The 121896-nt window shown below is 42.0% G+C and overlaps 3 protein-coding genes across 5 annotated transcripts; 2 read left to right on the plus strand and 1 right to left on the minus strand.

The window, feature by feature from the left end:
- Nucleotides 1-30779: 30779 nt before the first annotated feature.
- On the plus strand, nt 30780-75372 carry acsf3 (acyl-CoA synthetase family member 3). Of its 3 annotated transcripts, XR_014596401.1 has the most exons (11): nt 30780-30839; nt 31847-32630; nt 36758-36913; nt 46329-46483; nt 47846-47991; nt 53360-53457; nt 53768-53894; nt 67324-67458; nt 67852-67963; nt 71894-72186; nt 75361-75372. XR_014596401.1 is itself a non-coding variant. In XM_083999884.1 (10 exons), exons 2-10 carry the CDS (start codon nt 31908-31910, stop codon nt 72006-72008), a joined length of 1767 nt encoding a protein of 588 aa, XP_083856010.1. In that variant the 5' UTR covers nt 30780-30839; nt 31847-31907; the 3' UTR covers nt 72009-72904. The 3 variants fall into 3 exon arrangements, 2 of the variants coding, with proteins under 2 accessions (XP_083856010.1, XP_083856011.1); XM_083999884.1 differs by lacking the exon at nt 75361-75372 and having other exon boundaries at nt 71894-72904; XM_083999885.1 differs by lacking the exons at nt 30780-30839; nt 75361-75372 and adding an exon at nt 30903-31033 and having other exon boundaries at nt 71894-72906.
- An 18836-nt stretch (nt 75373-94208) lies between these two features.
- Nucleotides 94209-114077, plus strand: cdh15 (cadherin 15, type 1, M-cadherin (myotubule)). The gene is made up of 14 exons (XM_083999861.1): nt 94209-94495; nt 103563-103730; nt 105050-105205; nt 105634-105778; nt 106144-106325; nt 106419-106547; nt 106656-106838; nt 107075-107319; nt 107426-107562; nt 107986-108216; nt 108325-108564; nt 109258-109406; nt 109591-109776; nt 113155-114077. The coding sequence occupies exons 1-14, from the start codon at nt 94445-94447 to the stop codon at nt 113353-113355; spliced, it is 2403 nt and encodes an 800-aa protein (XP_083855987.1). The 5' UTR covers nt 94209-94444; the 3' UTR covers nt 113356-114077.
- Nucleotides 114078-114146: 69 nt separating this feature from the next.
- On the minus strand, nt 114147-121421 carry spg7 (SPG7 matrix AAA peptidase subunit, paraplegin). The gene is made up of 17 exons (XM_083999847.1): nt 120836-121421; nt 120394-120496; nt 120210-120299; nt 119857-120098; nt 119609-119748; nt 119229-119331; nt 118814-118939; nt 118479-118641; nt 118113-118286; nt 117896-118020; nt 117178-117280; nt 116837-116947; nt 116609-116724; nt 115870-116026; nt 115590-115753; nt 115389-115466; nt 114147-115275 (listed from the first exon to the last, which is right to left on the minus strand). The coding sequence occupies exons 1-17, from the start codon at nt 121052-121054 to the stop codon at nt 115069-115071; spliced, it is 2421 nt and encodes an 806-aa protein (XP_083855973.1). The 5' UTR covers nt 121055-121421; the 3' UTR covers nt 114147-115068.
- Nucleotides 121422-121896: the final 475 nt, after the last annotated feature.

Below are 121896 nucleotides of genomic sequence, written 5' to 3' on the forward strand. Positions count from 1 at the left end.
CAGAAAGAAAGAAAGAAAGAAAGAAAGAAAGAAAGAAAGAAAGAAAGAAAGAAAGAAAGAAAGAAAGAAAGAAAGAAAGAAAGAAAGAAAGAAAGAAAGAAAGAAAGAAAGAAAGAAAGAAAGAAAGGAGGGGGGCCGTAGGGAAGGGGCCACAACAATACCTGTAGATAAGGAATAAGTCATGTTTGTAAGGTCAAAAGGTTCATATTGTCTGTTTCCAAAAAATAGTGGAACAAGGTTCTTATATACAAGAACCTCGTTCCACTAAGCCATGTTTGTGTATCAATGGAAAAATCCACTATAAAGGGAAAAAGGATGCGGGGAGTGACTCAGAAAAGGAACCGGAAAGGTAAGAAGATGCTCTTGTATGTTGAACTGTTGTTGTGCATTAGACAGCCAGGCAGCAGGGTGATGAAATAAATAAATAAATAAGTGGTCTCTGGTCTGTGCGGCGCGGTGCTGTGCTGTGCTGTGCTGTGCTGCGGTGCCTGGTTGCCCATGAATATTCCATGAGGCGGAGAGTGGGGAAGTGTGCTGCCTGGAACATCTGGTCCGGTCCACAGGGACGCTCGTGGTGAGAAAGCTGCAACTTCAGGAGGAAAGGAGAGAAGGAGGGAAAAAATGCCAATAAAAAGAAGGAGAGAGAGAGAGAGAGAGAGAGAAAAAAAAAAAACAGCAGCAATCAGCAAGCCTGCGCATCATATGGTTGATTTGTTTTGCTAATTTGATTTTAAGACCAGCGGCCCCAGCTAGCAGAAAACAAACTGATTTTTTTTTCCCCAGCTGAATGAATGCATTCAACAGCCAAAATAAACTCTACACCACATCATCAGGGTCATCTTTTTTTCAGATCCAGCTTGGTGTGTGATCAAATATGTATTTCACACTGAATTTGTATATGAGGCAGTTGTTTGCATACTGATCAATTAGCATCCAAATTGCCAGGACTCGGTATGGTTAGATATCCACTGTGAAAGAGTTGTTGTTTTTATTTAAAAAAAACACCCTGACGATTTCACTGTAGGGCACAGTCTTTCTTCTACCAGCCGTTTCGTGCTACCACAGTATTTATAAAGCAGCTACGGACCTACAGACATGGGAATCACACATTCTACAGTACAAGACCTTTAGAGGTATAAGGTATGTTGAGGTTCTGGAAAAAAAATCATGAACTTCAGATTCCTGCATGAAATTCACTCCAGCTGTGCAACTATCCACCACACCTAACCTCCTCCCTACATTAGGGACACATTTCTAACGGGCACTGGCTCTGAGCATTGGCAGTCTATGTAATTTGCACGGTGCAGAATCTAATTCAATGTGATCTTTGTTCATGCTTATGTTCTACCTGACATGTACTACTATGGGGATATATAGGTATAAACTGTGCACAGTACCAGAGCTATGTGTTTGCACCCCAGAAATGACAACATATTGGAGGGGAGAGAGGCAATGACATGCAACAACCTGTTTTGTCATATACAGTAGGTATTCTTTGAGGATTTGATGGGCTGTGCATCAACAAAAATTGTTCCACTCACAAAGACGCTGACTGCAAGAATGAGTGGACTGCACACAGCCACATGCAGTCATTCTCACTGTATTCACGTCCTGTGGAAAAAGTTGTTTTTTGCAGCAATTCCAGTTTTGATTAAAAGAAAACACAGTGAATGGTGAATAAATTGTAAATTTCTGAGCAGAGGAGAATGCTCAGAATTGTATAATGAAGTTCCTACACTGCAACACCTCAAGGTTTCCTGCTTTAGAAAGCATCTGACATTCCTACTTAAGAACAAAAATACCATCTCTCTTTGTAATACAGTAGTTGCAAGGTTAGTTATAAAGCCTTGCACAGAATGCCTCTGTGCTGAAAGCAACTGTCTAAAAAGCAACAGATAGCGAGCTGAAATTAATTAATTTGTCAGACTTGTTTTGATTCCTCCTCTGACTTTCATTGAAAGTCAAAAACATGTTTGTTTGTTTTCAGGTCTTGTAAATCTACATTGATTCATGTAAATGTTTTTTTTTGTGTTTTGTTTTTTAATCACTCCTTTGTTACTTTAGTTTATCATACAGAAACCTGACAACATAGAGGGAGCAGAAGAACGCCACCTCATACACATTTAACCTGCTGTTAGAAGCTGTTCTGTTATGTCGGCATCTTCATCATTTTGTGGATGCAGGAGATTTATAAGGTTTTCCCTCTTTATCATGAAGTTTTTAGTGCAATAACGAGTTTATCTAGCGCTAATACCCATGAAATCACTATCAAAATATATTTTCTGACTTTTTAGAGATTATATGAGGTAAGGTTAACATAATGTAACTTGAGCATGTGCCCTCCTTAGTTTCCCTGCTGTACCAGTAGGGCATGGTCACAGCTGGTGCCTGGAGCTGGGAGGGCTGGTGAATGAGGGTCAGGGTACCCTGTCCTGGATACTGGATCATGGAGATCCCCTCATTAGGCAGAGCCAACCCTGTGATGATTGGCCCTCACCACCAGGCACCTGAGCACTACTACAGCGGCCGGGGCTCGCTCCTAACGACACTGCTGCCTGCCTGCCATGCTCTCTCTCAGAAGGCTTCATTATTACGGCAGCTGTACAGCACTCACATGCTCGTTTGATGCAGGCAGGCTACGTTGTTCTGAAACTAAATGAAAAATATTTAAAGTGCAAAATATTGCTTTCACATATAAGAAAATCATGGTCTGTTTTAAAGATCAAAAAGCATAATTACTACAGTATTTTTACTACAGTAACTTCATTTCATATCCTCCTATCAATGAAAAATAACATCTACAATTTGAAAATATTTATGTATTTTCGTTCTGCCCCCCAAATCTACTCTGAGAAACCAAAATTAAAGGAAGTTGACAGTGATCATTTCCTACTGAAACTTCCAAGACTGGTGCACATACATAATGATTAAAAGATATATAACACGCATATAACTTATAATGTTAAAGGGAAATACTTAAAGTAACATACATGTTCTTAATTAAAGATTAATTTGTCAAAATCCAAAACACAGGATTTTTAAAAGAGTAAAGAATATTTAGTTTGTCTTTCTGTGATGTAAAATTACTCGTCATATGGATTCAATCTTCCCAAGACCTCCATGTATGGAAGAACATTTTGGGAGTTCATGTGTTGATACTATTACTGATATGCTGAGCGTGGGTGGATGTCAGGTATGATGATCCACAGCCTGCAAGGTTAGCTGCTGTCGGCCATCGTGTCACTAGGACGGCAGCTTCAGCTGACTGACAATAAAGAAATAATGAGGACTGTGGACTCAAGGTTAGAATATGTAGAAAATGCAGTATTGTTACTGTGTTGTTCGGGAACTGAGAAATGATTGAATATTGTATGTATTTGTAACTTAACTGAAAAAGCAAATGTATTTTGAAGGTAAATGTCTGTGGAGTGTGTAGGTTTGGGCAAGAAAAACACTTGGGTTAAGGTCTTTTTCTGTTTTCTTTTATATGGAAAGGAAAATAAACACATTGTGTGAATCTTTCCCTAGAACCAAGTGCTGCGAGTGTCTCAACAACCACTGAAACCATGTACACCTGTACTTAGTGCAATATTCAATATAATTCAATATATAGAGTGTATTTCACAGTATACACAGAAGACTGGAACATTCAGTATAAACATATTTTCACCTATATACAGTAAACATGAATTTTTAGGAGATTTTTTAGGTTAATTTTACCACTTCAAAACAGATGCTCCTACTTCTTTTAAATAGTGTGAAAATATCTTGAAGTGATACCAATAAAAATACATTTTTACTCTTTATTTTGATCAATAGTTATTCCAGAGACACAACAACATTTCACTGCATCCTTTATTGGGCTTTTGTAGTGGAACATTGTAATACTAATTTACTAATTGCTCCTTATATTTTTGTTAATAAATTGGAAAATTAGCTAAATATCAACAGATATTTGGAGTAAATGCCATTCTGTGTGTCTTGTACGTAGAAACACACAGAAGCGGCTTCCACACTCCACAGTTCTCATCACTCTTATACAGAGGGCACATTGTGAGTACTTCACAGTGCGGCGGAGTGGTGGGTGTGGAGGAATCCTCTGGTCCAATATGCACTGATGGATTGTCTGTTTGACCATAATATCTGTGGTGAGAGACCACATGAGCACACCTCATCCATCACACACAGGCACACCATGCCTCACACACACACATACACACACACTGAAATTCACCTCACCATCACTCCAACCCACATATTCCCTTTCCCCAGCTGAGACCTTCACATCCAGGAAAAAAAAAAAAAATACACATACATCTGTCCTTAACCCCTCCTCCACAACATCTTCACCTCTACCCCTTTCACACCCACACATAGGAGGGCAGAGAGAAAGGCTCTGCTCCCCACCCCCCCATGTATTTGCAACCACCTCAGAAAACATCTATGAAGTGTATAGTGCAGTTGGAAGTAGGTAACCTTGAGCTATTCACATCTACTGTAGCTGTGATAATTATTATACGCTGCGAGGGCGAGGAAAGCTGTGTATTTCTACAGAAAGGACACTCAGCCACATTTAATTAGGTAAATTTGTAAGAAATTCTCCACTGATTTTAGTGTGGATGTTAATATTCATAAAAGCTGAGATATTTCAAACATGTTGAGAAATAATTTCCCCACACATTCAAGCAGATTTGTATGAGTTAGTGGTATTTATTCTGACATGATAATGAAGAGATCTCCACACCAAGCTCTCAGGAACAAGATATGACCCTGTAGTGATTGTTGCCTTTACAGTCCACACAGAGAGTGTCGATATGCACGAAAAAAAAAATCATCTAGCTGCATTCAGTGATTTGCAAATGTACTTACATGGGAAAACTGAACATTGACACATGACAGGTGAAAAGTACTCCGACCTTTTGCTGTAATACTTGAAATGAAGCTCAGGTGCCTCCCATTTCTCCTAATCATCTTTGAGAAGATCTCACCGTCATCGGAGGCCGCCTGTGGTGAATTCAATTGATTAGAAAGGCACACACCTGAGTCTATAAGGTCTCCTCAGGTAAAGTTTCCTATACAGGATCCTTAGATTATGATAGACAAGGGTCTCAGGTTTGATGAATGAACTGTTTGTCCTCAGTAAGCTTCAAGTTTGCACCAACTCAAGTTAATTTTGTGCAATGCATTGTGGTTTAAGGAGATGATCAAATAAAAGAAGTGGTGTGTTTTGTACATTCCCTGGGTTATTGGAACTGCATATCTTCTAGAAACACCCTCAAAAACCTATGACTGTAATTTGCTTTTTGTTTAAATTAGTGACATCTACAGTATGTCCAGATGTTTTATCCTCTGAGTTTGTTTTAAACACCTACACAGTGTTGTGTGTAGACTGATGCAGGCAAAGGTGGCCTACTACAAAACTGAGTCTGTGCAAACTCATGCTTTGTGTGACTTACTGCAGGCACAATAAGACATGTATTATACATACAGTGTAATGTGTGTACAGTGCACTTCTCTCCTTCATGTCTCCCTATACTCCCTCTCTCCAATCAGCAATTTAGATAGGATGTTTTCGCAGCAGACGCAAGGAGTAAATTAAAAGCAGTAGCTGACAGAGAACCATATGGTACCACTCTCTGCAAGAGAAAAAACACAGCAAAGATTAATTGATAATAGCTGGCACTTCCACCACCTCCAACAGGGATATCAGTGTGTGTATGCGTGTGTGCGAAGGCGCCTGTGTATATGCGTGCGGTACGTGTGCGTATGAAGGCAGATTTCAAACAGCATGCTTATATTGAAAGGCCCAGGAGGGGGACCTGTCAGACAAGATGGTTTGTATTGTCTGTAGCACCAACATGCCTACATTTTTAAACTTGCCATCGTGCATGAGATGCCAAAGACTTAAACAAGCAACACATTACTCATGTATGAGAGCTTTCAGGGCACAGTTGGATTCTATTGTTAAATGTGGGTTTTCTTTGATTGTGTCTGTCCATGTTTGTGTCTGCGTGCAGTCTGCAAATCCATTCATTGTACAACCTGGTGCTTTCTCTCTGCACAGTTGCTGCTGCAGGAGGGAAAAGACGGCATTAACGCAACTACAGAGCATGATTAAAGAGATTCAGCTGCCAGGGTTGTGCAAACAATTCACAACACTCTAAATATTGTTATGAGTAAATCAGGGTCTCAATCATATCTGCTTGTTCCCTCCGTCCGGTGGTTAGTGACCCCTCCAGCGCAGGATTGGGTGGAATTAAATCCAAATGTCAGACAGGTGAAGCACCCTGCCGAGGGTGGAAAGGGCTGGAGGGTGGAGTGGGGATAGAGGTTCTCTTTGATTGGATGGACTGATTCAGAGAAAAGAAGAAAAAGAAAAAGAGTAAGCGAGAGAGAGAGAAAAAAAGAAAGAAAGAGAGAAAGAAAGAAAGACCACTCAGGGGAAATCAGCTCTCTCCACTCATAAACAAATTCATCATCAGCTGTGATAAACCACACGCTGCATAACGATGAGCTTAAGTGCACAGAGCAAGAGGAAGGGAGGGTGAGAGAGAGAGAGAAAGAAACAAGGGATGGATGGCAGGAAAACAGGAAGCCTGTGTATGTGTATGTGCGTGTCTGTTTGTATGTATGTATGTAGGCCTATACATTTTTTTAAAATGGCCCTTACATTATGTTAAAGGTGTAGTATTGGTCTACCAATGGAAGAGAGAGGCTGTGTATGGGTGCAGTGGGTAATTTAGACATATGTGATAAGTGATGGTGGTAAGTGATGGCTGCCTGGGTGTGGCGGCGCAGCGGAGGCGAGGACATGGACCCATGAGATGGAGGAGCAGAGGGGGTGCCAGGGACCGGACTGACAGCCCATAATTACGGCTCATTTTCAGTCATTAAGCCATGGAGTGTGAGCAGCTCTCATACTAAGGGAAGGGCCCTGATTAATAATGAAGCCCCCCTCCTACTCCTCCTCCTCCTCCTCCTCTTCTTCTTTCCTCCCTCTGCTACACATGCACACAGATATACATGCATGCACACACACATCTAGGATACACATTTTCACAAAATGATCGTTCTCATTCCCTCAATTATGTAATTATTCATATGTATGGATTAAAATACTCGTTCTCTCTATTCCAACCAAAAAAAAGGAAAAAAAGAAAAAAGAAAACTGCCCAACTTCTTGTTTTCCACTTTGCTGAAGGAGCTGTCCATGAAATTGGTGGTGCTGAATTTAAACCAAGCAGGCAGCAGTGCCTCTCTCTCTGACTCCCCCCCCGCCACTTGCCTTGTCTCCTCTTCCCCCTCCTCCTGTCTTACCCCAGTCTCTCTTCCTCTCCTCCTCCTCCTCCTCCTCTCCCTCCTCCTCCACTCGGCTCTGGCTGTCTGTCAGAGGACCCACAGTCTCCTTTGAACTCCTACACCGGCACCCTGCAACGATCAAACTTCGAGCTGCTCCCACCATGAAATATTCACCACACAGAAGGGACATATTCAGTCAGTGTCGGTCGAGAGCCTGGTACAGAGGTGCAACATGAAAGATATGGAGAATATGAAAGGAGGAGAGGAGCATTTTTTTGAAGCTGGAGCTCAGTCCTCTCTGCCGCGGAAACTGCAAAGGAACATGACTACTCAGTTAGCATTTTATTGCATGATGTAATATTTTGGCAGGAGGATAAATAATGCATCTTTTTTCCCAAAGAGGAGGAGGAGAAGGAGGAGGAAGCCATACAGATAAAACACAAAAAGGTTTTTTTTCACTGTCATCCAAACAGGATTCATAGTCTTTCACTTTGGCACATTGCAAAGCTGAAATGTGTCCTCAGTCCAACAATACTCTGTAGACTGTGAGAATCCAAGCATCAAATAAAGATGTGAGTGTTGGATATGAATCTGGAGGCTTCAACCCAGGATCTGTCAAAGGTATATGATTCAGAAATAGAAATGTGAGCACTGCTAACAATCCCATACTCTGCTATTCTCAGTTGAGCCGCTTTGAAAAAACACAATATGTTGCAGAATAACACTGAGTTCAGCAGTGTGAAAACCCCATCTTTGTCATCTCATCACTGTTATTTGCAGGTGTCACCATCTCCCTAGTGCTACCACCACCGCCGCCGCTGCTGACACACATACGGCAGAAACACACACACATACACACATACACACACCAGCAGCAGCAGCAGCAGCAGCACCAGCAGAGAAAGGGCCGGGACAGAGCTGGCTGGTCCCAGCTGGTCCCTGCTAACACATTCCACTGCACCCTAATGACAGCGGGCCCCCCAGCCTCTGTGACCCCGGCCCTAACACCCCTTCATGGGCCCCCAGGGATCCCGCAGGGCCAGGACGGGTGAGGAGGAGGAAGCACGGGGGGAGGAGGTGGAGGAGGAGGGTGGGGGGGGAGGAGTGACACAGATGAGGGAGGACACTCCAGGTGGTGGGACAGCTCTGAGGGAATTGGAAGTCATGAATATATTAACTGACAGGAGGGGGAGTGATGAATTCAAATTAAATTATATGTGCTGAGCACCACACGAACACGAGCGAGCACGCCGGGGATATTTCAAGGGGGCCGACATAATTACACCTTTCAGGAAATTTGATAAAAAGGAAATATGTGTAAGACAATCAGAGATGCAAAACACAGCTGCCAGGATTGTGCCGCTCTCCTCAGAAAGTTAGATACTATCAGAAGAAGAAGAAGAAGTTTTATGATGTATTGATTCTGTGTCATGTGTTTCTTTTTTCCCTCCTCCCATGGAAGTCTTTTGTCTTCTGCTGATGTTATGGGCATTTAAACATTTCATCTGGATAATGAAGCCGAATTAAAACTTCCGGTAACACTTTATTTGACGCCTATCTCTGTAGCGCATTAACCATACTTATAGTGAGTTATAATGCAGTTATAGCACTGTACAACTATAGTTATAAACACTCATAAATGATCATAATGCTTTATAACAATAATCATAACACACCAACGCATTTTATCATGACTTAAGGTCAGGTATTATAATACATTACAATTGTTAGTAACTCACTGACAATGCGCACATAGATAGTAACACATCGATAATGCATCATAAATATAGTAATAATGTGTTATAATTGGCTTATAAACGTGTATAACTATCAATATAAGCACTCATAAATGATCATAAGACTTTATAACAATAAGCATAACACATTATAGAGCATTTTTATAAAGGCTTATAAGGTCAAGTATTATAATAGAGGTATAATGCTCTATAATGTGTTATGATTATTCTTATAAAGCCTTATGATAATTTATGAGTGTTTATAATGATAGTTATGCACGTTTATAAGCCAATTATAACACATCATAACTATTTTTTTAATGCATTATCGATGTGGGCATTGTCAGCGAGTTACTAACAATTATAACGTATTATAATACTTGACCTTATAAGTCATGATAAAATGCTTTATAGTGTGTTATGCTTATTGTTATAAAGCATTATGATCATGAGTGATTATAACTATAGTTATACAGTGCTATAACTGCATTATAACTCATTATAAGTACGGTTATAATGCGTTACAGAGATATAGGCGTCAAATAAACTTCCTTTAATTGTTTTTATCATATAAATGGTTTTTTTTGTTAGCAGCATGTTGGGACATCAGGCATAACCACTGTAAACAACAATATGCTTATCATGACAGATAAGCCGCTGACCTATGAGTGTAGATCCAGGGTGTTTTCTGTTCTACATTAAGTGGGCTGTGGCCTTCAGGCCTCTCTCCTGGACAGATCCCACAGACGTTGGTCATGTTCCAGCCAAAGGATTTGGACCTTGTGGCTGCGGTAACAGGGCTGACCTCCACAAGCCAGGAGGTGAGAGGGAGCCCAGCTGTCTCCCAGGGCTGAAACTGACTGAAGCAGCCATGCAGCTCCTCACCCCCACCCAAACCCCAACCCCACCATCTTGTCCTCCCCTCCTTCTCCTCCTCCTCCTCCTCCTCCTATCCCATCACCCACTTTGTCCCCCCGGTCTGTTTTGCAACTTGGCCGGGGGCAACTGTCAGCCCGAAATCTTCCTCTGTGCTGTGGTGCCGGGCCAGGTGACCAGAGGGCAAAAACAGCACTGGAGGACGATTGGTCAACAACAACAATCAGGACAAGTAGTCCCTGAAATTGTCCCTGAGTGCAGAGGAGAAGGGCACAGATTGGAGGGTGAGGGTGGTGGTGGTGGTGGTGAGGGAGGCTGGGTTGGAGTGTGGGGGACCACAAGAGGACGGGAACAGAGGGTGTAGAGCAGGACGGGAGAGGTCAAGATGAGGAGAAGTCTTGAGTTGAAGGAGCAGAAGGGCGCAGGACGGTCTTCTCTATAACGCCTGAGGCAAAGTGGAGATAGGAGGTGGAGAGGAGGGCTCCCCTGCCCATTGTTCAGCTGATCCTATAAACAATATCCCAATCCCTTTGATCTGCTGAGTATTAGCCTGTCCATACGGGCCCGTCTGCTCCCTAGCAAGACAAACCAGCCAAAGTAAAGATTTATAAAACCCCTCTTCATTTCCTCATAACAGGGTCATCATTGATATTCAGCTTACAGACCTTTTGTTCTCTTCCCTGGCTCGATACCTCTGCGTTCATTATTTACTTTACTCTTGTTTTGATTTATTTCATTTCTTTGTAGAGAACATGATTGCGGGCCAGTCAGCTAATCAGACAAGGCACCAAATGAATCATCAATCCAGCCCGGGAGTGGAATAAATGCAACATTTATAATTTCTCTCAGTGCAAAGTGTCATGCGAGGAACCGCAAGTGCAATCTGCAAAGTAATGGCAGGAAGTGTGCAGTGTGCACGCTAAGCCGCTGTGTTAATTATGGATTCTGAAGACCAATTAAAAACCACAGTCACACTGGGCTTTGTTTCAAGGTTTCTATTATTTGGTGAAGCTCAGAGATGAGGGAAGATACGGCGAGAGGCAGACAAAGATAACCGCAGACTGAGATGACGCAGGGATAACCGGTTATCTCAGCTTTCACATGCCTTCAGCTTTGTCCTTCCCTTACCCTCTTCTCCACTCTCTCTATCTCTTCCTATCGCTTTTTTGGATCTTTCACAAGTAATCTGTTTTCCTCAAGCCCAGGTCCTCATGTCCTCTTTCAATATAACATGTTTAATTTGGTATGTTGTATCCAATATCCATATCACACCATCTCCACCACACACCCCTCCTCTTCAGTGTTATGTACAATGTAAATTTAAATAAACCTTTTCTTTCTCTCCCGCTGTGTTCTTCTATACCTTTCTTCATCTTCTCATTATCCTGCTGTGCACAGCCGGAGCCATGCATCCGACCTGGAAGCATTTCAAGAATTAAGTCTGTTACGGTGAGACAGGTTTCTCATGCAAATTAATAAAAAAAATGCAGATAGATCTCATGCAGTTTCTATTCATCTTTATTATCTAAAGCCACTGATCCAAATGCAAAGTTGAAGCAGAGAACCATATTGCTTAAGTAAATATATGTAGAGCAGTATGGTGGCACCCGTAATGGCTTTGTGTGTGTGTGCGTGCGTGTGTGTGTGTGCAATGTTGCAGATTAGGAGGTGCGAGACAGCAGATGGGTATGTCTAAAAAAGCCCCAAGCTCCCAACACCAATCAACGATTGCGGGTTGGGATTGATGTTGAGGTGGCAAATTATTTCATTAGTGCAGATGAAAACTGATTAGAAGACATCATAAATCATGATACAGTATAAAACTTAAGGCAAGACTCATTTGACCTTTTATAAAACATTTAAGGCGGGGGATTTCAGTTTTCCTCGAAAGGGAAAAAAGATCGGCATCAAGCAAGGAATAATACGCAAACGTGTCTTTAAATGAAATGCTTGAAGAAAATGTTTATAAATGCTTCAACAGGACAGCTGCTCATCCAACCTCATCGCTCCCACATAAATAAGTATACGACCGACCATATCTTGCTGTGTCAGTGTGTGTGTGTGCATGTGTGACAGATGAACATGGACTAGTGTATGAGCAGAGTGGCTGATGACAATGACAGGAGTTGATGAGCAGATATAGCCCACTGCTGATGCCCTGACCATATGGACGGGTATTGTTGTGCCTCCCCCTCACCACCACAGATGGTGCCCGCAGCAACACAACACAACAAAACCTAAGCCATTGTTTTACCAGTAGCAATCATAATAAGGGGAAGGAGGGAGAAAGACAGGAAAAATAATTACTTCTGCAGCCAGGAAAAAATCTGTCCTTCTTCGGAGCTGGTGTCCAGAAGGGCAGATTCCTGAGAGAAAGCAGCCAGAATGGTTGTTGGTAATTGACTGATATGGTAATGAGTGCCTAATTATACCCGGTACGCGGGCGCAGAGGGCCGCCTACACAGTGACTGCCCCATGACCCGCTTTCTGACAAACTGTCACTTCATCTTGCCACATCACTCAAGGGCTTATCAAATATGACCCCAAAATAGACAAGCGATAATATATACACACACACACACAGGCAGGCGCACAGACACACAGACACACACACACACAACTACGTACAGTACACTTGCAGGCATGGTACACACACAGACATATGCTTGTACACTCTAACACTTAGGACCATGTGTTTGAGAATATCATGACACACAGACAGATTCATAAGCAGCCAGTCAGTGCTGTGATAAACCTCGAGGTCATGACAGCAGAGCTGTAACAGAAATATTACTGTGCAAGTGCAACAGTGCACTACATGTTATCGAACATGTGCAAACAATTTCCATTTTTGTTACATAAAGTCGCTGATCAGGATGTTCACTTGTATGTTATATTCCATATTATCTTGTATGTGATGTGAGCATGATTTACTATGTGGCTATTGCTAAATATGGCTCACTACAAACATGCAAAAAATGATAACACTGTGCTTGTCACCTCCCCTGCTGTAATGAATCAAAAATATGTATGCCACATGATTGCATGCAACAAAGCTCTCTTTGCATGTTCTCAATGGCCAACACTTTAGCACCATTTGACGTGAAACCTACTTAAAAAAAAAGAAAAGAAAAAACACACAGAGTGGTCCCTTTCTGGCACATTCATTCAAATTGCTTGCCATTGTTCACAAGGTATTCATGAAGCCTAACATCTGGTTTTATTTTTTGACAGCAATGTGAATGGTATTCAAACTTACCCTGCAGGGATGCCAAATTACAGTAAAACCCCTGTTGACCAAAGGAGAATTTAACTCAACGACCTCCCTAACAGTCTGACAACATTACAGTAAATTACTTGAGTTAAAATGTCACTCACAAAGTACTCCAAAGGAGGAGAACTATAAACACTATAAACATGAGAATGCAGCATTTCTCATGTGAAAGCTTCTGACAGAGTGGGGCTTGTTGTTTCCCCTTGTATCCAGGCTTAACTGGGCTAAATGTCTGTTTTTCCAAATGTAGTTCGATACCTTTAAGTTTCTACAGTATAGCTCAGAAGTATTTAAAGAAAATGAAATTATTGGCTATTTCTTTGGTAAACAACAACACTCAATAAGAAAAGAGTCATTAATAAATGTACCTCAAGTACACAGATAAGAAAATAATCTGCTCTGTAACATAGTCTGTATATTTAATTATATAAAACCCACAGGAGTTTTTGCAGTGCACAGTTCTTGCAGTGTGTAGTTTTACACTATATTCTCATGGCTGTGGTACCAGAACAAGTTATTTCAAGTTATTTACCAGCTATAGTGCATTGGGAGAAGTATGAGGTTCAAAGTCTCTCTCAAAGTTGCAAACACATGGACACAAGGAGCTCAGGGAAGCACCAGCCTCGCAATTACAAAGCCAATCCGCTCCACACGCCATGAGAGCAGAGTGAGGCCGTCGGGTAAAAATAAAGAAACACACTCCCCCATAGGTAAATGTAATTGATTGTGTAACATGTTGATGTGCTGTGCTGCTCCTCAGGCTCTGGATCCTCCCTTCCTCAAGTTAATGGTGAGTGTATGAGGACCTTCAGTGTATAAGGAGACAGAGAGACGCTGCACCCCCGCCCCTCTCTCTGCCTCCTGCTCTCTGGTGATCTTGTGTCAAGTTAAGGTCAGAAGTTTTGGTTTGTTGAATTTCACTTGCTCTGAGTTGAGTTGTGCTGTGTAAGCATAACTTTGGAAAGTTTGCCAGGAAGAGGAAGAGCTGCCATTTTGGCTCAAACCCATTCTCTTTGTGCGTTTGTCTTTCTAGGAAATTTGAGAACTTGAACAGAATGACTCGGTTCAAAAACATTATTTTGTTTTGTTTGTGTTTTCTAGAGTCCCTTAAGTTGATGCAAATATCTGCACACACCTTTCCCACCTATAGAGAGCCAGCACTGTTGTTTCAAAGATGCACAGTACACCTTCTTTTTAAACACCTCTTTCACGCATTAAGACACAATCATAGTAAATTCTGAAGTCTCCACCTGTCAATACTACAGTAATATGTCCTCTATCTGGAGTGTGAGGGTTTAGTTTAGTGCTAGAAAAGCATTCCACAAAAGCAAAACATGAATGCTACTCAGCAGTGAAGGTCTCTTTTCTACCTTTTAGATTAAAAAAAAAATAGTTTACAAATGCAGCAGTTCTGGAAAGGAAATAGTGTGAAGACAGCTTTCACTGAGGACAGATTCATGATAGGGAGGTCAAGGCTGATTGTCCCCCTGACAGATTGTCCTTCTTGGAAAAAAAATATTCATAAAGTAAATGGGAGTTTTAACCTAGTACTGCAATTGTTCAGTCTCTGGGTGCAGTTTACAACTGCACATTGCAAGGTTTACCATTCAACACAACACCACGACAAATAAGGAGTTAACAAAAGCAGACTTCTCATTTGTAAGTCAGTTTTGCTGCTGCAGGAAGGACGATCACCTGCACACTTTATCAACTGTAGCAAGGTTATAGTCATTTAGAAAGTAACTACAGTACACTGTCAATTTCTGCTAAAACTCTCCTTTCTAGCACATTAAAAAGAAGATGTAACAATAACAACAGAGAATTGATGGAGCAATGACAGCAGGAGGTGTGGTGTTGCTATGTAGTGTGGAAGGTCAGGAGACACAGTGGAAACTGATTGACCATACTGCTCAGTGGAGCATGGGCAGTGATGCTAAACAGCTACAGAAAGGCCATAGAGTCTGGATACCTGCGTTGTTCCAGCCTCCGTGTCGTCATCCATAGGTTTCTGAACTGAGTGGTTTTGAGGCTCAGGTTTGGTTGCTCTGCTGTCGCCATCGTGACATTGCTTGACTCCACTGAACTCCCATTTCACAATCAGCAATGAGCATTGCAGTTTGTGACAAGAACATGCACAGCCACTTTTTAAAGATATACTATTGTTTTTTTTTAAGAATGTGTTGTGTGAGTGGGCCATGCTATGACTATGTAGGAGAGCTTCTAAAGTGCATATGCATGACACAAACAAGCAGAGGATGAGTTGTGCGCTCTGTGGCCACTGTACTCCACATGCACACACAGTATATACAGTATGTGCCTTGACTTTTGAGATTAATTAAAGGGTACGGAGGCTAATGGGATTTCTTGGTGTCCAACAACACCAAAACGCTCTCGTGGACAAGTTGTGACCTACACATTCACCACACCACCACGAGTTGTTTTCAACGCAAATGCAGAGACTGCTTGCCGAAAAACTGCCCCCGACTGGAACACGCATCAGCGGTTTTTCATGAATTTACCTCAACAAAAACTCTGTCTTGTAACGTTCTGTTATTATCTCATAGCGTGGTGAATGTACAGGTCACAACTTGTCCACCAGAGCCTTTTGGAGTTGTTGGATTGTGTATTTGATGAGTTTGATGAGGGAAACCAAGAAATCCCATGAACCTCCGTAGCGTACCTCTGAGCAGCTCGCGGCTCTGCTCCGCCGTTCTAAAAATAGCTTGCACTGACAATTAAAGGTAACGAGCCTACTCCTAAGACTATAGGGCTAATTTGCCAAAATGTTGAACTATCCCTTTAACAAGTAAGTTATAAGTTATATTTCAGCATTCACAAACTGTGGTCCCAGAGGACAGGACTGTTTGACTGCAAGGTTAGGCATTGGAAATACTCAATATTCAAAATATATAAATACCTTTTATAAGCCGCTAACACATCCTTTTATTGACCCTGTCCACGGCAGCACATCACTCTGCTTCTGTGCTGAAGCTCCCAGCTGATTCTCTGAAGTGGCTGTGCGAGAAACCAAATCTACTGCAGGATCTAATGCAATCTAATGCACTGACTATGGATAAGTACCTCACACATCCCGAACCAAACTAAGTTTCTTCTCAAATTATATTGGAATATAGTCTGGGATATGCAGTTGATAAATCGATACATGGTGCTGTGGCAAAAAGAAAAGGTTGGGTTATGGTTAGATTACTATTTTAGTGTGCACCACTTATGTAACAACACATCCATGCCTTACAATACATGTAATATCAAACCTGCTAGTATTAGGATTAGTTGTTGTATGTTTTGTGTTGTTCATCACAGTTTTTCCTGCCACTGCCACTGATACTGGATGTTGATCTGAGAGGCAGTCAATCAGGAGGACAGAGACTGAAACAGAGGAAGATAAAGACGTAGATGGAGAGAAGGAGACAGACAGACAGAAGGACGAACACTAGACTCACAGGATGTTTCCTGTCATATGGTGTGATCATGTATCATTGGTCAGCGTGCTAGGTCAGACCTTCGTAGAATCAGTCCGCGGAGAAGGCCCACCCTCCAGATGGCCTTGGTCCAACAGGTGGTCCCATAGTGGGGGTGGGGCTAAAGAGGTCTGACATCTGCCATCCACAGCTAACCCCTCACACACACACATATACACACACACACACTCTGCACACAGTAGCACATAGTACTTTGCTGCAACACCTTTTCCTCCCTGTTCTGTTCAACATAGTATCTGCTGTAGTGAGATCTTGGGGCCCCGGGGCTCAGTCTCCTACTGTCTGTCTGTTTCCTCTATCAGATTTCACACTCATCTCACACATCGGAGCTCAGTGTGTGCTCATTTCCATGGCTCAGGCTTCAAACAATGACAGCTCATTAGCATGTATTGTATGGCCCTGGATTGTCGTGAACTGGCAAAGATTGAATACCGATTCCACGCACGGGCCTTTTGTTTTGTTTTCTTTTCATTTGCTCATAAACGGAGTTTCTCGTTGGTGTTTGTGCGTTACCACCGAGCTGTAGCTACAGTGTGCAGCCTTGCATTTGTTAGTTTACTGATGTTTGTTTAATTACTTATAGAAGAGTGATGCTACACAAAAGGTGTGACTGACGGGGCAGAAAAACAAATCCCTATAGGAAGCAGAGTACAGAGAATGCAGGTTTATGCTAAAATAGCTATTACAAATGTATATTACATTTCACGTAAATATAAATCAGATGTCAGGTTTCAATTGTACACATATCAGGCACTGGAGGAATTAAGCTTGTGAGCAAAGGAGAAAGAGATAGAAGGCATTTATTCTCATTTTGTCCAACTTCTTTTTGAATCTTATCATATCAATAGGTTAATGAGTAATTATTAAATTTTCTTTTCTGTGCTTTCAGTGGAAATCAATAAATTAAAATCTTCAATTTTCAGTAAGTAATCCCAAGGAAATATGATCAGAAAGTTAAAACTATTCCAATTTTGCACATTTGAATTTAGTCAATGTGACTGAACACCTTGTATTTGATGGGGCATTTGAATAATCACTGTTTAGTTACATCAAAATGTGTGTGAAGATAAACTGTTACGCCAATATAAATGGTGATTATTTATTACAACATTAATAATTTCTTTTCATTATCATCTGTAGAGAGACACATAATATGTCACATTATTATTTTACCATACGTACTTGGACTATGACAAGAAAACTGATGTTTGTCAGAAAGAAAGTGATCGATGGTTAACGGCACCTGGTCTAAAACTAAAAGTTACTGTCTATTAAAGCAGAAAAAGTTGCCGCGCTCTGCTGTGAGTCCAAGAGACGGAGTGGCAGAGGCTGTAAGACGCAGCTCACTGTGAAGGTTCAGGAGAACTTGCTCGTAAAGTTGAATTATTCATCGGACGTCATTGCCATTCTTCTCTACCTTCAATTGACAGGTGTCTGTAGGCCCATATGGCATGTGTGCCTGGATATACACACACATACACACACACACTACCAGTAAAGGTAGGAGGTGCTAGGGGTTGAGAACAGATGATTGGTACTATGCTGTGTGTGCGTGCATGTGTGTGTGTATGTGCACGCACACAGAAAAAGGTCTCGTTAGCACCACAAGTGTGTGGCTAAATTAGTCTCCTCTATCACACCTGCTCACAGACCCTGCAGCTGTCACTAAGCCCATGTCTGTCTGTCTGTCTGCCTCTATCTATCTATCTATCTATCTATCTATCTATCTATCTATCTATCTATCTATCTATCTATCTATCTATCTATCTATCTATCTATCTATCTATCTATCTATCTATCTATCTATCCAACTTTAGAGTTCATTCAAACCTCACATGGATGCCCATTCAGGGTATTCTTCTTCTTCTTTTCCTCCTCCTCCTTCTTTTCCTCCTTCTTTTTCTTCCTCTGTTTAAAGTAAAAAAGTAAAAATAATCAAAATCTTTCTATGTTCTTTACTTATTTATAGTCACAATGACTAATCATGCTTTTGTTTTTTTCCTTCCTGGAAAAACAATTTATTTTAAATCATTTATCTGATACAGTTCCACTGAGCCTAAAAATCAAATCACCAACCACAACATCATGTTTTCATTAAAATACCAAAAAAAAAAAAGAAAAGAAAAATCCCCCCGAAATCCAGATTCTTGCTGTCCCTGCCCTGAGCTGCCTTTTCTCTCTTTTGTCTTTAATTGTTCAACCACTGTATCACTCAGGTCTTTAAAGTCTCTTCCTTCTGTCACCTCATTAACTTAAATGTTATTCCTGGCCATGCCGTACCCCCCTTCCCATATTGTGCAAAACTCTGAACAAAATACAAGCAAATGGACTAGAAAGGCAGTGGACAATGGACCACAGAGGTAAAAGGTTAAAAGGTCACTTCAGTCGTGACCCCTGTGTTCAGTTGCTATCATTGTGGTCTGTGCTGCCACCACCTCAGCAGCTTGTTATTGCTGGTTAGGTCACATCAATCTGCCCTCTCATTTAGGCTCACACAGCAGGCTCACACAAAGTATGAAGAATATGTGGACGCTACACACATAAATTAAAGTTTAAAATGTGTTTTGAATGCCAGAAAAATATGTGTTTATCTTGTGTCTTCTTGTTACGGCTGCGTTACTTTCTTTGTTTATGTCTTTGTTATCTTTTCCCCCTCATACTAACTGACATGGTGTGACCTTCCTCCAGTTTATGGGCTGGCTCCCAGAGCCTGCGGAGACCTTCACAATATTGCTTTTGAACAGGGTCCAATAAACAAACAATTACAAGAGAAGAAGACGTATCAGGCTGAATTGCTTCACGATGGTGCAGCGTTTAATTTGCGATTTCACAGTCTTTTGGAAGAGGGAAGAGGGGACAGGGGGCCAAGCCAAACAGCAGCCACTTTCCCAGGATCACATACACCCTCTTTCTCTCCCTAACACACACACACACACATACACACACATAAACACATTATAATTTCCATGCCCTACTGTTCTTGAGTGGCCCGTAATTATGTCTCATAGCCTAATGTCATGGCTTCCCATTTTCAGTTTAATGTATAGATGTAATGCATTGTGGCTCAAGGAAAACATCCATCTCTATCTGCGTTTTTACATGCTGCTCATAACTGAATTGCATATTGAATAATTCAATTTGGAGCCATATATAATCACTGCACATTGTGGAGAATGACCACAGTTTCAATACTCACCTAATGGATTGATTCAGTTATAACAGTGGGCTGGGGTAAGTAGTTTTCCTACTGGCTTGTCTAACCACAGCGTAGCCATAAAGACCAACATTAAGCTACACACAGATCAATACGCCCCACTGGAAAGGGGGGTGGGCGGGTGGGTGGGTGGGTGGGTGTCTTGAGTGAGAATATGATATGATGAAGCTTTTCCTCAGAGAAAGTTAAACATTTTTTCCATCAAAAAACAAAACAAAACAACTTTTTACTACTTTTTCTTTTGCACGAGGTGAATTCGTACTTCTTGGCTACAGCAGAAATATACAGAAACTAAACATAACTTGATTAAAATTAAGTAAGTACTTACCTGTCTATTTCTTAAAGCAGAAGTAAGTGATATATTTGTGTAATATAAGTCTTAAATAGTTATATCTTCCGACAGCAATCACTTACATAGAGTGTTTGGACTGAAACACGGGTCTCTCAGTCCCTCTGCTCTGCTCTGAGCTGAAGAGAAAACATTTATCGTATCCTACAGTTTTTATCCAATGAGGAGAGAGAACGGCATGCAGGGCTGTGTGTGCAGCCAAGGAACGCCGTGGTGACGTAGGGACGAGGACTGTTATGGTGCGTTCAAGGAAACTCGTATTTTTCCGACCGTGAAGTGGTACCAGTTCGATCTGGTACGAGTTCACCGGTCAGAAGTTACGAGTGGCCGTTATAGTGACTTTCACCGGTAAAACAGGTCGGAAAAACACGAGTGGGTTGCCTGGAACGCTACAAAGTCGTAAGTTGTGACTTGAAGCTGTAATTTACAATTTCAAAAGCCTGCCTGGAACGCAGCATTAGCGAAAACGACCGGACCACTTACTTCTGCTTTAACTGTATTCAAAATAATCTTTCAAAGGACTGATTTCTTCTCTATTAAATAGGCTATTGACATGACATCTATAGTACAATATTTACAGTGCTGTGATTTTAATTACAAGATGACATAACGTAACACAAAACAACGTTTACATACACAGTGCTTGCTCAGAAACCTGCTGCAACACCTGTTTCCTTACCTGGACTCAATCACCTGCCCTGCTAGTTAAAGGTGTCAGCTAGCTTCTTTCTTTCTTTCTTTCTTTCTTTCTTTCTTTCTTTCTTTCTTTCTTTCTTTCCTTAACGGTGGTACTGTATAATATAGCTTTTATCTCAGTCACAAAATTGTAACTTAAAAACTTAACCGGAAGTTGTTGTTTTTTTTAACAGTTTCAACCTCAACCGACTCTAGCCCCGCCCACCTAGGAAGTCCATCTTTGATTGGCAGAGGGAAATAGGCTACACAGTGGCAGATTCAAGGACTGTTCTAAAAGAAGGATATTCCAACTTCATCTCAAATCTATGAATTTTCCACGAGGGTGAATGAAAATACATTGAAGATAAGATGTTATTGAGCCAGTCTGTGCTTCGAAATATTCATTTGGAGCTGAACTGAAGCAAAAAAGATGAGATGAGATAAGATAAGATAGGATAAGATAAAATAAGATAAGATAAGATAAGATGAGATAAACCTTTATTGTCTGTTTGCACTGAAATTTGAATTGCATGACAAGCTCCATAATCATCACATTTCCACATCATACAAAACACAGCTCAAACATTCATATTTTCTTTTTTTTTAAATGCTCCACAATCTGGATCAAGCTACTACACATCTCATATTGCATGGAGCCAGGGTCTTTATATAGCCTACTCCAGTATGAATATAGCACTTTTTTTCCTTATTGCTAGTTCTGCTTAATTACTGTTGCTCTTGGTTTATGATTACAGTTTGGTTCATCTCCAACTGCTTGTCTGGACTTGTCTGAAAGATTGTAACAATGGTCCTAAGGCAAGCCACTCACTTTCTCTCTTACACACTCTCTGTTTCTGTCTTTTTGCCTCATTTTGCACACACACACACACACACACACGCTTGCACAAACCCACACGTGCGCCTGTCTGCTCCCATTGTTCTTGCAGTATTGTTCTCAGTGGCTTTGTGCGTATCATTCACCCCCCCTTGATACATCTGCCGTCCCTGATCCATTGTCCAGCAGTGTGCCACACAAACAGGCATCAATAGGCAGGCTGTCTCTTTCTGTGGCAACGTGATTGTTTTGGCCTGGTCTCCGTCGCAGCACCTGTTTCAAACATGCTGGAGTCCTTTGATGGGTTGTAACTTAACCCCTGTTCAAATTACGCGTGGGTAAAAATAGCATGTGCCACACAGGTCATGTTCAGCTAATGATTAGTTCAGTTAAGAACTCTTTACAGTATAATTCATTACAATCAGCTACGAGACACTGAGCGTGACACTATTTTTCATCATCGGAGGGGGGAGGATTTGCACATATAAGAGGCACACTATTACATTTTCTTCATGTTTAATTTACCTGAAGTGATCACATCGATCAGATTACTGCTGTTGTCAAGTGCTTTTAGAGCAGCGAGGTCAGTCCTTGTGCAGCTCACTTGACATGATCATGTAGCGATAAGTTGGCGATAGTGCTGAATGCAAGCTTTCAGGTTCACCAGGCTAATATCAGATATACTGTAGCCACTCATTGGGATATTTTCCCCCTTGTTACACATTATCTGCTCATTAATTTATTACAGTAAGTGTGCTTAAACCAGTATTGATTTTAACTTTAGATCATGATCTAATCCACTTACAGTAAAAGTGAGACTGGAAGTAACAGATTTGCATAACTTGCAGTGATTGCGAGTTGTTTGTATCTGTGTGTGTGCTTGAAGCAACCAGACAATATTCATAATGAATAGTCAGGCAGAAAAGAAAAGAAAACACTTAAGTTGTTCAGATCAAACCTGTCTAAACCATATTTCAACTGTATTATCTGTGTGGATGAAATGCATACTAACTTCTCTGTAATTTAAATCCCAAACCAGACTCTAACATGGGAAATTGTAATTCATGGTAACTGCATTAAACCTCTGAGGGCAATATACATAAGTGAGTTAACAGAACCTGTACAGTAGCTTAGTTTAAATTTTTGCTCAGAATCGCTTGTAATTAGCTGAGTATTTGTAGCTTATAGGTCATTCTATAGTAACGTTATTATGACAGTAGTGTTAATTATTGCTTATACATAAAAGAATATCGTTATAATGGGATTCAGTGGTGACGTTTCATTTTCTACAGTCTGAATGTTATTTCAGCAACTTTTCTACTCTGCCAAGGAGATAGTGTTATTATATGCTGACTGCTGGCATCTTGTTTAGTTTTGTTGACAGGGCAAAGATCTAATGCAAATAAGCTGAATATTGGCACGTGTCAGTGACAGCCTCTCTCCAAAAGCACAAATCATACAAAAAAAAGTGCTGGATTGCTTTCCTGATGAAACTTCCACAGCTAAAGAAGTTAGTTGTCCTGCATATGGATTGTTCTGTATCATTACTGCATTGTCTCTGAAAATGTCTTGACCCTCTGATACAAGCACTGCAGTTCTTTTCCTTTTGTACAGTGAGAAAGCAATACTTTGACTGATATTTGGTTTTTGCTTCTTTGGGGGGGGACTGGCCAGAAACTTTGACAAACAAGATTCTTCCAATTTGGACCGCAGGAAGTGGAGATAAAAGCCAGAGTGGAGAGCTGTAATGGAGGCAGACAGCAGCCATGACACGTATGTCTAACTGCATCGCATGTGAAAGAATCAGAAATGCACAAAAGCTGACTCATGGTGTCTACATCAGTCTCTGACCTGATATTGATTCTTAGCTTCTTGAGCCCAACTAAAACCTCAGTGCAGACCATTATTTTGACCACATGCAATTGGCTGAAATCTCACCAGGTCGCCACTGATGGGATCAATACACCCAGTCATAAAATATAGGGGTTTAAAGTGTGATAATGTCCATGTCAGGAGTATTTATGTATCATATAAATGAGCAAACAATAACTGAGGCTGGTTATTTCAAAACCTTATTTTAATTATTGATATAACCACAATAGCTTGTCTTGAAGAAGTTGACAAAGTAGTAAACTAACAGGAAAGTCATGATTTTCACCTTTTCGCTGTGCATCAAATGCATGTAAATATGACTTGCAAATTTAATGCAAATCCACAGTGAATTATAGAAACATAAACATAGAAACTATAGCGGTGCAGAGGAAGTTACAGAGTCTGTGAAACAGAGGCGACTGCACATTTCTCTTATGGTATAACATGATACCGAAAAGCTTTTGTTTAACATTATAGAGCAGCAACAGAATCAATGTTTTCTTTGATTTCCATATGTCAACACCCTCTGATATGTATTACATCTATGTCCGCACTGAAAGAGCAGAAGTAAATATTATCTTGTGTACAAAAAGATACTGTTAATCTGTTCTCAAACTTCATGGTTTAAAAGAACCGCAGCTAATTAACCGCAGACCAAAACAAGAATACATTTTAATATTGATCCCCTCATGTCCCTGGTGCATTGTCTGCGTGCATATTTGTGTGTGTGGGTGTGTGTGTGAGAGTGCATGTGTGTACGTGCGTGTGTGCAGGCAAGAGTATGATTATGAATAATTTAAGAGCACATTTAACATGGCGAAGCCGGAGCAGGCTCGGTGAGGGATTTGCGCCTACTCTTCAGCTAATGACCCCAGGCGCTTCCAGCAAAGCTTCTTCATATTTTAAAGAAAGTCGATAGAGCTGCAGCCCAGTCAGCAGCATTAAGATTCATACAGACGCCACAGGGACCCTGAAAAAATTAATAACACGCGTGTCTAACAATCCTTCCTGCGATTTAGTGGAGCACCCAAGCTCTCTGCCTCAAATGCAAAGTAGTAATGAACACACAGATAAGATAAATTCTGAACACGCATCCCATACCCCTCGAGTCAGTGCACAAACACACTCTTACACCCACTCTTTCCTCCATCCCCTTCTCCACAAACACACCTCCATCATCACCTCGCACTCGCTGACCAGGTATCCAAACACACTGTTAGTGTCTACTTTTTCTATCTTCCTCTCCATCTCTCATTCTCTTTCCCTCAAAAAAAGGGAAGAAAGCACTAGATGGCTCAACTGAACAAAAGCCCCCCCCCCCCCCCGCCACCACCACCACCACTTTCCCAGCCTGTAATGAATTTTTCAAGACTTCTCATCTGCAGATGTGCAGAGGCATTGACAGGTCCTCTCACTGCAAGGTTAGCCATTGTCTAGAATCCATCTCAACAGCTCTTTACTTGTTTACAGTTTGCCAGAAGTGTTCACACTGCTGCTGGCGCTTTCTGTCACATGCAGGCAAGACAGGGATTCTGGAAGCGCCCACATACATGTAGAGTATTCTTGTATGTCTTCCTTCCTTGGTCTTTCTATTTTTTTGTAATCACAAGAAAACAAAACTCAAGGGGACAGAGGGACTGGTGGCAAATCATACCAAGCCCTGACTTTTCAAAGTGCAAACACACTGGCAAAAGTGGGTTCTTGCTTCTCAGTGGATTTCGCCAACAAATAACAAACCCTGGCAAAAAAATATGGACTGTTTTTACACCATCAAAAAACACAATTGTTCACTGCCATCAGGTAGATGCTGCAAGGACAGTCTCAAATTTAAACGTTAGTTAGCTAGTGAGATGTAAATTACACAAAATGTACAGAAATAGGCTGATTTTCAGGACCACCAATGCTTGAGGTGTTGTGCTGCCGTGGGGTTCCCTCGGAGTCGGGCAGGACAACGGTTCAGCAGTAGGCTCTGTCCTCCATGGGAGGCTAGACAGCATATGGCACTGTCTCCCAGAGAACAACACACCACCCAAGCAGCCTGGCAGCCTCACAGTGAGCATGTGTGTTTGTGTGTTGTCTAACGTGTACTGTATGTGTGTGTGTGCTCAAGGGTGACTGAGGGTGTGTGTGTGTGTGTTTGTGTGCGGTTGCTCTGAGCATGTGAGCGAGAAAGCTGGCTGTATATGGCTGAAATGGAAAAACAAATTGCAGGAAATTGTACAGAAAGAATACGTCGGGAATGTAATTTTCTTTTTTCCCGTGGCCACAAAAAGTTAAACAGACATCACATATGACAAAACATTAACATGGGTTATGAACACATCATAAGCAAACACACCCTGGAATCTATTTGAATTCAAGCTGCTTCGTGAACATGTTTATTTTAAAGATGGAGGAGCTGAATATTTCACATGAAGTCTGTGTAATACTGTGCAACTCCATGTAGGCTTACAGTGAGATGCGCCCCCTTCAATGTTCAATGAGGCAGCATATTTGATGAGAATGCAAGTTAGTGAGCTGTCTATCTAACAGAATAGTTTCCACTTCCATATGTAGGAGTTAAAAGGGAAAGAACAAAATCAATAAGGCATTAGTGGACAGCCATCAAGAAATTCTGAGGCGATTCCCAAGCTTATTACAGCCAGTAGGTCAGGAAGTTGGCTATCATTTATTTAAGGTGAGTTACCTTAAGACTACAGTTAAATAAACTTTATTCCATCCATTTGGCCACGCTGCCTGCCTCAGCTATTCAGAGAACGTGTAAATTACAATAACAAGTTGCAGGCATTTTCATATAACCTTTATTGTTGCGCAGTGTTTGTACCCCCAAGGAATTTAGATGACATTTTATAAAAATCCAAAGGGAAAACATCTCGGCAGATGAACATGTCTGCTCTCTCCAAGCAGCTTGCATTCAAGATCCAGTGGCAACCCAACGCTAATGAACACCCACAGCACACAGCCACCTCAAATCCTCTGGTGGAGACATCGCTCTCTCTCTCCAAGGCCATGATGAGAGGCTCATATAAGCAGCTCATCAGCAGCCTGTTTGCCCATATGTGCCTCACACCCCACGGTCCCCAGTGGGTCCTGGCTCTGTGCAGTGATACCATCTCATCTGCCAACACGGACCACTTGGAGAAAAAAAAAAACCCACTCCCTCTTCTGGTTGGCCTATTCTGCCCTTCGCTGGCTTGTGTTATGATCTGCACAGATATAGTGTAGCAGCCAGTCAATCCACCAAGTCAAGTGCCCAATCAACTTCTGGCCCGTGAAAAAATAAAAGCGCAGACTGAATAAAAAAGGTTAATGACTGAACAAAATGCAGAGTCATAAAAAATCATCTGAAAATCAGCAGAGGCCAAATTAGATCAAACAACTATTGTCTGCCAGTAAACACACAGTGAGTGCATTACAAAAATGTGGACAGAGAAAATAACACACATAATCTTTCTAAATTCACTTTGTCTCATAATCAAATCTATAACTCAGACATCCTGAGCTCAGAGCAGGAGTGGCGTTTTGTCAAATCACTAAGGTGTGAATCCTCGGGGCCAGTATTGATGATGACATATGCTGTGGGAAACAGACAGACAGGAAAGCAGGGTCCAGTGTCATATCTGCAGTGTGTGTGTCTGCAGGTCCCGCGTGGCGACGGTTCGCTTATCCCCCTGCCACCGCACATATGTTTGGACATGGAACAGTTGGACGTGGCCGAGGGCTAAAATGGGTCAGACCGACACAGATGGAGAAAAAACTCCCACTGGGTCACTGTCAGATGCCTAACACCCACAGAAAAAAAAAGTGATAGAATATGTGCATGTTCGTGGTCACGTCTGTGAGAGAAGGGAGAGATGGAGTTGAATTTTGACAGATTTTTAACAGTTTGCCTACGATATTTCCCCTGAAAAAAAAGAAAACCCACTATAACAAGCTCTGAATCGAAACTGGGTCTTGCGGTTCTAAAGTAGATGAGAGAAAACCACAAAGAAAGCCAGTGGGTGTCAACAATTCATCACATTAAAACTGGATTCCTGCTGTTCTGACTTCCTTTCCCTTGACTGCTTCCTTTGTCTTAACCTAATCTATAAACAGAGTCATCAAAAAAAAGTCAATCAATTACTTGGGTCGCTGCCAATATTCACATTTTAAACACAGTGCTTTGTCTATTTGATTTTTTAATTTTTTACAAAGTGCTGCTGTAAACCCTAGATAGCATAACAGTGGACACGTCTGTGTAGTGAAATCTTTTGGTGTTTCTCTCAAGAAAGTTCCACGTGAGGAGAACCCACACAGTCTTGCATTACAGTAAATGCATCTCTGTGATGAAACTGAATCATCCAGATCAGTAGATGGTATATTCCATGACAAAAAAAAAAGTAAAGGAAAGAGATTAAACAAAGCAATGTTACTTTGCACTGTGTATCACCTTAAATTCCACCCCCCACACCAAAAAAAGCGACAAATTAAATCTCTGTGAACACATCTCACAAAGATGGCATTGGAAATTCTCCCTTGGTGCGGTGAGGTAAAATTCAGACAAAGCTGTTCCCCTGTTTTTCAGCGTTCCATGGTGTCACAGCTGAGATGTATTCAGAGCGCTTCAGGCAAATGTCCTTGCTTGTCAAAACCTCTATTAGAGACGGAATGTGAAGCAATAATTGTAGAGTTGAAAGGTCACCAATCCATTTGTTCATTATATATAAATGGGAGGGAAATTCTTTTCAGTGTAATCCTTGGCTGCCTTTTGATTTGATCTTTCAACACCATTTCCCAACACAAGGACGTGAACCAATGCTGCCTGATGAGGAGCTCAGCGCTTATTGCCTCTTGTATGTTGTGTTACTGCCACTTCCATCCACTCACTGTGCTTTTGTTGATGTGTTTTTCCTTCAAAAAAGAAACGGAAAGAGAAGAGCTTCCTGTAGTCCATGAGGTTGTTTTTCCTCCGTGGCTCTTAAGTTAGGTATAACATGAAGAGAGTCATCAGAGTATCCTTCATATTTCACCTCACATGAACCATGCCATCACATGAGGACACATGCACCAGTCCCTTAGCGCAGAATGCAAGCTGTGTTGTCATCCATGCATTAGTATGTGGGTGGCATGTGCCCTGTGAGGCAGTCATATGTTTACAGTGAAGCTCTTGGATGAAAGTCAAGTTTGCAGCTGCAGCCTCGGAATAATTCATCGCTCGCCTTTTTACCCAGGAGGAGCCACAGGTAGTTGATGAAGTGGCAGTGCCAAGACTCCCAACTGGCGAAGACGAAGCGCAGCTGCCAGGAGTCAGCGCGGCCAGATGCCGCTGCTGATGTACCATGTGTTCCAAGCAGGGCAACAGTGTGTTTGTGTGTGAGCTGGGGTGGGAGGGGAGAGAGCGGAGAGCTTGCCAAGACATTCTCACATTGATGCCAACCTGACACATGCTTGGGCACTCCCCACGGTTTGTGTTACCATCTCAGCCTCTCTCACAGATCTGTGGGGGGTCCCCTCTTTCCCTCTTTTTTCTTTTCCTGCGATGAAATCCTTTGCCAAGATGGGAGTTGGCGCCTGCTTGCGGCCATCCAGCCCATCAGTGGTGAGCTCCTTTCAGGTGGTCTTTGCTGAATGGTGTGTTGGCAGCAGGCCATTGCAGCAGAATGCCAGCTTCTGCCTACCAGATAGTCTGTCTAATCATGTTTTTCGCCATAACCATAATTATAACTCCTTATGTTAGCCATGTCCCGTCCTCTCCCCTTTGACAAACACGCATGAATGTGATTCTCTTCGTTATCCTCCTCTCTGCATCCCTGTATGTTTCCAGTAGCTGTAGATGAGTCTCTCACTGGTATGAATTCCAGTCCCCCATATATCGCATATCAAAAATATGGCCAACTTCCAGGGAACAAATCCAAAAACATGGGTCGTCTGCGCCGTTTTCGTTTCATCGGAGACGTCATTCGGTCATTTTTAGGGCTGAATCCTTAGAAAATGCGGCAATGCCATCTGCATCAAAAAGGACTAAAGGCTGTGCAAATGCCTCACAAATAAAGGCTTCTCTGAAAATGAAATAGCTGCTGGAGTAGCATAGCATCCCCCTGAATAGCATTTTCCCCCACGAATGGGAACGAGTGGTCTTTGACGATACTATTCCTGAGAGTGGAGGGGAGTTCTCTGAAACAAAGGCTCCAATTTCGTTAGGAACATGCCATCCTCATTTGCAGTGTAGGGGGTTTGGGAAGGGAAGTGAAAACTTTTTGAACGTGTGCCATGTCTGTACCATTCTCTTATCTGAGGCCCGCGACTGCCAGCTGGCGGCTGAATGTGCCCACTTGCACTGTGATGATGAAGCCAGCCAAGCTAGTTGGCACACTGAGTGGTAGGACTGGCATGTGATCTGAAGCCAAACACTGCTCTGCGTGGGGTATAGCTGCCTATATGCTGCGCTCTCTCTTCCCCCCCAGTCCTCCTCGTCTGTGGTGAGCCTCCTCTCCACCGGATGTTCAGGCCTCAAAGTCTCTTGATTCTGTGAATCACAGTGCACTGCTCTTCATTATATAAATTCCTCACTCATCATTTGTGTCTTTTAGCTATAAAAACATGTTCAGGAGGACATCTTTCACCGACAGAGGGAAACTGCACCATAGGATATTTACACAGCCCCCTACTGCAAACATGCTCAACTGCCTCATTACCATTGCTCTCCGGTCTTGACATAGTGCACACAATCAGGTCACAGAGACTCAGCTGTTTAAACTTGACCTTAGTGGAATAAGTTTCAATAATCCAAATGAACTGAGCAGCAAAACATGATACTGACCTTTAGATTAACTCTGTAACACACTGTGTTTGAAATTCCTCTTGTAATTGCTTTCCATAATGTGAAACTGTCTGTAGCATTAGCATACATTATGTTCACTGTATTTTTGCACACAGGTCTGTTGAATCATTGGCAAAGTGCAGAAAAACTGCTTGTTTTTGAATGAAGGGTCAAATCATAAAAAGTCTGAGAATTTAAATTATTTTACCGAGTGAAATGTGTTAAAAAATTAAATACAATTTCACCAAAGTATCAGTATAAAAAAGAAGAAAAAAGAGTCAGTAACGACCGTCATTCTATGCTATCTGCGTGTGGGCGGAACCATGTATTATCCTTGTTGTTGTTTCATGTCGGAACATTATTTCCGCTGCACCGTCCGTCACTATGAGAGGTACCGGCTGTTGTTTTAGGTAAGGCATTTATGAATTATCAGCTGTGCGTGTGTGTTCAGAGGGACACCGGCGTTATTCAAGGAAATATAAAAAATATAATCCGTCGTAGAAAGGAAAGGTTGTATTTTGACAGACGTCCGCTCAGCGTCAGAGTCACCTTCGGCAGTTTGTCATTGTCAGTTACATAAAAAATGTCAAATCTCCTGGCAACCGTGAGTTACCTGAACTGAGCATACTGAGGAAATAAAAGAGCAGAAACCATAGACTTAGTGGGTTTTTTTTTCTTTTGACGAACATGTCAGTCTGATATATCTGTAAAAAGTTGACACAACACCTGCATGTAGCCAGGCTACTCACAGAAGTTACTGGTCATAGTTTTTAATATGAAACACAGCTACACGACCCTCTAACTTCTTTTCTGTTGTAAACTTTATTGACATCTTCCATTTTTTCTCATTTAAGAGCAACAGCTCCAAACACATAACACTGTGGCTGAGACACTCCTCTATTTTTACACATTAAACACAGATTAATTGTCACATGTCTGACAAAAATAATCAAAATGATCTAATTCTAGTTTGGTCTTGAGCCTTCAAATATTTTCACTGAAACCCTGCACTGTAAACTTAAAGTGTCTGTCGTTATAAGTTATGATATGCTGCTTTTTTTTTTTTTTTTTTATTAATTAGCCTAATTCTATATGCATTGTATACACCACTAGGAGATCTCCTACAATATAGTTTCTATTCTAATATAGGAACTGGCATTTTGCTTGTTTGAGCTACGGTATGCTTGAAAATAAAAGTCTCCTAGGTCCCACAGATCTTGTGTTTGGAGCATTTTCTAAATGATTTGGCAACTGAATAAAAGTGAAGGCTAAAGTCATTGGCTGTCAGTCATGTTGAATATTAAAAGGGAGCAGAAGAGAGTGATAATCATTGAGTGTTTTCCTTTCGCTCCCTGATCAAACTCAGCCTTTTTACCAGTTTCCCTGTCAACTAACAGATATTATCTGATATTTTCAGATGTAAGAGATTAAGAATGAAGCCATCCTGAGGTCCAGAGACTCTGGAGTGATCCTCAAACATGCTGTCAAGACTGGTTGCTGCTGCCTGCCACTCTATAAAGAGGACTGCGCCTCAGTGGAAAGCCTCTCTCCACAGAACTTATTTCCAATCAGAGCCAAGACAATCATGGTTTCTGGGGACTGTAGTCCACAGAGGGGCTCACAGATGGACTACAGCCCCATCATCACGGATAAACCAGAGGCCGGTGTTTGTCAGAGCTCCAGCGTTTGGAGATAAGCTCGCTATCGTGGACAGCAGTGGCAGCCACAGCTACAAGCAGCTGTACTGCAGCAGTTTGGGTCTGGCAGGTAGAATCAGCGCCGCTCTCGACACCGACCTCGGGGGTCTGGAAGGGAAACGAATCTCCTTCCTGTGTGCCAACGACGCCTCCTACACGGTGGCACAGTGGGCGGCCTGGATGAGCGGCGGGACAGCGGTGCCACTCTACAGAAAACACCCTCCGTCAGAGCTGGAGTACATCATCTCAGACTCCCAGAGTGCACTGCTGGTGGCGGGGCATCAGTTCGCAGAGACCCTGGAGCCTCTGGCGCTGAAGCTGGGGCTGCCCTGCCTCACGCTGCCTCCTACCTCTGACCTGGACACTTTGGACGGAGCGGACGCCGGCCAAGAGGAGGAGGCCATCACGGACTGGGCCAGTCGACCAGCCATGATCATCTACACCAGCGGCACCACGGGGAGACCCAAGGGAGTTCTCCATACACACAGCAACATCCAAGCCATGGTGAGTGTTGTGTTGTGTGTTGTTAAAGGGATAGTTCACCCAAAATTGAAATTTCTGAGTTACAGGGGGTCTCGGCGTAGCAGTGCATGTCCATATAACGGTTGCAAATGGATACCAACTGTCTTCGTAACAAAAAGACACACCAAAAAACATCCAAATACCTCCATGCTGCTCGTATGTAATGTCCGTCTTGTATTGAAGCCCCGAAATGCGAAATTGTCCCGAAAAAAGTTAAATAAGTCTGTATTTCAAGTTTGTTTTGTAGTGGAAGCTTCTCGAAGCTCCTCTTCCCGGTTCGTCAAATTTGGACGAACTGGGAAGAGGACGGACCCTGGTTCGTCCAAATTTGACGAACTGGGAAGAGGAGCTTCTGCTACAAACAAGCTTGAAAAATAGACTTATTTAATTTTTTTCAGAACAATTTCACATTTCCGGGCTTCAATACAAGACGGACATTACATACGAGCAGCATGGAGGTATTTGGATGTTTTTTGTGTCTTTTTGTTACGAAGACAGTTGGTATCCATTTGCAACCGTTATATGGACATGCACTGCTACGCCGAGACCCCCTTTAACTCAGAGAAGCCACGGATAACTCTGAAACTTCTCCCAGCCCTTAGTCGACATGAGGGTGAGTAGATAATGAGTGAAATTTCAATTTTGGGTGAACTATCCCTTTAAACCATAATTACACTGGGAACAAAGCAAATTATTTTCAACTCCTGGATGTCATAGGCATCATCAGCCTCTAGTTTGACGACGGCAGATGTTTATATGCACCAGCAAAGGTCACAACTTTGACACAGCAGAGGACGGCACAGCTGCTGCTAATGCACTAAAAAGCTAATGAGTAATTAAAATAACAAGCAGTGTGGGCTGTCTAATTTAGTTTTTTGTTTTTGTTTTGTTTGTTTACCATGTAATCCTGTTTTAAATCATTTGCCTAATTTATAACTGTCTGGTGATATTCTATATTTAATGTTTATGATTATATCTTAGTCAATATGAATCAAAGTCAAACTATATCACTTTTACCAGTTTTAATGTCACAAATATAACATATGTTGTGTTGCACTCAACAAGGAATTTATGATAATGATGTAAAAGATGGACTAAAAATTACTCAGGCTTATAAAGAGCAAAATTAATGTTGTATTGTCGGTATGTTTACTGACAAGCAACAAGACATAGCAATAGAAAAATACCAATAGTAATGTGCATCAAGGTTCTTTGAATATTGTTGATGTGCAAAGATGAATATTGGCAGAGAAATGATTATCAGATAATTTAAACTCATGTATCCATATCAGCATTGGTCTCAAATACTATATTAATTGAACTACAACTAATATAATATTTGGGTGGGACCTTTTTGTTCTCAAATTTTGGTATTGTTTACGTACTCCTCATCAGTCTGTGTCCTGACCAGACAATCTCTAAAGATGGATGAACCAGTTGTTTTCTACTTGAATGTGACAGTAACTGGCCAAAACACATTAATCAAGTTTGCACACAATGATTAGTATATCAGTCTTCAGCTCAGTCTCAAGTAAGTTTTTGAACTGAAAGTTCATATAACGTTGCCCATCTTTCTGCTTGTGGTTAGATTCACTTAAATATCAAATCTCAAGATTTTCATAACTCAGCTCACCCTTGAAATACACAATGTTATTCCACTGTAAATCATTAATATTTCATGGAGTAAATTGCGCAAAATCGTCAGAACTTAGGAGTTGGGGTTTCCTGCCTGTCCTGCTCTCCACATTTCTAACAAATAGACCGATTGATTTGTTTGCATGGTTTAGAGGCCTTTAGACACCCAGTCTGTATCCATATCAGACCCTTTAATGAGCATCACTCCTCTTTTGTTCCAGCCGTTTCTAAATAATCACTCATTTATGCCATTAAAGATCCTCTGAAGATTCTCCTGTAAAAAAATTTTAAGAGGAATTGACCTATATGTCCAATGGTGTGGAAAATTAAATCACTCTTAAAGACGGCAGAGCTTCATTTGTCTCTGGTTGGCCCAGGGAGCTGAGTGATTAAATGAGTCTGTCTGATTCCCCATGTGGCAACAACATCAGGTTGTCAGATTTCCTGGAAAGCTCCAGTGCCAGATCAACGTGGATGGATTTGAGAGACAAACCTAAAAAATAAACAATTGAAAATTAAAAATAAAAAAAATGCCAAATTTAAGCTTTGATTTAAGATGAACATCTAATGCCCATCTGTTCACTGCCTTTAAAGTCTATGTTGTCCATATGTGAACTGGATGTTTTGCATCTTTTTGGGTATTGAAATGATTCATATTGCCTGATAGGAATTTGTAATTTTATAAATGTGTAAATCAAACGCATAAACTCCCTAACCTAATTAATGAGATGCACGGTACTTATGGTGTGTTTTGTGTATAATAGGCTATATGTGCGCATACTCAAAAAGTGTGTGTGGTTGAAATCTTGTGAGCTGGAGAAAAAGATAATCACATGTCTTAGGCTCAGGAATCTTTCACTGTTTGGGCAGTATCCTCCATGATTATGTTTTCTTTACACCCTTATCTATTAGACCTTTGGTGCCCGAGCTGCAGAAGATGAAGCCGGCTCCTTCAAGTCATTAACACTCATAATAGAAGCTAAACAGAGTGAACCACTGTATAACACTGTGAAGGTCCCCATGACCTGAACTCTGGGAAAATAAGAGAGGCCTAGAAAATCAAAGATGAACACAAGAAGTGAAAAAAAAAAAACACATCTTCACATCTTGAACCATTTCAAAAGGAGCGCTGAATGCTGTGATCAGAAACTGTGATAGAAAAGCTGTAACAAAGCAGACGAACTCCACAACGACCTGCGTGACCCAGTGATTGATGTGACTTCAAGTACTGACTCTGAGAGTGAATGTTAACTTCTCTGCTCTCTGCAAGTGCATCGTGAATTACTTTTTTTTTTTAATATTGAGAAACACACAGGGAAATTTCTCATCAGTACTTATATATTTATACTTTATGATCCACTTGTATAGTGAACTGGGCACAATAATAATACAGCTCTAGTAGCCTACATATAATACAATTTCAGTACAGCTCTGAGGAACACATAACCTCAACCTTTCTCACACAGTCTCAACTGAAGTTAAACAATATGTGCTGCACAAAGGTCATGTTGAGACTGTTGGATTATATTAATGTCTACACATTATATTTCACATGCCTTCCTGTAGAACTTTGAAAACCAAATTGATTTACGTATATAGACACAGTTACCTCGCTGCACTAAACACAGCATAAGTGCACAGGGTCAAAATGTCCAATACTTTCTATGCTCTCCGTAATAACTGAATATAATTTTCGCGACTAAATTAAGCTTAATGGAAAGTTAATGGTGTTCTCTTGTATTAAATTTGTGATTTTGAGATAGAATATATGAATAAAGTTGATAAAATTAAATTCACTTGCTTTGCTTGAAGAAACAAGCTACAAGCTTATTGACAAATAGCACTGCAATCTACTACTTAAAATTCAGAACTTGGAAAACACATACTATATGTTGATGTGACAATACACTATATCAGAGCAGCGACGGTCCCAGCAGCAATCTGCTGTTCAAAATATGACAGACAAATAGCAGATTTTAGCTCAGATCTTTCTTTTACTAAATATTATCCGTACTCAGTTTACATATCATGCAGGAAGACATTAATTGTTGAGCAGATGTACACAGCTTTCAGGAGCTGTAGTAGACCATAATGACTGTCATAATTTTGAGTTATTGTACTGTTGCCAACCGCAGCCATATTTGTTGCCCACAGGGACGGAGATCTCGTGGCAAAACAGGAAATTACTAATTGAGACATGAACACAGGAAACGGCATGACTCATATTCACTCTTCCACAGGACGAGGTTTAAGATCAGAGTTTATTTTAATTCATAAAAACATGGAAATCCCAATTCTCCCATTACAAACAATAAGATGCATGTGACCAGAGAACATTAGTACAATAGTGAATAATTTAATCAAGCCACAAAAATCTGTTGTGTGTTCTTGAGCTGTACCGAACAACAATAAGAACAAGATCACCAGCAGTAGTTCATTTGACCCTCTGACCTCTTCCCTTCTCTCCCTGTCAGGTCCAGTGTCTGGTGTCAGAGTGGGCGTGGACCAGAGATGATGTCATCCTCCACACCTTGCCGCTCCACCACGTGCACGGCATCGTTAACAAGCTGCTGTGCCCGCTCTGGGTGGGCGCCACCTGCGTCATGCTGCCTGAATTCGAGCCTCAGAAGGTCAGGACTGAACTTTTATCTCTCCTCTTTTTCTCGTTCTTCGGCTCATTTCCTCTTTTTCTCGATGCAGCGAGTCTTTCATCAACTTCCCTGAACAAAATTTTCACCCTTTGATTATTTTACAGAAAATAGCTATCCGCACTCTATTCACTCTAAAATATAATGAACATACCAATGACTTGTTCTTGAGAGCAGCGGCACTGAAATTAAGAGATTTGGTCAAACTAAAAACTGTACAAATTGTCTTCAGGGCAAAACGCAATCATCTATCCAGTAGGAACTTTTTTGTGAAAGGGAGACTTCCAAGAGATAAGACCTCTGGGGTAAACACAAACTGGCACAGCAGAGCACAAGAACCACACTAAAACTATGTGCATCTCAGTCTGTGGGGTAAAACTTTGGAATGGTTTGGCTGAAAGTATTAGAAACTGTAAAAATCTAGGTGTGTTTAAAAGAAAATTTAAATGGGTAGTTCAACATTTTTGGCAAATTGGCCCATTGCCATAATCCTTAAAGTTTTAGGAGTAGGTTTGTTACCTTTAATTGTCGGTGCAAGCTATTTTTAGAACAGCGGAGCAGAGCTGCGAGCTGCTCCGAGCTACGCTACGGAGGCTCATGGGATTTCTTGGTTTCCCTCATCAAACTCATCAAATACACAATCCAACAACTCCAAAATGCTCTGGTGGACAAGTTGTGACCTGCACATTCACCACGCTATGAGATAATAACAGAACGTTATGAGATGAAGTTGTCTCGTAATGCTCTGTTATTATCTCATAGCGTGGTGAATGTGCAGGTCACAACTTGTCCACCAGAGCGTTTTGGAGTTGTTGGATTGTGTATTTGATGAGTTTGATGAGGGAAACCAAGAAATCCCATGAGCCTCTGTAGCGTAGCTCTGAGCAGCTCGCGGCTCTGCTCCGCCGTTCTAAAAATAGCTTGCACCGACAATTAAAGGTAACTAACCTACTGCTATGACTATAGGGATTATGGCAATGGGCCAGTTTGCCAAAATGTTGAACTATCCCTTTAAGCAACACATGTTTGATCTGTACAGCGTGGGTGGGTGGGGGCAGGTTAACTGTAGGATAAATATAGAGTGGAATGATTAGAGAGTTTGCGATGTGTTATGTCATATGTGTCTTGATGGTGTTGTGTTTGTGTAGTATGTGTACTGTATGTAAACCGGGGATGGAAATTTAAAAACTCTTCTTCTTCTTAAATCTGTGTCTGTTGTATGGGAATGTGTTATTTGGATCTAGTTTGAAATAAATTATAAAAAAATGAGAAAAAAAGGTGGTTATAAAATTGCCTTGCCTTCAGCTAAGGCTCGGGAGGTGAATATATGACAGTGAAACTAGGGCGCCGCTGGGTTGAAAAAAGACCTTCAGCTCATTCCACATCAGTTTCTCTTTCTCCATGAGTGTTTCCCTTTCTACTTTTCCTCTTCCCCCTCGTCCTCGCCTCATCTCCTCTCCCTTTCTCCTCATCTTCTCCTCTTCTTCTTCTCCTCCTCCGCCTCCTCCTCCTCCTCCCCCCGCTCTGCCTGTCAAACTAAGTGTTTGGGGCTCAGTGATGAATTGCCCTGTGTGGCTTTGTATCTGACCAATGCCGACTCACGGCAGGGGCTTAAGCAGCAGATCAATCGATGAGCTGACATTGAAGGATGATAGTGCTTGTTTGGCCCTGGGAAGGGGAGGGGAGGGGGGAAGATGGGGTGCTAAGTGTGCGTATAGAAGTGTGAATTCGAGTGTTTTCCAATGTATGTGTGTTTTTGTTTGTATGTCAGGGCCTCTGCAGCTTAATGGCGGTGAAGGTAGATGGAAAGCAAGGGTCTTTAAAGGACATATGGTATCCGTCGACACAAGCGTCGCAACACTATTATAGCCATCAGTATTCAGCTGTTATCCTTGACCTTGTGTACCAAGCCACAAAACCCCTTCTCTCACCCTCAGAAAAAAGCCTTTATTCTCCTCCTCCTGAAGTTACAGTACATTGATGAAGTGATCGATAGTCTGTCTCTTCTCTCCCCTAAGATCTCTGAAGGGTAGCCTAGGCAGCAGAGACCGCCATTGATTTTTTACTGATTTTGCCTAGAGATAGTGGAAGAAATTTTCACTGCAGTAATTGTGATCCAGTAAATTGCAGATAAGTCTATTTCAAGCGCCGCACTGTTGCAAACTGACAGGGGCAGATACTCCCCCCCCCCAACCCCCGAGGGTTCACACAGCACCCGTCCGATTTTCTTTATTTGAATCCCCACCTTGATTAGGCATGATTAAATTATTCATTCAAGACTTTCTAAGGAGGTATATTCAAATGTGATTTCACAGACACTGTTGTGATACTTATTTAGAGAGATGGATAATACATCAATGCTTTGTGTTCTTCTAAACAGGTAAAGTCATTTTATTCAGTAGCCTGATAAACAAGTAAAAGCATCTTCACACACTTATATCAGCTTGTTTTATTATTCAAAGTCTGAACTGATATCTCTGAAGTAATATTTCATACCCCAGTGGATTAAAGTTGGATGTGACCCTCTGGGCACGAAGCATTTGACTGTGATTTAGCTTCATAGCAGTTTATACAACACTAGGCTCATCCACCACTATTGTCCCAAAATAAATGTCTCTGCAACTGATGGATGGTTTCCAGTGTTTAAATCGTACTTGATCACCTCAGTTGCCCCAGTATGATACCAATTCAAAACATTTTTATAATCTAACCTTCTGGAAAAAATCTACCTCATGGTTTGTTAAAAAAAAGAAAAAAAAGCCAAATGCATCACCATTTCATTGTGTTAAAATACAAGCCAAGTGCAAAAACTTAAAAAGCAGCATTATGATAACAGATCAAACAGCTCAACAAGAATGTTAAAGGGATAGTTCAACATTTTGGCAAATTGCCATAATCCCTATAGTCCTAGGAGTAGGTTTGTTATCTTTAATTGTTGGTGCAAGCTATTATTATATTATATTTATCCTACAGTTAACCTGCCCCCACCCACCCACGCTGTACAGATCAAACATTTGTTGCTTAAAGGGATAGTTCAACATTTTGGCAAACTGGCCCATTGCCATAGTCATAGCAGTAGGTTAGTTACCTTTAACGGTCGGTGCAAGCTATTTTTAGAACGGCGGAGCAGAGCCGCGAGCTGCTCAGAGCTACGCTACAGAGGCTAATGGGATTTCTTGGTTTCCCTCATCAAACTCATCAAATACACAATCCAACAACTCCAAAACGCTCTGGTGGACAAGTTGTGACCTGCACATTCACCACGCTATGGGATAATAACAGAACGTTACCAGACAGAGTTGTTTTAGAGGTACAGTATATTCTTCTTTATATTCTTTATTCTTATATATTATACTTCCTCCGCAAACTGAGAAGAGCCAGAGCCCCGGTACCCATCATGCAGGCTTTCTATAGAGGCACTGTTGAGAGCATCCTGACTAACTCCATCACGTTGTGGTACGGCGCCTGTTCCGTGTCCTGTCGGAAGTCCCTCCAGCGCATCGTGAGAACAGCCGAAAAAATCATCAGTGCCCCTCTCCCCTCCCTCCATGACATATATCACACCCGTCTCCTCCGCAAAGCCCTTTGCATCGCCGGTGACCCCACCCACCCATCACACAGCCTTTTCAGCCTGCTGCCATCAGGGAGGAGACTGCGGAGTCTCCGAGCCAAGACCAGCAGGCTGGAGAAAAGCTTCTTCCACCAGGCAGTCAAGATGCTGAACTCTCTCCCTACACTGCCCCCCCTCCCCGCTCTGGCCCCTGCCCACACAACCTGAACACTGAACTACATGCACACATTCACTACATACACATTCATCTTATTCCAGTACAGTACAGTACTAAAAAAATAAAAAAAGACAATACTTGCACTACTGTCTTTTTGCACTTGACTGCTGCTGCTACTGCTATTGTGCCTTCTATGTATTTATTTTTATTATTTATTTTTATTACTTATTACTTGTTTGGCTTAGTTTTTTATTCATATTCATATTTATTTTAGATTGGTATTTTAGATTCACATATTGCTTTATTGTTTTTTAAAATGTTTATTGTCTGTCTGTCTATTGTTTGCACCGAGGGTCTGAGAGTAACACAATTTCGATTCTCTTATGTCCCGTACATACTGTGGAATTGACAATAAAGCTGACTTTTGACTTTTTGATATTCATGCAAAACCGCTGATGCACGTTCCCTTTCGTCACAACTTGTCCACGAGAGCGTTTTGGAGTTGTTGGATTGTGTATTTTACAGAGGTGGCAAAAGTACTCATATTCTGTACTTAAGTAGAAGTACAGATACATGTATAAAAAAATACTCTGGTAAAAGTAGAAGTACTGATTCAACTCCTTTACTCAAGTAAAAGTAAAAAAGTACAGGCTCTGAAATGTACTTTCAAAGAAAAAGTAAAAAGTAAAAATGAATTTTTGCCGTTAATGAAACCTACATCATTTGATAATTTTGTTAAACAAAAAAAGTTCAGACAGAATAATCAAGATTGAACTGACCAGAGACAGTGGTTCCCAACGTTTGGGCCGCCACAGACTCTCACAAAATAATAATAATAATAATAATAATAATTTTTAAACAGCTTTTCATCACCTCTCATCTCTGCCAGTCAGTCCACCTGCCGTCTTCCTCGCGTACGTACGCGCACGCACACACACACACACACACACACACACACACACACACACACACACACACAGCGCGCGCGCGAACGTACACACAGACACGGGCACATGGACAGGTTGCGCTTTGCCGCTCGTAAACGGTAAATGCGCTATATCGCGCTGATTGTATGGTGTTCAACCCCCCCAGTCGGATAGGCTGACCACCATCGCTTCCTTCCTCCATGCTGCTGCCCCCATGTCGCTGCTACAGTACAAGTTGGTAACTCGGTTCTCTCTCTACCGCCCCCCCCCCCCCCCCCCCCTCCCTCTTTCCCTCTCTAGTTCGTCACGTATTTTACCGGTGCTTTTACGTCGTGTCAAAAAAAAAAAAGTAACGAGCCTGTTTTTACAATGTAAGGAGTAGAAAGTACATATTTTTGCGTATAAATGTAGGGAGTAAAAGTAAAAAGTCGTCAGAAAAATAAATACTCAAGTAAAGTACAGATACCTGAAAAATCTACTTAAGTACAGTAACGAAGTATTTGTACTTCGTTACTTGCCACCTCTGGTATTTTATGAGTTTGATAAGGGAAACCAAGAAATCTCATGAGCCTCTGTAGCTCTGAGCAGCTCACCGCTCTGCTCCGCCATTCTAAAAACAGCTTGCACCGACAAATAAAGGTAACGATCTTCTCCTAAAACTATATTATGGCGATGGGCCAATTTGCCAAAATGTTGAACTATGCCTTTAAGGTAAAGGCAGGGATGCAAACAGCGCGCCGAAAAGCGAAACTCGCTTTTTTCATGACCAATTAGGTGACTTGTGTGAATCGTTCAGATCCGAAGAGTTTTTGTTTTTGGGAGGGGGGGTCTCAGCTGGGGTCAGTAAAATGTTTTTCTAACAGGCTGACAGTGACAATCACGTGAAACTGAGGCGAACTCATTCATGGTTGTCTCTGGTTATAGCACATTATATAGGCCTATATGTCCATTACACACTTTTAGGCCTTAAAATGTCTTAAATTTGTTGAATTATTGTGTTCAAGACTTAAATAAGACAGCTCTTAAATTTTCGTATGCCCACCATGGGCGAGCATTTCGCTCGCATTTGCCCCTAAAAAAAAAAAAAACATGTGTGAACCAGGAAAATCACAAAAAAGAAAGAGCACAACCTGCGATTGGTCAAAAACTACAAATCCCACAATCCTCTGGCCTCAACAATAACAGTAGTTAGTGTAAGTAAGGGAGAGTGGAGCTGTCGGTGAAAAGAGGAAACAACGCCACGTCTGGTCCTGTTCTATGTTGTTCGTTCACACCGTCACCGTTTATTCGTTACGTCCGCGGTGTAAAAGGCCGTGACGCAAAGACGCGATTAGGCGCGAGACGCGGTAGACGCGACTTTTTTTTTTGCGACGCAATACACCCGATTCTTTTATGGCGACGGGACCTTCGCGTCTTCGTCTATTTCATCGTGTTTGGCCTGACACGAGGAACGCTTTTTTTTCGCGCGAGCTTTTACGCGCAACCAAACGCGAGATACGCGAGATAAGCGAATTAGCGCTCGTTTTCACTCGTTTCAAAAAAAATTCACGAGCCCGCCTATTTTCACTACAACAATTTTTTTTTTTTTTTTTTCAAAGGAGGTTAAATCGAAAGCAACTGGACTTAGTTATTTACTTATTATAACTAAGTCCAGTTGCTTTCGATTTAACCTCCTTTGAAAAAAAAGTCTAGGAAGACGTTTCACCTCTCATCCAAGAGGCTTCATCAGTTCATGTAGCATCTGACCAGGCTGGGACTGGTCCAACTATCTGGTGTGGAGACTCAGTATAAGTCCAGTTGCTTTCGATTTAACCTCCTTTGAAATACTATGACCTGGACAAATGAGAATATGCACAGGCCTACAACAACATTTCTGCTCTCACCAACCATGGTTGAGGTCACAACGCTGCTGTAGCTGCTCTGGAAGTCCGAGACGTCTGAGGCCAAACGCCGTCGCTTCTGCGTGACGCACAGTATGTTATGAGACACATTATGCATCCCAACTGTCTTTTTTTTTAGAGGATTTTTTTTTTTTTTTTTTTTTACCAAGAATGCGCCCAAAAAAATCATGATCCAGGGGCCAAAATTCGAAACAAATATATATTTTTTTAAATCATAATTCTCATTATTCTCCTGATGTCGGTTTAATGTAAACAGATTGCGCTGATATGCGTCATGTGACAGCGGGGCAGAGCTGCAGCTGCTGTGCTGTGATGGACCTGATCAGACTGGTGGTGGTCCACAGTCAATCAGTCCCAGAGCCTTCCTATTCACCTCCAATGTAGACGCGACGTGCGCGCTCGTTACCCAAAGCGGCGCGTATCCGCGTGCATTCGGTGCGACGGCGCCGCCGTTTCCCCCCCGTGCATGTCCGTTGCTGTGTCAGGCAGGTGTCTCCCACTGAGCTCTGCCCCGTTTCAGAGGTGAAGGAGAGACGTCGCCTCCGCGATGTAGAATGTGTTCAATTAAAGTGAAACTAACACATTATATCGGCCTATATGTCCATTACACACTGAATGGGATGTTAAATCCCATGTCTTTATTTCTTCAGTTTATTTTAATAGTAATAATTATGACTAACATTCAGTGAAGACCTAAAAATCAGTATCTCCAAAATTGAAATATTGCAATGGTTTTTATTTTTTTAAAGCATTTTTAATATAGAAATGTTGGCCTTCTGAAAACTGTCCATCTATATGCACTCAATACTTGGTTGGGGTTGAACTACTGGAAATAGACTTTTCTGTGATATTGTTAATGGTGAGCCCCCCCCCCCCCCCCCCCACGACAATTCCTCTCTTTTTTGGTCCTGACCCGTTTGCATCCCTGAAAGGACGCCCTATAGTTTCTACGTACCCACCAATACTGAACATCTAATCCCTCTGAAGAAGAAGTGGCGGTTGTGTCGGGGTGTGGTGCAGGGTGCAGGGCTGAGTAGAGTTGTTTAGGATGCAGGCGGCGGCGTTGGGCTCTCACCACATCCTGTCCCCTAGGTGGAGGCCAACTCTTTGACAGACATAAATTGCCTTCCTCTCCCCTCCAGACTGGACTTGATGGAAGCGCTCCACTGCACTTGATAGACACCACCCAGAATGGTCAGGGCACACTCACTTAATAACCTCCCTCTCCCTCCCTCTCTCCCCCCTCTCCCCCTCTCTCTCTCTGCATAGAGTTTTCTGCATGTGCACAGGTGAGCAGCGAACGCCCACAAGTCCACAATACATCAACTTATAATGGTATTGTGAGAAATGAAATGGCACAAGGATCTGATTAGACTGTTGACAAGTGTTTATCAAATCAGTTTTATTCGTCTATACATTTCAGCTGCGTTTGTTTATTAGCAGCAGAGGACGTGAGTGAAAGAGAAGTTAATAGGTATTATATTAGATGAGATGAGTCTGCGACGAGGTGACTCAAAGGAGAAGTGGAAAGGATGAGTTCAAGAAATTTCTGGCACATTAAGAAAGATGTGGTGTTACTGTAGGTGAGAGGGATGAAGGGAGAGACTACATCTTTCTGTGTATGACCGTGTGTGTGTGTAGGTGTGTGTGAGTGAGAGAGAGAGAAAGAGAGGGTAAGAAAGAGGGCGAGAGCAGAGGCAGCGAAGCAGGAAATTACGAAATGGAGAGAGAAGGTAAGTGAATGTGAAGATAGGGAGCGAAGGGAAGAGAGGTGAGAGAGAAAGATGAAGGGAAGATGCAGGGTCAGGGATGAAAGTAGAGAATGAAAAAGAAGCACTTGGGAAATAGAGGTAGAATGAAAGAAGAAGAGGAAGAAGAAGAAGAAGAAGAAGAAGTGAGGATAAGTAGAATGAGAGGGGAGGGGGAGACAGCTGGGGAGGAGCGTTTGTCTCCCGGGGGGGGAGACGGGAGTTAGAGAAGCTGTCGTTCACCTTCACTTAATTCATGCTGTCATCCCATCCTCCCATCATCTACTCTGATGTACCCAGAGTGTGTGTGTGTGTGTGTGCGTGGATACTGTATGTGTATGTGTGTGTGTGATGAGGTGGAGTGGGTGGGGCGGCGTGTGTAAAACGGCTTTGTCCTTGAACAAGTGAGTTTATGTGATATTTGAATAGTATTTTTTATATGTGAATGTAGTTCCCAGTGTGTGTGTGTGTGTTTATGCTCATCTCATCAGCGCCCGTGTGTGTGTGTGTGTGTGTGTGTGTGTGTGTGTGTGTGTGTGTGTGTGTGTGTGTGTGTGTGTGTGTGTGTGTGTGTGTGTGTGTGTGTGTGTGTGTGTGTGTGTGTGTGTGTGTGTGTGTGTGTGTGTGTGTGTGTGTGTGTGTGTGTGTGTGTGTGTGTGTGTGTGTAAAGCAGCAGTGGAGGACGTGAGTGGCTCCTTCTGCAACAGTCAAAAAGCACATTTGTCAGAAGTAGCCGGACTGAAGGCCTTTTAACTGGCCCACAGCGTTTTGCTATTTTCCTCCCACTGACCTTTACAAATCCTGACGTTTTTTTTTTTTTTTTTTGGCTTTGTGTTGACAGCTTTAATATGAGGTTGCCGTCTGGACTTTATTCTGCCATTTATATCACATAAAGAAAAAAAAAGTCACTTTTTTCCTATCCTCTCTGCTCTAATGGAATGAATCTGGATGTAATAATTTAGTTTTGCGAGGCCCCATCCATTAGATGCACTGCTTTCCTTTTCACCTTCGCTTATCTCTGTCCTCCTTCCTCCCTCTTGTGTTATGCTTATCTCTCTCTCTCTCTCTCTCTCTCTCTCTCTGCTGTGTTGCAGGTGTGGGAGATGCTGTTGAGCTCCAAGGCTCCCATGGTTAATGTGTTCATGGCTGTGCCAACTATCTACTCTAAGCTGATCCACTACTATGATCAGCACTTCACACAGCCTCATGTCAAGGACTTTGTCAGAGCGGTCTGCAAGGAAAGGATCAGGTACAGACAGCTTACTCATGGGTGGATGTGTCTGTGGTGTGGATACATGTATGTGTGTGTGTGTGTGGATGTAATATATATATACAGTATATATATATAGACACAGACTTGTGGCACATAAACATTAACACTCCAGGGTTTATGATCACAAGGCGTTTTCAAAGCGCTGTAACTACTAGGTCACCTGGAGCGCTGTTGTCAACTTCACTCGAAAGCGCAGATTTGAAACCCTCTTCCAGTTTTTGTTTGATGGTGATAGACCGTGTAAAACCGGAGATGTGATAGTACAAAAATGTTTATCTGAGCGTAAAAGTGGGATGGAATAGGCAGGCGTTGCATATCTTAAGATATATTCATCATTTTTTATAAAGTGGTCGAATCAGCTGATACAACTTGGGCCTGATGTGTTAATTAAAGGGACAACGAGGAGTTTTGGAAAGCGAAGTGTTTTCATACTACATTTACCATGAGCCTCCGGCGCACGACGGACGTCTTGCCAAGAATGTTTTCATTCATCAAGAATTTAAGTCAAAGGTTCAACGATCAAATACCGTCATAGTTCCGACCATAAACGGCGATTCGGCGGCGTTATTCTCATGACCCGGCGGGCAGCGTCCGCGAAACCGAAAGTAAGGAAACGCTTGTCGGCTCGCCCAGCATTTCCACCATTAATTAAAAATAACAAAATAACGATAGAGACAAAACGATATATTTCTCGAAAATGGAGCCATTAACAAGTGTGGGTAGCGTAGATTCATCCACATTAATGTGAGACCTTTTTATAACCAAATACAAACTCCTCGTTGTCCCTTTAAGTCAGTTGAAGTAAAAAAAAAAAAACTTTGATCATGTACTGTAGGTAAGGTTGTGCTGCAAAAAAGATACCAAACATGGGTTTTTATGTGGTATTACATAAGGCAAGGCAAACAGACAAGGCAAAATCAAGTATTCAGAAACGGCCAAAACTGGCTCAGACCTGTAAAGGGTTAATGAGTATAAAAATGATCATTGTCCCTGCAGCGATCGGCTCTGAGTCTAACTGGAGACTTAAGTGTCAGTCAGAGTCAGACACACACAGATAATAACCATCACATGTGAATATATGACAACATGCGGACTGTGGATGTTTGAATTGAAAACAGTCTTACACAGGTTTTAATCCTTTCACATATTTCATAACCTTTTAATGTCCATCATTACTCTGAAACTCTATTAACTCCCTGTCCTAACAGACTTAAAATTGATATCTTTCACAAAGTTTTTATGGCAGAGTAAAACCTAGAAATGTGCCATTTGGAGCCTGGAGTGTTTCCTTCATATCTGATCCTTTCTCTCTCTCTCTCTGTCTCTCTGTCTCTCTAGGTTAATGGTTTCGGGCTCGGCCGCCCTCCCTCTTCCCACTCTGCAGCGCTGGGAGGAGATTACAGGACACACGCTGCTGGAACGCTACGGCATGACCGAGATCGGCATGGCGCTGTCCAACCCTCTCAAGGGCCCACGCGTACCAGGTACCAGGTCTGACAGGAATGCTGCTACGTGCTTTAACACAAACTAGTAAAAAGAAAATGTGGTTAAAGGTCATACGCTAAGTTGTTTACTCCAACTGCTTCTGTCTGGATGAGAATAATAATATCAGTAAAAACAGTAACGGCACTAACAAAGCTGAAAATGCATCTCTTGGTCCTTTTCCAAGAAAAATGTGGTGAAGTCACAAGTCAGCTGTTGATTCATGGCAGGAAATGAAGCCAGAACAAAACATCTTTTAAAAACAGGTTTGATAATGAGCCAGTACTCAAGCTTAAAAACTCCAGTTATGAGAAAACAAACCATGAGACACCACTGAACTCATATAGTGTACAGTATAAACAGTATAAACTTTGTGTTTTTGCATGTAGCTAATCACTCACCTCAGATAGCCAAATCTGAAACATCCTGGAAAGACATTACTATCCGATCGCAGAGCGCCTGCTCTCCCCGCCACAGAAACAAACACTTTGTCCTTGTTGTGATGATTTCTTTATAAAAAATAAACGGTGGAGCAGTGCAGTGGTAATGTCCATAATATTTCTGACTGTTTATTTTTGTAAAGAAATCATCACAACAAGGAAAAAGTGTTTGTTTCTATGGCGGGGAGAGCAGGCGCTCTGTGATCGGATAGTAATGTCTTTCCAGGACGTTTCTGAGTTCAGCTATCTGAGGTGAGTGATTAGCTACATGCAAAAACACAAAGTTTATACTGTTTATACTGTACACTATATGAGTTCAGTGGTGTCTCGTAAGGATTCGAGTCATGTACCATAGATATTTGATTGTTTTTTGAGTGTTTGTTGTGGTTGAAAGAATTGCCTCCATAGGTTAGCGTTGTCGCTATCCCGAGCCATGGTGTAACTCCGGTTTGCCTGCATCAATTTTAGTTGCGTTCTTTGCTCCCCCCAACACTGGGTGAACATCAGGACAACGGTTTAGGGGTCGTTCAAAGGTCTAGTTGGCTACTTTATATTTCAATGTGCAGCTCCTTCCTATTGACGTATTTCTTGTTAAAATTGCACAAACATGGTTAAAAATCCACTCTTGTACTCGCACTACAGCAGCATCAGTCAGGTGTTCAATTAACATGCCACTGCTGCAGCAACAGAGTGTTAAATTAAACTCTCAGGGATCATTTTGTACTTTTGACCAGAGAAAGGAAACTGTTTTTCTGGCCGTGCACTTGGTAACTTTTCCTTGTCTTCGTCTTATCCCTCAAACACCCCCCCCTCCGCCTCCTCCACCGGTTTGATTCGGTGCTTTGGCTTCATGTTGTTGTGTTTTGATCGTCGGCAGTTTTCTCTGGTGCGATGTCAGGTGAAACCCCACGATCCCAACTACACCTCCCTCACACGTGCAGAAACAAAGGCACGGTCTGGAAATGAGGTCAGACAAGTGGTGGTTGCTTTCTTCTCCTGTCTTCCTGTCCCCCCCCACCCCCCACACCACCACCTTCTCCTTCCCTTCCCGCTCCCCAAGCCAACTCTTCCTCTTTTCAGGTAGCGCTAATTAGCCTGCGAGTGGATTGGGTAATCCTCTGTCTGCTGTTTTGCTGCGGCCTTGTTTTGTTTGTTTGTCAGCTAATGTTGGGAATAAACTGAACAGGCTTTGTTTGATTCCTCTCAGGTGATTATTAGGGATGGCTTCAAGAGGTCTGTGGTTCTATTGATGTTTCCATCGCAGCGCCGAGACGTGTGCGTGTGTGTGTGTGTGTGTGTGTACGACGTTCATGTGCACGAGTGTTTGTACCTAGGTGTAAGTGTATGCAGCCATGAGCTTGTGGCTGTTTGAGTCAGTGTGTTCCTGTCTTGTCTTTAAGTAGGTTAAAATGGATCAATAGCAACCGCAGGAAACACTCTCAGAAGCGTGGAGGAGTGGAGTCGCCCTCTCTCTCTTTCTCTCTGTCGTACACACTCACTCACTCTCTTTCTGTTCTCTACCAACTAGGTTGCAGAAAACTCAGCTTTTTATACACCTCACTGATGGTAAATTGTATTAATAATCTAACTGGCCTGATTTTGTTGTGCATCACACAGTTGTCGAGCTTTTCCAGATTAACAGCGGTATCTCTTTCTAGGTCATGTTGCCCTTGTTACACTGAGGTGTACATATGTGAATTAGGCTGTTTACACGGAAACGATCTGAACCCAAAAGTGGGGTTGCGTTCTCAAGTTTTATTCTGCGTTCAGACGAGCGTTTTTTGGGGGGAAATGAATAGGGTAAAAAAAATTAACTTACAGTTATCACCATGAAACTTCCCAAGTTTATCACTTACATTAAGACAAATATTTTTTGTATTACAAGTTTTGTCAAATTGTATGTTTAAATATGTAAATGAGGCAATATCTAATGAAATATGTGCTCATTTGCATACATTTCCACAACTGAAATCTGAACAATGGATAAAGCCACTTTCAAAATTCTTGTTTTATTATAAGAGTCAGAAGTTTTTACAGAGGGGATTTTGAATATCTCTTTTTTTCATTCTGTAAAAGAGAAAATACTGTCACCAGCCCTAAAAAAAAAATCTAATTTCGCCATGTTTTTAGGAATAAAATGTTGTATGAATAGAAATAAAACTGGAAGGTTTGGTGTCTGTAAGTGCTGCTGAAGTGGAGATTTCTAGCTCAGAGTCTGAGGAAAAACTAATTTTGAGAAAACGACCTTTAAAGACTTGTACTGTAAAATTCCATAGATTGTTAATATAAATCGTACTTTTATGATTGTTTGCGGATACGGAGGAAATTACCATTTTTGGAGCCTTCATCATTGTTCAAGGAGAGAGATAACTGACATGACATGGGTCAGACAACATGCACAGCGCAGTATTTCACAGTAGCTGCTAACTTTTGGTGAATTTAGGAGAAATCTACAAACGAAAGAGACAAAATGAAGTAAAATAAAAACCTTAATTTGGATTTTCTACCATTTCTTTTGACTTTTCTGAATACATGTCATGGAAGGAAAATAGCCCAAAATCTCAAAATTGATCAGTGCATGAAAAAACAGTGTTTTTGCCTGTAGTATCTCCCCTTAAGCCCCCAAAACGCCGTCGCCATCTAAGCAAAAGGCACCTCCGATAAAATATTTTGTAATTTTCACCCATGAGTGTTGTCATGTAAACAGGGCCTTAGTGTTTCCTACTTCTTCCTGTCTCATCATTACCTCACATACAGCCTCTCTCCTTCCAGCCCTGAGCCTGCCTTCCTCCAGATGTCATCCTCCCAAAGTTTTATGTCATTTGACGGCCAAAAATGATGTAGACCTTTAAGAGCGTCTCAGAGGAGTAACTGTGGAGAAATCCTTTCTGGAGCTTTTGTCGTTCTGGCTCTTTCCCTGTCCAGCGTGTAGCATTTATAACCTGCCCCCGCTCTTCAAAACGACACTCAATCCTGCTGAATCACTGGCACCAGGACGATGAAAGTCTCCAAAGTTTCTCAAGCAACTGATGCAACAGAGAGAAAACAAAATGATAGAGGAGCACAGAGGTGTGTGCAGTGTCGAACAGTTAATGGATTTTGTCACTGAGGGAGGAGAGTCATGTGTTTACTTCTCTTAACCATGATTATAGGAAACAAATTTACATTTTTCAATTGCATTTTAATTGTGGTAATCTCTAATTTACCAGGTGTGCTCTAAAGGGCAGTTGGGTTATTTCATTCATGCATGTGAACATTGCACATGCAACACTGCTGAATATTCTCTTTATTCTCTTATCTGCTCTAGTCTGAAGAAATATTGTTACAGTTTTAATTTATTGTTAGTTTTTTTAGAGAGATTTAAAAGATGATTTTGTAGTTTATTCTGTTTATTCTATCCATTCCAGTTTCCAGTGACTCTACATGATTTGAAAGATCTGGTGTAACAAAAAGACCAAAGATGGCCAGAGAGAGAAATTCAAAAACTCATTTCTCAGCTCTTGGCTCAGACCAATGATGGAATGAAAGTTACAGATAAGGTTGGACACTCACTGTCCTCCGGTCCAGTCTGAAGCTGTTGGACTGCAGTTCTGATGAAGCTTAACTCTGCTTAGTGAAGCCACTGAACGTCCTGCAGCTGCAGTCGTAGCTGAACCTGATACAATCTGTTCCCTGTGCTATGACTCTAATGAAAGTGAGATTCCAGAGACACTTTGCACTCCAGGTCTCAATTAACCTTGTTCACAGTGTCCACTCTGTTGCTTTAACTTGCCAATGTTCAGTTTGTGCAACCTTGTGGCTGAATTGTATTTGTTATCACCCCCCCCTCCTCCCTCCTCCCCTCCATACTGAGTGTAACAGTCTAGTTACTTTTACGGTCAGTTGTTTTTTTTTCCCCTGCGGGACTGAGAGCAGGTGATGGAGTGTGTGTGATAGACATTGCCAATCAGGAGTGGAGTGGATTAGATCAATATGAAGTGAGAGAATCGCTCTTTAATTGGGACCTGACCTGCTCTTCATTGGGAGAGCAGTGGTCTGTGAAATGACATAATACACCTTAGACACACACACTCACATGCACGCGCACACACACAGAAATGTAGCACCTTTGTACACTTGCTATAATTACTAACCCAGGAGGTCACACTCACACTCACACAAAGATGGAGGCTGAAGGTGTGTGTCACTTCATTTTCAGATCGTCGCACGTTCCTCTTAACACGTTTCTTATTCATAGTTTCACTTAAATATTAGCACAGCTCACAGCTACGAACAGCACGCTGTTTTTGACACTCGGCTCTTATTGTGTTTCATAATCGGTCAGCTCAGTTAAAACATTTTTATGACGCTGTGCTGCAATAAAGAGCCTTGTCAAGCACTTAGCAGTAGTGGGGAGTAACAGACTGAAGCTTAGACTTGTTAAGTGTAAAATTGGTGCGAAAGCAAAGACTGAGAACGATACTGTGAATTTTAGGTCGACTTTGGGAAATCAATACACTTTGTAGATCACAATGCCCTGAAGTGTATTCCAGGCCTTGGTGTTTGTTTTTAAGAGTCTAAAGACAAATGTCCAGAAATAGTTTATTTTATTTTAAGGTTAACTTGGATGTTGGTGGAAACAGCTGCATCAGGTATTTCCACAGAAATCCCCCCATCGCAGCCAAAGTAAGCCGACTTATGGCGACTGAGACGAATGGGCTTTTGGTTTACAATGTTTTACAAGCTCAGCAAACCATTTAGTGACCGTTTGTGCCCTGCAGATGGAGGTTAATGCCATCTTGGAAGAGAAGCACTCTGACTGTGGCCAAAATCATTCAAATTCTGTCGGTCAAAGACAAAAAAAAAAAGGACAAAAATCACTCCATCCTCTTAGCTTCAATCTGGACTCATGTGTTTCTTCTGTGTGTGTTTGTGCTTGATTTGTCGACAGGGGCTGTGGGGTCGCCACTTCCCAGCGTGGAGGTTCGGATCGTCATGAATAACACAACCAACACCACGATTGCGGAGGGCGATCACAGAAACACACGGGTAATGGACTAATTAATAGGTTATGAGATAATTACAGATGAAAAAATGGAAATATGTCAAGAAGTAGTGCCTTTTATTTTGATTTCAAAAACCTGAAATCTACTGCACAAGCCAGGATAAAGATTGTAACTTCATATTTATGCATGTAATTGCAATATTTTATAACTCTGCATGTAGATTAGATTCAATTTATCATTTGCTGTCCTGCATCTTTTGTCTCTTATCACCCAGTAATCGACTAGACAGACGTTTAAGCCTAATTAAATCTATTTTAAACGGTCTTGTAAACCATTATCTCTGTATCCCTCAGGTGTGTCCGGGTCTGGAGGGGAAAGAGGGCGAGCTCCTGGTACGAGGTCCATCCGTCTTTAAGGAGTACTGGAACAAGCCTCAGGAGACCACAGAGTCTTTCGTTGACGGTTGCTGGTTCAAAACAGGTACCAAACCCTCCCTCTTCCTCTCCCTCCTCCTCCTCCTCTTCCTCCCATTTCTCTTAACTCACACTTCATCGCCGTACATGCACGCGCACATTCACACACATTCCCTTGGAGGAAGTAAATTCTGCCACTAATTGCGTCTACATGAGTGCTGCTGTCAGAGGGATTCACGGGAGGAGGAAAGATGTTGAAAGATTTTTGCGTCAGAGCTGCAGACGGCACTTTCAGAGCTTGATTTTAAACACTTAGAAAAAAAAGTCCAGTCAAGGAAGCACACACACACACACACACACACAAATTGAGTATATCTGTACTGTGTGTATGTGTGTGTGTGTGTGTGCACATTTTGGGGGACTATGAGGGAGTGATAAATGGACTTTGTGTGTTTTTCATGCTGCAGGGCATTTTTCCTCCTAAGTGGTTATGACTGCTCTGGGTCTTGAGGAACCGAGTATTGCTCTCCAGCTCGTCCTCTCCCTCTCTCCCTGTCTTTAGTGTATGTGAGTTTGTGTGTGTGTATGTGTGTGTGTGTGTGTGTGTGTGTGTGTGTGTGTGTGTGTGTGTGGTAGCACAGAGGGAAGCTGTCATCAGAGGCTTTCTCCCCCTGCAGCCAGACTCCCAAAAGGAGCCCCGCTTTACTGCAGAACCACCAGCAGACAGGTGTTAGGTTGGCGCGGGAGGGAGGCCGAGGGGTGCACGAGGGAGGACAGAAGCAATCGGAGCTTTTGAATTGTTATGTAGACGACAGGAAATAAGAGCCGGGAGCGAAAAGTGCGAGGAAAGAGCTGGAAGTGCTGAGCTCGGAGACGTGTTGGTGGAGGGGTTAGAGAGAGTCAGCTACAAAGGCTGGCATGTACGGCCCCCAGAGAGGATGGGCACGGACAAGGTAGGGATGGGGAAGCTGATGGTGGTGGAAAAGGGGGGGTAGGTGTGTGGTGTGTGGTGGGGGGGGGGTGAAAAGGGAGTGATGGAGAGCGAAGCGGGCCGAGGCAGTGGGAGAGCAGGGCAGAGTGTGTTTAATTGGCTTTGCAGGCTGGAAGGACAGAGATCCAGAGCACAGCACGCTGCTGTCACACTCCATTACAGCCACTGGCCACATAATGAGAGCCCGCGCAATCAGCTCCCCACAGACCGGTCCCTCAAGCCACACACACACACACACACACACACACACACACACACACACACACACACACACAGGACTGCACTATAGGAAGCTATCAAACATGTCCCTTGCCCACCCACCTGCCTGTATTCCCTGATGCCAAGTTAAACTCACACAGATACACTGAGTTGTCAGTTTATTAGGTACACCACGCTAAAACTAATCCTGTCTAATGCAACAGTCCTGCAGTGACTCATAGCCTGCATTAAAGGGATAGTTCAACATTTTTGGCAAATTGGCCTATTGCCATAATCCCTATAGTCATAGCAATAGGTTTGTTACCCTTAATTGTCGGTGCAAGCTGTTTTTAGAACGGCAGAGCAGAACCGTGAGCTGCTCAGAGCTACGCTACGGAGGCTCATGGGAATTTCTTGGTTTCCCTCATCAAACTCATCAAATACACAATCCAACAACTCCAAAACGCTCTCGTGGGCAAGTTGTGACCTGCACATTCACCACGCTATGAGATAATAACAGAACGTTACCAGACAGAGTTGTTTTTGAGGTAAATGCAGAGACTGCTTGCTGAAAAACTGCCCCCGATAGGAACGTGCATCAGCAGTTTTGCATGAATTTGCCTCTAAAACAACTCTGTCTCGTAATGTTCTGTTATTATCTCATAGCGTGGTGAATGTGCAGGTCACAACTTGTCCACCAGAGCGTTTTGGAGTTGTTGGATTGTGTATTTGATGAGTTTGATGAGGGAAACCAATGTTAAACTATCCCTTTAAGGTTATAATCTGAAGTTTGTATCGAAACAGTGTTAAGGATTCAACCTGTGGTGCTGTATAAAGAGAGGTGTCTCTGTTGTTGTTTCGTCTGACCTCATTGATATGAATGAAAAGGACAAAATGATAGGAATTACCTCTCAGTATAACACAAAGCAGTTCAGCTGCAGCACACAGATTATACCCTCCAAAATGATCACACAATCAATACCTCTGTGTCACAGCTCCAGAATATAACACTTTTGGTTTGTGCACAGGTTAAACAAACAAGATAAAAACCCGTTAGAGGTGCTGTTGGGTGTGTTTTTGAGTTAATTTAATCTTTATGCTAAGCTAAGTGAAGGGGCTGCCGGCTCCAGCCTCATAGTTACCATGGTATCAATCTTCCCACTTCAGCAAGAAAATAGGAAGTTAGTGTATTTCTTAAAATGTCAAACTCCTCCTTGATATCAGTTTTACTTTTCTATCCCTGCACAGTGGTGGATTAATTTTGCAGAAGTGTTCTGCTCCCGGTTACAACAGGAAACATTTCCCGCAGCGCCGCTGACTCATGTATCTGACTTCGCTTCTTCTACATTATGACGGTGCTTGACTCATGAATATTGATATAAGTAGAGATGTGTCATCTACCATACAGCACAGAAGTTACAGAAAAAAACAAAACTTCTCAAAAACAAAGTTGTTGTTGCATGATATAAACCTGTGGGATTGTTGAAATACCCTGTGGGACATTTAGAAAATCATGAATTTACAGAGAAGAAACAATATAATAAAGATAAATAAGTGGTACCAGCAGCTAATCCCACTTCACAACAACTTTATATGCACAATGAGACACATGCAGTTTATTCCCAGATGTGTTTCTCTTGTCCACACACACACACACCGTCTGAGTGTGTGTGTCGTGCGGGGGTGGGATGTCGGGTGTTAGACAGTTTTTTTTTTCTTGCACTTAACCCTCTCCTCAGCTTCCTGCCTCCCCTCTCACGTTCTTACCCTTTTTACCCTCACACCTGCTCCCTCCTTCACACCCCACCTCTCTCTCAACCTCACACTCCAGCTCCGACTCGCTAACTCCTGGTTGATCTCTTGTCACCTTCCACCAAAGGTTTTTGTGTCCATTTTTTTCCCTGACATCCTCCAGGATCTGACCTTAAGGTCAAGCAGGGAAAATGAAAGGTGCTTTTCAGGGATGTACTTCTAGTTTTTTTTGGACCAGTGCTGTCAAAATGATGCGAGTTAACCTTTTCAACAAATTCTAAATGTTTAATTTAAGGATAATAAGGTCTCTGCAAGCGCCCACACATCCACCAACTTGACTCCAGAGTGAAGTGTTGAAGGGACTTCCCTGCCCTGAATAGTGCCTCATAAGCACCATTCACATCCCGGCTGCAGCTCTCCATCAGTCTTCCAGTTGAAGGGTAGTGGGCAGGATTTGTATGCAGCCTGAGAGACCCAACTCAGGGCAAGAAAGTCCACTTGCCATTTATCAAACGAGCTTCTGACTTGAGTTCAGTACCAACATTTTAGCTGAGACACTTAGAATAGAGAACAAGTTCCCCCCGTATGTTTAAAGCTATATCTGCTGCCTCTTTAGATCTACTGCAGCCAGGGCACAACAGTGTGCAGTGTTATAAAGACACTGCACCTAGATTAAATATAGTTCCCTGCAAAGATTGTATGGTTATTATTTCACAGCTTCAGCACCAGAAGAACTAAATTATATAGAGCTGCAACAAAAACACAGGTTTAAAATCTATTGCATTGGAAAACATCAGGTTATACTGCTTATACTGTGAGGCTGACACAGAATGGAAGATAAAGCCTTTGAAGAAAATAAAGCAAAGAAGGGAGAGTACCAAGCAGAGAGTGAGTGTGACAGTTTAAATCAATAAGTCCACAGCTGGTCAGACGCGTCCTCTCCACTGCTGCAAAGGTGCTGCGCAGCATGACTGGCAGCAATATAGGGAAGCTGTCACCTTCTCCTCAGCGCTGCTCTTATATCACTCATCTTCACAAACACATCAGAGCACACTGGCCTCTGTCTCACCTTCTTTCAGCTCTCTTTGTGCTCCACACTGCAGTCTGTCTGCCAAAGTTGACAAGACTGCAAGGACTTGGGTCAGCGTTGGTGCATGAGTGTTGAAAAGCGTTCGATTGCGAATGTGTGCGAGGACGTGTGAGGTCGCCTGAGTCTGCTCGTTGCATGTGACTAAAGGCCTTGTCCACACGGAAACGGAGATTCACCCAAAATGATCTTTTTCTTGTTTATTTAAAAAAAGTTTTCTACAGAATCTTTTCTTTCTTTCTTTTTTTTGTATATTTTTTGGGGCTTTTTTGGCTTTAATGGAAAGCACAGTCGAGAGAGAGACAGGAAATAGGGAAGCAGTTTAGCAGTAAACTTTATTTATAAAGCACAATTTAAATAAACACAAAGGTTTCCAAAGTGTTGTACAGTAAAATAAAAACCATAAAACATACTAAAAAGGCAAAAATACTAAAGATAAAAAACACAATAAAACATAATAAATAAATAGACTGTCCACCCCAGATAAAATATCTGTGCACATAAAAATCAACAACCTACGTAGTATGAAAAGCCAAAGAAAACACCAAAAACAGAGAAGAAGACGGAAAGCTTGCCCGCCATATTCAAACTCTAAGAGTTATGAGTCGATTAAATGGTGGCCGGGAGTCATGTCAGTGTAAATATGATGATCGATGATGATTTAATGGCCGTGATATAGCTGCAGTGTCCGAGGGAGCAGACAGCAGTGGGCCGTTGTTGTTGTTACGTTACGTCCAGACTGTATAGACAGCCTAAGCGGAAGCAGGAAGTAATGCTCACCGTGGGACCTCATCAATTTGGAAAAAATCTCCTTTTAAGAATTAAATCCCACATCGAGCGGCCCTATCCTGCGTGTCATCCCCCCCTTCTCTGCCTCCCATTTCCTGTCTCTCTCAACTATCCTGTCCAAAAAAAAGGCCTCCGGAAAAAAAAAAAAAAAACTATTAGAAAATAAAATTCCAAAAATCCGTAACCAGAAAGACTACAGGTGGCGTAGGTAACGTCACACCAAATGCCGCCCTTTCCCGTGTCGTCCGCGTAGGGCGTCACAAAATAAATTCTTCCGGTGCCGTTTTACGACAAACTGCTGATTTATTGGCATGAAACGCGATGTTTTAAACAGGTTAAGGTGAGATATTTTTCTCATGACACAATTCAATCAGATCACGAAATAAAATTTTGACTTCCATTCACTTACGTGGAGATTTTTTCCGGATTGAGGTCCCATGGCGAGCTTCTAATCCACTTCCGCTTCGGCTCTCTACTGTATACGTCCAGTGATGTGGCTCAGGTTACAGGTTACTGTAGAGAGATGGAGGGTACAGTATGACATCTTCGTTTCACAAAAGATCTGTTTTGGGTGTCTGCACGAAAACGCTGGGGCGACATTTTGACATTTTCCCACTCTGGGAACCGTGCTGAAACGAAAAAAACACTCATGCAGACTCATTGAGACCCGTTTCCATGCGGACAGGCTGTAAAAGGGATGTGACCCCAGCTGTAAAGGTGAGCTGCAGGTCTGCGGCGACACACACACAGATAGACAGACCCACAGACAGACAGAGGGACAGACCTATGGCTCATATCCTGCAGAGCCATCACTAGTCATTTGTGGATGTCTCTCTCGCTCCCAGCTGTGCTCTCCTCTTCCCCTCTTCCCTCCCATCGCTCCCTTGTGTTGCCAATGTCATATCTCACCCCCAGTCACATCGTGTCCTCCTAACTCCAATGTCAGCGCTCCCTGTGGGACTCACCGACACCCCAGCCTCACAGCGCTTTGTGCAAAACCAACCATCCTTGTAACATTTACAGCAAAGGTGTCAACACATGGTGGTCCTGTTTTTATTAACACAGGTTGAGGGCAAATCTGGTTAAACTCCAGGAGTTCTTATCAAACTGTTGAAGCAGCTGCCACTTTGTGCTCTGGCTGCTTTCCTGCAGAAAACATTTTAAAGAGAAGAGGATTTTCTAGTTGAAAGAAAGAACTTTCTATTTACCGCTACTCTTCTTTATTTGTTTGCTTTTCCTTGCGTTCCTCCGTCATATACTCATCGGCTCAGGTCAAAAGCAAAGACACAAAAGAGAGTGCGATTTCAAAAAGTACAAAAGCTAAAACTAATCTGAGTTTAAATATCTCGATTGTTCAGTATTCAGACTTCATTATCACCCGCTGTTCTCTGGAGTCCATGGTTGACTCTCAGATGTGCGTGATGCGGTGCAGAGTCGGCCATGTAAACAGCAGCTAAGTGGTTTTCTTGATGAACATGACAGATCTGAGACAGACATCAATCCACAAGTTCAGCTTGTTATCTGCTGCTGGAGAGGCAACCCAGCAAGGAATATAATCAGTAACATTAACATAAAGCAATTCACGCTCCTTTAATTGCATTATATTAAACAAATTAGATCACTCATCCAAGTGCAAAGTGCTTTCTTGTACGATATTAATTACTAAAAAAGGAGCGGTGACAAAAGTTAAGGATGATAAATAATGTCAGAGCCGAGATTTCACTGCTTGGCTGTCTGTTATTTATCCTCATTAACTCTTCCATCTAGGCATCAGGGCTTTAATGTGGAACATTAATATTCATATATGCTAAGTGTTTACAGTCACTCTGAGAAGAGGCATGACTCGCATTTAGACCTCTGGCGTCTTTGTTCGGATAAGGCTCTCCTCTCGGCGGCGATGGAGGGCACTCAGCGTTAACCCTCGGTGTGAGAGTTTAGGTTGTGCTCAATGGGATGAAAGACTGTGACACCACTTGTACCTTCTCCATCTCCTCATCAGGCTCACTTTAAACACTTCAGCGATGCCAGTGCGGAGGGAGGCATGCATAAACATAACACGACGGTCAAATAGTGTTTGTAAAATGTCACATTTTGTGTCTGAAAACACTCCTGAGTTTTTTGTCTGAGGGTAAAACTGAAATCATAGAAACTGTTCAGTCAGGAATGAAAAGGTTTGTAACACCTTGTGCAGAGATGTCAAACAGAGATCCACGCTGTAGTTGAGTGTATTCAATGAAATGTTGTGTCAAAGCATATTTGTGGCTTTGTGGATTGCATGCTTATTGTCAATAGTGAACGCAGAAGTTTGCTGTAAATTTCAAAATGTCACCTTGAGGAGTAAATAAATGGTTTGAGACTAACTTGGTTTTACTGCAGTTAGAGATGCAGCCTAAAGGAATATCATTTACTCACCATGCTGGAGGTTTATGTTTTTAGACAGATTTGTATTTTTTTTATTTGCACCTTAATTTAACAGCTTCAGATAATTGTGATGGTTAAATTACTCGTTACAGGGAGAATTTCGAACATCTTGGCCAAAAACCAACCTTGCAAGATCAGCCTCTCACAAAGAAACATTGTGGTCTGCTTTACGACACAAACATGTCCCATAATCTGTAAATGTTCAGATTAAGTAATCTGTACATTTTTATGATGTTGCAAATATGCACTCCGAAACTGTAGGGGGAGCTACCTAGAGAAAAGAGCGACCAAAACAGCAAAAAAGTGACCGGCCTTCGTAGTTGCCCTTTAAAGCGTTGTATCTGATTTTACATTACAGTATGAAGACATTTTTCATTTGATTCATCCTCCGTGGTGTTTAGAGCAGATATGGCAACACAGACGTGTGCAGATCAGGTTTTTTTTTTTTTTTTTAGTCAATTAAAAAAAAGAAAATGTTGCCAGCCTTCAAATTCTGCAGGAAATTAATGAATATTTAATTATATACCACTCCTTTCATCCAGAGAAATTTTCTTCAGTGTCAGTGAAGTGTAAGGACACATCTGCTTTATTTAGGGATTAACATTCAAAAATTTCCACTTTTAATGTGGAACTACTTAACATGTATTGATTATGTTGATTTATTATTTCACTTTAATAATACAAGGTTTCAGAATCAGTCGATTTGTGTTTGTGTAATTATTTTTAATGCATGAATCTGAAACTGAATTTTTTTTTTAAATTCACACTCTACACATGGACAAAAGTGTTTTTACTTTTATAAACTATTGCAGTTGGAGTTTGAGTGTGCAGTAAGTGAAAGCCAGGGTGAGATGATAAAGTGAATGTGGGCATGTTTTTATTTAATCAGTCAGAGTGCGCACTTTCCAGCTGCATCTCGCGGGTTGAGTGGGGTGCGCACACAGAAAACAAGTACATGGTGCTTAGATCAAGGTCAGGCATAAATCACATTCAATTACAAACACTCATATAATACTTATTTCTATCTATTTCATGTGACAGCAGGAATATGTTATGGGGACTGGAAGGTCCTGATGATTTCTTTCACCTCCACAAAAACAGGTTTGGTGTATTTTTAGTTTCCTCTCTCCTTCTCCAACACCTCGAGCAGCGATGCTACTGGCAGCGGGCTGAAGTGTTTTTGTGGTGTTGGCCTTTGTCATATGTCACGCGCTGCCCTTTTCACATACACCCTTTTTTTTTGTCTAAGAAAAGCAACTTGTCCAGACTCTTTGTGTCTGTGTCTATGTGCCTGGGCTCATTTGAATAGTTGCCAGAATACAGAAGACAGGAATGACAGCAATTAATGATTTGCAGAAAAAAACATTATAAACAAACCCCCACAGCTACTTTTGAATCTTGTCAAATGATAGTTCACATTTTCGGTGCTGACATGGCGCTGCCTGGCACCGTGGAGCCCCCTGTGCTGCTTCCCTGCCAGCTCTGAGTGTTTGTTGAGTGGGTACTCAGCGAGAGAGGCAAACAGTTTGTTTGATGGTTTCAGCGCCAGCAGCCTGGTGCAGCCAGGAGCATCTCACCTGACTAGTCTGGGTTCAAATTGAGCGTCAATCTCAGTATGTCACACTTGGTTTTAGTAACTAAATATTAGATAGACTGTCACTATCAAAATTGTGTTAAAGGTCTGATACTGTATAAGAGATTTCCACTTTGTTTTTGATAATAAAGCAGATCAAGCTGCTACATAAATAATGTGAAAGTATCAAAGTGCTCAGTCCACAGAGAAATGCAAACAGCCTGTATTTAGAGCCTGTGCCTCAAAATGAGCCATTAGGGCTTCTGTAACTGTGTGATGCCCAAAGCCCCGCCCACCCAGACTCACCACTTGACCAAAGACGGTTAAGAAACACGGTGCCGTGTCTGTGTCACGTGGGTTTGGCCACTACCCCCACACCCCTTTAGGAGATGAGTAGCAGCAGGTCTTGAGTCTATTGACTCCAATGGGAGAAGTGAACGTGAGCACAGATTACAGTCGATTTGTTCACCCCATAGTCACCAAAGTAAATATTGGACTCGTTTTTCAGAAGCCACATCTCTTCTGAACACTTTGACACTAAAATGGCAAATTTCAGACGGACAAATCAGGAGAAAATTAACTTTGTTCAACATCTGCCCCTGTCTGTCTCAACAACACAGTCTCGGGAACTGTAATGCTATGACTGTTTGCTGTGAACATATCCAATGTTAGCAGAAGAAAAATATAAAATATATCACTTCTACTGACAACCTTTATCCATTCCACACACAAGATTGGGGTATGGGCGACCACACCGACACACACAGGAAGTGTTAACCATTTCATATCAGTTGTGCAGCTTGTAATGAGCCATCTTGAGTAATTAGTGTGTCTTTGACCTGCCCTTGCCTTATTTGGTCAATGCAATCTCACAGGAAACAGTCACAAACCTCTTGTTGCCAGAGCAACAGAACTCAAACCTTACAAAAAAAAAAAACATAAACGTGAATAGTTTTAGTATAATATTTTTAATAGATTGTCATTTCTCTGAATGTTTTGAGATCTAATTGCTTATAAAATATTGTGTGGCTGTTTTATGCTGCACTGAATCAAAATGTTTTATGATAAATTATTAATCCACAATTGTCATTCTCAGACAATTTGTATTTTTGTTTTCTGCAGAGCCAAGTAATGTCATTTTTTTTCCCTCTATTTTTTTTCAATATGCTTTGCTTCGTTTACCAGGAAAATATCAGGAATGCCAGAAATGCAGATTCTCTCATTTAAAACAATATGACAGTAAGAATGAAGACCAATCATTTTTTGTTAAATTCTTCACACTTCAGCAGGAATTTGTCTAAAAAGCAATTTTTGCATCATTCTGAAAAATTGCTGCAGCTTGAATTATTAAAACTGTTGATATCACACTTCTCTGCGCGATGTTGTTGTTCCTGTTAACGAAATGATAATTAATGGATTAAAAATGTGTTTGTGTGTGTGTGTGTAGTGATGATTTCCTGCAATGCCAATTATTCTGTCATGGAATGAAATTTTCTGCAGAGCCAACTAATGTCATTTTCTTGTTTTCTGAAAGACATTATGGAAGTTTTCTCTGCCCTCCATCCTCAGTTAAAGTCTTGATCTGTTTTTATTTCTTTTTTTTTCACACTGTGTGACTTCACTTTCTTTAATGCCTCAGAATGAGATGAAAGCCCAGTGCAATTAGGCTTCTTATCGTTTTAATTAAGAAAGCCATTCGGCCATATCTGCCTCCAATGCCATAACACATAATGGCAGAGAGTCTCTGATGCCTGAAAGTGGTGTTTGTGTGCATGCGTGTCTGCGTGAGTGTGTAGAGACAGTATGTATATGTGTATGTGTTCGAGCTTGTGTATGTGTGCTTGTGTGCGTGTCCTACAATAGTAACACAGTTCCCAACAATCTTCGATCCCCCCCCTTCTTCCCTCTTTTATCAGTCTGTGTTCTACAATCACTATTCCCACTTGTGTCTCTCTCCAAACATGTTGTTCTATCCCTTGTTATTTCCTTCCCCTCAAAGAGACAAGGTCAGAGTCCTGTTTAAGTACTTCAAACTCAATTCAAGTGTGCTGCCTGAGTGTTTCTTTCCACTCCTTTTGTCGAGCGTTGCCTCTTTGATGCCGTTTCCTTACTCCACGCTGAAACATTTGCAGCCAAGTGGACGCATCTTATGGTGTTTTTTTTATCTGCTTCAGATTGTGCATACACACCCACACACTTCACACTTTATCAATGAGAGAATAAACTGCTCCTTTCCACATATTTATTTGTAAAAGCTGACAGAGCTTCGTGTCTGTAACCAAATTATTCCAGCACTTTTTGTTTCACCGCTCGTCCAAAAGAGGAGATCTACCCTGTTAGTAGTGTTAACAGCCAACCAAGCTCCGCTACCACCCCCCCACCCCTCTCCCTTTTTCTCCCTCCATCCTCCCCTCTCCTCCTCTGTTACCCCGGCCTATCAGTGCAGAGCAGTGGTCTGTGAAGAAATTCCCAATATCTAAATTTACACACTGTATCAATCTTGTTTAATAGACTGGAAAGCTTATAGCCGCCGTGGCAAGCCGGCAGAGAGGGCAGCGGTGATAAATTGTCGGTGTGCAGGCGACAGCCGCCCGTGATGTATAATGAAATATTTATGATTTATCCCAGCTAATAAACTGAAATGAAGTGCGTGATGTATGGGAACAGATGGGTCCTCTATTGATGCTGAGGCAGAGAGGCAAGAGGGGAAAGAGGAGACGGGAAGATAGGTGGAGAGAGGGGAAACAGGAGATGTGATGAGAGATGCTCCAGACGTACTGGGGGAAAAAATGGAGGGCAAGGATGGGAATAAAAAAACAACAAATAGTTGACTGTGTTTGTATGTTTGACACTGGAGTAGGAGAAGCTGAGAAAGTGGATGAAATGTAAAATGAATAGAGGGATACAGGATAGGAAGACGGGACAAATGAGATTCAGTGATGGAGTGGGCGACGGGAGGAGGGTAGCAGTAAAAACAGACCACTATTGAAATCTGTTCTTCTCTGCTGTAATGCTTCATTGTGTTGATTCCAGGTGAAGCAAGGCCACTTGCTTTTTTTTATTTTTTATTTATTGATTCTATATTTCAGGTGTATCTGCAGACACACTCAGCTTAACATGGTGGAAATGCTCCTTCAGAGCTTCAGTAAGACTCCAGAAGGGAGATAGCAGATCTCTCAGCAGAATGTGATTAAGCATCAAACGATTCCTTTAATGACTACCGACCAAAAATATTATGTTTTGCGTTATGTTTTATATTAAAATAAAAATTTACAGAGTCAGTGCAGATGTATTTGTCCTCTATGTCTTCAGTTGGTGCTGTAACTCCAGCTGCGGCACCTATCCCTGACCTTTACTGACCTCTCTACCCAAACCACAGCAGTGTCACACACTCACACTGACTCACACACACACACACACATCCATTTCCCCGCTCGGGCCCAGCTGTGGACACACCACCTGTAATAATCCAAAAGGACACCTTCCTGTTCCCTCTTTTCTTCTCCACACTCCTTTCCTCCTCCTATGTCCATTTTTCTCTCCCTCTGTCTCTCTCCACTCATCCATACTGACCCATTTCCTCTGCTTGTCATCCCCAGGCCCAGCTGAGCCCCTCATCCCACATACTGTACTCATCCTCCCCCACACCTGTCCCCCAGACAACCGTGTGTCTCTGTGTGTGTGTGTGAGGGAGAGAGATGGTGTGTGAGATGGTGTGTGTCTGGAGGATGTAGGTAGAAACTCATCTATCCACTGCACTCTGACTTCTTCTGTCTCACGTACCTTCTCATGTACCCTATATTCAACCCACTATAGTTGCTCTACACTTCTTGTATCTGGTCATAAAGGCGATAGGGGTGTGTGCTGTATGAAGGCTGTGTGTGTATATGTTGTTCTTTATCCAGTTGTATTCAAGAGAGACCCAAAAGTTGTTGTTGTTTCTGCTGCAGAAAACCGTTCATAGCCATTTAGAGCAGTGTTTTTCAACCTTGGGGTCGGGAACCCATGTGCGGTCGCCTGAAATTCAAATGGGGTCGCCTGAAATGTCTAGGAATTGATTTTAAAAAATTACTGATAAAAATATATTTTTTAACTTCTTTTTAAAATTCTGATTAAAAACACCACACACAATCTTAAACAACCGTATCTATACTTTCATTTTCTCAAATATAAATCGAGTTCAAATAAAATGCAGCATATAAAAATATCTGAGCTGACGCATCTTGATTGATGGCGATAACGTGACTGCACTTGGTCGCGGGGTCGCCAGAAATTTGTGATGTCAAAATGGGGTCAGGAGCCAAAAAAGGTTGGGAACCACTGATTTAGAGTAAGACGGGTTGTCCTGTGGTAAGCACAGCTCAGAGCGTTCTTCTTGTAATAGAAAATAAGTGTGTAAAATAAGTGTGCATTCATGTGTGGACATTGGCCATGCACAACCAATGTAACTTAGAAACAATAAATGGTGAAAGTCTAGAGTGTCTGTGCAGCCGTTTGATATTTTTTTCCAGATTAAAGAGAAAAAAAGACAAAATAAACACTAATTAATTCCCTTTTTTATAATATTTTCCAACCTCCTAATAAACCAAAAAATTATAATAATGAGCCGCAAGAACATGACTTGGATTTTCTTTTTTCTCTCATTGATTATCCGCCTCTTTGTCCTTGTGTGTCTTCTGCTGTAGGAGACACTGCGGTCTATAAAGAGGGTGTGTATTGGATCATGGGCCGCAGCAGCGTCGACATCATAAAGAGCGGCGGCTACAAGATCAGTGCACTCGAGGTGGAGCGTCACCTGCTGGCTCATCCCGACATCATAGGTGAGATTGATCTGTATCTGCAGCCTGTCAGTGGGACAGAGATCTGAAGCGCTCACACTAATTTAACATCAACATTTTGACCTGTGGATGTTTTAAACGGGTGTGTAATCCCCCTGTTGAAGACAATGCAGTAAGAAATAGGAGTTTTCCTTTGACAAACGGTTATGATTGTTCCACCTAATGTGCATATAAACACCCTTTTACTTAAAGATGAGAGTCAGCACTTTTAACTCCACTCTGTGTTTTTACACCATTGTGCTCACACACAGAGCCAACGCAGCAAAACATGTGGCACTGTCCTATTTCTTCAGCTCTGCACTTCAAGATGAACTCAATTTGAGCAGCTGAGACTCAACAAGAACACGTCTGATCCACGTGGTTTTATCTTTGCAGATGTGGCCGTCATCGGAGCGCCAGATGCCATTTGGGGTCAGAAAGTCACTGCGGTGGTGCAGCTGAAGAAGGGACAGAGTATGACCCTGCCAGAGCTGAAGACCTGGGCAAGGTACTGTGACCTTTTAGTTGGATAACGTTTCCTTTATATTCACTACATGTTGGTTATTTAAAGTGTGATGTTTAAGTCATTTCATGATAAACTTTTCCAGGTAAGATTTTCTCTATCGACGAGCTTCATTTTCTGTTCATTCTTGTAAATACAGGGACATAAACCTTCATTTTTCAGTCGGAGGCACAGAGAGGCAGCAGGCAGACTCTTCCTGCACAGCTCTGTCCTGCAGTGACATTACACATGATTCACCTTTTGCCACAACACGCTGCGGTGTCATCCAGCGATGTGCTATATTCGGCAGTTAAACTCCTGCAAGTTCACACTCCAGGTCGAGCTGTGGAGTCGCTTGGACATGTGTTAACATCGTAATTCCACCATTTACTGCAATTAATGAGATAAAGCAAACAAGTGTTTGACATATTTGTCCTTGTTTAAAGCCCCAGTATGTAACTTACTTGGTTTTTTATTAGCAAAAATCAAATGTTGCTTTCATAAATATGTATTTCACTATAGTCAAATCACACCCGCATACAAATGAAAGCTTTCTCATCGTACCTTAGAATGAGTTGTTACAAGTCGTTACAATCAATCATCAATATATGATGGGCGACGCACCGAACCGAGGCTGCCATGTTGCATCGCCATTTTTTACGTTGAGTGGCAGCGTGACCGTAGGTAACCACGGAAACTCAGCGTAGCTGTCGGCTCGGGGAGAAAGTTTTTGAGGTAGCGCCTGTTAAAACTGTCACCACGGTGTAGTGTGACGGAGGACGGAGGCACTGACGGTAAAACGTGGGTCAGGTAAACATTACGACATCACCATGACAACATATTGTCACGCCTGTATTGTTTTGCCTCGTGCTGGCGGTCCACTTGTTTACATAGACACTTGTTTATCCTGTTACATGCAGCGTCTGTTGTCTGTCTGACGTCTGCCCGATTTCACGTGAATGCAACATCAAGAATACGTTCTGATATGCAACCGCACCGCTAGATGAGGGTTTTCCTACACATTATACCTTTAAAAAAACCACTGGGCAGACGTTTAGTGTCTATTAGAGACCTGAAAGAAATGGATGTGCTACTAATAGACACACCATGCCCACACCAGCGCAGTCCCTTTCATATTTCTATTATTATTATTATTATTTTTAACACAGTGTGTTGGTCTACAAACAGTGCGGGTGAGGTCACTAACTACTGGACCACCTGCCTTCTTTAAAAGTGCTTTGTGGCAGCAGGTGGACTCCAACCTGCACCACCAGTGGAGACTGTGACCTGAATAACTTCCCACCAATCCATCATCCTGAACACACAAAAACAAAACGCCAAAGGAACACCGTAACCCATTAACTGCAAACACATCCCCATCTTATTACGGTGATTCAAGCAGACAATTTCCACGGCTTTTTGTCAGTCCTGTTCTAAACAAATGAAGGCTCCCTAATGTGGACTCACTCTGCAGCTCTCCCCGCAGTTCGACACGCGTCTCCCCAGCGACTGGCCCTGAAGTCTTGAGATCAATAGGAGAGGATGTGAGAGAAAGAGAGGCCAGAGACGGACTAATGAGGGGAGCTGAAGGAAAGACAGGAGATGAAAAAGAGGAAGATGTGGGGGAAGCGAACAAATGATTGTTACGGGAAGCTTTGTCTTCCAGGCGAACAGTTTTTTTTTTTTTTTTTTTTCACCCCCTCTAAATGTCAGTGGAGTTTATTTTGTGTATCGCAGACAGTTGCCGGTGACATACATGCATCGCTCCACTTTGCATCCCTCTGTCTTACTCTTTTCTCTTTATTTTACTCTCTGCTTTTTATAAAATATGGATTTCTTCTTTTTTTTCCTTCTTTTTCTCCTTCTTTTTGTCCTTTAAACTGACCTTTCTATGGCTCACCACTATTATTTATTCAGATTTCTGAATTCAGTATATGTGTGCGCGCTTGTGTGTGTGCGTTGGGCTCCATATGGTGTGGGGGTGTTAGATCTTACTGCTGTGGTCTGCTGGTCCGGCATGGTGGATTACTACTGCTGCCTGTTACTCTGGATAACACACACACACAGAGACACACACACACACACTTAAAAACACACAGATATACACAGTGTTTCCAGCCACGGGTGCTGCCAGCGGACAGGCAGTGCCAGCACACAGCCCACTGCTGCTGAGGCCAGGATGTGGAGGAGAGAGTGGGAGATAAAATGAGACATAAACAAGTAGATGGATGCTCACTCTTCAGTGCCCTGGCTTCAGCTGTCAGCCCCAATCTCCATCACACCCTGCGCCCCACACACCGCCTTGATCACGCACAAACACACACACAAACACGCTGCTGCCCCGGAGAAACTGGTGACACTACACTACACTACACGAGCAGAGCCCCCATTACAGAGATGTGTATGTATGTATGTACGCACAAATACTCACTCACACTTTACTCACTGAGTCAGAGAGACGGAGAGACGGAGACATCTGCTGAAAGTGGTGTTTGATGGCGGCAGTGTGAGTCATTATGCTCACTCGCACCACAAGCACGCACAGTCGCACACACATGCATGCACGCACAAACCAACAAACAAACAAACAAACTAGGTTAGAAGATAATAAAAAAAGCTCCGGGCTTCAGAACTTGACGTAACAACCATACACTAAAAAGCTGAAAAAAATAAAACACTTTTAATTATCCCAGCCTTCTGTTTTCCCCTTTTTTATTATTTGTTTTTTTTATTTCATCTCACAGTGATTATATTGTTTTGTACGAAGGGAATTGTCTGTGTCTGGGAGGCGAATTGTGGGTATTAGGGAGGAGAGCTGCAGAGTGTATGAAGGACATTTCTTTCCTTATCTCCACTACTCTGCCACAGGGCTCGCCTTTGTTTTGCAGTTGTTGTAGTTGTTGTTGTTGTTGTTGGTTTATTTTTGTTTTTGTTTTTCCTTTTCTGTAGTTGCACATCTGCATGTGTCGTACATTTGTGCATCCGTTACTGTTAAAACCCTCCTGTTGTCCTTCTGGGTCAAATTGACCCAATCTGTTCACTTCCTCCATCCTTCCTTCTTTCCTTCCTTCTTTCCACAATCCTTTTTCCCTTCTTTCTTTCCTTCCTTCCTTCCCTTCGTCCTTACTTCTTCCTTCTTTTTGGGACCCAATCTGTTCCCTCCCTCCATCTATCTTTCCTTCCCTTTTCCCTTCCTTCTTTCCTCCCATCATTCCCTTTATGCTTCCTTCTTTCCCTTGGTCCTTCCTGCCTTCCTTCCTTCTTTCTTTCCCTTTATCCTTCCTTCCTTCTTTCCCTTCGTCCTTCCTTCCTTCCTTCCTTCCTTCCTTCCTTCCTTCCTTCCTTCCTTCCTTCCTTCCTTCCTTCCTTCCTTCTTTCCTTCCTTCCTTCCTTCCTTTCTTCCTTCCTTCCTTCCTTCCTTCCTTCCTTCCTTCCTTCCTTCCTTCCTTCCTTTCTTCCTTCCTTCCTTCCTTCCTTCCTTCCTTCCTTCCTTCCTTCCTTCCTTCCTTCCTTCCTTCCTTCTATCTCTTTATCCTCCCTCCCTTCTTTCCTTCCCTTCGTCCTTACTTCTTCCTTCTTTTTTGACCCAATCTGTTCCCTCCCACCATCTGTCTTTCCTTCCTTTTTCCCTTCCTTCTTTCCTCACATCGTTCCCTTTGTCCTTCCTTCTTTCTTTCCCTTCGTCCTTCCTTCCTTCTATCCCTTTATCCTTCCTTCCTTCTTTCCCTTTGTCCTTCCTGCCTTCCTTCTATCCCTTTATCCTTCCTTCCTCCCTTCCTTCCTTCCTAACTTCCTTCCTTCCTTCCTTCCTTCCTTCCTTGACCCAGGAGGACAGCAGCGTGTCCCCATGCAGGCTGGTATTAGTTTAGTCTCTGTGTGTTTCTGCAGTAAACAGTCATCATCAAATGTATTAACATTTAACGGCGTCTGTTGCAGGGAGCACATGCCGCCCTACACCATCCCCACGGGCCTGGAGCTGGTGGACGAGATCCCCAGGAATCAGATGGGCAAGGTCAACAAGAAGGACCTCCTGCGACACTTCTTCCCCTGATTGGACCGCGTCCATATGTATTGTAACTACACACGGGTTCCTGGTCACTTCCTGGCTGTTCCCATCTGGTGCTTAGATCAGACAAACATGGCTGTCAGGTGCGCAGAGGGAATACAAATTAACGGAGACCTCAACCTCTGAGGTACCTTAATCACAAACTACAAACGCTGCTGCCAAGGTAATTCCATCACTTTGAATGCTAATTATGCAATTAAAATAAAAAACAAGAAAAAAACAGATCCATTAGGAGAGCAAAATGTAAAACTGCATTCACCAAGAAATTATTATAATCATTATTAAGTGACATGAAAAATGTTGGTTATAAGTCAAACTACATGGATGTTAATGTGAAATAATATGTAAGAAGTTTTAAGTACTGTTAAATGGTACACAACCTGATATGACCCACTTTTGTAGGGTTTAATTGTAACAAAATCCCACTTTCGTACTATAATACTGTACGTATTATAACCAGGTTTATATAATGTAGTACAGTCACTCTGGAAACATGACAAAAGTGACTCCTAATGGATAAAAAATGTAAATAAATCACAGACAATAATGTGACAGCTCTTAGAAAGTAAAAATTAATTGGAAAAACATTACTTTTTGCTAACTAATTTGATGCTTTTCTGTTGATTTTTTAACAGTTAGTAGGCTACATAGTACAGAACTGGGACGAAAGATTTGATACAGTTACTTCAAAGTCAATTTATTTGTTTATGAAGTGTCTGCGCCCAGCACAACTGTGGGATGCACTTCTTCTTTCTGCCTTAATGAGATGGGAACAGCTAGTGTAGTCTGCTTTGGTTCCTGATGAATAATTCCTCCTACTGCACAGGATGCTCAACTGTTGAAATGAAAATACTTAAACACAGCAGAATCTACTGGTAATTTTTTTTTTTTTTTACCAAACTCCTGTCAGTATATTCAGATGTTTTAACTGGTGAAGTCTTGGTGTGATCACAGAATACAGAATGAGAAGTTTGATTGTCGTGAGTCGTGTGACCACAATCAACAACGTAGAGTTAATTACAGCTGCAATGAAAACAAAATGAAAGAGCATGTGTTGGTAGAAAAAGAGGCATTGAAATGTGATCGCTGAGTAAACATGGTTAATATTAGTTTCCCAACACTGTAACACACCCTGATACACTTGAAATGTTTATCTGGAAATTAAAAAAAAAAAAAGTTTTATAAAAATTCAAATTAAAAAGTGTTTTGGAGTTATTTTAGTTTGCTGCTTTTACACAAGCCACAGTCTTGTTGTACTTGTTTTCTCTGAACAAATGTATGTGTGTGAATGTATGTATGTGTGTGTCTGTGCAGCTGTGGTTACACAGGTGTGATGAGAGCCTGAAGGCGGATTCTCTAGCAAGGCACAACACCGCAGCTGGATGCCCCGCACTCCATCTGACTAACCCTCGCGCTCCGCTCGCTCTTCTCACCTCTCATCCTTTCTCATCTCCATTTCTCCAATACTTCGCCTCTTCTGTCTTCATCACAAGTCAAAACAGATTGCAGTGGCACCGGGACCAACTTGACTGTGACTCCTTTTGAATGAGTGCTGGCGTGCAGCCAGAATAAAGCAGAGAGAGCATGAAGAGATGAAAAGAAAAAGGCACAGAGAGGAGAGAAAAATATAAAGCAGGACTGTCAGAGAGATTGGAGCCTCGACAAGAGCTGGCTAGAGAAAGTTGATAGAGGAAGGGATGAAAGAAATGAGGATGCAGAGAGAGGTCGGTGGAGCGTTTTGAACAAGCGATATGCAAAGGATATGAAGATAAAGGAGGAAGGGAAAAAGAGAAGGAGGCACTAAAATACAGTTGAGATAAACAGTCGTGATGAACAGCCAGAGAACTGAGGATGGGAAAGAAACACAAGTGCAGCCTCCTGTGTATCCACACGCACACACACACACACACACACACACACACACACACTCGTCCGCCCACAGTCACCAGAGACCTGATTAAGAGAGCAGAGCTATCGATCTGTGGGCTGGCAGGCTAGGATGGATGAGCAGGCAGGGCTGCAGGAGCACCAGAGGACAGCTTCAGTGCCCCCAAATCCCCCTGCCGCCCCACCCAACCACCCAACCACCCAACCACCCACGCCAGATCCAGAGCAGAGCGCCGAGCAGGGCCACGGGCAGGAGGGCTGGGGGCCGGGGGCCGCCGCGCCGAGGCTGCAGCCAGCAGCACGGGGTCAAAATCAGAGCTGAAGAGTGGTGAGCCGCTGTGGAGTAATAAGTGCAGTGTACTCTGTGTGTGTATGTGTGTGTGTGTGTGTTTCCAGGAGTGGCAGGCAGGACGGGCTGTAGTGTTCGCCTGGTAAACACACTGCAAAAACTCAAAATCTTACCAAGAATATTCGTCTTATTTCTAGTCAAAATGTAATTTCTAGTCAAAATAAGACTCATCACATTAAAAAAAAGTATCTTGTTTTTAGACACGTTTTACTCTTTTCAAGCATATTTTCACTTGAAATAAGTAGAAAAATCTGATTGTGGAGCAAGTTTTTCTTTCTTATTACAAGCACAAAAAACTTACTCTCACTGGCAGATTTTCCTACTTATTTCAAGTGAAAATTTGTTGGAAACAAGTGAAAATTATCTAAAAACAAGTTAATTTTTAGGTGATGAGTCTTATTTTAAGTGGAAATAGATTAGTTTTGATTAAAATTGAGACATTTTGACAAGAAATAAGACAAATATTCTTGAAAAGATTTTGAGTTTTTACAGTGCACAAGTGGGGGAGGGGAAGCTGGGGGATATTCCCTGGACTCGAGCTTGATGGAGTGCTCGTGCCCTTGAACTACCTCCACCTTTTTCTCCCTCTCTCTCTCTCTCTCTTACACACACACACACACACACACTAAAACACTCCTCGGCTGTGTTTGCTGAAGCGTGGTGGAGGAAGTTGTCTGTAGATGGCTGCTTATTGGGCCCCAGGGTCCTGCAGAGTGGGTTATGGGGGACACCGGCGAGGTTGTTTATGTGTCTGAGACCCGCAGAGAGTTTGGGTGGAGGGGGCGAAGCTTTTAAAAGAGAGGCAGCAGCGTCACAAAGAGAGATGATGGGAGAGTTTATACTGTCATGTCGGCGCTGGTGTTCTTTTTGCTTTGTCGCCCGTCTTCGACATGATATTTGTTTTTCCGGAATAATTTCACTTCCTGTTCAGACAATGGACTCATTAGGTTCTAACAGGAATCAGGTGGCACCGCACGCTCGTAAAGAATTGAAACAATATTAGATTTCAAAAGGTTTTTTTTTTTTATTATTATATCAGGCAAACTGATTGAAGGCCAGTTCATTCAATGATTGATTCATTTCCTCTATCCGCCCTTTCAGAATATTCTCCCAGCATGCACGTGGCAGACAGCAGACAGACAGACACTGCAGTTTCAGTGAAGTTGTAACAAACAGAGATCAAAGGACACAAAGACAGGTATGAACTTAATTTAATTAAAGGGGTAGTTCAACATTTTGGCAGATTGGCCCATTTCCATTATCCCTATAGTCCTAGGAGTAGGTTCGTTACCTTTAATTGTCGGTGCAAGCTATTTTTAGAACAGCGGAGCAGAGCCGTGAGCTGCTCAGAGCTACGCTACGGAGGCTAATAGGATTTCTTGGTTTCCCTCATCAAACTCATCAAATACACAATCCAACAACTCCAAAACGCTCTGGTGGACAAGTTGTGACCTGCACATTCACCACGCTATGAGATAATAACGGAACGTTATGAGACAGAGTTGTTTTAGAGGTAAATGCAGAGACTGCTTGATGAAAAACTGCCCCCGACAGGAACGCGCATCAGCGGTTTTGCATGAAATTACCTCTAAAGTAGCTCTGAGCAGCTCATGGCTCTGCTCCGCCGTTCTAAAAATAGCTTGCACCGACAATTAAAGGTAACGAACCTACTGCTATGACTATAGGGATTATGGCAATGGGCCAATTTCCCAAAATGTTGAACTATCCCTTTAAGTGTCTAATGTGCTTCAGAACAAAAGATTCATCGTGACATCACAGTTTGGGTGTGGCACAAGCACAACAACAAGAATTCAAACTGATGGGACACTAAAGAAAAAGTAAACACAATGTAGAATCACATCTTTTTACATCATTTGTACAGATTAAAAAAAAAAAAAAAAAACATGAGTGAACTGTAAAGATGCTGTGAGCACTGTCTCCCCTGTTTCCTGTCTTGTTGCTAAGTTACACTTCATATTTATTATTCAGACATGAGAGTGGTGTCAATCTTCTCATCTAATTATCGAATAATTCCTTCAGCAAAATATAAGTGTCTCTGTTTGCTCGGCAGCATGACCCTTTATTTTGAGCCTGGCTCTGGGACACTAGTTAGATTTGATGTCACTATTTCAAAGGTGTGTTTGGCGGCCTCACTGTGTAAGGTCTGATGTGTAATAATCAACATTTGATGTTTAAATTTCACCGTGCAGCCAATGCAAAGAGATTAACTCTGTAGTTATGCGCCGCCTGTCTGCACAAGGAGGTTTTGAATTTGATCATAGTGTTACTTTGAAACTCATCCCCTGTCACTCTGACTCCTCAGACGTCTCCGTCGGCCCGTCACTCTGCTGCGAACATGAAAGCCGTCCATCATGAATGATTCTGGAGGAGGAAAAAAAGTTCATCCCTCTTCTCTTTGAACACCGAATGCATAATAAACAGGTCAGACTGAAGTAATAAGCCGCAGACACACAATGCAACCCTCCCGGTTTCAAGGCAGCAGCGCTCGCACACTGCTGGTCCATTGAACACTGCATAAAAAACAGAAAATCAAGCTGCAGCAGTTCCAACTTTCACATGTGCACACTTTTGACAATCACAAAAGGCTTCGGGCCTGCGGCCACTTGATCAACATGACAGGCTTTATGCATGTAAGTGGGTAGAAGGAGGAGTGATTGGAGGATGACAGGCAAGGCTCTTGAGCCCCAGGGACACCCTGAGTATACAGCATACACACACACACACACACATTCAAACGCACATCAGTGAATCCAGAACCCCAGCAGGTCTGTGTGGGTGCGTAACCAATGCTTGTAGTGGCAGGTTGTTGTTTACATGGAGCTCATGTTTATTCTAAAGCTGCTTACACCTCACTGGCTCGGCCTCAGGCGTCGTTCCTGTGAAACTCCTGCTGACTCGCTCTCTGTTTCATCTTGGCCTTTTTCTCTCTTGACCTTTTTCCCTCTATCTATTTCTCTCTGTTTTTTTTTTTCTTCCACTCTCTGTCCCTCATTACTATCTCTTTATTATGTTTGTCTCACTGCCTGTGATGTTGCACAACATGCATGACTTCTTTGTCCAGAAAGTAACTAAATACTCAGTAATCCCTTTACTCAATTGCTATAGCCAAGTACAACATAGTAGTAGTAGTAGTTCAACATTTTGGCCAATTGCCATAATCCCTATAGTCATAGCAGTAGGTTCGTTACCGTTAATTGTCGGTGCAAACTATTTTTAGAACGGCGGAGCAGAGCCGCAAGCTGCTCCGCCGTTTCCCACATCAAACTCATCAAATACACAATCTAACAATCTAACAACTCCAAAACGCTCTGGTGGACAAGTTGTGACCTGCACATTCACCATGCTATGAGATAATAACAGAACGTTATGAGACAGAGTTGTTTTCAAGGTAAATGCAGAGACTGCTTGCCGGAAAACTGCCCTCGACGGGAATGGGTATCAGCAGTTTTGCATGAATTTACCTCTAAAACAACTCTGTCTCATAACGTTCCGTTATTATCTCATAGCGTGGTGAATGTGCAGGTCACAACTTGTCCACCAGAGTGTTTTGGAGTTGTTGGATTGTGTATTTGATGAGTTTGATGAGGGAAACCAGTAGCGTAGCTCTGAGCAGCTCTGCTCCGCCGTTCTAAAAATAGCTTGCACCGATAATTAAAGGTAACAAACCTACTGCTATGACTATAGGATTATGGCAATGGGCCAATCTGCCAAAATGTTGAACTATCCCTTTAATGTATTTGTATTTAGTTTGAATGTTTTTATTTTAAGCTACATTACACTTCAGCATTAGCACACTTCAGAGGGTGATTCAGGATCGTGTATTATAAAGAAATATGATGTTAATCTGAAGTCTGACATTGCTACTAATATTTAAATGAATGCTTCTCCGCCACTATCTGTGTTTTTGCAGTTGAACACAGCTCTTAAAAACTTTTTGGTAAAAAAAAAAACAAACATAAAAAAAAAAACAGAATCAATACTGAATTATCATGTTCTAGCTCTCATAACTCGGCCCACTCAACAATGGAGAGAGACAAGGTCATGAGAGAATAAATAGCAGGCAGACTAGCTAATGATCTATCATTCTGGACAAGCGGCTGCACCCAAGAGCGGGCCGGCTGACAAGATCATTAATAAAAGCTGCTGGGAGAGTGATCGATCGGCTTGATGGATGATCAGAGCCACAAATACTATAAAACACCTGGATGTCAAGCCTCGTCTCTTTGAAGAGAGGAAGGGAGGGAGGGAGGAGAGGGAGCATTACACACAAAAAAAAAAAAAAAAAAAAAACCCAGATCCTAGCAGGGAGTCGTCAGAGGGGATCAAACCCTGACGTTCAACCTCTGTACTGTGCTGGAAAATGAAGTGAGCGCTGCAGCAGCCGCACGTGTGATTTTATGCATGTGTCTGTGTGTGCATGGCCGTCTTGCATGCGTTTGATGCAGTCAGTAGTGTATGTCGTACACACAGGGGCTCAGTGTGAGAGCATCATTGTAATTTGAGGTAGATCAGGGAGTCAGCAGGTGTTGTGTGCTGTACAGGCTGCTGCGGCCGTCCACCGTGGTGTAATGGGAGGTATTTATTATTGACGTGCTCCCCTCACACCATTACTGAGCTCTGTGGTGGTAATCTGTGTCTCTGCTACTCTCCACTCCTCTCCTCTCTCTCCTCTGCTCTATCTGTAGTATCTGCCAGTGTGTTACAATGTCTCTTTTGTCATCTACACACACACACACACACATACACACACCTTACTCAGCAGTTCATCTCGAATCCTAATCTTTTTCAGTGAGAGAGAGAATGAGCTCGGAGTGAGTGTAGTCTCCTTGCATGGCTGCGTGTATCAATATCTGTACATTGATCTGGCCTTGCCTCTCCTCCTCCATTCGTCCAGATATAGATTGGTTTTTCCCAGCAGGTATCTGTGCCTAGGATCTGACTGATGGGCGGAGTGCGTACGGGAGGGTGTATCGAACCAGGGTGTCCCACATGCCACTAGAGTGTGTTAGACCGCTGAGCAAAAAAGCGCCGGGAGGAGGAAAGAGAGGGGGCGCGGGGGCGGAGAGGTTATACTTCAAATAAGTGTAACAGATACTTGGATGTAGAGGAGTGACGCTCCACTATCTCTTTCTGATTTGATGCAGTGGTAAAAGATGAAGGTGTGCGATCATTTTCATTAATGATGAAGCTTTTGATTACTTGTAGATTTATTGATTGAATGTCAGAGACGTGCACATCAGAGTCCAAGCTGACTTTTTCTCGCTGCTGCTCTTGTCCAAACCAACGGTTCAAAACCTAATTATGTTTAAATTATACAATATTTTTTAAAAACATAGAAAACAAATCCTTACATTTAAAAAGCAAGGAACTCATCGGATTTGACAAACGACTCAAACGTGACTGACAGTGAAAAATAAAAGAAAAAGAAAATGAAAGAAAATTCATTACTCTGACTAAAAACTCTGCTTCAAAGTCACATGTACTTCATAGAAATGTAGTGGAGTCAAAAAGCGTAGTGGAATCCAAGTCATAAAGTGCCCTCAAAAATAATAAAAAAGTACAGTACTCAAGTCAAAGCTCTTCGTTACCGTTTAAGAGTCACAGATTTAGCTGCAGATAACAACAACAACATATGACTGACAATAATAAATCCACCCAAAAATATGTTTTTGTTGAAAATTAACTTCTTCTTTCCACTTATAGATTTAAAAAAAAAAAAGAACAGACAGAAAAATGTTATTTTCAGAATGTCTTGATGTTTTTAAATGTCACCTTTTCTTTATATGTCATGTTTATAATGCATCAGCTTCACTCTGTCACTGTTACATACAAACCTGACATAATAGATACACATGCATTATTCAACAAAAAAAGAGACTGAGACAGGACAAAATATGGTTTTGAAGTGTGAATTAAAGGGTCAAGCTGTCCCCTGGAAATAAACAGCAGACTGACCATGACCGTACTCATTATTTTGTTTCCAAAGCATAATCCTGATGGGTAGACTGGCTAAAGGTGTGTAATCTGAGTTTAGCTTTGGTGTGTGTACATGTGAGTGTGTGTGAGGAGGATGTTTAATGTGTGAAAGCGTTTTGTCTGTGTATGTGTGTGTGTATGTGTGTGTGTGTCTGTGCTGTTACCATCGGGGCCCTGACCATAAATCAGAGGCCCTGAGGCCGGGGGATAGCCCGGCTCGTGGCTCCATGTGTAATTACAAAGCTGACATTTAAACAGCAGCAGCCATATTTCACTCGCTCCATCCGCTGGATGCAGAGTGGTCTGTACGGATGGAGTAAAAGTTTTCAACTTAAAAAAAAAGAAAAAAGTCAGAGAAAAAAATCAATAAGAGATAGAATGCATTCTAATGCCTTGTTAATGGACCCGCATATTAATTATTCAACGGTGGCCATTTTGTCTGCTCATTAAAGTGGCAGCTGTGAGGAGAAATGTGCAGCATTACTCTGCCCTGCTCAGCCCGGCCAGCGTTATTATTATTACTACATCCTCCTCCTCCTCCTCCTCCTCCTCCTCCTCCTCCTCTAGCAACCACAGACCCACACACACACACACACACAACATGTCTATGTGTGTGTTTGTGCTGCACAACGCTGATTTGATCTGTTGGTTTCCAGATCCATAATGTATCTATTTCACTTTATCTGCTACACCACTTCTATAGGAGATGTTATACACGTGACAGGTCGATTGCACCATATAATTCAATCTGTAATGTAACGGAGTGAATGATTTCAACCTTAGTTGTGTCTTATCATTACTTAAGTTATTTCATGTGTGGGTTGTTTTTTGCTTTACAACATTCAGAGTTGCACGTTTGGTGATTTCTAAAAAAAAAAAAAAAAAAAGAATTAGTAAAAACTCTGTATCTGTGACGTGGACGTGTTTACGCTGTGATTTTATCATTTACAGTTCACATCTGAAAAAGGGCGGCTTCGCACATGTTAACCATTTTCTGAGGAAATGTTAGAGAATCATTTCGCACACTGGCGCAGTGGCAGGCTGAGAAAAAGAGGAAAAAGTGTAAATTACACCATCACCATGTAACACCAGCTCTGTGTGTGTTTATACCCCCTGATTTTTCAAGAGGACAGAGCTGCACTGTAAAAATGTTGCTGGAGATAACGAGTCATTTTAGTAAATAATCGATACTTTAATAAAATAGAGACATGTTTTAAAAAATAATCTTAAATCATTGTTATCCAGTACATTGGTTATTTCAGGGCTTTGTCTGTTCTGAGGTTGTGAGGTTATCAAAATTATATTTGTGTGTATTGAAATTTTAAAATCCCAATAATACACTCAATTCGATAATCGAAATCATGTATAAAGAAAGACAAAAGGAACAAAAACCTACAAACTACCTGCTTATAGGGACTGGTTAACAATTATGACACAACAAAGGAAAATGGACAGAAAGACAAAATAAAAATAGAACAAAATAAAATAAGATGGAACGAAATAGAATAAAAAGGCTTGTCTTCAACAAAAGCAAGGGGGGGCTTCAAGGAAAAAAGGTTGGGAACCACTGATCTAGTATCAGCAGATGTGCTGCACTCCAACCAAGATGATCTGTGGTTTATTTGTCACTTTTCATTCAAACTTTTTTGACGATTGAACCACATTTTTGCAGCCAACATGCGTTATTATGATACAGAGGGTTGTGTGTGTGTGGGGGGGATCATAGTGGTGAGGATGAGTGTGAGGAGGACCGCTGCTGGCAGAGTGAGCCAGTGGTTTAGGAAATGTATCTGAGGTGGGAGCTGCGAGACAGGGGGGAAAAATTAAAATTCCTCTTTGGCCTGCTGTCAACCTGTCTGCTGACTGCTCTGAGAAGCTGCTGCGTGACGGGATTCCTAATGACACTGCAGCAGCCATTGCCACGAATGGCTTTGACTTGATTTATTTCTCCTTTTACAACCCCCCTCCCCACCCTCCCCCACCCACCCCTGTGCTGCTCCTCTTCCTTCCTTCCTCCCACCATCTCTGTCTCCCTGTCCCTTCGGTCTTCATAGACACATGCATGCTACATACACTATGTGCACATGTGTGATAGCATCTCCTCTTCAGCACCATGCCAGTGGCAGGGAACATCTGTCTCTAGGTCCCGCTGCCACACAGCGTTAGAGTCAGGGTAGGTCGCTCAGTCGACTGGCCAGTCTGGGAAGGCCTGTGGGCAGAGCAGGGCAGGACTGGCTCAGATACGAGGGCGTCCAGGCGGAAATTTGTCCCCAGGTCCATCCTGCTTTGCCTGCCTCATGCCATTTGTATCTCTTTGTGTGTGTGTGTGTGCGTGTGTGTGTGTGTGCGTGTGTGTGTGAGAGACAGTGATTTTGTAGGTCAGAGGGCACCAAGGCATCAAAAACAACTAAAGGCTGCCTCTACGTGTCCTCTTGCTCTTTGTGCCTTTTTCTGAGCGCCACTGATGCTCATGTCTTTCTGTTTGACTTTGTGAAATGTGTATGTGTGTGTGTGCGTGCGCCTTGTACGTGTGTGTTTTCTCGTTCCTGCGGCAGTGCATAACTAGCAGTGATGCATCCCTGTGCTCAGCCACTGTTTGGCCAGTTTTAATCTCCTTACATTTAGACTGTTTAAATTGTCTCAGTTCAGTTAAGTTCCTATTTACCTAACCAGAGTGGAATGCTATCAGAGGCAGCAGGCAGTAGTCTGCCAGTCACACAGCAGATAGCTCCTTCATGCAGCGACAGCCCCGATAAGGAGGGAGAGTACTGTTTAATCAAACAGAGGAGGGAATAGGGGATGAGAACAGGGAGCCTGGACTGTGTTGTATCAGCTCTTCACAACTTACTCTGCCCTTCTTAAGTTCTTAGTGCTGCTAGCTAGCTTCAAGCTAGTGATTTACTAAACTTGGCTACACATTTAAAAAACTGTCTTAGCTATAAAGTGGTTGCAAGGGAAAATCTGCAGCACTGAAAGCAATCAGCTAAATTACATGAAGTCACAGACATAACTGTTTTTTAAAAAAGACCCAAAAGATGTATCACACTTAACACAATTAATATATTATTAAATCATTTGTTTAAACTGCCAGTCCTTTGTAAAAGTATGACTTTGTTCTACTCAGGTACATGGATGAAAATGTGTTTAAAATTCAGGACACTATACAGATTAGAGTAAGAGGGAAATACCTGGTCATGCCGACCTGACCAAAGCTTTTTAGCTTTTGTAGTTTGCATTTTAAAATGTTACTTCTGCAAGATTAAAATTCAAATTGTTCCCAGTTCACACCGTCATCAAAGGTCATATATGAGCAAACTATATTAAAATTCCTGCAAATATTTCACAGTAACTATAATCTTTAAGTAAGATCTGAGTTTTAATGGGAGTCTGTAAATTACACTTTATTTGCAGAAAAAAAAATCACCCAAGACGTTTTGTGGAAAGAAGCATCCACTTTGGTAGTGTGATATTCACAGGTTAGATAAAGTATATATGCTAAGCTAACACCGCCTGGGATGAGAAACAGATATTCATCAGAGTCTCAATGAAAAGACAAAAATGAACCCAACTAATTAAAGCAGATATCAGCTTCGCGGCCGTTTCGGCTAATGCTGCGTTCAAGGCAGGCTTTTGAAACCGTAAGTTACAGCTTCAAGTCACAACTACGACTTGGTAGCGTTCCAGGTAACCCGTAGCTCGTGTTTTTACCATCCTGTTGTCTGTGAAAGTTCCCTATAACGGCCACTCGTAACTTCCGACCCGTGAACTCGTACCAGATCGAACTGGTATGACTTCACAGGAAGGAAAAACACAAAGTACGAGTTTCTTTGAACGCACCATGAGTTAGCAGCCCCCGCCCTTGTCAGGCATCAATTGGTCCTCGTGCTACGTCACCACATTCACGCGCATCCCTTGGCTGCACACACAGCCCTTCATGCCGTTCTCTCTCCTCATTGGATAACACTTGTATCCCACAAGGAAAATTTTCTCCTCGGGTTACAGCAGAGCAGAGTGACGGAGAGACTCGTGTTTAGGCTGAAATACTTCATGTAAGTGATTGCTGACGGAAAATAGGACTATTTAGGACTTATATTAACAAAAACATTCCACTGATATCTGCTTTAATTTATAGATTATAAAATAAAATACCTGCCTCTGAACCGCCTGGTTGTTCTTTTCAGGAAACTTTGAAGAAATTCTCAGGAACAGACCTGTAAAATAAATTACCTTTAAATCTCTGGATAATCACTTACAATGGTTCTTCTTTCTCTGTCTTCTTTCCTGTTCCTCGATTTCTTTCATCTTGATTTCTTTCCCATTTTTCTCTTTCAATTCCCCACTTTTTTTTATCCCCCTCCCACAGTCACTCCATTTCGATATATGTAACTGTCCCTCCTTTTCCATATCCATCCATCTTTTTCCATGCCCTTTTCAGTAGGTGGGGTATTTATCATCTTTATACCTGGAGGTTTGAGGGCCGTGCATTGGTCTGATAGATGGGCCAGCCACTGATGTGCAACCACCTCAGGAGACACAAACCAGACAGCTATTTAGTAGCTGAACAAGACACATTGCTTTTCTTTTATTGTTTTCAAACTGCAAGGATGTGGTGGTGGAGGAGGAGGAGGAGGAGGGTGGACGGTGGTGGTGGTGGGCAGAGGGAGGTTTAAGAGGAGGAGCAGGACGGAAAGAGAGGAAAGAAGAAAAAACAACAACAACAACAGATGCTCCTCGGCTGTCCAGAAAAATGCAGCAACTGTGCACAAGATGGGCCATTATCCATCTACAGTGTATCACTATGTTGTTGACAAATCAATGGCTCTGACAGTGATGACTCTGTGTTACAGCAAACATAAAGCACTCAGACTGTCTCCCTGCCTGATATGGAGACTGCAGCAAGGGAGCACTTGGGGCAAGGGTACTCATAGCCAGGAGGGGTGTGTGTGCATGCAGTTGTGTGCATTTGTGTCGGTGTGTGACAGAGAGTGTTTTCATTGAGCAACATTTGTGTGTGTGTTTTTCAGTGTTTGCGTGCAGGTGCGGTGGTGAAACTTTAATATAAACTGCACCAGAGCTACCTCATGAAAGCTTCATGTCATTGATCAGATTTTTTATGAATCATGCATGTTGTTGCTGAGGCTAAATATTAACATTAATTAAGAATACCTTTCGGCCTGACCTAGACGTTCTCCCAGTTTCTATGCACGGAGGTTAACACAGCCACTCTAATTCTCTAACTCAAATCAGTCTTTTCACAAGTAGTAGTCTGCAGAGGCTTTAATGTGAGACTTGACCTGCTCCTTGTTAAAGCTGCTCTGCATTAATATCCTGCAGAATAGAAATCTCTTTTTTCTCCAACAGGGTTGTGTAGCAGCTCAGTAAGAATTCACAACTGCAGCCCGTAGGTGAATATGCTACAGGACAAAAATCCATTCATGCACACACATCGCTACTGTACAGTTAGTACAGGGGATTTATATAGTTAACATGCAACATGCACGCTGAGACAGGGCGGTGCAGCGCTCTGGTGGGCACGTATAGAGATATCATCTTTGTGTGGAAACAGGGAGATGGCGGGGGAGGGAGGGGAGGGTAGGGGGTGAGGGGGGGTGGCATGTAATGAGTTCGCCAAGACTTGCAGCACGAGCCCTAAGAAAGAGAGGAGGAGGAGGAGGAGGGAGTTTGATTGACAGGTAGTCCCACAGTCCCCTGTGGCAGGTGCCAGGGGCAGGTCACTGGGGCAAGAGCACTGTTACCCATATAGATATAAACGCTTGACTGCTTGACTGCTGTCTTTGCATATGGACCGCTCGCTGCTCAGGACACATGAGTCCAAGAGGAGAAGCCAGTGATGCTGGTTCATTAATTTATTCTCACAGTTCACACTGATGGTTACAACGACTATCAGTGTTCAGATGTTTCAGATGATGTCAGGTTGTTTGTGTAAAAAACTTATTTTGATCTAAAAAATGTATTTATAGTCAGTAACCCTTTATAAATTGTTTTGACTGAGATGAGATGAGAATTTTTTTGCCCCCTAACATTGACTTTTAAAGAAAAAAAAAAAACTTCAGAAAAGATGTAAAATCACATGCTCATAGATTGTAAATTAGATATTTTGGTAACACTTTATAATAAGTATAAGTACACACTATCAAGCATTAGTTAAGCATTAATAAATACTGAATTCTTCATTTATAACATAAAAATACTCATTAGTAGTTTATAAATACAGTTTGTGCTTATCAGTGATGAGTAAAACATGTTTAACTGTGTTAGAGTTATAGTCATTAGTAAGTACAGTTACTCATGAGTATTCATGTGTTATAAATGATGAATTCAGTATTTAATGCTTAATAGTGTGTATTCATTATAAAGTGTTACCAAAAGATCTAATTTACAATCTAAGAGCATGTGATTTTACATCTTTTCTGAAAGTGTTACCGATCTTTTAGCTCCCTTGACTTGAATGTAATGGTAACATATCAAAAGAGCCACCGCTGCACCGACCCTTGAGACATGTCACTGTTTTTTTTTTTTTTCTTTTAATGTTGTGAGGACCAGAAACTAGTACACAATCACCCTGTAGTGAGGCCCCCTCCCTCTCCCTCTCCCTCTCCCTCTCCCTCTTCCTCCCAGCACTGGGAGGTCAGAGCTCAGGATCAGCTGAAGAGCAGCATCACCGCTGGGTACGAATCCTCTGAAGGACAAGACCCCGTGCTCAATACACCACCCTGCTGCCTAAATTAAAGAGTCTGTGGATGTCAAGTGAACAAAAAAAAAAAGAGAGAGCGATAAAATCAGAGGTAAAAACCGAGGGATTGTGAGTTTTGACTCACAGAGACGGAGGGAGGAGGGAGAGAGAAGAGGGGGAGCTGAAGGGGTTAAAAAGGAACAACGGCGGCGGCGGCACACAGGCAATAAGACAAGTGTCGACAGCGACAGGAAAAAGACGGAGGCTGCCCATGTGCCTATGTCTCCTCCACCACCCGACCCCCCACCCCCCACCCCTCCCCCCTCCACTGCAGACAAGCATATGTGGGCTGACAACATGACATTGCCAGTGAAGAGAGGGAGGGACAGACAGAAAGAGAGAGAGGAAGAGAGGGAAAGAGGGAGGGAGGGAGGACCAGGAGCCTCGGTAGCCCTGACATCCCCAACTCTGACAGCTGATGGAGGCAGATTAGGCTCACGCACGCACATAACTGTCACCCGCCTCCCGTCCCCGTCCACCCCTCCCCTCAGTTCTACCCCCGCCATCCAAAAAAAGCCATGCAGAGGCCTTCCTCCACTCTTCTCCATCCATCAGCTGCTTCTCCTCCATCCATCCATCCCTTCTTCCAGCAATGCAAAGAGCAGCATCATCTCCCCAACTCTCTCTCTCTGTCTCTCTCCTCCTCCTCCTCTTCTATCCATTACCGGCTCAGCGCTGAGGGGATGATGTGACACAGGTGGATTTGTATCACACAGAGCTTTGTGAATTCGCCCCCTGATACAATGTTTGTGCTTCTGCTTAGCCAGCTATGACCCAGCTGTATCGACAGTCGAGGTCTTAACGACCGAATCGAGATGCAAGTCAGAAAACCACGACGTCGAGACCTGTAACTGAGAAGCGAGTTCACGCAAGCCGTCTGCCTATTACAGTACACAGCAGATATCCATTACCATAATGTCTGTAAGCCCCATGACTCAGGTGCCCTCACAGAGCCCCAGACGACCCCTGTGGGCTTAGCTCGACTTATGAACACGCTTAACAGATGCATTAGTTATATATGAACACATCACTGCAGAGAAATTGCAAAAAGTGTCTTATCTCAGCGTGCGTTCTTCTTGTTGGAAGCCTTTCTTTATTGTTGGAAAAACAGGGAGAGAAGAAAGAGAGGAGAAATGTGAGTGTGCATGTGTTTGCAAGTGTGTACCTGTGTGTGTACCTTGTGTGTTTCTGTGTAAGAAACAAAAAGCTGACATTTTACTCTCTGACAGATAAAAGGTAGAGAGAGGAGAGAAAGGAAGAGAAAGCATGTGGATGTGTGTTGTCTGTATATATGTGTGTGTGTGTAGCGAGGCAGACATCAACCTTGGGACAGTATGTCATCGATTGAGCTGCAGGAAGAGGCCTATTATCTCCAGCCATGGTTCAAGCGGGGGAGTCAAGTGTGTCATATGTGTTGCCTCTAATTGGCAAAAACCCACCCTGGTGGAGGCTGACGAGGGCGAAGGCAGCGCTGCAGTAACCCATAGACACCACCACCTCCACCCCCCACCTCCCCCTACTCACACACACACACACACACACACACACACACACACACACACACACACACACACACACACACACACACACACACACACACACACACCTCCCCTCACTGCTGCCTTTAGAAATGTTGCATTGTTGTTACTGTTATTGTTGTTCGGAGTCACTGTTTTTCTGCACTGACAAAGAAATCACAGGTTTGTAAATGAGCTTTGTTCATGTTCAGGGACTTTCACAGTGAACAGACTAGTTGTCTTTAATGTACAGGTTGTTATAGTGTGTGTTTATGTGTGTGTGTGGTGTGTTGTGTTATAGTCATGAATGCTGCCAGGCTCTTTTGTGTTATCTTGATGAACAAACTACTCTTTTAAAAGCTGATGGTCACACTGTGAGTCGCTCTCTGCTCTTTTTCCGTTCAATATTTTTCTCTCCTTCCTCAGGGTCATTATTTGTTTTTCTCCAGACAGATTCTCTCTTATTATTAGACAAACCTTTAAGTCTAGTAAGTTTCCAATCTGCTCTATGTCTCCATGGGGCTTGCCGCCACCGCTGAACACTTACGTGGTCTAACACTGCCCCCTGCAGGCCAACAAAGTCACAGCAGTTCAAAATATGAATGTGTCCAATCAGTTGTAAAATGTGTAATTCAATCTTCCTTGTTCTGCTGAGATAGATAAAACCTATTACCATATTTTTGTTTTGTTTGTTTTTTCATGCAACATTTATTGTCAATCATTTATTACAAGTGAAAAAAAAGGTGAGATTTCAAAAAGATATAACCAGATAGTTTCTATATTTGTTCTGTATATTTGTTAATGTAAGATACTCTTTGCATTTTTCTTCTTTCTTCAACTTGCAAACCTCCAACTTGAGCTATTGGCAGCCAATTTGTGAAGGCGATATTCACAACTGCGTTATGCACAAATTATATTTGAAGGGTGTCAGGGCTTTGGCCTAATAAGCTGCTCACATAAAGGCTTTTATACTTTGTTTGCTATGGAATTGATTTTCTGTTGAAGCGGCAAAGAAGCCAAGAATAACCCTAATGATAACCCTAACCCTCAATTAAAGTAATTAATAAACTGAGTTACATGAGTTTTCTTGTAGAAGCTGTTTTCAAGTTTAAGTTCTCACTGAGCAAAAAGTTGTTTGACCGGCATGAACTAATGATTTAGTAACAAAAGATTTGATGGAATCACAGACAGAGATCAAGCAAATAGAGCATCTAAATACACTTAAATATCCATATATTAAATTACATAATTCAATAAATACTACACATTGATATGAAGATGCCTTGTTGAACTAATTCTAAAAGTCTAATCAACCTTTAAAGAAGTAGTTTATTAAAGGATTTTTCTCTCATAAGGGAATAAAAGTTTCATTATATTTCCCACAAATTTCCATTAATTAAACTATGATTCTTAAAAGACATGCAAAAATCATCCACAGTAAATCTCCAGATGGTTCACCACTGTACCTGTCACTGGTACAGGTTTCCTCCCAGTATTCATCATTAATAGAGTTACCGTCCGCCTGGTGAGCCAGACAGCTACCAGATTTGGTTTCTTATTTCCCGATCAGTGGGGCTTCGAGCCACCTGTGTGTTCACAAGAATATTTTTTTTTCCCAGTAACTCGACTACAGCTTCTCTATTCTTTCCTCAGTGGGACGCTGCACGAACAAGCCTTTGAAACGCGTGATCTCATTTCATGGGGTTTTTACTGGGGCTGATAGTCTTCAGTAATTCAGAGTTGAGACATGTGGTGCAACGAGCAAATGTTGCCTCTGCATGTCGTCTTCTGTCCTGCACTGTATATAATCAACTCGCATGTTAATGAAGTCCACGTGTTGTGAGAGCCGTATGTAGTTTCTTTTGTCAGCTGATGTGGTAAATTACTCTATTAATAGCCTCATAGTTAACAGGCTAAGTGCCTTTCTTCTGACCTTTTGGCTATTTATCCTTTTGGCCGCCAACAACATCAGCAACACTTAAAGGTGAAATCAGATTAAAATACTTCTTACAATCTGCTGGTTTTATATGTAAACAGAGAATAAAGCTGCACCCTACACTGTAAAAAAAAAAAGTCCTAATTTTACAGAACATAATTTTTTTTACAGTGTATTTCAGTTGTTTAAACTAGTGTTTAAAAAACCTGTAAAATTACAGACATCATCTGTGAATTAACAGCTCAGCTTTTATTTTAAGCATCATACCAATAATGATGAAATAAAATGTATTCCTCATTTTTAAAATAAAATGTTATTTTCTTAAATTACATACAAATCAATGTAAAATTACAGTAATTCATCTCTAATTACATATGGCGCTTGTTATAATAAAGGACAAAGTGCAGTAACTTGAGTAGAATCACTATATTTAACATGTTTGGTTATAACCTTTTTTTTTTTTACAGTGTACACCCAGGCTATCAGCCAATTGAGAGATGCAAAACACCAAAATAGTTGCCCAATAGTCCACATTTGGCCGTTTGACTTAAACACTCTTATTCAAACACAACAATTATAATATTTTCAAGCTCTCTGACACAACACAACAGTGAACAGTCAACAGCCAAATACAACGTTTAAAAGTCGTACAACGAACCATCACACAGAGACAAAACACATCTGTCTCCTCAACGCAGCATCACTCTGCAGATTTAGATGCATAACTAATATTTAACACAGGTCACATGCTCGTCAACTCTTTCTGAGTTGTTGTAAGCTGTTGTTTCTGCCAACAGTGGGCAGCAAAGCTCTGTCTCTGACTCTGTAGAAAATAATCTGAGCAAGATTTTAATTGGTTCAACTGTTAAACTTTATTTGCCCTTGGACTCACCACCACTTTTATAAGAAACACACCTGAAACTCTGTAACACAAAACATTGACCGTTACGACTCAGTGGAGAAGTGATTCTCTTCTAGCACCACATGGAATATCTGCATGTGCTCTGGTATGAGAGACACTGTTGTCCGGGAATTGTGTGCATGTCTGTGTGCATGTCTGTGTGCATGTCTTTGTGTGTGTCTGTGTGTGTGTTTGAAAGGGGGTGAAGGAAGCGAAACATTAGTGTGGCTGCTGCCAACTGCTTCTGGCTGAAATGACAGAGACAGGTGCTGTAAAATCTCCTCTTTATACCCGGACTCTCTCACACACACTGACTCATGGAAGCATTCAGACACACAACTCCACTCCGCACGCACAATCATCACTGCCAACACACTCGGTTATTCTCACTGCTCTGCTCTGTCCACTGTATCATCAACAACCTCTCTGCCTCGGTTGTATTTATACATCTATAGCCTATAACACACAGTTTCATTTGTGTGGTTGTGTTGTTCAGACTAAGTCGGTCGTCACTTTTGGTTTTTCTAACAGGAGTCGGCGTCGATGGTGAGAGAGAAGCAGAGAGTTGTTGACTTTGTAAAGATCCGTATCGACCGTTGACCTGTGAGCAGACTCGCTGAGAGCGTGTTGATGAGTGTTCAAAGTGGAGCTGGACTCTCATTCCCCCTCCTCACATATCCATCCATCCCATAATGCCAAACACACCACCAGGGCCATTGCTAGGAATTCTGGGCCCCCTTAAAGAATACTAAAGTGGACCTCTCCCCCTAACTTTTCCTTTTTTTTTCTTAGACTACGTACGTATTATCGTTTTTTATTTAGCCTTCTTTGTTTTGATGCTAATGCAGCATTACACTGCAAAAACTCAAGTATCTTAGCAAGAATATTTGTCTTATTACTAGTCAAAATGTAATTTCTAGTCAAAACAAATCTCATTATACTTAAAATAAGACATATCATATTAAAAGTAGCTTGTTTTTAGACACTTTTTTTTACTTCTTTCAAGCATATTTTCACTTGGAATAAGTAGAAAAAATCTGATAGTGGAGCAAGTTTTTCTTCCTTATTACAAGCACAAAAAACGTACTTTCACTGGCAGATTTTTCTATTTTATTGTGAATTTAAGTGAAAATTATCTCAAAACAAGTACATTTTTAGGTAATGAGTCTTATTTTAAGTGGAAAGAGATTAGTTTTGACTAGAAATGAGACATTTGGACAAGAAATAAGACAAATATTCTTGGAAAGATGTTGAGTTTTTACAGTATTAGTCAGGGTCTTACGCAGAATAAATCAGTCATACAAAGATTAGACTACTGGGGTTTTTTATGGGCCCCACTGGGCGCTGGGCCCCTAGAATTATCATCACCTTTCTCCCCTATACAACGGCCCTGCACACCACTCTCACTCCCCCCATGAGAGCATCTAACCAAGCAACCAACCAATGGTGGGAAACAGCAGCCACCTCCTAAAACTTGACGGTTTTCAGTCAAACTTTCAGCATCACAGACGTGTCCATCTCTGATCTGACGTCTCCCATCGAGCTCCATACATCTCCATCTCCTCTGCTCTGACACTTGCGTCCAAAATAGCCGCAGATCAAAGCGAGCCGGCTGAATGTTGTGAATGTGTGAGGGCACAACACATTGCAGCACTGGACAGGGAGGTTACGTATGCGACCTCAGGACATTACAAGGTTGAACTAGACAAGAGGGATTTAAGAAGAAAACGACTCCTAAGCCCCTTAAGACTTAAACAGGAGAGTGCGTTGTGCTGTTGAGTGGAGCCTGGAGAGTGTGAGAGATATTTGTATTAATATTGTGAACTGATCAAACCGATTTGACTGAATTCACTGAACAATTTTAGCTCTGAGATCGACACCATCTGCTGTTTTTCAGTTTTTCAAAAACAGAAATAGTCAAATCGTTGAAACTTTTTACAATGGGCAACTAGAAAATGGATGCATATGATACTTCCAGAGTATTGTTTCATAGAGGTTTCGCCTTTGGATGTAATTGTAGAAGAGTTTTATAGTCGTTTAGAAATAATAATCTAATCTGATAATAATAGTAATCTTCGGTCATTTTGATAATTAAAGGTGGTTTATTTAGGTTTTCTCTTTCCCAAAGGTGATTTCTTGCCAGGAGTGGGTAATGATGATGATGATGATGATAATGATAATAATGATGATGATGATGATCGCTTGGCCATTGTGTTGTTTACAAGAGGCTATAACAGGAAGCAGCACTTCTTCAGTGAAGACTGGACACCACAGTGATTCCTTATTGGAGAGTAACGAGACAGACTTGTCAGGCGGAGACTAACTGCTAAACAGCTGTCAATGCTAATAATGGCTATTTGGTGATGGCAAATACTTAGATATAGCCAGCGTGATTAATTGTTTTAATAATAGAATAAAATATAAAATGCTAAATTTTAGATTTTAGAAGTTTAGATTTCTTATAAAACTTTTTAAGACACTTTTTATTCGCATTTTACTGAAATATTAATTACACATTTTCTTGCTTTGCATGTCAACAGGTTTCACATATTGTCTGTTCTTTTTTTCTTTCTCTTTTTCCTTTGCATCTCTTTTCTAAACTACTTTTTTGAGATGTGTTAAATGAAGTTTACTCACTCACTTGCTTTTAACTGGTGAGGACACTGTTTCTGTCCACACCACCGACAGCTGCCCTGCCTCTCTCTTCATCCCTCTCTCCCTCTCTCTCTCTCTTCCTCCCTGTGAGTGACAGCACATGTGCTGGGGTACTTGGGGAGGGACGCTGCTGAAATTCTAACCCCCTCTTACCCCGCGACTGTGAGACATACCCCTGCTATGGACAGGGAGGAGCTGTGAGAGACAGACGCTGGGAGAGAGAGACGGAGACACAGAGAGGGAGAGAGACCGCAGGAGCAAGAGGACAGAGAGAGAGAGAGAGGGGAAAGAAAGTGGGGGACAGAAATCAGGGTCGGAGAGTCGGGCCTTTTTCCGCCCAGTGAAACCATTCAGGAGCCCAGTTCTTCCAGCCTCAGATCTTTTAGCCATCAGTGGTCTGTTCGTACTGAGTGCAGGTACTGAGGATGGCCGTGCAGATGTTGATGGTGTGTCTGCTGGGTGCTCTGCTCTGCCAGGTGAGTTAAAGTCACTGCTTCTTTATGGTTGATGCTCAAAAAACAAACTTAATTCATGCATTTGACGTTTGAAGCTTGTGTGAGCTTGTTCGTCACAGACTCAGAGGGTTGGCGTTTGTTAAACTTGTCTTTACCGAGTTGAGTTTTGTGGCCCAGTACCTCCGGCTGATGGTTTAGTTTATGTATTGAGTTAATGATTATATGTTATTAGAGAATAGTTATAAAAGAACGCAGACCCCAGGTGCCTGAGTAATAGAGCTAGTAAAGGAGGAATGTCCCTCTTCACTCTATATATCTATAAAAATGTTAATAGGAAAGTAATTGGGTTTCATAGGCTGCTGTAAAGGTGCTGCACTGAGCTCTTCTCCTGCTGTGTGGATCTAGATTCAGCCTGCACCCCCTGCAAAGTCTGAACTCACTTCATCTCACTTCCTGCCTCTTCACACAGTGATCCTGTTTAGAGAGCGACCTTTAGACGCCCCTGCTCCTCAGATACACAGTTTATGTTTTTACCTGAGTGATGCCCTCGACCAAAACATCAGCTAGTTTTCATCAACAGAGGCGACTCGCAACCCGACTCTGCAATCAGAGGCCGCGGCTGATCTAAACATTTCCTCAGCACTCGGGGGAGAAGAGAGGAGAGGAGAGGAGAGGAGGATGAAGCTTATTGAGGAGGACGAGACTCCAGATGTGAACAGAGGGCTCGGGGCATCATTAGTAGTATAGCCCCTGTCAGCAGAGGCCATTATGAGCTCTGAAATGGATGGCAATGTAAACTGACATATTACCAACAGCACTTCCAACCACCATCAGTCTTTCCCTGTGTTTGGAGTAGAAGGTTGAGGTTGAGGGGGGGTTTGAGCATGTGTGCCTCGGGTGATCATTGCCCCAATGTGCTCCATAACTCATCGTGAAGTGTCTCCGTGACCGTGTTGTGAGCTGTTTAAAGTTTTGGCCAAATTTCATCTTTCTTTGTGGTTGAAAGTCTTGATGGTGCATTGATGCTACTTTGATGGTTCATTTTCATATCCCGTGGCTAATTGATTGTGGAGGAAAAACCACTGACAACACGGGAGTGATAGATCACTGGTGGTGCAGCCGTGCAGGGAAAAACCAGTTTGTCACAGTGGAGGCCTGAGTGCGTCGTCTTCGTCGTGACATTACACAAAAAACATTTCAGTCAAATCCTCACTGGTAATTATATTTATGAGACGATAAATAAATAATCCTGTGAATAGTTTGAAAGATGTGTCATGCAGCCCTGAAGCATGACCTGTGTCCCCAGCTTTGATGCAGATATCAGAGAACTGCTGAAACTCTGCAGGGGTTAAACATGGGGTTAAATTCCAACTTTCGAATGCCAGAAGTGTTAAAAGTCCAGGAGGGGCGATAACCAAGTAACAGAAAGTGTCTTATTCGGTTTGTTTACCGTGTTGCAGATTTGATTAAATGGAAAACGGTCTGATCCTCCAAAGATCTGTCTTTTTTTTTTTTGTAAATGAAATACAAACCACAGAGGAAGCTTGAAATGAGGCTCTGAAAAGTTTATAGCCGACTCCTTCACATGAAACAGCAGCTGCGGTGGACTGCGATCGTAATTCAACGTCAACATCATGGAGAAAATAACCGTTAACAGTACAGAACATACTGAATACACAGATATGCTGAAGAAGAGGATTATACTTTGAGTAATTTATATGAAGATTTTTAGTTCTCTGCCAATGCAATCTGTTGGCAACTGCTACCATCCTTCTCTCAGAAACAAGCTATAAACATTAAAAACATATTTTGTAGAAAATGATGCATTTAAGTGAATCTACATCACTGGTAGTGGTCATTTACAAAATCTCAAGCCCCTCTTTTTCCTCCTTGTTGAATGAAGACAAACTGCTATATGCTAAACAAGAAATGCTAAAAACTCACACATGAAAAATAGCCAACAAAATTAATTATTTGTTGTATTTTTTTCTAAACAAACCCTAAACCTGATTAATCACACGTATCTATTGTTCAAAGTGATGAATCACGACCCGTTCTGTTTGTTCAGTGGTTTCCATGGAGCCTGTTACTGCAGTAAAAACAAAACTAATTCTAATAAATCAATAATCTGTGTTGAATGAATTTAACCATCAGCAGCTGCCGGTCCAACCCAGAGGCTTTGATCAGTGTCACCTGAGAGCTTTCACCAGTGCTTCAGTTGTGCTCTTTTAATTTGCAGTAAGCTGGTGTTGTTTTGAACTGGAGAGCGTTCAGGCCCACTGTGGAGGATGCATGTCGTGGCGAGGAGTGGGCAGCTGCCACAGCTGTTCCCAGATGCATACGTGATGCCATTTGTCCCGCTCTGTAATCCCCCTTGCAGAAAGAGGAGTGGGCTGCTCCTGAACCATGAAATCGGGTACAAATCAAGAGACTGTAGCGGCGGCCAGCTGGCGCTGAGGTCTCACTCATCGGAAACAATCAGTCAGAGGATTTAGTCTGAATCACTGGTCCTGCTGGGCGTGGATACCTGCAGGATGTTTTACACTGACTAGGGTTTCAGAGGGAGCAGGAGGCGAGAGAGACGACTTCCAGATCAGAAAAAGCTCGTCCGCTGAACACGGAAGTCTTTTCCCTTCTGACCTGTTTTGGCATCAGTGTTTTCTAACAGACTGAGACATGGAAGAGAAGACACATGGTGACAGCTTGTTAATAAGGTGCAGAAATGTAGAAAGATCAATTCCTAATCACCATTGATAGATGTCACCACATTATATATATGATTCTCAATAATTCTTTTTTTCTTATTGCCATCTCAAACCTGAAACTTTCCTTGACTTATCTTGATTTTTTGCATTTTATATTCTGCATTTTCTCTGGAAATGTTGGACTTTCTACAAACTATTGCACTGTATTATGTTACTACTGTATTACTCCTACGTGCATGAGTTTGCAGTGAGGCAACGACCACCAATGGATCCAGCAAAGTTTAAGTGTTGTGTTTTTGTTCTGGTTAGGGTTATTAGGGTTTATTCTCATGAATAGGATTACAATTAAATGTATAGGGTTTATATGCTGGGAAAGCAGAGGAGAAACACAGCTCATCGGGTATCACAACATTGATTGTAGCCGTCCGATATCATTGTTTTACTTTATGTCCTTTCAGTAACATGTTTGTGTCTCTGTTGAGTTTTCTCCTCAGTCTTTATTTCAATGCTCAAACCGTGCTCAGCATTCCCAGATCAGACATCTGCTACAAGAGGACACACACACACACACACACACACTTGTTGTGGCACCAGAAATAGGGTGTCCATGCCCATGCCAGGCAGTCATGACTTAGCAAAGAGTAGGGGTGTGGGACCAGTATTGCTGGTGACTAACTGGTTGAGTGTCTGTCTGAGTCTGAGGTCCAGGAACAGAAGTGACCGGGGGGCGGGGGCACCTGTGCGACCTCTTGACCTGTGGCCACAGGGACTGTCGGCCACGTTACAGACAGAGTTTTTTTTTTTTTTTTTTTAAGTTATTTGTGGTTCTCTCTGTGCTTTTCTGAAAAAGCACACAAGATGACAAATAGCATTTTTGTAAAAATTTCACAGTTTGTAACAGTAACATTTATTTTCTTTATTTTTTTCCCCCCTCTCCGCACCGTTTACAGTGGTGGTGTAAACATGCCACTATTACCTTAACATCAACCACAGTGTCAACTGATGTTAATGGTTTCCAACATGTAATAGGCATTTCCATTGCCGGGGAAACGAGGGTAGTTTACTGGCATGCGGAGGACAACTGTAATGGTTTATGAATGCGTGTCCAAGAGGTAATGCATTTGTACCAGTGGCATTTCTTGGAAGGTGGACAGCTCCCTCGGCTTTGTGAATGAATGTGTGAGATTTAATACATTTGCAGCCGTGGTAGAAGTAGGGAAAGCAATTTTACAGTTATCAACACATGGTGAATGTTAGTGTGTGTGTGTGTGTTGTCTGTATGTTTGAGTGTAGTGTATTGTATGTGACCCCCACGCATCATCTCTTTCTGACAAGCTTAGTTGTTGTTCTTGTTATAAATGACAATATTGAGATGCCACTGTCCTCTTTTTCAATAATTCTGCATTCAAATACTGTTATAGCTTCAGGTTATTGTCAAATTCAAAATAGAATTGAAAATCTAAGTAGACTGACTATGATACGTTATGTTCGTGCGTGCACATCTCTTTATTTAAGAATCAACACTTTCTTGTTCTCCAAAGGAAACATCACAGAGGCAGAATCGAACTTTCTCGAGCTCTGTAAACACTCCTCAGCAGCAAAGTGCTTCACGGTTCTTGCTGTGAGGGCATATCATCTCCAAACAAGCTGTCCATACTTCTGTGAGGGCTGGAGGTGAAAGGCCAAGTTGTAAAAGTATCTGGGAAAAGCCTCCAAAACAGTTAATCTGTGTGTGGTGTCATCACTCAGCCCGACAGAAAAGGAACTCATTGGTCTAATTGGTAACGTGACACTTTGCTGTTACCGCCTGTACGTCTGGTAAAAACATTACAAACAGTGGCTGATGCTCGGTGGTGGAGCCAAAACACAGTGTCGTCTTAAGTTCAGATTGAAGGGGACAGAACATGACAGTGATACAGGGTGTGTGTGAAAAGGAAGTGTGTGGAATAACACGTGTTTCTTGACAGTTTGGCGACTTTTTAGTGTTTTATATTCAGGAAATTCTGCAAAACTCATAGGCCTGTCCTGTGTTTATTAGGGTCCGGGCAGCGCAGCTGACAGGACACTATTGTATTCCTAGGAATTCTTCTTCTTCTTCTTCTTCTTCTTCTTTCTTTCTTTCTTCTTCCAAGGAAGTCATACTTCCCATGGGCGAAAACTCACCAAACTTTGCACAAAGGTTCAGTCCCATGCCAGATTCACTCAACTCCAAGGACATGTGCCCCCCCCTCCTAGGGGGGGCACAATAAGCGTTTAAATTTAAAAACTTTAAAAATTCCTACCAAACCAACGGTAGATGCTACAGTGTTGAAACTTCACCACAATGTAGCCTCAATACTGCTGAAACTTTTGTCCACTTAAACTTATTACAAATTATAAAGTCCATCACTCTGTTTTTTTCAATAACTGTAAAACTTTTAAAATGTATCTCCTCCCACAATTTTTGCTCAATTGTCACCAAACTTGCTACAGAGCATCTCCAGACTGTCCTCCACAAAACTTGTTTCTCGGATTTTTGATTAAGCAAAAATTGAGCCTGCAGTGCATGAAAACATTTGACTGTAAACAGTACTGTAAACATATACCATCAAATTCTTGCTAAATACATTTTCAAACTTCCTGAAAAAAAATGACAATATTCTGGAGTCATGGTTGATGAAGTTTGGCAAATATCAGAATTTTATCTCAAAAACTGAATTTTTGAGAACATTTTGAATTCTGCTCTCATGGGAACAACTGCAGTCAATGTGAGTGTGGAATTTTTAAACATCAGATTTTCTCTTATGAAGCAAAACACTTATTATTAAAAACAAATCACCAACATTTCCATGCTGTCAAGATGCAATTTATGTATTATCAGATTTTTGTTTAGATGACTGAATTTCTGACTTTTGACCATTTCATCACAACAGCTGCCCGGGCACTGGCTCACCTGAGTGGATAAATGAAGCTACACAGCAGGTCTCACTACCAGCCAATTAGCTCAGCGAGTTAGGAGCTGGTTCTTGGTGTCAGAGGTTGTGAGTTCGAGACCCAGCAAGGGTTATGATGATGATGACAGATCAAAATGTCACATGTCCTCAAGCTGTTTTGCTGTCTAGATGCAATTTATGTATTAACAGATTTTTGTTTAGATAACAGAATTTCTGATTTTCTGACCATTTTTGAAATCTGCGTTCACAACAGCTGCCCGGGCACTGACTCACTTGAGTGGATAAATGAAGCTACACAGCAGGTCTCACTACCAGCTAATTAGCTCAGCGAGTTAGGAGCTGGTTCTTGGTGTCAGAGGTTGTGAGTTCGAGACCCAGCAAGGGTGATGATGATGATGATGACAGATCAAAATGTCAGTTGTCCTCAACACGAAATACAACACAATTGTCCTAATGGTGGCATCACAGCAAGTCTCTAAATTTAAAAATCCAAATAGCTTGGACTGGACCATGTGCGAAGGCTCCTAACATCTTAGAGTCACAGTAGATGTTTTACAAATACATATCATTATTTTACCTCAAAAACTGATTTTTCTTTTTACTGTGGTTTCAAATCTGCCTGCGCGACAGTGAATGGTTTACTCAACTTGTGAAGCCACTGTTGCACTGCCACTTGTCAATTAGCTCAGTGTGGTAGACAACGGTCTTTGGTTCCAGAGGTTGTGGGTTCAATCCTCAACTGATGCAAATTGAACATTTTAAGGTCAACTGTCCTGTCTTCCTATTCTCCTGTTTGTTGCTCAGAATTGCCTAAATTTGCCCAAAAGTAGCCCGGACCCGACCCATTGCTGCGCAGCAGCTATAATTTTACATTAGTTTTTCATGTACAGTTCAACTGCAGCTGTTCAGGTGAAGCCAAAGCCAAAATCAATCAAACCACAAAACATGGAGCAACCCTTTACTCCTTTACACAGCTCTTTAATCATCAAACATTGTCAGATTTCTTACATTTATCGCAGTGGTGTCAATGGTTTCCACTCTCCTTCTATTGGATATATTTCATTGATCAGTTGTGTAATAGAACCATTGATAAAGACTGTATGAAACTTTGCAAAATGTTCTTTAATAGGTTAAATGCAATCTTTCCTTTTTTACCATTGGTGGTCCAAATAGTTGAATTTACATATTTAGCCATATTAACAACACATTGGTCTGTCATTTCACCACTATGGACAAGGCTGAACCATCTACTTCATTGACTGACAAACTTGTAGAAATATTCATAATCCCCTGATCATTAATCTTACAGACTTTTAATGGTCAATTGACTTTTCCTGTCGTGACTCGTGACACCAGCAGGTTAGAATCTCTGGTTTTTATATTTCGACATCCTTTAGATGGACGACCATGAAATCAGGCACAGATATCCATGATGCCCGGACACACCGTGTGTCCCATGACTATGGAAGACTCCGACTTTTCCTGTCGTCGAACCGAAGGTCAAATTTTCACAGGCCCCATGGAGAATATCTCAACATCGACATATGGTCTGATGGTTTTCAAATGATATGTCCAAGTGATCTTCTGACTTCCTCCAGCACCATTTGAGATTTACAAGTGTGACAAGTGAGATTTACAAATGTCTTGACCATCATGAGGTCATTTTCTTTGGTGAATTATTGTGTTTAAGCTGGAATACCTGCAAAAAGAATGACATCATCTATCCATCCATCATCATCCTCAGCTTTGTACCATCTACTAATGTTCCTTTCATTTCTTTATGTTTATGTAACGTGAGCACAGTCATCCATTAAACTTATTTTTGCCACTGTTTGTTTGGAAATCAAGTATAGGGATCAACTGTACAAGTTGTGCGATGTGTTTTTAAGTTTGAAGAAACTTGCACTGAAGCCAACGCTGGTCTGCACTGAACTGTGTGCGCATTCTCACAGTTAAAAAAAAAGAAAAGAAAAGGTGTTCGTGTGTCCCATGTGTCCACAAATCAGTCAAACCTAGAAAGTGCTATATTTGGAAATACAGCTGTGATGCATCTGTTACTGACATTGAGGTTAGGTAACAATGCAGAATGCACGCCATGCCAGAGGAAGGTTTGGAGAGCTCATACATGCATAAGTCTTAAATTTGGTTGTAGTGGAAGTAGATAGCTATCGGGATGAGTTTGTGCGGAGACATGGCCTGTTGGAATGTGAGTATAAACAACTCTGAGAGTGTGTGGATGACGGCGGCTACAAAAAGCTAAATAGGTAGGGGTCAAGAATATAGAACAGGCTAAGATTAGCCTGCCCTCTGACTCGGCCCGCAGATGCCCGCCATGGTTCCCATTCCTCCCCACTCTGTCCACCAGCGTGCCAGAGGATCAGAATATCACATCACCCAACCCCAGAGACAGCGAAGGAACCACAGGCCATTCACAAAATATTCATATCCACTGATTTGTTATTTCGTTTATCTAGTCTCAGCTCACCGAAAAGACATTATTCATCAATATTCAGTACATTTGAAGCTTATACCTCCGGGTCTGAGGATCATGTCTGTGAGCTGTTTAACATATGGGATGTAGATTCCCACAGAGCAGGAAGCAGCTTACGGAAATGTGTATATATATATATGCTTGTGCGTGGGTTGGTGTTGTGTTGATGACATGTATGCATATCTGTGTGAATGCATGTGTGTGTGTGTGAGAAAGTCTGGATATGAGTGTGTCTGTGGAATTCCTACAGCCGAGCAGATCCGTAAGGTGACCCCAAACTCCCAGTCAGGTGCAGAGCTAAGCATAAAGGGGAATTTGTGTGTGTGAGTGGGAATGCGGGTGGGAAAGCACAGGATCTAAATCCATAGTCGACAGCTGTTGTGTGAGTGTGAGAAACCCACAAATGTGTGTGTGTGTGTGTGTGTGTGTGTGTGTGGGTGGGTGGGTGTGTGTGGGTGTATTTGTGTGAACGTGTTCAAGGCAAAAGCAACGTGGTGAAGGAGGGTTTCGTCAAATGAGCACGAGTGTTTGTGTTTCCTCGTCCTGAGTTGAATTTGCACCCGGATCAAAGGAAGCTGACAAAGACGAGTATGAGTGAGTGAAACCCGAAGCCGCATCACTTCATCCCCTCTGCCTCCGAACAATCCCATGGATTTCACATTACAGCCGTACATGCTGGTCTGCAGCCATCCCATCAGGCCACTGGGGGAGCGTTATACACTGTAGTATACACTTGAACGTCTTTTAAGCAGCTGCAAATATCTATAATGACATGATTTGAGTTTTCCATGATGGAGAATGTCTGGGGTACAGTTAATGCGATCCGACTTACTGACATTATATTTACATTATACCTCCGTGTCTGATTTATACGCACGTGATGATTCATATTTAATCGAATGCACATTCCTGTGGCTTTTCTGATGTGATTCTCATGCTCATGCGGTTGTTTCCTGCAGGTGTGGAGCTCCACAGAAGCTCATCACAGCGAGAAAGAGCTGCATCCTCAGGTTCTCAACCCCTGGAGGAGCCACGGCAAAGGAGTGGTCAGGGTGAAGAGGGACTGGATCATCCCTCCAATCAGAGTGCTGGAGAACAGCAAGCAGGTTCCCGAAGACCTTGTCCAGGTAAACATGTTATATCAGTGGAATACTTCAGGTATAAAAGGATAGGTTCACAATATTTCAACTCTGTGTAAAGACAGTTCTCAGGCGCCCATATGTAGAGTACATTAAAGCAGGTTTTGTTTGCTGTAATTGTTCCCTCTGCTCATGCAGATTGTTTCCAATTCATTTCGTTAAGTGGTGGGGGATTAAATCCACATAGTCCTTGATCAGTGCAACAAATGTCTCAAAAAGTTGATCTGAAGCTAATTTGAGGCTTCAGTCTGACATATCAGTTACGGTTGACAATAGAAATTCACTCTTCTTAGTAATATTCCTTCTTGCGGCCCATCAGGGAAACTCTCTCCAGCCAATAGTGAGTGCCAGTTCAATCAAATCTTATAAAAGTCAAATTATTTTGAAAATAAAATCTCTCAAACAATTGGAGACAGGGAGACAGACTCAGACAAATTCAGCCTCATCATCTCCAGACAGTGGCTATCAATTTCATTGACGATAACCAAAAGTTATGTGCATGAGTTCTTTTTTATTTCTATAAACTTGCCTACAACTTTCCAGCTATCAAGTTGTAAAATAAGAAATCTTCAAGGTATGTAAAATATGTGGCTGATGTGTGTCATGCCAAAACGTTACTTAGCCAAGACAAAGAGCCAGAATATCTGATGACTTGTGTAATGCGTTGTTTTTCGCAGTACAATGTAGAGCTAGTCAGTCATATAAAAGATATAAATCTGATACAATCACATTAATATGAAATGTTTCTGAATAATACTTGATGAAAACTAGACTGCGACAAAAGGTCCAGTGTTTTTCTTCCGAAGACAAAACCCTCATTATTTAAACGCTTTAATGAGCTGATGCCTGAGGCTCATTCTGTAAAGAGCTAAATATTGAATCCAGATAAGCACAGTGCTATATACAGCCATGCAGCGCTGATTGTAATTCTTCATCACGGACAGCATAGACAAGTGTTTAAAAGACATGTGAAATGTAAATGTTGTGGTAAGGGCTGAGAGTATATATACTGTACAAAGAGAAATATTGAAACACGTTTAGAAAGTGATGAACGTGCTGCAGAGGCAACACGTCAAATAAAGAGAACGCAAAATGCATAAAGTATTAGTTCAGAGTATTGTTTCCTGCCATATGTCAAAGGCTTGGCTCAGTATGAACACTCAAGGTCCCTGACTGTCAACATACTCAACATCTGGTGTTGGGACATCTGGCTTTCAACCCCATCCCCCATGCATCTTCTCATGAGGTTTTTTTTTTCTTTTTCTTTTTAAAACAATCATTAACGTTATCTTCTGTCCTCTTTCTAGATCAAATCGGACAAGATCTTCACAGGTGAGGTGATCTACAAGCTGGAAGGACCGGGCGTGGACCAGGACCCCAAGAATCTGTTTGAGATAGACGATAAAACGGGAGTGATCCGGAGCAAGAGGCCGCTGGACAGAGAGAAATACAACAGCTTCACAGTAAGAGAGCATTTATTGGTGTGGCGTTTTAAATCACCCAGACACTTGAAATGGGTTTTATAGACCAATCAAACGAAGGTTCTTTACACAAAGCACTCAAAAGGGCCCTCACCCACGTGTTTCAGAGTGCGGCTCCATGTTTTTGTCTTAAAGCATGTATCAGTGTCTCAGGCACCAGCACAAACAGCCAGAGGTCAGTCTCCAAAGGGCCTTAATGGGCATCTAGGGAGAAACTTGAATGTTTCACACCAGATGACTTGTGATGTAACCCATGATGTTGAACCATACATCCTGCACATGTCGTTCTGCCATTTCCATCAATATGTTGTTTGCACATAGCATAAATAAATACCCACGGCCATCATGAATGTTATTAATGTAGTTTTTTATTAACAAACATTGTCTGTTTTCTCTCTGTGTGTGTGCAGCTTAAAGCGTTTGCACTGTCCCCCAGTGGAGAGAGACTGGAGAATCCCACCACCATAGAGATCGTGGTGCTGGATCAGAACGACAACAGACCCGCTTTCACCAAGAGCCAGTTCATTGGCATGGTCTCTGAGTTCTCAGTCCCAGGTATACATCCATGAATCACGTGCACGAATACCATTTAACTTTAAAATTTCTTATCTTGTTACATTTCCTCTCTAAAGTAGCTTCAGTTTATGGTTTATAAAGTAACTTTTCTCAACCTTTTTGATAACTGTCTGTTTTGTATGTCATTGAAACGATAGTATGTAGTTACTCTTACTGTATAGCTGCTATAACACAACATAACATAACATAACATAACATAACATAACATAACATAACATAACATAACATAACATAACATAAAGATTTACCAGTGGCTTCAATTTTCCCATTGCCAGTTCCAATTTTTCCAATTTCCACATTTTCCACTGTTACTGTAAATGCACTGTCTGGTTTATTTTCAACAGGAACGTCAGTGATGTCAGTTTCAGCCACTGATGCCGATGACCCGACGACAGACAACGCATATCTGAGCTACTCCATCATCGGTCAGGAGAGCATTCCTGCCAACGCCGTTACCAAGACCATGTTTGGTATCAACAACGAGACAGGAGCCATCTACACGAGGGACGTGGGTCTGGACAGAGAGGTAAGAGGAAGTGTTCAAGTAAAGATACCGACTTTTTGCAGAGTGTTATATTACTTTTTTCATTTCATTAAAGTGTTCTGTGTTCTGTCTTAGGTGGTGAAAGGTTTCAGGTTAAAACTCCAGGTTGCTGATATGAGCGGCATGGGACTGACTAATGAAGGAGAAGCGATCATACATGTATCTGACATCAACAACCACGCCCCACAATTCAGCCCTGCCTCGGTGAGTCTCAGACAATAATGTGACAAACGAGATGTTTTCAATAGTCATTTATAAACCATCCATCAATCCATCAATCCTTTGCTCTGTGTTTTATTTGCGTGCATACAGTACAGTATGGTGGCAGTGGAGAACAGGCAGGACTTTGAGATCGGACGAGTGAATGTGACGGACAGAGATGATCCCGGAACAGGAAACTGGGAGGCAAAGTACGCCATTACCAACGACCCCAGCGGCCTCTTCGCCGTCACGACAGATCCCGCCACCAACCAGGGTGTTCTCACAGTGGTGAAGGTACAGACTGTGATGATTATTGGATGATAATTGAATAAGTTATGAGTATCCATCACATATCTAGTTTTTGATCAAACATCTAGACTCATGCCATGTATCTAAAGTCAAGAGACAGACACATTTAAATTAAAGAAATGATTATTCCATGGACTGTTCTGTATGAAATATGTAGATTTTCAAAATGCGTGATGTTGCAGACTTCTACCACAAACAGTATGTTCTGTCTTGTATTGCAGCCCCTGGATTATGAAGGACAAAGCACACACACACTGATTCTGGCTGTGGAGAACGTCAATGCTCTGAGCACCAAGGCTCCTAACCTCCCAGTGAGCACAGCTGAAGTGCTGGTCACGGTCGTGAACGAGAACGAAGCTCCACGTTTCAAAGAGGACCCGATACAGATTGTGGTGCCTGAGTCTGTGATCCCTGGGACGTTACTGAAAATCAATATTGCCTTTGACCCTGATAATTCTGTCCTGAGGTGAGATACAGCAGCAGCAGCAGTAAAAGAGCAGTTAAGAGAATTTGCTGTTTCTAAAAATGTCAGTGAATAAGATATATAATACTGCACCCTCTCTGCGTGACAGATATGAGATTAGCAGAGATCCTGAGAGATGGCTGGAGATCGACAGAGATACTGGAGACATTCGAGCCAGGAGGACGTTTAACATGCGATCGCCACATGTTAAAAACCACATCTACAATGCTGTTGTGAAGGTCACAGGTCAGTTCATCCACCTATTTGTATTCCAAGCACAAAAAAGTCTAGCAATGCCAATATCTAATCACAGAAAATGTAGCAAGAATTTTGCCTTTAAAAGCAAAGAGGAAAAGAAACATTGAACTTAAACTACGTAAACTATAACTTGGGCCACACTGTTTGTATTTCATGTTTTCAAGTTACAGCCTTGTGTAACAGGTCAGGTCGTTGCACATTACATCAATATCTCTGCTTCAAAAACATGTCCTGCAAGTTCAGTTGTGATAAAAACGTGACAGTAACTCATCTTAGCTGTATTTTCCACTCTTTAAAAAGAAAACATACTGATACAGAATATAATCTGTTTTATTTGCATCTAGATTAACAGACAAAAGGTTGTTGTGATATAGGATGATTAAGCATTGTACGTTGTGTTCCCTCCTGTAGATGATGAGGGTGTGTCGACCACAGCCACAGTTGCCGTCACACTGAAGGAGACCAACGACTTCCCCCCTCAGCTCGTCCCTCTGAGTGGCTCTGTGTGCAGGGATTCAGGCCGGTCCAAATCTGGTCTGGTTATGACTGCAGTGGATGAAGACTTTCCCCCGCACGCTGCACCCTTCATCTTTGAAATGGCGGATCCTCTGCCATCCAACTGGACTGTTATTCAAATCAATGGTAAGAAAAGAGCATCAGTAGAGAGGGATGAAAAGACGTCACTGCAGCTCTTCTAGTATCACACCTTTCTCATTTTTTTTGCTTTTTCTATTTTCCTTCCTGCTGCAGATACTCATGCTGTGCTACAGCCCACCGTGGAGCTGGAGGCGGGAGAGTACGTGGTCACTCTGATTGTGTCGGACTCTGGCAGCCCAAGTCTGGGTGCCTACGCTCAGGTCAATGTCACCGTGTGTGTCTGCGACTCCTTCGGCGACTGTAAGTCTGAGTTGGGGGCGATATTAGGCTCCAGTGTGGGAATCAACTTCATCGCTCTCATCATCATCATGGCCAGTATTGCACTCCTACTGTGTAAGTCAAAAGTTGTTGAATAAGATAATTGTGTCGTCTGTCAAATGTCATATTTTCGTTGTCCAGGAAGAAAGATTCATCCTATAAGCTGTTGCTTCTTTTGTCAAGGTGTCACTAGATCTTGAACCACTAAACTTAAAGGGATAGTTCAACATTTTGGCAAATTGGCCCATTGCCATAATCCCTTTAGTAATAGCAGTAGGTTCGTTACCTTTAATTGTCGGTGCAAGCTATTTTTAGAACGGCGGAGCAGAGTCGTGAGCTGCTCAGAGCTACGCTACGGAGGCTAGTGGGATTTCTTGGTTTCCCTCATCAAACTCATCAAATACAAAATCCAACAACTCCAAAACGCTCTGGTGGACAAGTTGTGACCTGCACATTCACCACGCTATGAGATAATAACAGAACGTTACCAGACAGAGTTGTTTTCGAGGTAAATTCATGCAAAACCAAGAAATCCTATTAGCCTCCATAGCATAGCTCTGAGCAGCTCGCGGCTCTGCTCCGCCGTTCTAAGAATAGTTTGCACCGACAATTAAAGGTAACAAACCTAATGCTAAGACTATAGGTATTATGGCAATGGGCCAAAATGTCACATGAAGATCAATCAATAAATTGCTTTTCAGGGGGGGAAAAAAGGTAGTTGCAGTCCTATAACTGGAAACCACTAATCAATTGGTGGTTTTATTGCAGTGCTGCTCCTCCTGGCCGTGGCGATCACCACCTGTGGGAGACGCCACCACATCAAGAAGGGAACAGGTCTGCTGGTTGGAGAATCGGAGGACGATATTCGGGACAATGTCCTAAACTATGACGAGCAGGGAGGGGGTGAGGAGGATGAGGTGAGGTTACACAGGTCATGTGTTTTTAAGGCTGTACTGAAGTATTGAATTGAAAGTCAAGTGTACAAGTCTGAACAATCCTGTGGTCTGGCTAACATGGATACTGATTGGAGAGGGTGCAGCATTCACTCTGGTGGTTTCCTGATGAAATGCTCAGCCATCACCACTTCCTCTCTCCGTGCAGAATGCCTTTAACATCGACATGCTGTGGAATCCCCATGATGCACCTTCAACACCGGGGTCCTACTACCCCGGTGTTCCTCGAGGAAAGCAGCCCCTCAGGAAGGACGCCCCGCAGAACCTGCCCTCGCCCACCTACCCACGGAGGCCTCCTGCAGATCCCACTGACATCGAGGACTACATCAATGATGTGAGAGGCTTCTGCCATTAAAGTTCTGAAAAAACTCTTTTTTTTAAAGCACAAAATTATAATCAAAGAGGCCCGGAGCTGGAGACAGGAACTCATTCTAGGCTTTCATGTTTTCTGATGCTTTTTTAGGCTTATTTGGACCTGTAATTATAAATCATGTCCATATTTTCACTGGTGATCAGTTGGGAATAACAGTAGATAGTTTAAATTTATTATCCACAATTCTTTTGTCACTAGCTTTGAATAATATGGATCACTTAAATTTTACTGAAAAACACGCAGTGGTCTTTAAGCCTGGAGACGTCTGTACAGGAGCATAGTGTAACCTCCACTAAACAGCCTGTATGCAGCCTGAGATGTGAAATAAGTAGCAAAAAAAGTCAGAAATATCATCTGTTGTTTCTCATGAAGCATAATTACTGTATACTTCATAATATTTGAAAGTATACAGGTGAACATAATAGCATAATTAGCATAATAATAACATTTTAGCAGCAGAACAGTATGAGGATGCTGTAATGCTGGTTGTGTGTGTGTGTGTGTGTGTGTGTGTGTGTGTGTGATGTTTGTGTCAGTATTGCTGAACATCAACCTTTTTTTTTTTAAATGGTGCAATATTATTATTTTTTTTTAGTTTCAGCACTTTCTAGAATAAGTGCCATCGTCTTTTCACCTGGAGAGATCAGTGTAATAGAACAAGTATCAGTTTTCCCCTTCCTTCCTTTCCCCACATGAATGCTTATATTTCAGGTATAGCCTACTTAAAGCAGAAGTAAGTGGTCCGGTCGTTTTCGCTAATGCTGCGTTCCAGGCAGGCTTTTGAAATCGTAAATTACAGCTTCAAGTCACAACTTACGACTTTGTAGCGTTTCAGGCAACCCACTTGTGTTTTTCCGACCTGTTTTACCGGTGAAAGTCACTATAACGGCCACTCGTAACTTCCGACCGGTGAACTCGTACCAGATCGAACTGGTACCACTTCACGGTCGGAAAAATACGAGTTTCCTTGAACGCACCATAACAGTCCTCGTCGCTACGTCACCACATTCACGGCGTTCCTTGGCTGCACACACAGCCCTGCATGCCGTTCTCTCTCCTCATTGGATAAAAACTGTAGGATACGATAAATGTTTTCTCTTCGGCTCAGAGCAGAGCAGAGTGACTGAGAGACCCGTGTTTCAGACCAAACACTCTATGTAAGTGATTGCTGTCGGAAGATATAACTATTTAAGACTTATATTAACACAAATATATCACTTACTTCTGCTTTAAGTATACTAAAAACCAGTGATGGGAATAACGGCGTTAAAATAAACGGCGTTACTAACGGCGTTATCTTTTTCAGTAACGAGTAATCTAACTAATTACTATTTCCACGTTACAACGCCGTTACCGTTACCGACAATTAAATGAGGCGCGTTACAAACTACTCAGTGAAGCCGTTATCCTCCGACTTGGCTCATCTCATCTCAGACACAGAAGCTGCTAAACTGTTGTTTTTTTTCCTCCTCTCCTTTGGTGAGGGGAGGGGGGAGGAGGGAGGGACGAGACAACCGCATAAGTGATGATGATTGGTTGAGGCAGAGTAAGGTTTCATGCTAAGCCAATCAGAGGCAGTGTTCAGTTTGTACACAAACCACACACGCACGCAGTTTAGCCTCACACACACAGACTAGCAGAGGGAAGCTGCCGAGATCGGAGGGAAAGTGGAAACAGACACTACTTTAATCTCCCTGAGGTAAAAGACAAGAACATGTGAGGTGTAGCTACATTATGTCCCGGAGCGAAGTGTTTGTCCTGAGCTTCTGCTCACCTGACTCTGTGCAGCTTCTTCATTAAATCCAAACAGTCCGACACAGCGACGCACTGCTCCTCTTTGACTGTAAAGTCTCTGTAGCTCATCAGCTGGAACTCTTCCAGAGCAGCTACAGCAGCGTTGTGACCTCAACCATGGTTGGTGAGAGCAGAAATGTTGTTGTTGTAGTGAAAATGGGCGGGCTCGTGAAGACGCGAATTTACACAAAGTCAAAACGAGCGATAAATCGCATTTCTCGCGTATCTCGCGTTTGGTCGCGCGTATAAACTCGAGCGAAAAAAAAGCGTTCCTCGTGTTTGGTGGGAAGCCCCTCGTGGGTCTTCCCACCAAACACGATGAAAAGGACGAAGACGCGAAGGTCCCGTCGCCATAAAAGAATCGGGTGTAGCGTCGCAAAAAAAAAAAAGTCGCGTCTACCGCGTCTCGCGCCTAATCGCGTCTTTGCGTCACGGCCTTTTACACCGCGGCGCGGACGTAACGAATAAACGGTGACGTGTGAACGAACAACACAGAACAGGACCAGACGTGGCGTTGTTTCCTCTTTTCACCGACAGCTCCACTCTCCCTTACTTACACTAACTACTGTTATTGTTGAGGCCAGATAATTGTGGGATTTGTAGTTTTTGACCAATCGTGTGCTCCTTCTTTTTGTGATTTTTCCGGTTCACACATGTTTGTTTTTTTTAGGGGCAAATGCGAGTGAAATGCTCGCCCATGGTGGGCATAAGAAAATGTAAGACCTGTCTAAAATTATTTAAGACTTGAACACAATAATTCAACAAATTTAAGACATTTTAAGACCTAAAATTTAGATTTTCACATTTTAGACTTTTTAAGACCCCGCGCGCATACCCTGTTATTTCATATAAAAGTTTAAGTGCATACGTATTTTATGATGCTGTGTATTATATATTTAAGACCATCTTAGAATTTTCTAATAAATGTAATACTTTTTAAGGCCTTAATTTTAGATACATGAATTTAAGACTTTTTAAGGATCCGCAGATACCCTGTTGTGCGCTCGCAGCAGGACAGATAATCAGATGGATAATCGGTAAAGTTAATAATTTCACTTAATGTGGCCATGAATAAATTAATTTCGATGTTTCGCCTGTTATTAAACGCAAATCTTGAATAGGTCTCCGCTGTTTTCACATTTAAAAAGGTCTTTGTTGTCTTTGTACAGAGACAATATGAGATTTGCTTGTAGCCACAGCACTTAAAAAACCCACTGTAACCTATTTTCATAGGCAGCCTCGCTTTCAATAAAACACACACTCGCATTCCATAATTGCGATCAGTGAAATATATGAAAACAATAAAATACAATTTAAAAATGAGAGAAAAAAATCCAAATTCTTCGACATATTTAAACTTAAAAAAAAGAAAGAAAAAGTAACGCAATAGTTACTTTCCCTGGTAACTAGTTACTATTATAGTGAAGTAGTGGAGTTACTAACTCAGTTACTTTTTGGGAGAAGTAATTAGTAACTATAACTAATTACTTTTTAAAAGTAACGTTCCCAACACTGCTAAAAACCTTGTAATTATTCTTCCTTCAGGGCCTCGAGGCTGCAGACAACGATCCTAACGTGCCTCCATATGACACAGCCCTGATCTACGACTACGAGGGAGAGGGCTCGCTGGCAGGCAGCCTCAGCTCCATTGCTTCAGGTAGCTCTGATGGAGACCAGGACTACGACTACCTCAACGACTGGGGACCACGCTTTAAGAAACTGGCCAGCATGTATGACCCACGTTAAGATGGACAACGCAAAGAGAAAAAAAAAAAAAAGATCAAGCCTCGGGTGATTTTCTGGACACAAATGGAGAGATTTTAGTCTGAAATTTGAAGTGTGCAAAGGAAAAATAAATGCTATGCAAAACCACAGGACGTTAATCTAATGTGCTTTAGGTTTTTATTGAGGATCATTTGGACACAGCAGACAAACTGGGCTCACTGCAGACTTCTGTGAGTTGCTCAGGAAAAGCAAATGAGGCAGTAAAATGGTTTGTTGACATGATGGGCCACGAGGAAAAGGACCTGTGCATGATACAAGGCAAAAACAGAAAGTGTGTTGAAATGTGTGTCCATGTCTGGTTTTGTTTATCCTTCAGACTTGGATGTCTCAGTAATGACGCATACCAACAAGCCTGAGGTCTATAAAAATCTTTTAAATGTATTTACTTTTTTTTATATACATGATTATTTTATAAGATGAATTTGCTTTGATATTGATTTTGTTTGTTCTTCTGTTTTGATCACAAATCCTCCATTCCAGCATCTGTTTAACTTTTTCAAGCCGTCGCAGCAGCAAGTTATTACTCAACTCAACACAATAGTCTGCAAATTATTTGGAGGTGAAAACTTATGTCTTTTTTTTTTCTTTTTTAAATATGTTTATTGAATTTAGATTTTACTGGTGTCTATGGAATAAATGTAAATCTTTTATTTTGTGTCTGTGCTGTTCATTATGAAACAGGCTGCACTAGGTTGAGTCTTAATTCATTCATGGACAGATGTATCTGGTACCACCGGAGAGAAAATGCTACATATAGAGCAACACACAATATTTAAATAAAACTTCAACCTTTATTAAATATTTAGTGACACCAACCTTTGGGATATCATATTCACTTCTTGCAATCAAACCGATACACAGCCTCTAAGGACACAACCTCAGCCTGTTAACACAATGTATATGTCTCTTGGTGAGAGGAGCACTGAGGTGTATGGACCAATAGCTGCTGCATACTCAACCCAACAGGACATTTGAGATTTCCTGCTTAAAAGGCCTTTTCAAAATGTGAAGTGTAGAAGTTTCCTCACTGATGGAGAAATGCTTCATTTGTCACCTCTGTTTCAGGCCTTCTCAAAAAAAATGTGCACACTATTACGTATGTATCAATGTCCACAGCAATTTACTACAGTATGTTATTATTCTCTCCTGCAGCTCATTAGAGAAGCAAATAAAATTATACAGAGATGTATTTGTGTAGATATGAGTCATGTGTATTGGGCAGCTCTAATAAGAGTAATCCATGACTACAAGCCGACAGTATGTCTGCATAAAATGATCCCAGACCAGCCTCAGATGTTAGTACATTCAAAGAGAGGGGCATTTAATTGCTGGTTACATTTAATGCTAGTTAGAGACACACTGTTTTTATTGTGCCCAGGCTGTACTGACATGGCTGTGCAGCAAACAAGTAAAAGAAATCATGGAAATCCACCCAAAATAATCTTCCTGAGTGACGCACTAGCTTGTTTCAGATCGTCTAAAATCGGCCAACTAATTAGTGCAAATGTTCATTTACACAAAAGTCTGCATAGTTTGCAGAGAAGAAAAACTTTGCCGATTTCTCATCCAGCGCTATAAAGCTTCAAAGTGAGGAATCAGTGCCACACAGCCGTGTGATGACCCTGCACAAGATGCAGCGGCCGGAGATGAGCTCTGAGACGACCACGTTAAAGATCAGACCAGCTGTGGATTCATGTCTTCATCTGAGTGTTTGCGTTGAGGTGGTTGAGGTTCGTCCTCTCCTGTGTCTTGCTTGTCCTTCTCGGCCTCCAGCCAGCTTTGTGGGACGATCATCTTCTTGGGTCCGTGGGGCGGTGGACCGAGCAGGGCCTCGATGTCGTCGTAGTTCACCACCTCGCGCTCCAACAGTGCATTCGCCAGCTGGAAACACAGACCCCATCAAAGAAGTGTGACTTATCATGACTTAACATTAAAAAGACAAAATAAAAAGGTTCAAATGCAGAAAAGGTACGATCAAAGAAGGAAGGACTGACCAGTGTCAGTTTGTCTCTGTTGTCCAGAAGCAGCTTCTCTGTGTGTCTGTACGCTCGGGCTATCAGCATCTTCGCCTCCTGAAAGATCGACAACTGCTGTCAAATCTGTGCTTTTAAAGGTAATGACCAAAACGCCTCATGTCATCATTCACAGGGCGCTAATTTGAGAAGAGGGAACTTATTCCTAATTTTAGAACTCACATGGTCCATCTGCTGCTGCAGGCCCTGGCTGAAAGGACGACGGCCAATGGCACCTTGCTCCTCCGTCTCCGGGAATGAGACCTGTCCAACTGTGTCACACATGCCGTACTGCTTCACCATGGAGTAGGCCACACGTGTCACCTTACGCAAGTCGTCCTGAGCTCCTGGAGACAGAGAGAGAGGACATTTCAGTGTGGATTATAAGGATATAACAGTTTATTATTTCAATTCTTGAAACAGGGTTGTGATTCCAGTGGTCGTCCAATAGATGGAGTCTAACCTGTTGTAACTTTGTTAAAGGTGATAGCCTCGGCTGTTCTTCCTCCCAGAGCCATGCACATCCGCTCAAACAGCTGCTCCTTGGTGAACAGGTACTGGTCACGGGGTAAGATCTGGGCAAATCCCAGGGCTGCATTAGTGCGTGGTGCAATGGACACCTGAAAAAAAATAAGACATCACACACAACATGAACAGAGCAGACGGTGAAGCTTAATGTCTTTTATTAAATGTTTTTTGTTAAAGTTTAAATTTTCGCTAAGCCTTATTCATTCATAATTCTGGTTTAGTAATTAAAACCATTCATAAATATACTGAGGCTGCATTTATTGGTGGCCCATCTGGAAACCAACATAAATCTGCATATTAATTGAGTGTTACATATTTAACGCTGAGTTTAATGTTCGGTCCATCTGGCTTTGACTCATAGATGTGTGAACGGCCCAAAGGAGCAAACAGGCAGAACAATGGAGAGAACAGAGACCCAGTATCATTTAGACAGCTTTAACATAATACACAGTTCCTGCATTTGTATAAACTGCAAAAACAGCACTCTTAACCTGAGTTAATTTGAAAAATGACGTTTCATCTTTCTCTATATCGCAATACAATGCAAGCTTTACTTAAATCACACTGTTTGCATGATTAGATCTCATTAAAACAAAACATAGAAGATATAAAATGATGTGCTAAATGTGTATTTACAAAGGGCTGGTCTTAAATTTCATATTAGAGTGTGTTACCTTCATCACAGCTTCTGTGTGTTCCAGTAACCATCCAACCAGAGCGTGTCCTGACTCATGGAAGGCAACGATCCTCTGCTCCTCTTTACACAGGATCTTGCTCTTCTTTACACTTCCTAAGGACACACACACAAAAATATACACACATTTATCATATTTCTCCAAAGTAGCATGTGAGACTTTATCAAATGTATTATTTTCCCTTGTACATCGCATGCATCACTGTACCTGCTATAACTCTCTCTACTGCATATTCAAAGTTGAAGGTATCGATGGACTTGTGTCCCTCTCTGGCCGCATGCAGAGCAGCTTCGTTACAAATGTTAGCGATGTCCGCACCTGCAGAGACAAAGTGAGTTACTGTAGCAGCAGAGATTTCATGTTCACCATATGGGACTGACACTTCAGTAAACATCAACAGCGTTGTGTTGTGACGTGCAAAGATGTTTCCTATTTGTCCAGCAAGAGTTTATGTTTATTCATGGGCCCAGGCTTCTTTTTTTTTTTTAGTGATGGCCACAGACGTTCATAGATTTAACATGAGGACAAAACAGTAAATATGTATGTACCACTGAAGCCCGGGGTGAGCTCAGCCAGACGCAGGGAGTAGAAATTTGCAGGCTGGGTCAACTTCAGGATCTTCAGATGCTGCTCGAAGATCTCCTTCCTCTCCTGAGAGACGAGAGTGAAATGAAATGAGGTATGGTCATGAACACAGCAAGAATAGTGCCTGGTGTTTCTTTAGTAAGACACATGTTGATATTGAGAGGAGTGACTATACAAAATGTTTAAAGGGATAGTTCAACATTTTGGCAAATTGGCCCATTGCCATAATCCCTATAGTCATAGCAGTAGGTTCATTACCTTTAATTGTCGGTGCAAGCTATTTTTTGAACGGTGGAGCAGAGCCGCGAGCTGCTCAGAGCTACGCTACGGAGGCTAATGGGATTTCTTGGTTTTCCTCATCAAACTCATCAAGTACATTTGCCAATATATTGAACTATCCCTTTAACATATAAGATTGTGAAATACGCTATGGAGTTTTTTTTTCCTGTCTCAGTTAAAGTGACAAATAAATACACAACAAGATTTTGCTTTATAACATGACAAATATAACTAGTGGGGACCAAATCTGAACATATTACTTCTACTTCAGCTGTGCAATCACATTGGAAAAAGTCATTAACTAAGACCTAAATATGCTTTTTTGAGTTCAATGAAATACAATTACATACAATACAATACAATTAATTCAAGTCAGTGGTAACTTTGAGTTCTCAAATCTACCTGCAGTGTGGGCAGGTCTATAAAGATGTGTCTGTCCAGTCTGCCCGGTCTCATGAGAGCATTGTCCAAGATATCTGCTCTGTTGGTGGAAGCGAGGACGATGACGTGGTCTGTTGTTCCCATTCCTGTAAAAGAGGAAGATTTTAGAGTTTCATTACTTTGTTTGAAAACCCTGCCACTGAAGACAAATTGCTCTTGACTCCCAGTTTCTCCTCACCATCCATCTCCACCAGCAGCTGGTTGAGGGTCTGCTCCTCCTCAGTATTGGAGAAACCGGACATGTTGGTGGAGCGCTTCTTCCCCACAGCATCGATCTCATCGATGTAGACGATGCACGGTGCTCGGGCACGAGCCTCCTTGAACAGACTCCGGACTCTAGCAGCTCCCAAACCTGCACACAGACACACAATATAAGTCAGATTAAACCTGTAACATACAGTATCTTATCTGTCCAACGGCGTATAAGGCCACTGCAAAGAAGCTGAGAGATCTTGTCCAAGCACACATACGAGTTTTTACATGTTTACACTCTGATATGAAAAATCTGTCTTATTTTTATTATGTTGACTGTTTTTTAACATACCTCCAATGACTTCCACAAACTCAGAGCCAGCCATAGCCAGGAAGGGCACCTGGGCCTCGGTGGCTACGGCCTTAGCCAACAACGTCTTCCCACAGCCTGGAGGTCCAAGCAGCAATGATCCTTTAGGAACCTTGGCTCCCAGCCCGAGGTATCGTTCTGGACTCTGACAACAGAAAACACAAGTGTGATGAGTCATGCAAAAAAAAAATCCAAGTTTTACTCATGAGGTTAAATGTTAGATACATGATTGAATCTTCTGTGAGTGCTTTACATTAAAAGCAAAGCTACTCTTGTGTATAAGATTGACAAATATGACTGTGAGTCTGTTTTTTTACCTTGAGGTAGTCGACAAACTCCTTAACTTCCATCTTTGCCTCGTGCATTCCTGCTACATCCTTGAAGCTCACGCCTTTGCCTGACTTGCCGTCCACGATGGTGAACTTGGCCATCTTCAGCTGATTCTGTATATTTTAATACCGGATTAATATATTAATATACATATATAGTATTGCTCTGATGAAGGTCGTCTGAGACCGAAAGCTTAGCCTTTAATAAAGTGAAATTGCATAGATCCAAGTGTGCGGAGATCTTTTTCTTTTGGACAGTTTGGACACTTTTGATACCTCCAGCACCTTGGCAGAGAGCCAGCCGGTGAAGCGGCAGCCCCCTTTTTGCAAATACCGGATTAATACACAACAACTTCCCTATATATACACATGCCAATTTGCTTGTGCAGCCGGCGACACTCACAAAAGCGCTGAAGCCGCCTTCTCTTCCTCCCATTCCTGCCAATCTGAAGATATACCAGAGGATCGCCACGCCGATAGCAGCCATCCCCAGAGCATAGACTGCACTGCAAATCAAACAGATGAAGACACACTGTATTGAATCGTTGGTAGGTTTGAGGCTTGAGAGAAAATCATGGCATTAAAAATACATTTCTTACCAGTGCCATTGCAGTATTTTTACAATACATAATGATGGGACCTATTAGTCTTTAATGAAATTACTAACGACAGGAAGAATCTAACAGATAGAAAGCACTTCTTCAAGTTGCTGCCTTTGCAGGAACCTCATAAATGAATTCTTCTTGATTTAAAGTTTGCTGAGAGAAAAAGTCTTGTTCTTACTTTCCAAAGAATCCAGTGCGTTTGTATGACACAGGTATCCTGTCTTTGGCATCGATATTCAGTTCTTCTTCAGCAGCTCTGAGCTTCTCCTCAAATTTGTCAATGTTGGCCACCTGCATTCTGTACATGAGCGCCAGCCTCTGCAAAAAAGAAACAAAACAAAAAAAATACAGGAAACACAACAGGTTGTGAGAAGTTAGCACTGCATATCTGCTGGGAAAATGTGCGTTAAATCCTGCTCCACATACAGGCCTGCCGAAGATAACTGCTCCAGGATGAAGGTAGATTTCTACGATGTCGCTCTCAGGAACGACTTGCACACGCGACACCTCCCCCTTGGCCAACATCTCGTTGACAAAGTCGTTCCAAGAGATGTTTCCACCGCTGCTGTTGATGGAGTTCAGCAGGCTCATGATGAGAGCAATGATGAAGAGGGTTCGCAGGCGCTCCCGGTACATCTGGTCCTCTTGTTCCCGCCGTTTCTTCTCCTCTGAGAGGTGAAGCAGAATATAGTAAAAGACAATAAAAATTTAAAGAAATATAACAAAAAAAAAAACATATATTGTACAGTTGTTGAACAGCCACTTGCTAAATCACCAACCTTCGTCTTCCTCTGGAGTTTTTCCCTTTGGTCCATTACTTTTGTTTTTCTCTTGTTTTGATTGAGACGTACTGAAGAAGTATGTTGACCCTGAAATTAAAGTGATTTATGATTGAGTTAAATATAGTCACATCATAAGTATATAAGTATAATCATACTAATGGTAATGAAACTAACTGTTTACCTAACAGATTAATCAAACCAACAGGGTTCCTCAGCAGGTTGTTTCTGATGATTTCTTTGCTAATTCCAACCAAACCAGGACTCAGTGGTCTGTGGAGAAGACTCTAAAAAAACATATTTTATAGTGACAGAAAAACTGAAAATCAGTAAAACTTGGCAGAGAAACAGATACTGTAGTTTGTAAATAGATTAAAACTTCATGACAATGGAATTATCTATATTATAAAGCTCAGGGAGAGACAACTAAGTCTGTGTAACAGGTATTGCTGATGGAGATCACTCAATCTTAAATATGTTTTTCTATAATTTAAATAATAAAGGCTGCATGTAAACAGATCTCAAAATCTGATGGTCTATGTTTCTGTGGTGTCACCTCTAACATTCACCTTTTCCTATAAACAAGTTTATAAATAAAGGCTTATGCTTGTTGTTGTTTTTCTTACCTGGATGATTTTCTGTGGTTCACTTGTAACCGTCCGCTCCGTCTTGGAGAGAAGCCCCTTTCTGACATTGATGCACCGGGACAATACATTTCTAACACTATCGCTTGATCTTGGCTTGTTTGATAATACGTGACAGTTTCGCCTTGACAGTGTCCACAATAACCGGGCACTGTATCTCCTACAAAGGCCGAGACGATGCTGCAACAACAGAGCTGACATGGTGCCTGTTATTCACTGATCGCACTACATTAACTGTTGTTGTTGTGTCATAGCTATCTGTTTCATAAGAGGCTAAAATTACGTTTTAAAACATTTGTTTACCTGTGCCTCCGTTCACAGTGAGCTTGCGCTGTTATTCAACCACACAGTCCAACAAAGATGTCAGCTGCAAATCAGCTCTTCTCACAGACTTCCTGCGCACGGAAGTGGAAGCAAAAACAATGCGATTTTACTCAAACATGGATTTTATCACTGTTATATAATTATAATTACTGCAGAAACGTGTGTTTAATCGGTGCTGAATAGTGCACGGTGCGGTTTTACACATCTCTTCGCCTCTGAAAACATCTTTGCGTCGAACTTTGAACTCCAACCTTTTCTCGATGAGCTTCATGAAGCTCCCGGCTGCGCTCACGTTTGCGCAGCGCTTATGCAACTACTGCAACGCCGCAATCTCCAGTCTGGCATGAGGTTTCTGTCAGTTATCATCATCTATCTATCTATTTTATTGATCTTTTTTTAACAACTGAACTGACTATGCCTCTGCTGCTTCGTTTCAATGACTTTAAGAGTAAATGTATAGTGTTTGTGTGTGTGCATTTATGTCTATGCATGTGCATCTTTTCTGTATGTTCACATGCTTATGCAGAAGCAATCATTTCCTCTATTTTTGTCACTTAATGATGTCGTTTTCAATGTTGATTTGTGCTTGCTTGAGACGTGCTATAAATAAAAAGGTTATGGTTATCATGTGGTGCACTCTTGTTTACATTTGGTATGTTTTTATTGCTACTATATTCTGTTATCTTAAAGTTGAAAGTGCACAATGCAGCATATCTTCG

Source organism: Trachurus trachurus, assembly GCF_905171665.1.
Source record: "Trachurus trachurus genome assembly, chromosome: 3".
In the NCBI taxonomy this organism is placed as follows: domain Eukaryota; kingdom Metazoa; phylum Chordata; class Actinopteri; order Carangiformes; family Carangidae; genus Trachurus; species Trachurus trachurus.

Coding starts and splice junctions, on each gene's coding strand:
- acsf3 (XM_083999884.1), top strand. CDS start 31,908: ATGCTGTCAAGACTGGTTGCTGCTGCCTGCCACTCTATAAAGAGGACT. Junction 47,992..53,359: donor CAAGGGCCCACGCGTACCAG/GTACCAGGTCTG, acceptor ATTTGTCGACAG/GGGCTGTGGGGTCGCCACTT. Junction 67,964..71,893: donor GAGCTGAAGACCTGGGCAAG/GTACTGTGACCT, acceptor CGTCTGTTGCAG/GGAGCACATGCCGCCCTACA.
- cdh15 (XM_083999861.1), top strand. CDS start 94,445: ATGGCCGTGCAGATGTTGATGGTGTGTCTGCTGGGTGCTCTGCTCTGC. Junction 103,731..105,049: donor TTCCCGAAGACCTTGTCCAG/GTAAACATGTTA, acceptor TCCTCTTTCTAG/ATCAAATCGGACAAGATCTT. Junction 106,326..106,418: donor ACGTGGGTCTGGACAGAGAG/GTAAGAGGAAGT, acceptor GTTCTGTCTTAG/GTGGTGAAAGGTTTCAGGTT.
- spg7 (XM_083999847.1), bottom strand. CDS start 121,054: ATGTCAGCTCTGTTGTTGCAGCATCGTCTCGGCCTTTGTAGGAGATAC. Junction 118,940..119,228: donor AAGGCGGCTTCAGCGCTTTT/GTGAGTGTCGCC, acceptor TAAAATATACAG/AATCAGCTGAAGATGGCCAA. Junction 118,642..118,813: donor AGTTTGTCGACTACCTCAAG/GTAAAAAAACAG, acceptor TTCTGTTGTCAG/AGTCCAGAACGATACCTCGG.